Source organism: Cebus imitator, unplaced genomic scaffold (genome assembly GCF_001604975.1).
Source record: "Cebus imitator isolate Cc_AM_T3 unplaced genomic scaffold, Cebus_imitator-1.0 Scaffold179, whole genome shotgun sequence".
Taxonomy (NCBI): Eukaryota; Metazoa; Chordata; class Mammalia; order Primates; family Cebidae; genus Cebus; species Cebus imitator.
The window spans coordinates 203,057-308,206 of record NW_016107494.1 but is presented as its reverse complement, the minus strand read 5'-3'; the positions used below and the strand labels follow the sequence as shown (position 1 = coordinate 308,206).

The 105,150-nt window shown below is 41.7% G+C and overlaps 6 protein-coding genes and 1 pseudogene across 7 annotated transcripts; 5 read left to right on the top strand and 2 right to left on the bottom strand.

Moving 5' to 3' along the window:
* The first annotated feature begins 14,054 nt into the window (after window positions 1-14,054).
* On the top strand, window positions 14,055-15,536 carry LOC108315854 (olfactory receptor 2T7). Its single transcript, XM_017545429.2, is given in 2 exon segments — window positions 14,055-14,108; window positions 14,111-15,536. Coding segments are annotated over 2 exon segments (927 nt in total). The 3' UTR covers window positions 14,984-15,536.
* A 9,877-nt stretch (window positions 15,537-25,413) lies between these two features.
* On the top strand, window positions 25,414-27,386 carry LOC108315853 (olfactory receptor 2T2). Its single transcript, XM_017545428.2, has one exon. It carries the CDS (start codon window positions 25,428-25,430, stop codon window positions 26,400-26,402), a length of 975 nt encoding a protein of 324 aa, XP_017400917.1. The 5' UTR covers window positions 25,414-25,427; the 3' UTR covers window positions 26,403-27,386.
* Window positions 27,387-34,305: 6,919 nt separating this feature from the next.
* Window positions 34,306-35,945, top strand: LOC108315852 (olfactory receptor 2T11). The gene has a single exon (XM_017545427.2). The coding sequence runs from the start codon at window positions 34,446-34,448 to the stop codon at window positions 35,397-35,399; it is 954 nt and encodes a 317-aa protein (XP_017400916.1). The 5' UTR covers window positions 34,306-34,445; the 3' UTR covers window positions 35,400-35,945.
* A 7,647-nt stretch (window positions 35,946-43,592) lies between these two features.
* LOC108315785 (olfactory receptor 2T10) lies at window positions 43,593-45,388 on the top strand. The gene has a single exon (XM_017545332.2). The coding sequence runs from the start codon at window positions 43,619-43,621 to the stop codon at window positions 44,555-44,557; it is 939 nt and encodes a 312-aa protein (XP_017400821.1). The 5' UTR covers window positions 43,593-43,618; the 3' UTR covers window positions 44,558-45,388.
* A 1,553-nt stretch (window positions 45,389-46,941) lies between these two features.
* On the top strand, window positions 46,942-48,144 carry LOC108315770 (annotated as a pseudogene).
* A 21,840-nt stretch (window positions 48,145-69,984) lies between these two features.
* Window positions 69,985-74,595, bottom strand: LOC108315784 (protein RoBo-1-like). 2 transcript variants are annotated; one of them, XM_037744560.1, is made up of 6 exons: window positions 74,435-74,595; window positions 74,139-74,229; window positions 73,781-73,903; window positions 73,163-73,300; window positions 72,046-72,186; window positions 69,985-70,316 (listed from the first exon to the last, which is right to left on the bottom strand). In XM_037744560.1, exons 2-6 carry the CDS (start codon window positions 74,209-74,211, stop codon window positions 70,126-70,128), a joined length of 666 nt encoding a protein of 221 aa, XP_037600488.1. In that variant the 5' UTR covers window positions 74,212-74,229; window positions 74,435-74,595; the 3' UTR covers window positions 69,985-70,125. The 2 variants fall into 2 exon arrangements, with proteins under 2 accessions (XP_037600488.1, XP_037600489.1); XM_037744561.1 differs by having other exon boundaries at window positions 73,781-73,900.
* Window positions 74,596-92,334: 17,739 nt separating this feature from the next.
* Window positions 92,335-102,029, bottom strand: LYPD8 (LY6/PLAUR domain containing 8). Its single transcript, XM_017545325.2, has 5 exons — window positions 101,906-102,029; window positions 101,399-101,518; window positions 99,157-99,321; window positions 97,723-97,860; window positions 92,335-93,070 (listed from the first exon to the last, which is right to left on the bottom strand). The coding sequence occupies exons 1-5, from the start codon at window positions 101,958-101,960 to the stop codon at window positions 92,832-92,834; spliced, it is 717 nt and encodes a 238-aa protein (XP_017400814.1). The 5' UTR covers window positions 101,961-102,029; the 3' UTR covers window positions 92,335-92,831.
* Between the last annotated feature and the right edge of the window lie 3,121 nt (window positions 102,030-105,150).

Genomic DNA, 105,150 nt, shown 5'->3' with positions numbered 1-105,150 from the left:
TTTTTTCCTTCAGAGCTGCCCTGCCCAGCAATTAGGCAGCCTAGTCACTCTCTGCCTATAGAGGCTTTGCTGAGCTGCTGTGGGCTCCGCCCAGCTGCCGAGTGAACTTCCCTGCAGTCCTGTTTATATGGGTGTAGTTAGAGCTGCCTCCACAATGGTGGCCCGCCTCTGTTAAGGTGGAGTCTCTCTGTAGTGGCGGGTTGCCTTGGCAACGGCGGGCTGCCTCAGCAATGGCAGGTTGCCTTGGCAACGGTGGGCTGCCTCAGCATTGGCTGACTACCTCCTTAGTGGTGGGCTGCCTCGGTAATGGCGGACACCCTTCCCCCACAGAGCTGGACCATCCCGGGTTCAGCTGCGCTTGCTGTGAAACTCTCAATCCAGAGAGTTTCTGATTGTGGTTCTTTTGTGGGGGTGGGACCAGCCAAGCCTGATCGCCTAGCTCCCTGCCTCAGAGCCTTTTTTTCTTTTTTTAAGTTGGTGTTCTAGTCGCCTGTTGAAGAGGCACCAGGATCTGTGTGTTTTCCCATGCAGCAACTCACTGCGCTGGCTTAAACAGCGGCACTGAGATTTTTGGCGCTTTTTTTTGCCCTGGAATCTACTGTACTGGTTCCATGTTCATTCCCCTTTTTAAACAGGTGAATGGGCGACTTCCCATGGCTCCAATCACCAGCCAAAAGGGCACCCGGACCAGTGTATTTTGTACAGAGAACCACTGCGCCGGGGCACTGGCAAAGCAGCTGCGCGGGGCAAAGCAGCGGCACCAGCTGACACAGCCTTGCTGGCCGAAACAGCCATGCTGGCGACCTGTGGAGCTCCTCCGCCTGGGAATTTCCTATTCTGCGGGCAATAAAAATGCAGTGTCCACTCAACCTCTGCACTTTCACTGGGAGCTGCAATCCTGAGCTGTTCCTAAATGGCCATCTTGGATCCCTGATCAGTAGTACTTTTTCAATTTCCCTCTTTCTTAAATAACCAGTTGTTTTATTTTAGGACTAAATTTACTATACAAGACTCTTTCTCATACAATATTATTCTTTTTAAATAATTTTTTTAAATAAATACATCTTTGGATTTGAATAATAGCCTTTGAATTAGACAAAAATTATTTTCCTTTAAACAAGAACTATTTATATGTCTTTATTATAATTTTTTTTCAGAAAAAAGCTTACTTTGGCACTTTTATATACAGAATTATATATTAACTAGAATTTTTATTGAGTAACCTTACATTTTTGTGAAAACCTAGGAAGTAGTAAATCTCGAATTGTCTGTCATACGTCACTATTTTATAGATGAGAACCATTTTCTAAGAAATGTTTTTGTATTTTTTATTAGAAATAATCCAGGCACTTAATGAGTATTATTTAATTTAACTTTAAGGTTTTAAACTATATGACAATTTCATATATAAGCATTTATCCCATTAAAGTTATCTAATTTATTTTTTAAAATACTTTACCTAGAAAAACTGTCATACTAGACAAAGCTAGTCATCACTAAAGTTATTTTTCTGCTAACCATTCTTATAGGCTACGAATGTGTTTGCTTAAGTAAGAACCTAAAGGCTAATTACATGTTTATTTGTTGTTGTTGTTGTTGTTGTTGTTGTTTTGCCAACAACTAAGGTTTTACCTATTTTCAATAAATCAACAATATTAAATGTCTTACTTATAAAAAAAATTACACAAAGTTCACTAAGGGATGGGTTTTATAGTTTTGTAACATTCATGACAAAGTTTAATACCTTATAATATCTAACACAGATAAATATAAAACTATTTCACCAATAAATCCAGACAAAAATGTGTGCTGACAATTCTGAAGGCGTTTCAAATTTTATTTTTCTAATAATTATAAAGCCAGCTTACTTCTTGAAGATTTACTTGTCATGTGAACTTGTAGAGCATTTGGGCTTTATTGCTTAATTTATGAGTAATCCTTTATTTTTAATACCATTTGATACCTTGTTGTTACAACATACAATAAAATACATGTACATGTAACATAAACACAACTCAATATACATACACACAAAGATTGTACAGATTTTATTTCAGAACTGTAGTCACATGACAGCAATACAAATTCACCAGCTTGCAAAAGATGTTTTAATTTAAACAATGGGTTTTATCTCAATACCAATAGGAAAGCAACCATATATTTAAAACAGAAAAAGAAAATAGAGAAATTCAGAACTAAGGAGATGCTATATTTAATTCTATAGTTGCAAGTCAACCTTTGAGCTCCAAATTTCTCTTGTGGTAATTTGCCCATCAGTTTAAAAATGTGCCAGAACAGACCATAATATACAACCAGCCAGAGTACTAGAAAACCTAATATGCTCTCAAACCTTCACATTTACACAAACACTTGCAAGTATAGTGCCATAAAACCCTCAGGGGTGCCCCCAAAGGAGGTCAAATCCTTGTCTTTTTTCCTTAGAGGATTTGCTTCCCAGGTTTTTTTTCAATGGAGGAGCCAGACTGTAGTTTGGGTTTCAGTTCCATGGGGTTCGCAAGTTGTCTCTCCTTAATTTACACAAAAGTCAGTTAGGTTTTTCAAGAAAATGCACAGATGAACCAATTGAAATTAATTTTTGGAGAAAAAAGCAGTGGAAAAGAGTCTAGAATGAACTTGTGAATCCAAAATTAGAATCTCAAATAACAAATTCCCAGGAAAAGGGCCAATTCAGAATAAACTAAAGGACTATTAACAAAGTAAGGGATCTGGAGATTAAGAGGACTGACTTAACCAGTTCCACCTATGGAGAAGCTCAAAGTCAGGAGGCTTTTGATGAGCCTGCAGCAGGAGAATATGATCTGGAGACCTGGAGACAGGGAACTTAAGGACACTTTATGCTAACTTCGAAAAAAAGAAAACACTAAGGTCTGGGGGCATAACCTGGACAACTTGTAGTCAAGACCCTCCACTGGTAAGAAACCCATACTGGTACCTTACTTCCAAGTTCACATGACTCATTTTGGGGAGGAGAGTCCTTAGTCTTCTCTGAGGCCCTGAATTGGGCACCAAATAATATTGATGAAGAAAAGTGAAACTCTAAAATATTTAAAGAGGTTGAGAATATGTTCCCAAGGTGGTTGGGTTATAGCTTAGGTTGATACATTTTAGGGAGCCAAAAGTTATAGTTAAAGAGATAAATCAATACGTGAAGGGTATACATGGTTTCAGAAAGTTTAGACATCTTTAAGTCAAGGCTTATAGGTCAGAAATAGACTCAAACATTTTCTGATTGGCAGTTGGTTGAGTTAAGCTTTATCTAAATACTTAAAAGGTCAGGAGAAAGTAATGCTTGAGTTAAAATTATGCAGTTGTGGAAGCCAAGGTTTTTGCTATAGAAAGAAATGCTTTGAGTTAAGGGGAATTGTGGAAGCCAACATTCTTGTTATATAGATGAAGTTTCCATGTAGCTGACTTTAGAAAGAATAGTTGGTAAATGCCTCCTTTGCACCTTAAAATGTGTCAGACCCAATCTCTCCTAGATTTGGAAAGGGCCTAGCTGCATTAATAAAGTTCTCTACAGATGCAAAATTTCCCCCACAAATGATAGCTTTGCAGGGCCATTTCAAAATTTGTCAAATAAATATATTTTGGGGTAAAGTATTTTTATTTACTTCATGGTTTGCTATCTGTCACGTGATGCTATAAAAGAGTCAGGTTGAAATTTGGTATTTTATTGCCACAAAGAGTCTGTTTTGTCAGTTTTATGATTGCTGTTTTAATGTTAATGCTAGTCAGTCTTTTGAGTTCAATGGTAGTGCTGGAAAACTCAGGTGCTTAGTTTAACTCTTTCAACCAATTACCAGTCAAAAAACTTTTTAATCCACCTATGAAAGCTTCTAAGCAGTAGGCTTTAGAGAGAATAGATAGCATAAGGTGTCAGACTCATAAATATTTTCTGGGTTCTCATGCGATTTAGAAAGGGAAGGGGATTGTATGCAGAATGCAAATTTTCTCAGCAAGAAATCGTTTTGCAGGGCCATTGAAAAACATGCCAAAGCTTTTAAGTCATAAACTTTTTCTGGCTGAAACAATGTATATTTTACATTTATTGATTTATTACTTTGCCTGTAAGTTCTGTCTCCTTAAGTTTTAGGGAGACAGAAGTTACCTTGGGCACACTTTCTCAGGATCTTCTGAGGCTGTTCCCCAGGCCATCATCACTCATATTGGCTCAGAATAAACCTCTTTAAATATTTTATAGTGTTCAGCTTTTTCATCAGATCCAAACTTGGCATACTAAATAGTTTAAGCTGAAGAAAATTGAGAAAACTGAAGAGGTAGAAAGGTCACTTTCTGATCTTTTTCTGCCTTTTTCCCCTGAGAGCCGTCCACAAAAGAATTCTCAGACCTACCTCTTATGAAAGAAGGTAATAAACCCCTTATTCCAGAGGGGCTCTGACCTATACCCAGAGGGAAAAGATGTTACATGGAGAGGCCATTCAGAATCTGAACAAACCTTGCTAAGTCTTCCTCCCCAGTTTATTTCCATTATATCATATTTTTAAATAATCTAATCATAATTTTAAGGCTCTCATGCCTCATGAAACTTCTATTAAATAAATTTGCTATACTTTTATCTTGCTAATCTGTCTTTTTTTTTAGAAGTATATCAGTCATGAACCTTGTGATGGGCAAGAAAAAAAATCTTACCTTTCCCCTCCTATACCAGTAATTATCAACTTTGCAAAGTTTTGATCCTATCTATCATCTTATGGTGTGACCCGTCTCATTCACAGGAAAGTCACAACAAAGCTCATGTGGTCTGTGCAGTCCATTTAGAGGGGATTTTGCTTAAAGTTTCTATACTCCTAGATTCTCAGACTTAGCATCACTAGAGAGGGATATAATGGGTGTTTGAACTATATCAGTACACATAACCTACATCTGAGACACAGTAAGGACAGGGCTTGGCCCCCACCCCTACTATCACATTTTTCCCCATACCTACCAACTTCTACACTTTGCACCAACCACCACCTCCACTGGCACTATAATCATTGACATTGATAACTTGAAGAAACTAAGACAAGCAGCATTCCACCATGAATCTTATTCAAGGGAGTTAATCTTATCACTCACATGTGCATAAGACAAGAAGAATGACTGATCTTTACCACTTGCTTCATTGTAATACTAAAATCTCCACCCAGGGAAAGGCTTATCCACCATTTTTTGATAATGCAATGTATGTATTAACATGATTTCTCACTGCATATCCTGTGCTCCACTCCACATGTATAATAAGGCTCGAATACCTCATGATTATCCACATCACTCATCTTAAAACACAGAGAAGACCTAACCATGAGGAACCAGCCAGAGAACTGTCATTCCAGTGCTGTCTCCCTTGTGTTAGAGCATGAGTCCTTAATAAAGCCTTGTCTGGAAAACTTGCTTGGTCTCATGTCCATTTCTGTAGCATAGGAGCCCAAGAAACTGTGGTTAGTAACACTTCCACATTTCAGCCTGAATGAATCAGATACTATCTGTTTAGCTAATAGGTGACTGGTTTCCTTTATTATTTTCATAGTTTCACCTCTTATGTATTGATATGGTTTTGCTCTGTGTCCCCACCCAAATCTCATGTTAAATTGTAATTCCCAGTGTTCAGGGAGGTAGCTGCTAGAAGGTGATTGGATCATGGGGATGGATTTCCCCCTTGCTGTTCTCATGATACTGAGCGAGTTCTCATGAGATCTGGTTGCTCAAAAGTGTGAAGCACTTTCCCTTTCACTCTCTCTCTCTTGCTCAGCCATGTCACGATTCTGCCTGCTTCCTCTCCACCTTCCACCATGACTGTAAGTTTCCTGGTGCCTCCCAAGCCATGCTTTCTATATAGCCTAAGCAACTGTGAGTCAATTAAAACTCTTTTCTCCATAAATTACCCATCCCAGGTATGTCTTTATAGCAGTATGAGAATGGACTAATACAATATATATCTCTAAACAACATAGTTTACATTTGCCTAGTTTTGAACTTTAAAAATGAAGTAACTTCAAATACATTATTTTGACTCTTTTGCTAAATATAACTTTTGTGATATTCAGCTCATTATCATATATATATATTTGCTCATTTTCCTTAGCATGTGGAATGTCATTGAATGACTATTTTGTTTTAATTAATATATTTATTCTGTGGTTATTAGGTATCAATGTTATTTTTAGTTTATAGCTATTATGAATGCTTATGCTATTGACATTTATGTCCTTACACTTTCATATATAAATGCATAAAATATATAGTGCATATACCTATCAGGTAAAACTGATGGGTATATATTTTTCTGACTTATATTGAGGTCGAGTAACTTTTCTTTGATTTATTCCTATGCATCAATAAAAAATGAAAATAGCGCTCCAGTCTACTTACACTAAGTCCTTAATAGGACTTACATACAACATCCCAAAATCTCAGTGACTAACACAACAAATGTGTGTGTCTCAAAGATACCATTCAAAAGAATGTCAACATTATTTTTGAAATTCAAGAATTGAAATCATGAACTCAGACAACTGCAACGATGTTCATAGTTCCATTACTTACAATAACCAAAACGTTGTGTCCATCAATAGACAGACAAATAAGCAAAATGTAGTGTATACAAACAATCTGATACTATTCTGCCTTCAAAAGGAAAGAAATTCTGATATTTGCTGCAACATGGATGAACCTTGAAAATGTTATGCTAAGTGAAATAAGTATGAAGGCAAATATTGTATGATTCGACTCATATGAGGTACCTAGAATAGGAAATCCATAGACACAGAAAGTGGAATAGACATTACCAAAGACTAGGAAAAGGATAAATACAGAGTTAATGTTTAATGGGTACAGAGGTTTTGTTTGCAATGCGGAAAAAGTTCTGGAGATGGATGGTGGTGATGGCTGTGTCAACCCACAGGAAAAAACTGAGGCAAAATTAATATAAGTAGGGAGTTTATTTGGGCTGAGATTGAGAATTGCAATCTGAGAGACAGAACTTCAAGTATCCGTAAATAACTGTTCCAAAAGTTCTAATGGGATTTTTAATGAAAAAGAAGGGAAGTTCTAAAGCTGACATAAGCTACTGATCAGCTATACATTGTGATTTGTATCACAAATTTTAGGAGCACGGAGATAATAGGTGAAGGTCATATCGCACAACTTGTGGTAACATTTTAGGTAATTTATAAGCTAGTCTGGAAACTATAGGAGGAAAAAAGTAATAAAATACCTTTAAACAATCCCAGGCATGTGTGTGTTTGAGCAGGGCTGGGTAGGGAAGTTAATGCATTCTCATCCTCATGTCTTTCTGAGCCTAAAGAATTTTGCAAAGCTCACATTCTTCAGACTGCTCTGAATCATTTTTCTTTCTCTGTTTGATATATTTTCTAAGGTCAACTTTTTGGGAAGCTCAGGCTAAGGCAGGTCATATATGAAGGTAATTTAACAGTGGTTTTCTCAGATTGGACCTCAATCCTAAACAAAGTGGAAGACACAGAAAGAAAATTTTCTAAAGTACCAAAAATTTTAAAAATAAAAAATTTCAACCAACCATACTACAAAGACTGAATCATCTCTTTCTTCTTGCTATATAAAACGGTATTATCTTATAGAGAACAAACACAGAGCACATAGCCAGTTGTTGGAAAAAAAATGGTAAAACTGGTAGACCAAGGAGTTAAATGATAACAATATTTAAGTTGGTGTTTTTATGTACTTCTTTGTGGTATTTGTCAGCTTTTTAAGTGTGTAATTTGCTGGAATTTATTTTCTTACCTAAGAGAATATTTATTGTTATACCTGTGTAATCATGATTTGTAGTCTTTTTATTAAGGAAGACTCCCCAAATTGCATAAGCTTCAGTCTTAGAAAACCTGAGTTCCAACTCCCACTAATTTAAACAACATTCAGTTAAATATGAGTTACGTGATAAAGAGCCAAGATAATGCAGGGGTAGATTGCAGCACAGCAAGACTACAGGGCCTAAGACTTTTTTTCCCAGGAACAGAGTTTGGGCCCTTGTGAGAATATTGGAAGTAAGAAAAGTAGGTCTTACTATTTTTGAAGTAACACAAAGATCTGCTTCTCTTATTCCTCTTACTAATTTCAGTATATATTTCAAATTCTTTGCAATGCTGAAAGTGTTCTTATAATGTGTTACAAGTTACAAGAAAAGACAGGATGATTACATAGTAAGTTAATACTTGAGTGATGGGGTATAACCCAAAATGTAGTGTCTTTTGCAAGACAATACTTCCTTAGAAAGTTTGGAATTTTCTTTGCTATTTCAAGAGAGAAATGCCTAAAAATGGGAAACGTAGAAAAGGAGATAAACTTTTAAAACAATGTCATGAATGAAGTAAAAGAGAAAAAAGCAATTAATTTAATTTCAGTTGCAGCTGCCCAAAACCTGATTTATCTGGGTGTTTAATTATTTTAATTCTTGCGAATTGAGAGGTTACATTTTTCTTAATTAAGAAAAAAGCAAGGTGAAGGAGCTTGTCACATTTATATGAACTGTGTAATTGCATGCTAGGGACAAAGACCCCAGAGACATATTCTGATGTCAGTTTATCTTCTGAATGGGAGTACTAGCCATCACCATGATGCAAGCTCTCCTATTTAAGTCTCTTGATCTCTGTCTTTTTAGCAGCCTGCACAATGTAGCTGCTGTCAACTTGCATTATCGTTATTAGGCATTTACAGATTCAGGCTGATCTATTTCTAGATCTCCAAACTACTCACCTATCATTGTCTATTTTTAAAAGTTTCATATTAGTTAGGAACTGACCCATATCCTTATGCCAACAAGATGTAATTCCATGCCTGATCCACTGTACTTCTTATTCTTTAAATCCATAACCACTGCCTGCCTGCACCCTCTTCTCTTATCTGTTTGCTTCAGTTCAGAAAAAAGTTTATATAGAATGTAGAATACCTTCAGTTTAGAAGGTCTGATTTGTGCCTCTTAGTTTCCCATACTTAATAGATAAAAAGAAATGTGGAACAATTGCATTTACCACTTTTGTTCTGTAAGATTTTTCTCTAAATAGGTAATCATGTTTGGGGAAGATATTGTGTAAATTAAGTAACTTTGCAGTCTTTATGCTGATCAATCACAGGATGCTTTAAATAGATTCTGGATTTACTGGAAAGTTGGTTCAAGCCAGAGAAATATTAGAGAATGTTGAAGTTGATATGTCTCAGTGTTTAAGCTATCGATATTTGTGGATAGTGCTACTCATATACATTTTACATCTTTTGATCCCATTTCTTCCTTCAGTTGTTATGAAGGACTCAGTTATCTTTTGTGTACATCAGAATGTAGCAGATTACTCAGGAAAATTCTATACAGATTTGTGTCTGTGTAATTATTCCTATACAATAGTTTTTCACTATTGCAACAGTATATTCCCTTATACAATTTAAAAATATTTATAAAGAGAAGAGTTTATCTATTTTTTTGTAGTATTCCACCTTCTTAGATGCTTCATACATATCTCTAAAGATGGTTTAGTGAGGAAAATCCTCCATAGCCTGCTCCAAGAAACCATTTCACCATACTTTCTTATTTAATGCTTAGAAATTCCCAGAGGCTGACAGAACGGAATATGGGAGTGACTTGCCAGATATCTAGAAGCTTATCATTGATGAAGATAGAATATAAAACCAGCTCTTTGATTAAAAATCTTGTTTAATGTTTACAATACTACATAACAAATGCCAAAAATAAAGAAGTTTCAAGGGTAGGAAGAGACAGGGGAAGAACTCAGGTCAATTTCTCTTGAGACTGAGAAGGTGATTATTGATTATGCCCTTGGTCTGCTTCAAGACAATCCTTTTGCTTTAATCAAAACTTCTCTACCATTCTAAAGATTCCTCAAGTGATTTTACTTTAGAAAATGTCTTTTCTTCCACAATTAGAAGTGAGAATTCATGTGAAAATACTGCTGAGGAAGAAACATAATTTGATTACACAGAGAATTAAATGTCTTATACTCAGGGTCACCATTTAGCCCTGTTTTCTTAAGATATTCCTTTTTTATGCCTGTTGTCCTCATCTCCTGTCTAGCTTAGCCTTTAGCACTCTCAAACATTGTCTGAGTTAGATGGTCACCAAGAATTGTGCCAAATTTGATGCAGAGCAGAGTCTGACAGAAGAATGACAACATCAAAAACGAAAAAGTAGAAGAAAACTGGCTACCTGCTTTTGGATCTGCTATTTTTGAAGAGAAAAACATATGGACAGCCACGGGTGAGATTTCAAAAGTCGATTGTCACTGCTATTACAATTTTACTTAAGGCTAACCTAGCACTCACTTATTTTTAGTACCCATTTTTTACACTGGAATTTATACATGAAACATGGGTGAAAACTGATTTTACGCATGATAAAGGGTGTCTGCATCAACAAGAAGTGGTGGAACATCAGTGGGGTCATTCTGACTCATCATTCGTACTCAAACTCTTGCTTATTTGAAGAACTACAATTAGATAGAACTTACTGTCATGATCTTAAAGCACAAATTTATCATAGGCTTGGCCTTATAAAGAACCAATATTTGCCTAATTTTCAATGTCTAGACCAAAGATTTAAATGCATAATATTACACATTTTTAAAAATATAGTAACTTAATTAAAGTAAATTGTATATGAATCACATACCTGGATGAAAAATTATTTTTCAAAAATAAACTCAACATAGAGACAGATAAATTAAAACTTTTTGGCCTAAATATCAAATAAAGTTATAATTACAAGTAATTTTCGGGGCAAAATAGCTGCAATAAATAGTACATAAAAATATTAGTAAATATTAAATATTAAATATTTTAAAAATTAAATTAAAATGTCCTTATTCTATAGAAAGAAGACACTAATTTTGACAAATCCCCTATATAGAAAAAGGCAAAGGTCATGAAAAATCGAAATAAGTAACAGAAAGACAAAATTACACATAATAATATGTTCAATTTTCTTAGTAACCAAAGAAATCCGTATTAATGCAAGTTTAGCTACTAGTGCTGAGCCCTGGGGCAAGCATGGTGCTGCCCTACATGTGCTGCATTATTGTTAAGCATCTAATGGTTTGGCGATAGGCTTCTAAAGCAGAGTAAACCATTTCCCACGGACTATTCCAGAGAATTAACCTCAGAACAGTGTATAGTATGAGCAAACTTAGAAACAATGTGAATATAAACCAACTAAGTAAAGTGTGTGTCGCATCATTCAGTCATAGCAATATTCTGTATAAAGACCACGTGTGAAACGTGTTAAATATTATTAAGTATATATAAAATTGGAAGCATACTGAAGTTTGAAATTATGCATAGACATAAAAATAGTTATTACATGGGGGCATGGAGTAATCCACTTGATTCCTTTCTTTTTTCTTGTTTTCCAAGCATTCTTAAATGTTGCTATACTACTACGTAATTTTAAAAATATAGGCAATGAGTCAACACTGAGAGTGAGAGGAAGATGCTCTGGAAACCTGAGATGTTATGAAGCGACTCAGATCTCCCTTTGTGAAGAAAGCTGGGGAGAGTTCCAGGGTCTCCAGTAGCAAGTTTTAGGGCCAGGAAGATTCATGGTCAGGGTTTGGGACACAGATTCCCCGGTAAGGATATTTTTGGACCCATTTTTCCTCTTGGGCTTTAATATTCCAAGTAGCAGTCTCTGCAGTTGGCCTCCAGTAGCTAACCACCATTCTCTGAATTTAATGAGCACAGCCCTTCCAGGATCTTGTGCTTATTAAATTATTGACAAGCAGGGCTGGGCGAGCATTTACCTCTCTCCATCATGTGAATTGCTGCTAAATGTTTGCCTGTAGTTTCCCCAATGGTTTAACACAGTTAATTTCTTTAAAAAGACTAATAGAACAAGGATACATCTTAAAACAGCTGGTGCAAAGCTCTGGCATAAAGCTGGTAATATTTCAAGAATGAGAAAACTGAAAAATGCATAAGGGTATATTGTAGGTTTCACCAGTAAAAATTCGAGAATTTAATTTTCATAGTTTTTGATCCATCCATTATGGCATGGTTGTAGTGAAATGTACAGAGGGGCCCTGGTGTGAATTTCCTGTGTACCAGCCACTGGGCTGCAGATTTCATCGGGCTCATTGTTCTTTTCTCTCATACCAAATGAGGAGAAGTCAACACTGCAGAGGTCTTAAAACCATTCTGAAAGTGCCCCTGTGGTCATACACACTACACGCGTTCTTAATGTGCCTCAATTCTCAGCTCTTAGAGACACAGTTGATGTCCTACACATTCTTACAGGTCCTTTCAGAACCTCAAACTCTGGCTTACCCAGTGTGCCTCTCAGGAAATGTTTGTGGAATGAATGAATTGATGTCTATTTTATCCTATTGGAAAACAGCATAGAACAATTATAATACTGTCACTGGTTAAAAAGAACCAGGTTCCTCTGGGGAAATTTCTTTAAGTCGCATTTTTTTTTTACCTGTAGAACGGATAAAGCAGTGGTCTAATATTTTACAAAGTTTTTCAGAAATGTGAATTATATTTATGAACCAATAAACACTGTTATTAATATATTCTTACTACTACTTGCAGGTGAATGCATTTAAAAGTAAAGCCATTATTGTTTCTAATTGGTAGTACACCTAAATTTTTTTGCTCTGTCTAATTTGGAGTGTGTTTAATTTTGGAGGACTTGTTTGCAGGAAGATATATGGAACTGTTATATTCTAGAAAAGGGATAATTCTAGACCAGTGCTTTCTAATAGAAATCCTAGGGGAGCCACAGAGATAATTTTAAACTTTCTAGTAGCCACATTAAAAATGTAAAAAAATAATAGGTGAAACTAATTTTAATCTATATTATCCAAACATATATGAAATGCTATGGTTTTATCATATAATAAATATAAAAAGTTTTAAGGAGGTGTATTGTATATGTTTTTAATTTTTCTGAATTCTCAGTGTAATTTATACTGACAGCACATCTTAATTTGGAGCAGTCATGTCATGTTTCAGGGGACCCATAGCTTCATAAGACTCATGGCTACCATACTGGAGAGTGCAAATCTATATGACGCAGAGAGAAAACATCCAAATAACCCACACATGTTCCTAAATGTGGTAAAACATTGTTTAACTGACATGGACATATATGCATAGTGTAACTTCAAGTTTAAGAGAAAAATTCCTTTTTTGGGATACACTATCTCTAACATTTGAAATAGTTTATCTTTTCATTCTTTCTTAAAAAATTATGCTCCCATTTCACTTGTTAATTAGTTGTATATTTATAATTTCTGTTACAATAAGAAAAGCAAACACGACTTGACCCTGAATATTATTTCTGCCTAGATTTCTTTCTTCCTATGAATTCTTGAATTAGTTCTCAGAACTCAGAGCTCTTTTTATTCAACATAGGCTCATTATTTTCAAATACTCAACCCTAATACATATAAATTGAGCACTCAAATTTTACAGTGTACAAATGTGTCAAGAATGGTATAAATTAGGTCAAACCGATGCAGTTATTCTTCCATCAGCAAAATGTGTATGCTTGATTGGTGACTTTCAAACTGGATTCTAAGTATGAGAACTAGAGCCTAGTATAAAGAGAGCAGCACAGGATGGGGACAGGGCTCCTTTCCTCATGCACCACCCCATTCCTATTCAATCGAGCTGGTTCCATTCTTATCTGTCTTATGTGCATCCTCCTCAATGTAAGGTTGTACTTGAAAGAGAGATACGAATAAACGTTCATGAACAAAAAGACATAAAATTATTTCATCACGAACTCTAAGTTAACAAATAGTAGTCAGCAAGTCAAGAATATCCTTGAATGAACAATGATGATGTAATGAGTTGTAGTACAATCCTGCTCAGGCAGTTCTCTCAGGAAATTAAGTTGAGCTTCAAGAAATAAGATGGCTTTACCTTGGTTTGTTCATGGCTGCATCATAATGTTTTAGAAAAATCAGATACCTTTCCAACTTTATGTATCATATCTGTCTCTCTCTTTTGTGTGCCCTACAGAGCTATGGAGTGGGGCAATTATTCCAGGTATGGCGACTTTATCCTCTTGGGTTTGTTCAGCAACACCCATTTCCCCTGGCTTCTCTTTGCCCTCATTCTCCTGGTCTTTGTGACCTCCATAGCCAGCAACATGGTCATGATTGTTCTCATCCACATGGACTCCCGCCTCCACACCCCCATGTACTTCCTGCTCAGCCAGCTCTCCCTCATGGACATCCTGTACATTTCCACCATTGTGCCCAAAATGCTGGTTGACCAGGTGATGAGCCAGAGAGCCATTTCCTTTGCAGGATGCACTGCCCAACACTTCCTCTACCTGACCTTAGCAGGGGCTGAGTTCTTCCTCCTAGGATTCATGTCCTATGATCGCTACATAGCCATCTGCAACCCTCTGCGCTATCCCGTCCTCATGAGCCGCAAGATCTGCTGGCTGATTGTGGTGGCAGCCTGGCTGGGAGGGTCTATCGATGGCTTCTTGCTCACCCCAGTCACCATGCAGTTCCCCTTCTGTGCTTCTCGGGAAATCAACCATTTCTTCTGCGAGGTCCCTGCCCTTCTGAAGCTCTCCTGCATGGACACATCAGCCTACGAGACAGCCATGTATGTCTGCTGCATCATGATGCTCCTCATCCCTTTCTCTGTCTTCTCAGCCTCTTACACAAAAATTCTGATTACTGTTTATAGGATGAGTGAGGCAGAGGGGAGGCGAAAGGCTGTGGCCACCTGCTCCTCACACATGGTGGTTGTCAGCCTCTTCTATGGAGCTGCCATGTACACATATGTGCTGCCTCATTCTTACCACACCCCTGAGCAGGACAAAGCTGTATCTGCCTTCTACACTATCGTCACTCCAATGCTCAACCCACTCATTTACAGCTTCAGGAACAAGGATGTCACAGGTGTCCTACAGAAGGTTGTGGGCAGATGTGTGCCCTCAGGAAAGGTGACCACTTTCTAAAGAAATTGCATATGCTGCTAGAGGTTTGAAGTGAAAGATACAAGACTTTATCATTGCCTTTGAATTTAAACATTCTCTGTCTGGAAACAAGTCACCCCAGCAACTGTAGGGCATTTATGGGATTTGGAAAGCTGACAGATTTTGAAGATTTTATCATTCTTTGAAAGGTATGATGGTTCTGAACAACGGACAGTTTGGAATGGGATAGGAATAAAGTTGTGGGTTTAGTAGTCACCCATCAGCTTTTGACCAAGTGTGCATTCCACTAAAAATCATGGAGTAGTCTGTTTCTGGCTATGTTCAGTCATGACAGAAGACATGATCATCTTCAGCTACGTCCATGACTTCTGACTTTTCCCCTTTAGACACTCTGTCCATTGACTATTATAAATAATCAACTCATCAAATATCATTTCGATTGTATTTCAAATATAGTGGTCACCATCTTATCCTCACAGGCTATGTTCTAAGACTCCCTGTGGAAACCTGAAACCATAGTTTAGAACCTGATTGTTGTCAGTCACAACACATATTTGCTCATCTTCTACCATAAATATAAATGCCTTTTCCTTTTACCTAGGCACTTATCACACACCTTGGCTCTCAGTTTTGCAGTCTGAGGTGTGGCAGCAAAATTACCACAAATATTTTCTTCTCCTTCTGCACAATTTCAAAGACAGAAGATTCATTCTTACTGTAGATCTTAGCAACCTCAGCATATAACTTTTTTTCTTGCCAGAATCTTCAGTTAAGAACTTATTGGAATGTGCCTCTGATATGTTTGGCTGTGTCCACACCCACATATCATCTTGAATTGTAGCTCCCATAATCCCCATGTGCAGTGGGAGGGGCCTGGCAGGAGGTAATTGAATCATGGGGGTGCATTTTTCCATGCTGTTCTCATGATAGTGAATAAGTCTCGCGAGATCTGACGGTTTTACGAAGGGCAGTTCCCCTACACGTGCCTCTTTCCTCCCACCATGTAAGACGTGCCTTTGCTCCTCCTTTGTCCTCCACCATGGCTGTGAGGCCTCCCTAGCCATCTTGAACTGTGAACCCATTTAACCTCTTTTTCTTTATAAATTACCCAGTCTTGAGCATTTTATTATAGCAGTATGAAAATGGGCTAATACAGTCTCTGTTTTTCAGAGACAGGAGCAGAGGGCTAAAATCTTTAGAAATATAGATTGAACATTTAAAAATTTAATTTAGGTCTTATTAGAATAACTAGCAGGGTTTTACCAAATACAGATTCACCTTAAATGTCAAATGGCACTTTGGAATGGAGTAACAGAATGGGCAGACAGAATTATTTGAAATTAAACAAACACTGAGAATCTAAGCTCCAAACTGGAAATTACTCTCTTAGTTTGTAGCAACCATGTCTATACCTACTGATATAAAAGGATTACTTCTAGAAAAGAGTTAAAGGGCAGGAAGGAAGAGAAGAGAAAAAAGAAAAAGGTGAATAAGAAACATAAAAAGGAAGATTGAGACGCCACAAAATATCTATCTTATATAAATAATTTAGACTCTTTTCTATTCTTACAAGATAACTAAATTCAACATTAGACAAAATATTGTGACATATGAATTAGAAACTAATACCAATCAATACCTTGTTCACAGGTCTGTTGCTTTCCTCAGGAAAGTGGTTTATAATAACAATAGAAGCCCAACCTCATTGTTATAGCAGCACTTCTCAAATACTTTCATGACGTAGCTATCAAAGTAAATTATAGTTATACAGCGCATTAAGGAAAACTATGTGGCTGTTAACAGCAAAATCAACTCCCTTGTGGCTGTAGCCAAATCAGGCACTAAGAGACCAATCCAGGGTTGAAAGGATCAATATTGATTGTAACCCATTTATGGCTCTGTAGGAAGACACATCACTCTGGAGGGAAGAGTCTATTTAATCAATCCAATAGCTATTTAGGGAACTTTTTAATTTATGGATGACAAAATATTCTTTAGGAAGAATTAGTTATTGAATAACATTCTAAAGGCTGAAAAGGTGTAGGGTTTTCTGTCTGTCTGTTTATCTGTAACATAGAGGCATAAGGTATAAGATGTGTCTAATGAATTTGTGAAGACTAGAACTCATGTAAGTAATGTTCCCATTAACTGACTTAATGCATGAAAAGCACTCAAGGATGATTTGTTATTATCATTACTATGAATGATTATTATTACCAGAGTTGTTCTGCTTCCCAAACAAGACCACCTCCTTCTTTCTTTTCCCCATTAGAGAAATAAAATAAACGTGTTAGGAAGTTCAGTATTCCCAATGTTTAAATACCTTAATATACTCTTGTGAAAAATTTTTAGAAAATATACAACTTGTCTTGTCCTCTCACTTTTTTCTTCTTTCTTTTCTTCCCCACCCATTGCATCCTTTCCTTCATTCTTTTCTTCTTTTTTCTCTTCTGTTTCTCATGTCTCCTTTAGTCCTATTGAATTCAATATTCTTCTGTACTATGCATGAGACAAATAATTCTGAAAAACACGTAACCTCTGTAAGTGGCAAATACCACTTATGTGAAAATAGGAGAAGGTAGTAGAAAGTGGTAGAAGGAAAATAAAAATCATGGGAGCCAAACTTACTAAGCCAAAAGTAAAAGTCAAACTTGGGACCTCAGTCATGCAGAACTGCATTCCATATTGTTCCCAAACGGATAGCTACAAAGACAGGGGGTTACATACCTCCCCGTTGGCCCTCCCTCACATTTGCTCACAAGGAAATTCCTTGCAGCCCCAAAGATTTTTACCCTGAAACCATTCTGCTGAATGTCATGCTGACAATGTAAATTAACAGCTTATCTTCACAGGTACTGGAGAGACAGGCCTGGGAGTCATCCCTCCACTCACTGGAAACAAATGCATATTTGACTGCTTCCTCTACTTTGTTTACCTTATCTCACGTAAAAATCCAGATTCACAGGGCATGAGATGAATGCCCAGTTGACGGTTTCTCTACCCTCTCCTTTCTAAAGTGTGAATTCAGTGAGCTGAACGCTGATTAAAGCCTCAAAAGAAAGCTTACTCCATTTATCTACACTTCCCTTTTCTTCTTTCCTTCTCTCCTGCCCACTGTTTCCCTTTTAAATATTGAAGGCTCCCAACCCTCTCTAGAAATAGCACAAATCTCAGATCCTCCTTTGTTATCTGCAAATTTTTGGTGCCACAAAAAAAAAAAGGAGCACTCGAATATAAATTTCCTCAGCAAGGAAATTTACTTCTATAGGAGGGTGTGGCTCACAGATGGAACAATGGCGAGTGCACACCTGGACAAGGGCGGGAAGGGGTCCTTGTTCCTGAGGGAGGTCGTCCCTGCTGCTGTGTCCTTCCCCTCTGGGCTAGGGTTAGACCATACAGTCTAGTCTAATTCTGATTGGCTATTTTAAAGAGAGCAGAGGTGTGAGCCAGAGTGGTGGGGTGGATAGTTTGGCAGGAAGAATGGTCACAGGCAGGTCAGAGCAGGTACCCAGGGGTGACATAGGTCAAAGCAGGTGACAGGAGCAGGTGACCGGGATGAGTCAGGACAGAGCAGGGAACCAGGGAAACAGATGTGAACTACCGATGAGAACTGGTGGAAAAGGTGGTTTACTGAAACTACAAGGAAGTTAAACTTTAAAATGGAGGACCTACTGCCATACTGATTCTTTGAAGAGAAACTTGGAGTTCACCATGTCTGACACTCATTTTGTGTTCCTCTTTCCCAGGTGCATCCTCAACCTTGGCACAATAAACCTCACATGGATTGAGATTTGTCTCCAATGCTTTTTGGTTCACACTTTTAAATATAATTATAAATATTTTTCACCAAACAAAATAAGCCAATGACTTTTGAGAAAGAGGTTTTTTAGTTTGTCATAGCCTCTATTTCTAAAGAAATTCAAAATATAATTTTCAGTTTAGGGCGAGGCTGTCTCTTATCCCCAAATCACTTCTTTTAAAATTACTCTGGAGAGATGCCAAGATTTGATAAGACATTTTCATGATGAAATACAAAGAAACAATTCCAGCCTTTCACTTGGGAAAACAATTCGCCCTCTGGCAAGAAAGGATGAACTTCTTCTAATGTTCATGGTAAACCAAGTAAACTTGGATTAATTGCTAACCCAGGAATTCTTCCTGGGGGATGTGGAAATCTGTTATTAGTGAAAAGACTTCTTTTGACCTAGCCTCACCTTCATACACATGTATTTAAGAAATCTGACATTCCACTGTTGCATTAGAACGACTTGGACCCAGCTTCTCTAAGGTAGGATCTTAGATTTTCATGAAAAACAGATAGAACATTACCCAGATATTAGGATGTTTTCTTTAGGCATTACTCCATAACTATTAGAAGGCCACCGTACTGTGACCTTATCTGCTAATAACAGAGGCAGTGGTCTCTTCATGATTAAGAAGCATAAATACATATATTCACTCTTGGCAAGCAGATAGTTGGAAAAGGACATTAAGCATGAAACATGGGAAGCTGCGTGAAATCGGGTAATAGTCGAGAAGGGCATGAATAGTTTTACTGAAGGAAAATGGCACGTAAGAGCTGACAGTTGGAAGACTGTGCTCAGTATTCACAATGAGAAATCTTCAGACTTTAATTTGGTGGTGGCAAGGGTATATATTATTATTTGATAAGCATATATTGCCCTTTGAATATTTTTAGTTATTAAAATTTTAATTATTATAATTTAAAATAGTTACATTTTATGTTAAATAATAATTTAATTACTGTTACTTGCTGTCTTCACATGTATTTAGGTGTGGCTGAAGGCTCTCTGCACGCTTGGAGGAAAAAAGATGTTTTCTCTTTTATTTTATTCTAACCCCATTTCTCTTTTATTTACCCCATAAGGCATACACATGTGCCTTAAGATAAAAATCTTTAAAATAAATAGATAATATTTAAGAGGTCTCCTAGAAGCCATCTTAGCATGACACATAAAAGCCTATTGAGCTGAGTAACTGGAGCCGAGGGGGAGACGTGGACATGTTGGAAGCTTAGACCGTGGGGGCATCATAACGAGCATGTTGTGTTTAGGGCCACAGGTGTCTGCCCCTCACCTCACACTGCCCCACCCCACCTCATCCCACCTCACCTCACCCCACCCCACCCCACCCCACCTCACCCCACCCCACCTTGCCGCACCACGCCGCACCCCACCTTATCCCATGTTAGACTGGTCTCTCCCCAGCTTCCTTAACCCCAGGTGCCCTGCTAATTGCTGCTTTCCAGCCTTTTCTGACATGATTGACACTGTCTTTGATCATGTCCCCTCTCCTGAAGTCTCCAGTTTCAGAATCAGACCAATTTCCAGCTCCACTATCGCACTGTTTAACTGAAATGACTCCTGTCTTCTCTTGGTTCTTGCCATACACGAGTATTTTCGAAGCAGTTTTCTCTTAAGTTCTCTTCCAATGTTTTGTGCTTTAAGATCATTTCAGTTTCTAGCCATAGGGTGAACCCTCAGGGTAAAGATTTCTGACACAGTATTCCTCTCTTATTATAACGCTTTCATTCCACAGTTTTAGTTACCTGCAATCTGCCAGATTCCTGCTGTCTACCATGTGTTAAAAATAGCAAATGAAAAATCTCAGAAATAAACAACTCATAAATTTTACATTACATACCATTTTGAGCAGTGTGATGAAATCTTGTCCTGCAGAGGACGGGAATCATCCTTCTGTCCAGCTGATTCACGCTGTCTACACTACTGAGTCATTTAGCAGCAGTCTAGGTTATCAAATCAACTGTGGTGGATTCACAGTGCTTGTAATGAAGTCACTCTTTTCTTAATAATGCCCCCAACGACATGGAGCAGTGATGCTGGCCATTTAGGTATGCCTAAGAGAGGCTATAAATTGCTTACTCTGAGTAAACGGGTGAAAATTCTTGACGTAATAAGGAGAGAAAAAGGCTTATATGCTCAGTTTGCTAAGACCTATGGTAAGAAAAACTTTATCTTTGAAATCATGAAGAAAGAAACAAATTGTGCAAGCTTTGCAGTCACATCTCAAACTGCAAAGTTATAACCACAGTATATTGTTTTAAGTATTCGATTTTATTATTAGTTATTATTGTTAATCTCTTGCTGTGCCTAATTGATAAGTTAAACTTTATCACAGGTATCTAAGTATGGGATAAAATACGGTATATATAGGGCTCAGGACTGTCTGCAGTTTCAGACACCCACTGGGGGTCTTGGAAAGTGTCTCCCACAGGTAAGGGGGAACTGCATCCTTATCCACTACTCAGACTGATGCATAACATCTTCTGGTTTGCTCTGACCTGATGTATGTAAAACTCCTAAAGTACCTGGCACATGTAAAGCCCTACATGTTCTTTCTGGATTGGGGAATGCTACATCTATAGATGTAGCTGTTTCTCCTCCTACATCTCTTAGTGCCTTTAGCAACATTAGCTATCTTCTTTTTACAAACTTTAATCAAAGCAGAAATAGTCCAATATGCTATCCTTGGCCCCCTTTCTGTCATTCAGGAAAAAACAATCAATGACTCTTAGAGCTCTGTGGCAATTTTTATTAGTAATATGTTGGTGATATGCCAGTCTTTCACTGAAAGAACACTGAGGTCCGGAGAAGTACCTCCATGCCTGTCATCCCCAGAGCAATTTGACAGCTGAACAAAACACAGCTGCATTAGCTGTATGTTATTTCTGTGGCTAAACACCTTTCAAAAGTCCTCAACATAATTTTTCATTTTTAGAAACCCCCACTTTAGACTTCAAATGACCTGCTTTTATGAGGATTTTTAATATATGATACATTTATCAAACTTAACTATATACTCCTAAAGGAGATGGTCAGTTGCTGTTAATCTTTGCAGCTCACACGACAGCAGGTGCTGTGTCTTGAACACAGAATGTTTTACACTTGAGGCATTCTATCTCTAAGAACAGAATGGAAACCCTTCCCTTTAAAGGTTTATAGGTACATGGAGTCAAGTGGAGAAAATCAGTTCTGGTTAGCAGTTTTATTGTGGCAGAAAAGACACTGATAGTTACTTCTCATGGCTGTAGTCATGCTAAAGTCCTGGAACGGGGTGTCAGAATGAATCGCTCCAAGCTCTTCTCCCTGGTAGGGTATCATCTGACCTCTCTTGGAGCTCTCTTCATACAATTTTCAGTGAGAGTCACTGATTGTGTTTTGATTTCTACCCAGAACTACTCCAGGTCTGCTGTCCTGAAACACAGACACAAGCAAATCACAGCTTTGACCACCTGGCACCCTGCAGAGAGATTCTGCAACCAGAAGGTTTCCCTCTCCCTCTTCTCTCCGTGTGGCAGGCCGCAGGCAGAATAAATGCCTCTGCGAGCTCACTCATCCCTTACCCCATCAGCCCCAAGTGTGAAGGTAAAAGCCATGCAGCACTCCTGGGCACAGTGTCCTCCACCCCCTGGCTTCATCTTCCCACCCTCCCATTCCCACCAGATCATTCTGTGGCAACACTGGGTATGTTATAACTGGTCCTGGGGTCAGGAGCTTCTGGCTTATGTTCTAACCTGCACTGGGGGCAAAGCATTCCCTGCCTTGAACAGCAGAAAGGCCTGAAGCTTCAAATCATGCAAATAAATGTTTGCTCTTTCTCTTCCTCTTTCTTATTTTCTTTCTCTCTCTTCCCCTCCTTTCTTTCAAAAGCCTTTTTTGTTTTTGTTTGTTTGAAAAGACTAGTTGATGAGGGAAATAGAAAGAAACTAAAGGGTCTTGAACAGTGGAGAATGATGATAGCGGAGGAAAGGCTACCTGAGGGGGAGTGGAATCCAGCATCTTGTATATGTGAATAAGCCAAACCACACAGTGTGTTAAACAATAGTGTGAACCCTAATGTTAAAATTAGGTTCTGGGAACTGATGTAAACAGAAGTAACTGATCACATATTATTTTGTTCATAATGCAGATATTTTCACGGCCCACATGCAATGACCAATAAATATCCTATGGAACAGTATTAGTCATGCATTTGGACATGTGTTGCATTTGGTTCTAAATATTGGCTTCATTGAAATGAGTGAACTGCTCCTTTGTGTTAAGCAGTGTAGTGTTCTGCTCTTTAGCAAGGTCAGCTCCCTACACATATCCCCACACATTCACAGATGCACACCCCACACAAACACACACCATGCTCACACTCTCACATATGAACACACTCCACACACATGTACATACAACACACTCACAAGCAACCACTATCTAATTCTGTTTTTGTTTTTAACTCAGTCTTGGTTGTATAAAATTAAGGAAGGTAGCTAAAATCATATTTTTCTCCTGTTTCAGCTTTTTTACTTTCTTCTTCTAGGATCTATACTGACATAAGATCTAGGAGTTGGAAATGTCTTCATTCCTTCATCATAGACATTTGAGGCAATAGAGTGTTTTGCCCCCTCTTTGAAAACCTTGTGTGAAGTGCAGTCTGGTTATTTACATGGAACACAACGCTCTGGCTCATGTTGTGATTCAAAAGTAATTAGTTATTTTCTTAGGTCATTTTCATTTGTCTCATTCTTGCCTATTTCAGTTTTTCAAAGTGTATTTTTAAAAGGATGATTGTAAGCTAATTTAGCACTATAGTAATTAATATATAATATCTATAATGCATTTAAGGGAAATAATAGATGTTGGTCAAGGTAAACTTATTGTCTGCCAAATTAATATTTTTAATTTCCAGCGAGTTATTGCAAAAGTTGTTGTGCATTGAATTTTATATTTAAGTATTGTCTCTTGACCCATGATTCAAAGCTGTAGCTATCACAGGAAAATCTTTCACCTATCAGAGAAGGCAAAAGTAGCTGACTTTTATCAAGCTTATTGGGAGTTAATATTTGATGCTCATGGGTTGTTTTTTCTCCTTCTCAACCAAGGTATGATAAATTTAAGTTTCAGCACAGACCAACACAAAAATTGATTTTTATTTTCTCCCTTTAGGAGTTTACTCATCTTTTAGGCCTATTGCTCATATCCCCATCTTCTCCACCTTTGATGAGCACTAAGAAGGAACACTGTCTCTATTGTTCCTATTGTTTTTGCTTCAGCGTAAGGGGAGTTTATTCCTTCTTGACGCTTTGGAGACTGTAAATCTGACTAATCTGGAAACTAAAGATTCAGATGTGTTTGTAGTATTAGTGGCCAAAACATTTTACATAAATGGGTTTCTTCAGTAATCCTGTCACTATAATGGGAAGAAATACACCAAAATCCATAACAAAAAGGAACGATTCATCCCTCAGTATCCCTGAAAATATCAAGGGGACATGCATTCATGTTACTCAAGAATAAAAACATGAGAATTCATTCCATTTAGTTCAAAGAACGTTTGATACTGCTGTGTCTTCCTCCCTCTAAGTTCAGAAATGTCTTTACCATCTGTAGTTATTTTTACTTATAAACATGAAGGATCAGTAAAATGGAAGAGAAATAAATTTAAGGAGGAAAAAATCCAACTAGCAGTGGATTCCTAGGATAATGTAACATTAGGACAGGTATAGAATGCCACTCTTAAATTTATCATACCACTTTCACATTTTGGCTAAACAGTATTTTAAGAGAAGAATAGGTCATCATTGAATGACATGATGCAGTACCGAGTCATAAAATTTTAGCAGAATTCATTGTGTCAACCAGAAAAGCCACCATGATAACGAAACTAAAGCCTTGCTGTGAAGCAGAGTTTGTGGTGCTCCTCCTTCAAGATTTATGATCGCCAAATTATTCCATGAGAACAAATAGACACAAGTACTCAAAGCAACCCATGCCTAAAATATGAACTCCTTTTGCAGCACAAAAGTCTAACCACATGACACCGTGGCTCCTGACCCTCAAGTGAGGTCGTCTGTACTGCTTTGATGTTACAGACTTTCACAAAGCTGTTTAGTGACAACAAAAGCCAAAAACGTCAGTTATCTGATATTTTCTATCAATTTCTTAAGTCATAATTGTATTATCTTAATATGATCATCTTAATGGAGATGCAGAGAGCAATTTAAATTCAATTAAAGCATGTATTGCCAGGCAAAAATGGGAAATAAAGGACAGTAACCACCCTCAGGAAACTTTCAATCTAAAGTGGTAAGATTATAAAATGTATTCAGAAAATAGTTCAGAATAAAAATAAAGCAGATTCTAAAAGAGGAACTGCATGAATTATTTCATTTACATCTCACATCCAGCCTGTATAGACCTATGATGACCTTTCACAGATGATGAAATTGAGTTAGTTGAGAGATTAATTTTCTGTCCAATGTCATACAGATCACTGATACTGAAACTGGGGTTTCAAATGATCCTGAAGTAGACGTTCTTTTCTTTATCTCATGGTGCTTCTAACGTACTATTCCTGGTGGGCTCTTTCTAAATATCAGGTCATTAAATAAGCTACCAGATTTCTGCCTTTACAGGCCAAGGAACTGTCATGGAACATGGGCATGGAAGCTCTTCTCCAGAACCACACTAACTTCGTCCTCATAGGCCTCATCACCCACCCTGCCTTCCCGGGGCTTGTCTTTGCAATAGTCTTCTCCATCTTTGTGGTGGCTATAACAGCCAATGTGGTCATGATTCTGCTCATCCATGTGGACTCTCGCCTCCACACGCCCATGTACTTCTTGCTCAGCCAGCTGTCCATCATGGATACCATCTACGTCTGTGTTACCATCCCCAAGATGCTCCAGGACCTCCTGTCCAAGGACAAGACCATTTCCTTCCTGGGCTGTGCATTCCAGATCTTCCTCTACCTGACTCTGATGGGAGGGGAGTTCTTCCTGCTGGGTCTCATGGCCTATGACCGGTACGTGGCTGTGTGCAACCCCTTACGGTACCCTCTCCTCATGAACCGCAGGATTTGCTTGTTCATGGTAGTCGGCTCCTGGGTGGGTGGTTCCTTGGATGGGTTCTTGCTGACTCCTGTCACTATGAATTTCCCCTACTGTGGATCCCGAGAGATCAATCACTTTTTCTGTGAGATTCCAGCTGTGCTGAAGCTGTCCTGCATAGACACGTCGCTCTATGAGACCCTGATGTACGCCTGCTGCGTGCTGATGCTGCTCATCCCTCTGTCCATCATCTCTGTCTCCTACACCCACATCCTCCTCACTGTCCACCGCATGAGCTCTGCTGAGGGCCGGCGCAAAGGCTTTGCTACGTGTTCCTCTCACATGATGGTGGTGAGCATCTTCTACGGGGCAGCCTTCTACACCAACGTGCTGCCCCACTCCTACCACACTCCAGCGACGGACAAAGTTGTGTCCGCCTTCTACACCGTCCTCACCCCCATGCTCAACCCACTCATCTACAGCTTGAGGAATAAAGATGTGGCCGCCGCGCTGAAGAGAGTACTAGGGAGATGGGGCCCCTCCCAGAGAATCCAAGTGGCGAGTACGATCAGGAAGAACTAGTGGGGGGCTGAGTACAAGCATGTGGCCACACACAGCTATTCCAGAAAATATGGTATTGGTTCTGAAGACTTTTCAGTGTCATTTTTAGCAATTCAAATATATAAACAGGCAATATCCTTGTGCAAGGATTATCTAGGAACAATAGCAAGGTTGGCGAGAATCTCTGCATTAGCCAATTTGTTCTACTGGATTCACCAAGAAACATTTTCAGAGGGCATTCTCAGTCAAGTAGCCCTATAAACTGTTCATGGCAAGCCAAGCAGCCCTTTGAAGTGCCCTGAACTTCAAAGTGTTATGTGTTACATGTGGTCATCCATCCTTCGTGTCTGTATTGCTGGCCAACTTTTGGGTGGAAATTGCAAGGAGCATTTGCCACCTCCTTGATGATTTAATTTAAAACATTCAATATGAGTAAAATATTTTCCAGTGCTAATTTTATTTAGAAAACTTTTATGAAGGTGATACTATCGTATTTTTGGTTCTGTATTCTTAATTACATTTTATCAATGTTTTTATTTTATCTCTTACCTCTGAAATTATATTAAATACTTGCCATGCCTTTATTCACATGGAGTCCAATATATTCCTGGAAATTAATAAATATTGATTGATTGATTGATTGAAAATTGACTATGCCATTAAGATTATTACATGGCCTTACCCACAAAACTGCCATTTACACTTGAATAAAGTAGTAATAAACATAGAATGAATAAACCAAGACGTGTCTTTAGCTAACTTAGTTCCCTTGGAATAAGTTGATCAGTTTTCTTATTCTCGACACCTCCACTGATATGCTAAAGAAAAGTATTTCTTTTGTAATTAGTTGGAGTTAAGTGTGGTGCTTTGATAGATGTGCAACTTTGGTGGAATTCTAACTAAGCAAAGGCAACACTGACTTTTCCACCATCCGTTTATTTAACTTTAGCTTCTCTTGTGTGTAAGGTCCTGATATATGAGAAATAAAAAATAAATATTGATGGACCTGGTGTTTATTTTCTTTATTGATACAAGGTTAAAAAGTATCGGACAAAGTTTTGAGTGGTTACAAGTAAATACTAAGAAAAGGTAATTCAGCCTTATGTTATTCTAGTGTCAACACAGAGATAGAAGGAAAAATGTTCCTCCATTGTTGCTGATGAAGATAAAGAATATTCCCTTCGATATACGAATCCCTCGGTTGTTTTTGATTCAGAAGTTTCCTAATAATTTGAACTTTATCCTGAAATCAAACAAACAAACACATAGAAAAGAGATGGAAGAATGTCCTGGAGGGATTAATTCCTTTAAGTGCAAAAACAGACCAGGATTCATTTTTGAAATATCCTCAAAGTTATTTCAATTCAGCTCCATTCACTTTTAATTCCTGTGTATCTCTGCACTGATGCCTTCCCCCTTCTCCATTCTCCTGCCGTAGTGAGCACCTGTCCTGATCTTTCTTCCCTCTACAAATCTCCTTCAATTCATGTTGCATTTTTGCTCTATCCTGGGACATTGGTGTTTTCTTTCCCGTTTCCTCAGTTGCTATATATTAAAATATAATAGGACTTTTGTTCTCATATTTCCAAGATTAATTCTTTGCACATTTAACAAGGATCTTTAACACTAACATTGACAGATATTTCAGCAGTGTACCTGAAAAGCAGTAAGTAAATGAAGTGCATTTTGACAAGTTTCCAGGGATGTCATGGACATTAGTGATCGGGGCATTGAAGGAGGTGACTTATTCAATGTTAAGAGTCTGTTCAACAAAGTCAGCAGTGGTTCCTTGAATATGTTTTTTTCATGGTGGTTTATCATTCTTTCCACTATTGATGTGTGCACTTTTCTGTTGTAGGCTCTACTTTAATACAATTTTTAAACATTTTTAAACCTCATTTTACATGTGGCAGGTGCCCCTCCCTTCACACATAAAATTAGTTCCACCGTGAAAGGGAGTGACCAGGGATTTCCCCAGTCATCTGACCAAATTCTTGTATAAGGTAATTTGTGGTCATCAGATTTGCTTCTTTATTAAAACAATATATTAATTTAGTAATAAAATATATATTATTTAATAACTTAAAAGTTAATTTTAATATTATCTGTTGTATACCTGAAACAATGCACTAATCCAGGTAATGAGGAACAAATAAAGAGAAGACTGTCCCTAATTTTGAGGACATATTTAACTACATTATCTAATTTTGATTCTGATCTTCACAAAATCTCATAAAGTATTTAGAGAAAGAATTCACCCCATAGGATATAAACAAGCTGATGTTCACAGCAAAGTTTTGCCCCATTCAAGCAAGAGGCAGATGGGGCTTCAGAACCATATCTTCTAACCTCTGGGCTGGTGTTTTGTGCTAAGCCATGATATTAACTGATAAACAATTTACAAAGGAGAGAGGCAGCTGGGCACAGTGACTCATGCCTGTAATCCCAGCACTTTGGGAGACCAAGACATGTGGATCACCAGCAGTTCCAGACCAGCCCAGCCAACATGGTGAAATCCTATCTCTACTACAAATACAAGAAATTAACTGGGCATAGTGGTGCACGCCTATAATCCCAGCTACTTGGTAGGCTGGGGCAGGTGAATTGTTTGAACCCAGAGTGGAGGTTGCAGTGAACCACCATTACCCTACTGCACTCCAGCCTTGGCAACAGGGCAAGACTGTCTCAAAACAAAATGGGGCACAATGGGCACCTGCCAGCTTGTTAACCCTAATAATGACCTGGGGACAAGGTCCCTCTTCAGAGCAATGTGCTGATAAAACCCACGTTCATTTGCTGTTGGATGCCAGTTAGGCTGGTCTAGCAGGGACCGGATGACCAAAGCTGAGGGGGAATCAGATTCCCTGTGGGGTCTGTCTTCAGGTGAGGAATATGGATATAAAATATACTGAACCCTTGCTTCTACATATTTGTTTTATTTACACAATAAATAAGCATTTATATTTATGCAATATAAAATTGTAATAGAAGAAAGCATAAAGTCTAGCAAGGACCCTAAATACGTATTTGTCTTTTCTTTATGCAAGAAACGTTGAAATTATTCTTAAGTGAAGTCCGCCACTCCCTCCTTATGTACATGACAGTGATCTTAAATCTCAAATCCTCTGAAGGGAGTAGTGCATACAGTGCTCCCTGTTAACAGTGGTGATGCTGGGCAGGGCTGGGAACATGCCTATTAAATGGGCATGATAATGTCTGCTGGGAGGTAAGTCATGCCCTCAGCAATCTCACAACAGTGAGTTTTGTGAGTATGGCATTTGCAAGAACTTTCTCGGGGTACATTTGGTGGGCGTTTTTTCATGGACCTCATTATAAATCCAGACACCTGCAGGCAGGCGTATAATGACTGAGAATTGCCCAGGAGTTAGGGAGATTTTTTAGTTTCTGGAAAATTGTTAACTTCATTTTGTCACTTTATTACTTTGTTGACAACTTTTGATCAGAAATTCAAATTTGTCTTGAGCATGTTTATGGCCTTTTACCCTGTATTCATTTAACTTCTCTTTGGCTGCGTGTAAACCTAAGCGATGCTCAAAACGATATTGTGTCCTTGGGGAGCAGTTGAGACTAGTGGCAGAGAGCAGGAAAAACAAAAGTTGAGTCCTTGAGCCTGGATCCAGCTCTCCCACTGGACTTCTCTGAGCCTCAGACTTGCCAGCTGTGAGATGGTGATAATTACAGTGGTCGGCCCCATGGAGCGCTGTGAAGGGCAAGTCAAAACACTGGCACATGTGCCATGATGCCTGGGACCCAGTAAGCACCACGCAAGTGCTGGCCAATTTATCATTGCAACATGTCTCAATTTAGTTTAAAAACTAAGAAAGTTATTTATTGGCATAGAAGTTCCCTATGGCTGTGGTACCAAATTACCACAAAGTTGATAATATCACAGTCTGGAGATCGGAAGTTGAAAATGGTTCTCACTGGGTTGAACTCATGATGTTGGGGAGGCTGCCTTCTTTTCTAGAGGCTTTAGGAGAGAATCCATTTCTTAGCCCTCTCCAGTTTCTAGAGGACACCTACATTCCTTGGCTTGGGGTCTCCTCTATTGTCAAACCCAGAGACTGACTGAATTCCTCCGACCTGTTTCCAAGTCACGTCTCTGACTCTCCTGCCTCCTCTTTCCTTTGTAAGACCGTGGCATTTACGGTGAGTCCAGCAGCATAACTCAGAACAATCACTTCATCTCAGAATTCTTAATCATAACTGCAAAGTCTTTTTTGCCATGTAACAGAGCATATTCACCGGTTCCAGAGACATCAGACAAGGACCTTTGCTGGAGGTGGAAGATTACTCTGCCCACACTTGGTTTCATTTAACACTAAACTAAGTCTATTACACTGTCATTCAATTTAACAAAGTAGCAAGTTAATAACAAGCCCTATGGCATTATTTAAGACAATTTTTCTGATAATAGAAGGCAGATGGAAATCTGCAACTGCAACAAATCATAGACAATAATTTTCTGTCTTTTTATCTGTTTAACATAAAGTGAATTCAAACTCTCTTATGAACATCTACAATACAATACAATCTCTGGATATATAATAACATTTGAATCTAAAGTTATCTTTAACCTATTAATTGGTACCTACTTGCATGAAGAGCTGTCATAGCAAGGACAGAATCAGAGGGCAGAGGAAGTGGCGAGTCACTCCTCTTTTTGTGAATTATGCTGACATCTTAGTTACTCTATAACTAGGTGTATTTATTTTAAACCACAGAGAGTAATTGTCTCAAATTTGTACTATATATAAACCTGAATGATTTAGAAGTATAAGTTATATTGCTGTTTGATCTTAAAAACTTGTGATTTATTTGTTTCCTAGAATTAAATTTCTTTTTATAAAATGTGGATGGATCCCATTTTATGTTCATTTTATTTTGCAGTGAAGATTATCATAAGTACCTGGCATTAAAATATTATTTCTCTTTAACACATTTTATAAAATCAGGAGATGTTTTGAAGGAATTTTACTAGAGGCTTATCATATTAAAAAAAAACATAGAAGTAATGTGCATTTCTTGCTGGTTGAATGTGTTTAAAAATGATTTATTTAACAAAGATTTACAACATCCCAGTCATTTCTTTAGATGGTGAGAGTACACAGTTAACGAAATAGGCAAAAATCCTTATTTCCATGAAGCTTACTTTCTAGTGTGAAGAGGTAAACACAAAGTATAGTGTGTCAGATGGTGTTAAGAAAAGGCAAGCCATAGGTGCAGAATAGACCCCTCTGAGAAGGTGGCTTTTGAGCAACGCCCTGTAGGACAGGAGGGGATGACCTTGCGCAGAGGTCCGGAGGAGCCCCAGGCCAGGGGAGCAGCAGAGCCAAAGGCCTGGGCTCAGGGATCTTGCCAAGTGGGGACAGAGGACCAGCGAGGAAGCCACGGTAGCTGGATCACAGGCACAAACAGACTGGAGTAAGCAGGAGATCACTTGAGAGGACAAAATGCTCAGAACGCAATGGGCCTTAAAGTGTGATCGAAAGCACAACTGTAGGGTTTGAGCGGAAGTGACCTGGTGTGATGCAGGGTCCCAGCGTGACTGCAGTGGCTGTGCTGAGACTAGACTGGGGGATTCACGGGAGAGAGCAGGGAGAGTGTGGGAAAGTTTGTGGAACAAGCCAGGTGAATGTGTAACGATGGATTAAGCCAGGCGACTACTGGCATGGACATGATGAGAAATACTACACGTTTAATTGCTAGTTTGTTAATAAATAAATGTTTTATTTACTCATTTTATTTTATGAGTCAGGGTCTTGCTCTGTCACCCAGGCTGGAGTGCAGTAGCACAATCATTGCTCACTGTAACCTCAGACTCCAGGCGCAAGTGACAGACATGCACCACCACACCTGGCTAATTTATTTATATTTTTATAAAGACGCGTTCTGCTACGTCGCCCAGGCTCACTTCAAACTCCTGGCTTCAAGTGATCCTTCCACCTCGGCCTCCCTAAGTGCTGGGATTATAGGCATGAACGACCACACCTGGCCTGCTTTTACTGTTTTACACTTTTTGGATAAAAATGTTTGAATTTGTTTAAATGACAAAGAGATGTACTCTATTCTTAGTGTGGGTTAACTTTATTAGGAAGTTTTGGGAGTCTCAAATACAGTGTTTCCTTTATGTTTTTGAACTTTAGCAGAACATATTTTTAGACAGTATTTGTGTTCCGTTATCCTTGAGAAATGGAATAGAATTTAAAGGATCAGGAGTGGATCAGGAGGCTGAGACTCACTGACATAGAGTTCTGACCACAGAGTATTTCTGGGAGGCCTGACAAAGGAGGCCACAGCCTTGAGCTACTTTCACAGTAATCTGAACATATCAATCAGAGGGAAATTGGGAGTCAGCCAATTTAGTTTTGATGTTAATATATAACATATTTGTATTAGACTCTATTAATTAGTTTGTACTGATTCTATTGGTCACATTTTAATGTCATTACAATTCTGATACCTTTGGGAAACCAGGTATGACTTCAGCATGGTAAAGGATAACCAGCTAAGTTTGAATTTCAGATAAACAATGAACCCTTTTTTTTGGTATAAGTATATTACAAACTTATACTAAAACATATTTTTTGACTATCTGAAAGTCAAATATAGCTGAGGATCCTATATTTTTATTTGCTAAATCTGGCAACACTGGATAGTGGGGCCAAGGTGTCTAGCAACATGTGAGTGAGGGAAAACAAATTAGTTTTTTAAAACCCTGCAGCATGTATCTGGGCTTGACTGGGCTTTCATTTTTACAGACACAAATGTTTGAGACTCAAGCCACTGAGGCCTGCCATTCGGGGGACGGGGGTGGCAGGAAGAGGGTGCTACTTTACTACATGTATGGTTCTTTTCCTTTTTGTTTTTTAACATTTAAATCTTTCTGCCACCTGATATAAGTTAAAGAAAAGATCCCTTCTTAAACTGTGGCCCGTTGCCATCACATTCTTATATATCTGGTCCGTAGCTTTCTACACCTGAGTTGAGCACTGGTCTCAGTTCAGGTAAACGTTGGCAGATAGGTAGCTTGGCTAACCTTGCTCCCATATGTCTCCTGCTGACATAGCTTTAACCTGCCAACATTCTACTTTTAACTTCCCTGCCTGTCTCCCAAATGTACAGCAGCAATGGGGAGCCATGCAGGGAATCAGTTTAGTGTCATCAACTGCTTTTTAAAAATTTAATTCTGGAAGCTATTTGCAAATGACTTAGAAGGTTAAAAACTACCTGAAGAAAGATCTACAAAAAGGTTTGCAAAACAGTGCAAGGAACAGTGAGGAGGCCCAACTTTAGACATAAGCAGTGGAATAATAGGCATGGAAGACTTGGAAGAGCGGGGGGCTGAAAGGGGGCTGAGGGGTGAGAAATCAGTATGTGCACAGTCTACACTATTTGAATTACGGTTACAGTAAAAGTCAGGACTCCACTGCCGTGCAACACATCCAGGTAATGACACTGCACACGTAGTCCTTAAACTTATGTGGTTAATTTTTAAAATAAAGAAAAAGAAATAATAGAATAACAGAGACATAGGGAACATTTTACTCATGAAGCTGCAAAAGTTATCCTAACCCTTCATTTCCTCAGTTATTTGCTTCACTTGCCTTTATCCATTTAGTCAATCAATGAATCCATCATCCCTTCTTTTCCAACTAGTATTTACTTTACCCTACTATGGGTTAGATAACTTTCTGGATACAAGAAAAGCAGCATGGACAGAACATACATGGTTAAAACCCCATTCTTGGTTATAGCATACAGCAATTTTATCATGCAGTTACCATAACCTACAACAGCATGAACACAGACACAATAAAGAGCTGTTCTCTGACAAAGAGAAATACAGCCGCAGTGTCTGCTTTGTGGTGTGCATGTCAGTCTACTTGTTCTTCCCCAGCCTCTACTCTGGAAAACTTCCTCCTGACCAACACCCTCCAAAGGGCCATCTCCACTGCAGACTCTCCCCATCTTGAATGTGTTCTCCTGCTTCCCGCCTGGTGCTGTGTCTCCCTCTCCCCGGAACTGTCACAGGCAATATCAATGCAGAACACCACGTCATCCTCTGACTTCATCCTCCTGGGGCTTCTGGTAAACAGTGAGGCTGTGGGGGTTGTGTTCACAGTGATCTTGGCTGTTTTTGTAGTGGCTGTCACTGCAAATTTGGTCATGACATTCTTGATCCAGGTGGACTCTCGCCTCCACACCCCCATGTACTTTCTGCTCAGTCAGCTGTCCATCATGGACACCCTTTTCATCTGTACCACTGTCCCGAAGCTCCTGGCAGACATGGCTTCTAAAGAGAAAACCATTTCCTTTGTGGCCTGTGGCATCCAGATCTTCCTCTACTTGACCATGATTGGTTCTGAGTTCTTCCTACTGGGCCTCATGGCTTATGACCGCTACGTGGCTGTCTGCAACCCTTTGAGATACCCAGTCCTGATGGACCGCAAGATGTGTGTGTTGCTGGCTGCTGGCGCCTGGTTTGGCGGCTCCCTGGATGGCTTTCTGCTCACTCCCATCACCATGAATGTCCCTTACTGTGGCTCCCGTAGCATCAACCACTTCTTCTGTGAGATCCCCGCAGTTCTCAAACTGGCCTGTGCTGACACGTTGTTGTATGAGACTCTGATGTACACCTGCTGTGTCCTCATGCTGCTCATCCCCATCTCTATCATCTCCACCTCCTACTCCCTCATCTTGTTCACCGTCCACCGCATGCGCTCAGCTGAAGGTCGCAGAAAGGCCTTCGCCACTTGTTCCTCGCACTTGACTGTGGTGAGCATTTTCTACGGAGCTGCCTTCTACACATACGTGCTGCCGCAGTCGTTCCACACCCCTGAGCAGGACAAAGTGGTGTCAGCCTTCTACACCATTGTCACACCTGTGCTCAATCCCCTCATCTACAGCCTCAGAAACAAGGATGTCATAGGGGCATTCAAAAAGGTATTTGCATGTTGCTCATCAGCTCAGAAAGTAGCAACAGGTGATGCTTAGAGATTCATTGCCAAGAGGATAGGGCTTCCTAAGAACTGCCTCCATTTGCCCTGTTTCACTAGAGATTATTTGGTCAGCTCTCAACGTATACTTACTATTGGCAATTAAGATGATTCACCCTATCTGGATTCTTGCTCCTAAGGGGAGCAAAGGAAAGACATTTTACTGTTATGTAGAGACCTTTCAGTGAAGTATAAACTCATTTATTATTAAGTTTAATTTATCTGTGCTTGTTTATTTTCTCTAGGGAAGAAAAACTCCAAATTTAGAGTTCACAGCAACCTTTCACTCTGAACTAGACCTCCTTCATATTTGTTCATGTTTAAACAATACAAAATGAGAAAAAAAATCTACAAAAGCTATCAAATATTTAGTCAAAAATTCTGTGATTAGTTTTGTAGGAATAGAGTAAAAGAATGCCAATGCACAAGTGGCAAAGAAGATAAAGCACACACTTTAGTCATGTTTTTTATTATAGTATTAACCCCATGTAACTGTAAGATTGTTGGGAGAAGCAGTAAAGGAGAAAGGACCTACACAGTGCCTACATAAATTGGTTGTGAGTAACATACAAACTGGGAACAACAAACCGCAGCAAACTGCAGCAGGCCTCTGGGGAGGTAAACTTCCCCATGCCTGATGTTCTGGTGCAGGGTGACCTCAGCTCTGTCACCATAAACATTGTGCTCAAGGACATAAAACCCCTTCATACCACTATGATGTGGCCAGGCTTGCAGACTCCTTGTAAGGCCTGCATTCCATCAGTAGTGCATAGATAATAAGCTAAAGATAAACACATGTTCTTGTTTTGTGAAACTCCCAAACTGCCACTGTTATCAATCTTTAGAATGACTCACCAGTTCCAGCTCACTGATTCAGTTCTGGCTCAGTGATTCGCCCCACCATCACATCACCCTCTCCCCACCATTACTCCACCCCTACCCTGTAGATCAAAGTGATTGTAACCAATAAATACAGTGGGAGATCAGTGCTCGGGGCCTTCACTGCCTCCAGTAAAAACTGATGGTCACATGGTCCCTTTCACTCTTAATCTGTCTTTTTCTCATTCCTTTGTCACCACCAAACTCAGGGTACCCACGGGTGGGATGTGGGGCTGGTTCCCTACAGAGCTAATATTATCTTTGAATCTCTTACACTCTTGAGTACAGTTGTCAAATACTAGACCATAATAAATGGTGAGTGAATTGAACAGAACTGAGTATAAATGGGTGGAGTTTCAAGCATTACAAAACTACTCACAGGGAATACATTCTAAATACTTAGCATCAAAGAACATTCCTGTGCCACTCTCAGGACACTAAGTTTGTAAATGGGACACTAGATTCATTAACATCTATGGCCAGAAACTTCTATTTTCCAAGTTCTGTGAGATTCAACAACAACACTTAAGGCACTTTGAATTTGGTTGAGTGGGGTGGGAAGTCCTTGAAGAGTTTTCCTTGTGGGTGTTACATGATAACATGCATTCCTATACACCAATAACAAGCATTCCTATACACCAATAAGAGACAGAGAGCCAAATCATATGTGAACTCCCAATCACAATTGCCACAAAGAGAATAAAATACTTGAGTATAACTAACAGAGGATGTAAAGGACCTCTTCAAGGAGAACTATGAACCACTGCTAAAGGAAATGAGAGAGAACACAAACAGATGGAAAAACATTCCATGCTCATGGTTAGGAAGAATCAATATCATGAAAATGGACATACTGCCTAAAGTAATTTATAGAGTCAATGCTATCCCCATCAAGCTACCATTGACCTTCACAGACCTGGAAAAAAACCACCTTAAACTTCATATGGAACCAAAAAAGAGCCCGCATAGCCAAGACAATCCTAAGCAAAAAGAACAAAGCTGGAAGTATCACACTATATGACTTCAAACTAAACTACAAGGACACAGTAATCAAAACTGCATGGTACTGGTACCAAAAGAGAGATATCAACCAATGGAACAGAACAGAGCCCTCGGAGGCAATGCCACACATCTACAACCACGTGATGTTTGAAAACCTTACAAAAACAAGCAATGGGGAAAGGATTTGCTGTTTAATAAATGGTTGGGAAAACTGGCTAGCCATGTACAGAAAGCTGAAACTGGACCCCTTCCTTACACCTTATACAAAAATTAATTCCAGATGGATTAAAGATTTAAATATGAGGCCTAACACCATAAAAAACTCTAGAAGAAAGCCTAGGCAATACCATTCAGGACATAGGCATAGGTGAGGACTTCATAACTAAAATACCAAAAGCAATGGTAACAAAAACCAAAATAGACAATGGGGATGTAATTAAACTCCAGAGTTTCTGCACAGCAAAAGAAACAATTATTAGGGTGAACTGGCAACCAACAGAATGGGAAAAAATTTTTTCAAGCTACCCATCTGACAAAGGACTAATATCCAGAATCTACAGAGAACTAAAACAAATTTACAAGAATAAAACAAACCCATTCAAAAGTGGCCGAAGGATGTGAACAAACACTTTTCAAAAGAAGACATTCATGTGGCCAAGAAACATACGAAAACATGCTCATCAGTGGTTATTAGAGAAATGCAAATTAAAACCACATTGAGATACCATCTTACACCAGTTAGAAAGGTGATCATTAAAAAATCTGGAAACAACAAATGCTGGAGAAGATGTGGAGAAATAGGAACACTTTTACACTGTTGGTGGGAGTGTAAATTAGTTCAAGCATTGTGGAAGACAGTGTGGTGATTCCTCAAGGATCTAGGAATAGAAATACCATTTGACCCAGCAATTCCATTGCTGGGTATATACCCAAAGGATTATAAATCATTCTATTATAAAGATACATGTACACGTATGCTCATGTGGCACTGTTTACAATAGCAAAGACTTGGAACCACCCCAAATGCCCATCAGTGATAGACTGGACAAAGAAAACGTGGCACATATACACCATGGAATACATGCATCTATTAAAAAAAGGATGAGTTCATGTCCTTTGCAGGGACATGGGTGAATCTGGAAACCATCCTTTTCAGCAAACTGACACAAGAACAGAAAACCAGACGCTGCATGTTCTCACTCATAGGCGGGTGTTGAACAATGAGAACGCATGGACACAGGGAGGGGAACATCACACACTGGTGTCTGTTGGGAGTAGGAAGCTAGGGGAGGGGTAGCTGGCAGGGGGAGATTGGGGAGGGATAACATTGGGAGAAATGCCTAATGTAGGTGAAACTAAAAAATATAGTTTTTTATATTTTTATATAGAAACTAAACATAGAAACTATATTTTATATAGTTTCTATATTTTATGCCAAACATAGTTGTGCATAAGAAACTACATAATAGTTTCTTATGCACAACTATGTTTGGCATAAATAAGAACAATTAGAAATAATACAAATATCTAGTTGTTTTACATTTATGTATACTCAAGTACAAACATACTTTTGTTTAAGATGTGGTCATAATATTTTCAAAGACAAATGAAATGGATATGAAATTGTATGAAGAAAATCATATTAATTATATTAACTATATGAAAATGGCTAAAAAAAAGGAAAATCCAAACTGTTTATTTAGTTATCTTTGGCATTCTGGAGTATGTATTGTTACTTCTCCTTTTTATAATAATATTTAGTTTTTAAACTTTCTACAGTGATCAGTCATTACTAAGAAAACCAGTAATCATATATAGAAGAATATACTCTATTAAATGTGTTATCAATGGTCTAATTTGGGTTTGTTTCACTCTTTTCCCTCATGGCAGGATGATGCAATGATTTGACCGGTGAGAGAAGTGGTCTTCAAGGAAACATTCTGGTGAAGTCTGTATGCTATTAGTAGATACTTATTGTCCTTTGGAGGGTTATAGGAGTTAGGCAGTTAAAAAAGTCTACAGAATCAGGTCCTATAATTCAACAAAGGCTAAAGAGAGACTCCTCCAACACTGCTCTCAGGGAGGCCACCACAGCCCTGAGAGGGGTCCCTGTGGAGAGCATCATTCTTCAAGTTTGTGGTCACAAGACCACAAGTTAGACTCAGTAGCATCAGCTGCTCTTCAGGGAGAGCCCTCAAGTTCATATCAACTTCATCAGTGCTGCATCATCTGCAATTCTTTCGCAGAAAAGCAGGCTGGTGTTTCACTGATCGTAGAGCAGATTGATCGAAATAAAAATGACAAGGCTTTCGTTCATCGAAACAGCTATACTGGAAGCATCTTATTGGAAATAAAATTCCTCAGGGTATGATATTTCTTCCTTTGGTTCACTAAGAAAGAAATATTTATCAAACATTAAATTAAAAATTTATTATTGATATTTAATAATTAATAATCCATAAATATATGCATTATAGAATTTATCAATTGATATAATTAATTACCAATATAACATAGTTAATACATAATATTTAATACAGCAAATATAACATTAATTAGTAAAATATACTAATATATAATTATGTATTATATATTAATCATTATAGATCACATAAAATAACTAGCATTTATTATAAACGTATTTAACCTAATATTACACACAAATCTATAATTTAGAAAGTACTTGCTATGCATATTATCATATCTGAACCTCTTGGCAATCCTATTAATTAGACTGTAGAAATAAATAGTATATATCCCTACAGGTATATACGGAAAAAAAAAACTCAAAAATTTTAGGTGACTTGCAACATTCCTCAGAAAATAAGAGAGCTAAATCCAAAAATAATTGATTTCAGATCTTGAGGCTTTTCTTCCTGGTGGTATTTTTTCCAGGCAAATCTGACGTAACTTTTTTCTCTAAAAATCGAAGCAATGTTGAATATTACAGTTTTCTTTACCTCTCTTCCTTCTAACCTCCTTTCCTTCTTCCTTTTTTCCCTTTGTTTTTAAAAACTGATCTCCCAGATCATAAATGAGGAACATGTGGATGAGTGAGAGATGGTTGATAGAGGTTTAAGCCTCATGGTGAGCAACATAATTCTACTTCCTTGGTGAAGCATGGCACATCACTTTGGAGTATCAATGCCCACTCAAGAAGGAGAAGGAGGGGTCCTCTCCTTCCTATAGTGCAGATGTTACTACTCTGAAGCCTGTGACAACTAGTTTGCTTGCTTCATCATGAAGCTTTAGTTTTAGAAATAGCAATTCAGCTTGAAAATATTGTATTACTTTTGAATGAACCTAATTGCTGTTCTTCTGTCTTACATGGCCGTCTGTGCTTGTGTCACTGGTTTCCTAGAAGTATACAAATTAACTGATTTGGTTAAGGAGATTTATTGTTCTGCAGCTTTATAAACTGGGTCTCCTTGTTTCAGTGTCTATGGAAGAACAGTAAATTGAACTACATGGCCAAGAAATGCTATATCCACTCTCACTTTTGTTCTCCTGGATAAACCCGAGATATGCTCACCCTGACTAGCTGATGTCCATCTCACTACTGATATGCATAATTGTACTCATTGTAAACCACCTGTTCAATTTGGAACAGGGCCTTCTTACCCAGAGTTAATCAGCTCTAACAGGCACTAGTCTTATCCTGGACACTGTCCCTAAATGGACTCCATTTTGGGGAGTTGACATTAAATATACTTTACTTATTTCACTGGGAAGCCAGGCAATAAGTGAAAATGCTTATCTCCTATAAACTGTGGAAATTCCATTGAGTCTACTTTTCCTTACCCCTTTTATGTCTATTTCTTGATTTTTCTTTGAGACATTATGTGATACAGATGGATGATTACCATTCGATTTGGCACGTGTGTTTTATTTGTCTCAGGTTTTTACTTCAGCCCACGTATACCATGACTCTCACATTTTGCACTTGTTTCGTCTTATTTTATGGGATAGACCTTGACTGACATTGGCTGGAAATGGGCTGATACTGAATTTCCAAAATGGTTTAACTGGATTCTCCACTTTCTAAGTTCTTGGATATCTGAGAGGAAGGGCCTCTATCCTGCTTTACTTTACTGGATATGTATATGCTTCATTCTTGGACGATAATTTTTTTTTCAAATCTTTATAAATAATCTTGCTTCGTTGTCTTTTACAATCTACTGAATGATTTTACCAATTTTTTGAAGTTTATTGGGAATTTTTTATTTTGCCTTTATACTTAGAAAATTACTTTTTGCTCTGGGAAAAAATAGTTTCTTAATTAATTAGTCTAGTAATTAATTTATTAATTACAATTGACTTAAACAATCTACCATTTGTTATGGCCAATGATATGATGTTTATTTACTGAAAATACCTTCAGTCCCCTTTGGTTTTAAACCTTTTAACATAATAAAACAATTTGTTAAAAACTGACATTACTTTATTCTTATGCTTTCTGTGTCCCCTTGTGTTAAGTAGCTCTAAAACAAAAGAAAAAGAATCCAAGGAGATTAGTCTTGACCAGGGAAAAATGCTTGAAATAAAAAAGAAAATAATAATGACCAATTACAATAATTCTTATTTACAAATTTTAAGTTAATGATAACAAAGAATAATACAAAGTGTAAGTTGTAATGTAAAAAAGGATACATAAGAGAAATTGCAATATAAAAAGGATGAATATAATGTGTTTTATTTAAACATTTGACAACTGTTATTAAGATACTGAACGTTAATGATACCTAAAACTTTATTTTATAAAGAATAGATATGCATTTTCCTTATCTAAGAAGAAAATAATAATAATGGGGATCCATATGTAAATCATAGAATTCTGAACAAGGGAGAGAAAATGCTATGAACAGGAAAGTGCTGACCAGCACCACTGATCTCCAAAAATAACCAGCTAGAAGAAGAATTCCACAGTCTATTACAAAGTGATTAATTGACTAGATGCTCTGAGAAGAAATTGGAACTTGGATGATCTGAAGATAATGAGTTATCTTAACTGACTGTTCACAGAATTCTTTGTTCTACTTTTTCCTCCCCTCTCACTAGTGCACTTGAGTGGTCTTAAAAAGGGGGGTGGAGGGGGAGGGGGAGGGGAAGGGGGAGGGGGAGGGGAAGGGGGAGGGGGAGGAGGAAAGAAAAGAAAATTCCAATGTCAGAGACCCCATGCTTTAACCATTAGGAAAAGAAACCATAGGATGACTAACCCACATATAATAAATATGTTGGATGTCACAATAAGAAAAGTATAAATTGAGGCAAACTTCCTTTCACCAAGATTTTATGGGCAAAATGGAGAGGTTGTAAGAAAACATGTGAGCTTGTGAAATCGAATTACATTTTACTTTCACTTTATAAAGACAGTTCAGACCAAGAAATTCTAAGTGAGGTTCAGCCCAATCACCTCAGAATAAACTACTGATTGGATGATAATGCTGATTCCTGAAGCATCATTGATCTGAGATAGCCATAATTTTTTTGATATCTTGAAAGATTGGCAGAACCCCAACAAATTAAAGCATCATTATGGAAATCATGAAAATATGAATAAATAACTCACAAAATTAATACCTTTGTAATAGGTTAAGTGTAAGTATAAAAATATATTTTAAAATCACATGTAGGTAAAAGCATTTAAATCATTTTAGAAAAAATTAACAAATTGTACTAGTGTCTTTACTAATACATCTAAAGATATTTCACTAAATTGGTAACTGTTGTATAAAGGTTTTGAGATTTTATGTTTAAAATGTGTACAATTGCTGGTTGCTTAAGATATTACTTTTAAATATTAAAATATTGTATGTGCACAGATTTGTAACAAGATATTTAATATTAAAAAACACAAGTATTACTAATCCTTTTTTGCAGAAATGACTCTTAAAGGTCAAATATGTAGAAATACTTATAATATTCATTATTAGCTCTTTAAAATCCCATGGGAATGGGATTTGAGCAATATAGGTACATGCAACTATAAGATACTAACACTCGAAAATATAACAAATGTAAACATATACAAGTAAAAATAACAAAAAATATTAGTGACTATATAATCTCCTGTAAGAAATATTTTACTTTCAGTTGTACAGTCATCTTGAGAATATAAATATTATCATTCTAGATGGTGAATCAGATTCACAATCTAATGTGCTATCTCTTTTTAGTGCAAATTCAGAATTGATGTTAGAAATAAACTAATTGTTTCACTGATTTTTAAAAATTAAATTAAAGCAAACATACTTATGTGTGGTGCAACATGATTATAAATAACATAAAATTTACTTTTGTCCTCCAGGTAAAGCCACCTCAACCCATCATTCCAACATGTGGCTGGCCAACCGGACCCTAGGTGATGACTTTTTCCTGTTGGGAATCTTTAGCCAGATCTCACACCCTGGCCTCCTCTGCTTGCTTATCTTCAGTATATTTTTGATGGCGGTGTCTTGGAATATCATATTGGTACTTCTGATCCACATTGACTCCTCTTTGCATACTCCCATGTACTTCTTTATAAACCAGCTCTCACTCATAGACTTGACATATATTTCTGTCACTGTCCCCAAAATGCTGGTGAACCAGCTGGCCAAAGAGAAGACCATCTCAGTCCTTGGGTGTGCGACCCAGATGTACTTCTACCTGCAGCTGGGAGGAGCAGAGTACTGCCTTCTAGCCGCCATGGCCTATGACCGCTATGTGGCTATCTGCCAACCTCTCCGTTACTCTGTGCTCATGAACCATAGGATATGTCTCTTCCTGGCCTCAGGTTGCTGGGTCGTGGGCTCAGTGGATGGCTTCATGCTCACTCCCATCACCATGACCTTCCCCTTCTGCAGATCCCATGAGATTCAGCACTACTTCTGTGAGGTCCCTGCTGTTTTGAAGCTCTCTTGCTCAGACACCTCACTTTATAAGATTTTCATGTACTTGTGCTGTGTCATCATGCTCCTGATCCCTGTGACAGTCATTTCAGTGTCTTACTACTTTATCATCCTCACCATCCATAAGATGAACTCAGCTGAGGGTAGGAAAAAGGCCTTCACCACCTGCTCCTCCCACATTACAGTGGTCACCCTCTTCTATGGAGCTGCTATTTACAGCTACATGCTCCCCAGCTCCTACCACACCCCTGAGAAAGATATGATGGTGTCCTTTTTCTACACTATCCTTACACCTGTCTTGAATCCTATCATTTACAGTTTCAGGAATAAGGATGTCACAGGGGCTTTCAAAAGAGTGCTGAGATTGCAGAAAGCTTCATATTAAAGTGTGACAGAACTTAAGTTGGTCCTCTCTTCCTTAGTGTCTCTCTCCTCATGTTAGGCGTTCTTCTAACAAACAATCGGCATACTATGGTGATGTCTGACTCCCTTAGTTGCTATTCAGTGGGTTTCAGCCCAATGTTCTTCTCTCCTATTGAGATGATGTTCCCTCATAGCATTGATCTCTAGTCCAGTACCTTGGGCCAAAAGTCCTAAAAAAGGATTACAGTTGAGAACTCTGAAAATAAATCTGTGTTTATGATGCTTGAGCACCTTAGACCACATAGAAAATTTGTTTTGATATCAGCATGGGCTCAGTGATGAGTATGAAATAACAACATATTCAGATTGTTCCTCAGCATCCACTCTGTTCTAAACAGTTTTCATTCACCACTTCATCCTACCCTCACCCTCTGTGGGTGAAGTTAAAATCATCCACATTTCACAGGTGACAAAACAGCTTTTAAGGCTTTCCCTGACCTTCCCCAAGCAGGGAATCCTCAGGGGCAGGTGGTTCATTTCTCCATAGGCATTTGGGGCTAAACACTTTCAAAACCTCAGAGATTCTAAATGTACAGTTGAGATTTTTCTTTCAACAGAATTTCTAGAATATGTTCTCAATCAAGTTCTTATTTTCTGCGATCATATAAGTCAAACCTCCCAAAATTAGATCAGAGACATGGGTTATCCGGAACGTTTGTCTGGAGTAGAATTGGTTTATTCATAGTCTTTCTTAACCAGAGAAGTACGGAAGTTTCTCACACTTCTCCCTGTTCAAGCCAATGGTGACACATGCTACGAATACAATTTCAAATAACAGTTTAATGTACACGCATGGTTGTATTTTATTAATTTATTTAACAAATAATGTAATAATTATAACAACTTGTGTGATTATTATGATTTGGCACCATTTTTAGTGTGTTACATGTGTGGAATACTTCTATTCTCACAGCCTATTATTAGCCTTACTCTACAGTTGATGTAACTGAGATTCCATGGGTAAGCTGATGTAACTTGACCAAGGGTATGCAGCTTATAAAATGCTCAACAGGGATTTAAGCCCAGGCAGGCAGGTTACTGTCCCCGCCCCTGACTACTACATGTGCTACCTCTTGTGGAGTCTGTGGCCTTTTCTACATGGTATTGCCTCTCCATCTGGGAGGGCCATACTCCAACCCTGGAAACACTATAGCTCTTTCCATACCCAAGGTTTCACAGGGCTTTCCCCTCTTCAGAATGCTCTTTTTCACCTCTAAGTATGAGGATGCAAAGATAACTTTCCATGACTATATTATCTTCCTTTAGGCCTCAATTCATCCATTCATTCAACAGACGACTACTGAGCATCTATAATGTGCCTGGCCCTGTTCTACAAACTGAGGATGCATCAATGAGCAAAACAAATAAAAATCTTCATCTTTTTAGCACTTAAAGGGTGTAAACAGAAAATAAATTTGGTAATTGAGAAGAAGACATGCAGTATATCAGAAGAAAAGTGTTGGAAAATCTTGAGCTGAATAGGTCACATTTTATATAGGGAGTTAAGCTAATCTTCACTCTGGTTATAGTTGAACAAAGATATGGAGGACACAAGTTAATGAGCCACATTAATATTGGGAGAAATGCTTTCAAGGCTGAGGATAGAGATATCTACCTGCTTCTCAATGAAGAGCCCAGTAGGACCGTGTCTCAGTAATAGGGGTGAACTAGATGTAGATTGAGTGTAACAAAAATTATAAAAAATGATAGTAAAATAATTTTTCCAACAAACAAAAGTGGACGAAATTCTTCAGCCATAGATAAATTATCTCAAAAGGAAACACAGAAATATAAGCAAGAATGATAAACATTAACCCCAAAGGGTAATATGCAAATGAGTCATAATCAATATTGACTGAGCAATAATTTTAATGTAATATACAGTTTAAATTTATCCAAAACGTAAATGTATAAAAATCATGTTGAAGATAAAGTTATATCAATATTGATGAAGTAGAGAAGTAATTTGTGTTAAACTTTAGTATAGCAAGAGTACATACTGTAATGTTTAAACACCAAAACAAGTTTATAAAATGAAAAAATAAAGATTTGATATTTCTAAAAGACGCAATGGAAGAATAAATATGACACATGAAACTTAAGATCCAAAAAGAATATGGTTAGAAGTTATAGCTAACATATAACCCCAATTATATCAGTCATTATTACACATTGCATGCATGTGTCAAAATATCACATGTGCCCCATAAATATATACAAATATTATCTATCAATAAAATATGTAATTGAACTAAGTGCTCCTAGTAAAATAATTGAGATGATCTGATTATACCTTATTATGATTGCAGATACCTTTAAGCATAAGGATGCAGAGAGACTGAGGCTATGAAAGAATGGAAGACATGGCCCCTTCCGCCAATCGCAGCTCCTGGGACCAGGGTCCAGTCTGTCCTCCGCCTCACCTTGACTTCCTACGGCTGTCGCCAGTTGTCCAGCACATTGTCCTTCGGGAGCCTGGGCGGCGGCTCCCCGCGTTTTGGGGTGGAGGGCGCCTTTAGCACACCCAGCATGCGCTTGGGCTCCAGCAGCCGCGGCGTGTCCTCGTCCTCCGCCTGGGCAGACGGCGGCGTCCTGGCCGGTCCGACGGGCTGCCGGCGGGCAACGAGAAGCTTCCCACGCAGAACCTCAACCACCACCTGGCCTCCTACCTGGACGAGGTGCGCGCCCTGGAGGAAGCCGACGGCGAGCTGCAGGTGAAAATCCGCGACTGCCGCTACTACAAGGCCATGAGGGCCTGCGGGACAAGCTTCTTGGGGCCACTACTGAAGATCCAGGACCGTCCTGCAGACCCACAGCGCCCGTCTGGCTGCAGAGCGTTCCGGACCAAGGCTGCGACACAGCGGCTCTGCGCATGCGCCTCGGCAGCCATCAACGTGCTCCGCTGCTGGGCGAGCTGACCCAGGCAGGACCGCCTGCAGATGCAGATCCAAGGCCTGAAGGAAGAGCTAGCCAGACTGAAGAAGAACCACGAGGAGGAAGTCAGTGCCTGCGGGCCAAGCGGGAGGCCAGCTCTGTGTGGAGATGGATGCGGCTCCTGGAACCGATTTCTCGCCAAGATCCTCAGTGACGTGCGAAGCCAACGTGAGGTCATGGCGGCCGGAACCGGAAGGACGGAACCGGAAGAACGCGACGTCTAGTTTACCAGCAGGACTGAGGAGCTGAACCGAGAACGTGCTCGCCACACGGAGCCCCTTCAGATAAGCAGGTCCAATGTCACTGACCTGCGGGCACCCTCCAGGGTCTTGAGAGTGAGCCGCAGTCGCAGCTGAGCATGAAAGCTGCCTTGGAAGGCACACTGGCGGAAACCGTGGCGCGCTTTGGGGCCCCGCTGGCGCAGATCCAGGCGCTGGTCGGCGGTATTGAAGCCCAGCTGGGTGATGTGCGAGCTGACAGTGAGCGGCAGAATCAGAGTACCAGTGGCTCATGGTCATCAAGTCGCGGCTGGAGCAGGAGGTCGCCGCCTACCGCAGCCTGCTCAATAGCCAGGAGGATCACTACAACAACCTGTCCACCTCTAAGGCCCTCTGAGGCCTGGCTCCGGGATTTCTGCTCTCCTTCAGAGGGCATCTCCTGGGTAGGGGGACGAGAAGGTAGGGTTCTTCCCCTGACCTGCCAATACGATTTTATGGCCCAAGGAGAAAAAGAAAAAGAATGAAAGATGTACCAGGCAATAACTAACCAAAGAATAAAAAAAGTTTTAAAAAGCCAGCATAATTAATGTGAAATAATGCAGCGTTTGAGACAATAAGCACTAGTAGAGATAAATAATGATTACTGGAATCAACACACCAGGAAAATATTGCAAGTCTAACCTCACATACAGCTAGTATCAAATCTTCAGCATACATAAAAAATGAAAAAATGGAAATAGACCGATCCAGAATCACAATGGCAGATTTTTTTCTATGTGTTTCATCTGGCTTTCTTTAAACCTGATTGAAGCACAATTGACAAATAGAAATTGTGTATATGAAAGGTGTACACATTGATGATTTTATATATGTATGTGTTATGAAATCATGACCACCATCAAGCTAGTTAACATTTCCATCACCTCACATACTTTTTTTTTGGTTTTGGTGTGGTCAGAACACTTTAAAGATTCATCCTTCTAACAAATGTCAAGTATACAAGACAGTATTGCTCACTATAGTCACCGTGCTGTACATTAGCCCTCTAGAACTTACTCACTTTTGCATGACCAAACTTTGTACCCTTTGACCAAGTTCTCATTTGCCCAAATTCAATCCCTGGGCACCACCATGCTACTTTCTGTGAGCTAGTCTACTATTTTAGATAAGAGAGAATACATATTTGTCTTTTTCACTTAGCATAATATCCTTCAGGTTCATTCATGTTGTTCCAAATGACAGGATTTCTTTTGTTTGAGGCTCAAAAATAAAGAATATTTCATTGTGCATGTATGTGTATATATATGTATATTTTCATTATTTATTAGCATTATTTTTCTATTTTGCCTATTGTGAATAATGCTACAAAAAACACTTGTAGACGTAGCTGTATATACCTGTAATTATATCCTGTATACTGTAGTAGATGTAGTAAAACTGTATATGCCTGTAAATATGTCCTGTATACTATAGTATATCCATTAATCTAGGATTTCACAGTATAGGGCTTGTGAAGGAGGCTTCTGGGAGGCAGAATGCTTCCATTTATGTGATGAATGTGGGTTGAATGGCATGCATACAGAAAGAGAAAAAGGTTTGGGGCAAATTTGTAGCCAGACTATAACAGGTGTTTGGGCCGAAGCAGTGCCCATGTGGCTGGAATGAAAAGTAGATGTTGGACCAGGCGCAGTAGCTCACACCCGTAATCCCAGCACTTTGGGAGGCCAAGGTGGGCAAATCACTTGAGGTCAGCAGTTCGAGACCAGCCTGGCCAACATGATGAAACCCTGTCTCTACTAAAAATACAAAAATTAGCCGGGCATGGTGGCGCGTGCCTGTAACCTCAGCTACTCAGGAGGCTAAGGCAGAGAATTGCTTGAACCCGGGAGGTGAAGGTTGTAGTGAGTCGAGATCGTACCAGGTGAAGGTTATAGTGAGTCGAGATTGTGCCACTGCACTGAAGCCTGGGCAACAGAGCACATAAATGCTATCCTTTGCTACCAGGCAAGTGTGAAATGTTGTTATTATTTATAAGACAGGTAGAATCTATGTTTTATAACATTTTAAATATAATGTGAAATATTGTTTTCTTAATAGGACAGGTATGTTTTATGGCAAATTTTGAAGATAGTCTTTTGTCCAAATGCTATGAATAATATAGTCACTTTGAAATATTTCATTGTATCATTAAAACAAGTAATTGAAAAGAATTGCACTCTCGGCTGGGCACAGTGGCTCACAACTGTAATCCTAGCAATTTTGGAGGTCGAGGTAGGCAGAGCACCTAAGTTTAGGAGTTTGAGACCAGCCTGAACAACATGACTAAAAGCTCATCTATACCAAAAATACAAAATTAGCCGAGCATGGTGGTGCATATCTGTAATTCCAGCTACTCAGGAGGTACACCACACACACACACACACACACACACACACACACACACCCATGGCATACAGCTCAGTCTTAAAAAAATAGGTAAATTTTGCAACAACATAAATGAACATTTATACAACATAAATGAACTTGTTGGACATTAAACTAAGTGAAATAAACCAGACACAGAAAAATAAATACTGCATGGTCTCACCTTTTTTATTTTATTTTATTTATTTATTTTTTTTGAGATGGAGTTTCGCTCGTTACCCAGGCTGGAGTACAATGGCACGATCTTGGCTCACCGCAACCTCCGCCTCCTGGATTCAAGCAATTCTCCTGCCTCAGCCTCCCAAGTAGCTGGGACCACAGGCGCACACCACCATGCCCAGCTAATTTTTGTATTTTTAGTAGAGACAGGGTTTCACCATGTTGACCAGGATGGTCTCGATCTCTTGACCTCATGATCCACCTGCCTCGGCCTCCCAAAGTGCTGGGATTATAGGCGCGATCCACTGTGTCCGGCCTGGTCTCACTTTTACGTGGAATCTTAGAATAAAGAAATCAAACTCATAGAAACAGAGAGTAGAAGGGTAGTTGCCAGGGGCTTTGAAAAGGGCAAAATATGGGAGATGTTGATCAATGAGTATACAGTTTCAGTTACATAAGATGAATAATATAAGTTCTAAATGACTGCTTTACAGTGTTGTAACCTATAGTTAACAACACTGTATTGTATATATTAAAAGAGTGGCAAGTGATGTTATGATTTATGAATACAATAGTGAATAAATAGATTTAGATAATTAACATAGCTATGACTTCAAATATTTATTTTGAGCTGAGAACATTTGATATTTACTTTATTAGCAATTTTGAAATGTACAATACACTATTATTAACTTCTTTGCCACACTATGCAATAGATCTAAAAAAAAAAAAAAAAACTTAAAACTTTTGTATAATTGAAGCTTTGCACCTTTTGACTATCATCTTCCTATCCCCCTTACACCCTACCCTCTGTAACCACCATTCTACTCTTTGCTTCTAGGAGTCCAATTGTTTTACATTTTGCTTTACTTATATTAAATAAGTGAAAACATGCAGTGTTTATCTTTCTCTGCTTGGCTTATTTCACTTGGCATAATGTTCTCCAAATCCTCTATGTTGTCACAAATGACAGAAATTCCTTCATTTTAAGGCTGAATGGTGCTATATTGTGTATATATAACATTTTCTTTATCCCTTCATCTCTTGGTAGACAGGATTGTTGCAGTAGAAGGGGCAGGAGACACATTCTCAATTTATTTTGCAGATAGAGTGGAAAGACTCTGTTCACATATTTGAGGTGGGATATGAGAGACAGAAACCAGGGATAACAAAGCACCTGAGTTGACACTGATGAATGAAGAAGCTCATAGGTGGGGAAAGACTGGGACCTCACTTTTGTTCGTGCTATCTTTTACATGGCATTAATTAATTAGACATTTAAGTGGAGATGTTGAGTAGCCTATGGAATACACCAGTTTAGAAACAACTACTCTTTACAGATATGTGAGTCATTCTTGCAATACCCTTTTGTTTAATGCCTACATGTCATTCATCATCAAGCCTAGTTGATTTACGTGGCCTTTGGTATAAAATCTTACTCTTCCATATTGTTTTGTTTTGTCCGATCATATAACAAGTATATTAATATACTCAGTCAAGGAGGAAAACTTTTCCTCTACCTACCCTCTTAGGTTTTGTGAATCAAACTTTTAAAAAGCAGATTAACAAGAGGAAAAAAAGGTTTATTCATAGGCATGTGAAAGCTAACAAAAGAACTACCTAGCTTGTTAAATGGTTAAATTTAGAAGCTTATATTCCAGCTTAGTAGAGGAAAGGAAGTGGGGAGAAAAGGTTTCTAAAGGAAGAACAAACAGGTTTCTTGAGGAAAGACAAATGTAGTACTTAGGAGAACCAACAGGAGATAAGAAAGTTTGTGATAATGTTTGTTTATGAAGGTGGGAACAGTGTTTCTCTCTTCTCCATGGCCATGAAACTCCCCAGAGAGGGAACTTATTGTAGGATTAGTCTTGATCTTCTTCCCAGTAGTAGACTTGCCCTGAAGAGGGAGTGTATAGCAGCCTCATTTCCCAGCAGTAGCTTACTTTAGTCTGATCAGGGAAGTCCTGAAAAAGCTTCCTTCTGCATCTGTTGACTCTCAAATGTCTACAACTTAAAATAATCTCCACACCAACCCTGGGGTTCCAGCAGGGTCCCCACACCTCACTGCAAAGTGTTCTGGTGTAAATAAAGATTCCCGAGCTCCTCTACGCTGATGTTTTCTCACCCTTAATTCTCAATGTGAAGATCGCACCCTCAGCAGCTGCTCTCCCTGCTTCCCCTCCCTAGGAGCATCAGCCTTGAGGTCTGAGCTGCAAGTTTATGCCTCTCCATGAGAGCACTGGAGCGTTTCCTATAAGAACTCTCTTCTACCCTTCTTCTTGCCTTCTTTAGTGAGACCTCATCCATCTTCATACCTAGATAAGTTTGGGGGACTGAACCCAAGAAGCAGGTGGGGTAGGCTTTATACACTTTTGGATACTGCACTCCAGTCTACCCAGTGTCAGGGACATCACCCAAGCCTCTGGATTCAAATAAAATGACTGAGACAAGTCTCAATCAATTTAGAGCTTTATTTTGCCAAGGTTGAAAAGAAAGAGACATAGGTTACAGTAGGTTCTGTGGTCTCTGCTTTTTCCAAAGAGGGTTTTGAGAACTTCAAGATTTAAAGGGGCAAGAGTGGCAGAATGGTTAGGAGAAAAGAAAAAAATGGGAAGGTAAGGGTGAGATAAGTGATCACATTCTTGTAAGGCTCCCCTACAAGATCAGTGCTCCCTGTATCCACAAGACGTGAAAGAAGAAGGTAGAGAAACAGTCAATTATGCATTTGTCTTGCACTCCATAAATCTGCATAGGATAAAGTAAACATAGAATAGGAAGAAGTCAAAAATGCATTTGTCTGGGGTGGATGACGGGATGATTTCTTTCCTTTGTTCAGTATCTGTGGAAATAAGCTATTGATTTACATTGTCAGGATGAGATTCAACAGAATTCTGTTTTAGGGTAAAGATTTAGGGACCCATAAGGAATTTCCTTGTAAGCAATTGTGAGGGAGGCCACCTGAGAGGATAACGGGCCTTCTGCTGTTGTAGCTATCTGTTTAGGAACAAAGAGAAAGGCACCTTCTGAGGTGACTCAGTTCCCAAGTTTAATGGTTCCTCCCTGCACACGTCATTGGCTTTCCTTCCTCTCAGTTCCTTGCCACCTCCTTATTGAGGCTTCCCTGACTCCACACTTGGGGGAGCAGCCTTCTCTCAGCCTGGCAACCTAAACCCTTTGTCCTGCTTTCTTTCTTTTTTTCCCTAGCACAAATCATCTCTGTGAACAACACATATTTCCTTGGTCTTTTGTTAACCGCCTCCCATTCCCACCAGAATATAAGCTAAGCTTCATGATGGAAACAGTTTCCTTCACTGTTGCATCCACAATGCCTAGGGGAATGGCTTAGAGTAAGCACTCCAAAAATATTTTTGCTTAAAACTGTAACTATACATACACACACACACACACACACACACACACACACACACACACACGTATATACATATACATACTCCATACACATTGTAAATAAATATAGTATTGTAACTACATATTCATTGTAAATAAATATATACATGAAATGAAAGGAGAAAGAAAAGGGAGAAAAAGGAAGAAAAAAAATAGAGACAGCAGAAAGGAGAAGGGTTGACCTTCCAGGGATGGGTGGGAGTTGGGTTGCTCAGGATACAGAGGACGCACAAAGGCCTGTGCCAGGACAAACTCCATGAAAAGACAGGAGCTAGAGGTGGGGCGCCCCTGGGTGCACAGGTGCTAGCCTCTCCCACAGGCAGCGCTGGCCATTGCCCACAGCCACCTCCCGCAGCTGCGCCAGGCTTCTGCCCCAGGAGCCTGAAGAGCCACCAGGCCACCGCCCTGCGTGGTGAGAGGCCAGCCTCTCCTGCACATTTGTCTGTTCAAGCAGGGCTGCGGTGTCCTTAAAACTGGGGTGCAGAGCCCTTGGACCCCACTGGGGATCCTCAGCTGGAACTGCAAGTCCTCGAGAATCATTCAGTAACTGTCTTTTGGGGGCTGGCTTATTTCACTTAGCATAATGTGCTCAAGGTGCCTTTATGTTGTAGCATGTGACAATATTTCCTTTTTAATGGCTGAGTAATATTTCATGGTATGTAGATACCACATTTTCTTTATCCATTCATCCATTGATGGACATTTGGGTGGCTTCCAAATGGATTTAGACCTTTTGCAGCTGCCGGAAAAGCAAGCCATCCAAATAGCAGTGGGGTAACAGGAAGAATTCTAATACTCTTGCATTCATAGGTAGAAGGGATCTTTCATTCATTCAACATACACTAACGATGCATTTATGTCCAAGGTAAAGTGCTAAGGACTATAAGTATGTGGATCACGCATATATACAAAGTCCCTGTCCTTTCAAAGTGTTTAGTCTCAAGGAGGTGTGGGTGTGTTAAAAAATATTCTGCAGTCCTAGAATTGCACTAGATACATTGGCCACTTGGAGGGTATTGGTAGGTTAGGATGTTCCTGGTCAGAGAATTCAGTATATAGTTACCCTTTCCTCAAAAATGCTTAGACTAGGTAGGGAAGAGGGTCAGCCACAATACCATGTCTCTGATTGGGTAGGATGAGAACCAGAGAACCGAAAAACAGGCATTCCAGATTCTCCAAATTCTCCCAATGGAAATGACCCACCAGGCTTTCTCCAGTCACGTGATCCGGGAGCCACTGGGATCTAATTGGCCAAGGCTCCCGGAGGGCGGGGAGAGCAGGAAGTGAGAACCAATGGGGCCGGCGAAAGGGACTGCAGAGGATGACGCATGCGCAGTGCCCTCCGGCCTAGCCCCAGAGCCGGCCAGGTCCCGGACGCCCTGGTGTGAGGTACGGGCCGCCCCGCCCACCTCGGACGCACACGCCTGTCCAGCTGCTGCCGCGGGCCACGGCGCCCTGTGGAAAGGGGTGGACAGGCCGGAGGCTCCCTGGGGCCTGCGAGTGTAAGCTCAGCAATGTTTCCGAGGCCCAGGTGCCTCAGGAGGCCGAGTTCACATAGCGGCCGCCCAGCCTCGGGGGCGCCGTGAGGGCCACGCGCAGGCAGCGGCGGAAAGGCAGTTCCCCGGCGTGGGGCGGCCGGGCGGTCTGGGCGTGTCCCCTCACAGAGCTGAGCGCGCTGCCTCCTCTCTTCCAGAGAGAGTGACGGCGCCGCCGCGGCTCAGCTATGCGTCCCTCGGCTCCGGGCGGCCTCCTCCTGGCCTGCAGCCTTGCTTTCATGCCCTTCCTCACAGGTGAGCGGCTGGCGTGGGGTCCCCCGCGTTCCTGCGGCATCCCTCTCTGCATTCCTGATTCCTCAGTTCCTTCCCGCACCCCTGCATCTCTCCTTTTCCACCCCCCCTTCATTTCCGCCTGCCTTCACATTCCCACATCCCTGCTCAAATTTCCACCTGCATTTCTGAATCCCCACCTGCTTCTCTACCCCAGTCCAGCCTTTATTCCACATTTCTGCCTTCATCCTGGCATTCCCAGCCTCATTCCCCTTTGCATTCTGCAGACCTCCAGTCACCTTGTGTTGGGCAGTGTACCCAGCATGGCATCACGAAGGAGCAGACATGGTTCCTGCCCTCATAATGCTTACAGTCTACAGACAGTGCTAGGGACAGAGTCCTGAATGTCGCGTCCTGATCAGCCACTTACTGACTGCCTGGCCTCAGGAAAACAGCTGAGCTTATCTGTTCCTATGTATCCTTATTAAAGAACTAGGAATATTGGTTCCTGCCTATTGGAGTTGTAAGGAATATGTGAGTGAGCTAGTAAAGGGGTGACACAACGCCTGGCATTTAATAAGCTCTCACTAAAGGGTAGCTTCGTTTGTCTGTTTTTCTCCAAAGGCCACTTTGGAGAAGTGTGGGAGAATGGAGGGGGAGAAAATGTTTTCATGTTGGGAGAATGGAGGGGGAGAAAATGTTCACCAGTGAAACGTGCATCATGAGCCCTCGTCCAAATAGTTCTACTTTCCTGATTTCCCTGAAGGTTATGGGGTACTGTGTGAACAGCCTCTAACTATCCTTGGTTGTTCACCAGAAGTAGGATGTTCTGCTTCTGCTTACGGGGAGGAGTCATTCAGTTAGTGCCACATAATCATTTTAACATTTCTTGCATTGTTGCCAGGGCATCCTGCATCACCTCCCAAGCCAACCTGGGAGGTGTACTAATTCATGGTCACCTCCTTGCACCTTTCCTGTTTCCCTCAGCCTCTTTAAGTTCTTACGTTTCCTTTTGATAAGAAAGAGAAGGGCAGACTGAAAATAGACTCACCACCCCCCTGTCCTTTCCCCCTACCCCATACTGGTGGACCAGCATCACAGTAAAGATAGTTACCACTTAGCAAGAATTCATTATGAGCTGACTTAGGATTTCTGATAAGATAAAAGGTCAGCATAATTTTACATAAAATTACAGTTTTTTCTTGATATATTTTCTTCACTTACACTTTCCACATCTCATAAAAGATTACAGAAAGTCCTGTTTTGTTTATTTTGAGGACAGGCCTTAGGTAAAATATGGAAGTGTATATTGGAGCTTCCAATCTTCAAGTTCTCTTCTCCTCTCCCTATCCTCTGTCTTCCCCACTCTATGCTATCTTACTTCTTCTAGAGCTCAAAGCCAACCCCACTGATTTTTATCTCATTTTCAAAAAAGGATCGGAAAATCATTGTTTCTCTCACTATGAATAACTAAGAACTTGCTGGAATGCTCTGCATTTTAACAGAAATCAAAGTCCAAAAGTTTTTTTAAAAAGTGATTTACTTGGATATTGGGCTTAAGAGTGTTTGTACATTTGGTTGAGAGCAGGGAGACCTACCAGTCTGCATATGGCACACGCTCTAAGAATTTTCTTCAAGTTCACATGTCATTGCTCTGGGAAATCAGGACCCCAACCGGGCACTGGAGGGGGCAGAGGGAGGCATGAGGGCAACTTTGAGGGTAGTGGGAGAAAGTGATACTTAATCTCATACTTAACCAGGTGTCATACTTAACCAGGTGACCACTTGCTTCCTCAAAAATGCCCTTCTTTGCTGTGCTGATCAGAGATTGCTTAGTGGTTGTGATTTGTAGTGAAGTTTGTTTGAATATAATATTTTCTGTAACAAGCCATTTTTTTCAGGAGCAAAAACAAACTTTAAAACTTTTTTTCATATATTGTCCCATTTTTTCAATTTATTTATATTTGTATTTAATTGCATAACTTTAAAAATAAATAATAATATGCCTATGGTCTATGGCGTATATTATCCTATCCTCTTCACACCACAACACAACTCCTGTGAAGTAACCAGTTACTCCTTTCTTGTTTACTTTTCCAGAAATGGTCTGTTATTTACAAACATATCCAAATGCATCCTTTCTTTCTGTTAGCAACATTTCATACCCAATGCTCTACATCTTGGTTTTTTTCCCCCTTAAAAGTACATCTTTAAGAGCTTTTTATTTCATCAGAATATGACCATATTCTTTATATGGCTGTATTCATTTGTGTTTCATAGATGTGGCAGAATCCATCTAAACATGAGAATTTCAGTCATTTCTGATCACTTCTTATCGCAGAGAGTGCTGCAATGAATGACCTTGTACAAATGCATGCAGGAAAAATCCCTAGGAATTGCTGGATAAAAGAGTTGGTGCAAACTGTGCACAAAAAGAACTATGACTCATTTACCCACCAGTAATAGATGACAATACCTGTTGCCCCACATTGCACTTTTAATTTACATTCATCATTACCTTCTGCAATGATCAAAACATCTATATTTGTGATATCCAGTACAGTAGCCATTAGCCATGTGCTGCTATCTAGCATTTAAAACGAGGCTGATATGACAAACTGAATTTTTAATTATATTTTATTTTAATTAATTTTAGATAGACATATTGGACAGAGTAGCTTCAGAGCAGAGTAAGGTATGAAAGAATTTGGAAAGAGACAAAGGGGGATATGAGACATATTGCTGAGACATTATGAATTGGAAGGTCTCTTTAATGTTAACGATTCAAATTTTTGTTATTTTGTTTTTTAATTTTTAAAATTACTTTTTAAAGTAATAAGCTTTTAAGAATTACTTTTGAATCTATGCTTTTTTAAAATCACTTTTGGATTGTGCTTCCTCAAACAAGACTCTCCAGGGAAAGCAAGCCTAGTTATCCCTGGATCTCCAATGGTTGTAGTGAGTGGAGAGGCATCTGGGCATCTCTGGTCTTTGCTTCTCCTTCTCTTCCTGGAAGCGCCTAGCTCCCAGGCCTCAGCACTGCCCTTCTAACCCGTTCTCCTGCCCAGGGTGGAGGGCCAGCTGCCCTCACATTTGCAGGGCCAATTAAGCTAAAAAATAAGATAAAATGTTTTCCATCCTTTTACTTGCACAAATATGTCTTCAGAATGATCTGAAAGACTTGGAATTTATGTAAAAGTTTCCTGCCAGAGAATTGTGGCACTGAGAGATCTGGATCCTGGTCTCCAGCCCATCTCTTTTCCCCGCTGCACATTCCTCTTCACTATGAAGGGAATCATGACCATGTGTGTGGACACACCAGTGCTGAAGTTTAAACTCCCCTTTCCCGCCACCTCTGAGAACTGCTTGGTTAGACCTCAGTCTATTTAAGCAAGAAATTCCAGGATTATTGTAGCCAGGCAAGGTGGGAAAGGGCATGCAGGATCCAGGTGGGCACGTCACTTGCTGTCACATGCTACTCATCTCATAGGGGTTAACAGAGACAGAGGAGGCTCTGGTTTGGGGAAGGTAAACAAACCAAAGCTACCCTTTGATAGCCTGATTCTTCAGGTAAATACTATGGCTTTTACTCCTTTTTGCCCCTTGCTCTTAATTTTCCACAGATTTCGACCTGTTTATTCATAGTTCCCTCCATTCTCCGCTCTGTGCCAGGACATCTTTCACTGGAACAGCCAAACCCAGTCTTTGCCCATGACAGCAGGTGGCAGCAAGAACACTTGAATGGAAGCGGGAAGTCAGTAGATTTCTGTTCACTAAGACATTATTATGGAGCCCCAGAGGCAGATAGTGCAGGAGAAGCTAAGGCTCTTTACAGTCAGTTAGGGCCCCTTCTTTGAGTATCCTGTGCATGCTGCCACCTGTGACCTTTACTTCTAAGACCACATTATCCTGTGTAAGTGTTTGGAAGTAGACCTTTTTCAGGCCTGTACTCAAAAACCGTCCCTTTTTCTGTGAGACCTTTCCTGATCACCCTGTGAATCACATCCCTACCCTGCACATCCTATCCTCTTTTGTCTCTCTCTGTAGTATTTATCATCATCTGACATACCATATTTTTTTTCTTCTTTGTTTTTTTCCTGCTTCCTCCATCTGAAAAATGAGCTCCATAATGGCAGGGATTTTTATAGTAACTCTAGTGTTGTTGTATGAGTTTGAAAGTGTCACATGAGGAATGCAGGGGTGATGATTAGAGGAGGGCAAATGGGGTGGGTGGATCTAGTTCTATGGGGCTGTTCTATGAGAATGGGTAAATTTGCTTGTCAATGGCAAATAACTAGTCGGTTTTCTATCTTTTTTTTTTTTTTACAGTCTCCTGGGAGATTAAAATGAGTGACCTAGAGGAGAAAGATGTTGATGAATTCAGCTCCAGTGGTTTTAAGTGCCCAACATGCTTTGCAGTGCAGGGAAGAAAATGCAATTCAGAACTCAAATGGTGTGCAACAGATAAAATAAAATGTATTGAATTCTCTGGCATCATAAACACAGGTACTTATCTAGGATGCACTGGTATTCTCTCACAAGCTTATGGGGTATGTGTTTCAAGAGTAGGGTTGAGGAAAAATCAGCTTTTGTCCAAATCTCTTAGAAATGAGGACACAGCAATGGTCTGACTCTGTAAATACGTCCAACTGACTTTCTTACATTCATCCATTTGCTTATTTTTGAATTGATACATGGTGTTTATTAACAGGCTGTCTGCTAGCTTTGAGGAAATTGATTTAGCATATTGGAGGAATTTTTATCCTCTGCAAATTTTGGTTAGGTTTTTTTTTAAAAAAACACACAGGGGCCATGCGTGCTCTTTTCCTCTCTGTTGTTGTTGTTGCTGTTTAAATTTTCAAAATAAAAGCTTTAGAGAGAGGCAGTGACCAAGCTTAAACTTTCTTCAAAAAGATTGTAAATTATACTTTACTCTGCTTGCTTTAAGAAAATTCAATACAAAATTCTAAATTAATTGAAGACATTTAAATGAGAAATGAACTAGGAGTGATAGTATGGAGTAGCATGAAATGCAGTGGGCTAAGTTCCATGAGGGTTGGGTTGTTTCCATCATTCTTCTTTACCTGCTCACTTCATCCTGCTCCCTCTGGGGAGCTCCACCTTCCTGAACTTCATCTAAGTGTGGTAATTATGTAGGCTAGCCATGCTGGTTGGTCTCTTGGATTCTTTTTTTTTCTACTTTCTGTAATTTGCATAACAAAAGAGTGTTTCACTTTATAATAGAAATCACTTGATAGCTATTGACACCCCGGAAGAGGTAAGATGAAATCATCAAAAGCCATGTGAAAAAATGTGTCTGAAGGTACTTTGAAAGGCAGGGAACACAATCATCATAGTAGCTTTTTTATGGCTGTTGCTAGTTCGCAGACCAAGAATAAGAGATTAGATTTATGTTCCTAAATTTACAAAGAGTCTACATAACTGAAACACGGACATACCAGCTCCCTGAGTATCACTGGCATACAGGATACTGCTAGCAAAGTCATTAGGACTTCTTATTCTGTGTAAGTGTGTAGACTCTTCATTGGCATTGAAGTGTCTATAAAAGTGTATGCCATCCCAAGTGGTAATATAAGTTGGAAAAAAGTTCATATAATGTTTAGAAAATATGCCAATGGGCGATTGACGTAGATTTTGAGAAGATTTATGAATTTGGAAGTCCTGTGTTTGGAGGACACATTTCCAGCTCATTGCCTCTACTACAGAGAGCCTTGTCAGATGGATCACACTGGAGTGTGACTTGACTTATATCCTACTCCAGCCCAGTCTGTATAGGTCAAGTGGGGAGTATGAGGAAGGAGGAGGATAGTGGAAGTCTCACTTATGGTTTCTTGCAGGTATTCGTGACATAGCTGTTGAAATGAAGAGATGCATACAATCAGACCTATGCAAAGAGATGATAACTTCTTATATGGGTTTTCCAATTACTAACAAGAGTAGAAATTGCAAATCAGCCATCAGAAATGGGGCCAGAATCAGACCCCCGTCTCCCATCTTCTTTGTTCTCTTCTTGAGGAAACTACTTCATTGAGCTCTGGCAAGAGCTTAGCCACTTCCATTTATAAATTAAACCTGCATTTTTTATTTATGTATTCTTTCATGAGTATTAATTTATTCATAGTTATATTCAGTTGTCCATTTATTTACTCATTCAGCGAGTTTACTTATTGTGTATCCAGCCTTGCATAAAGTGGGTTAGGGTCAAAGTGAATCGGCTTTGGCTCCCTGCCTTTAAGGTCCCAAAGCATTTAGAGAATGGGGACATGTGCAGTTGTAAATGCTTAGAAAGCAATATAAGAAGCACACAAAAGAGCAGAAATGTTCTGCTTAAGTAGCCTGAGGGATTGGTTTGGACACAGGGCAAAAGTAGAAGACTGATTTGATTAAGGAAAGATTAGGATTTTAGATGGACTTTGAGGAAACCTTTAGTATGTGGCAGCAGAAATTATATGCATTGAGATATGGACATGGCGAGATGGGCAGAGACTAAGATGCAGTAGCTGCAATTAATGGTAGGAGGAGTGGGGAGAGGAAAATGTCAGCAAACATATGGGCCTGGCTGGAAGCATCTTTCTGTGAGGGATGGAAAGTGCTGCCCTGGGTGAACACAGTGGGCTTACTGAGCTACGTACAGGCCTGCTCTGTGACTGAAAACAGTTCCCTTTAATCCACTATAGAGATTATCAAAAGCCAAGGTCCCTGGTTCTCACTGCTGACTACTTATTATAGAATCACCCAGGAGATTTAAATTAGAATGCTCATCTCCAGGCCCACTGCCAGAAATTCAGATTAAGCTGATCTGGGGTGAGCCTGGCCTTGCTTCCACATTTTTGCCCTTTGTGTTGTTTTAAATGCCCACCAACCAGAGTGATTTTAATTTTCAGCTACTAGTTAAAAAATAATAACTGAAGTATGAGTAAAAGGCCATAATTTGTCCTCCAATTAAAACAAACCAACTATAGCAGGTAAAACAGCTTTTAGGTGATATCAAATGTCAATTGATATAAAGTCCGAAAAATTGCAAGTACTGTTCTTTAGCTTTGGATTAGTTGTGCAATACAAGAACACTAATCAAATTAATGTTTTTTTTTTTCTCAAAGGACTTCCTAATTTATGAAATGTCAATTCATGACTCCAAAAATCAAACCCAGGGCATAAATACATTTTAATCTTTTATATCTCTCAAAGAAAAATTTCAACTAAATGTGATTAAATTTGTTTCTCTCATGGCAGTGTGTACTCCAGATATATTAAGTCAGAATCAGGATTTATTGGAATTTTAAAACGAGACAAATGTTTTTATTTATAGCTTTGCTCTCCTGAAAATTTGTATTCTCAGTTTTTTCAAAGAGGCTCAATGAAAAGTGTCATGGATAGAGTTTTTTTAAAATCATTGAGTTTATATGATCTTGTGTTCTTTGCCAATACTCACTGGGTGAATTATGGAAAACTTTTACAAAGATTTACTGTACTATTTACTCCAGTTCACAATTTTCTTCAGACAGAGTAATACTTGCCAAGCATTTAATAAGCAAAGACCAAAATGAGCAATGTAATTTATGTTTTCTCATTAATGTTACATTTCACACACATGAGCTAAAATTGAACCTCTAATCAAATGAAAAGTTTGTTTGTAAACTTGGTAAACCGATATGAGAATTATATTGAAATGGAAACTTTTTACAAGACAAACAATAATGATTATACACACTTTTAACTTTTTTTTTTTTTTTTTTTTTTCTGAGACAGAGTCTCACTCTGTCACCCAAGCTGGAATGCAGTGGCACCATCTCAGCTCACTGCAACCTCTGCCTCCTGGGTTCAAGTGATTCTCCTGCCTCAGCCTCCCAAGTAGCTGGGATTACAGATGCCTGCCACCATGTCAGGCTAATTTTTGTATTTTTTTTAGCAGAGACAGGGTTTCACCATGTTGGCCATGCTGGCCTCGAACTCCTGACCTCAAGTGATCCACGTGCCTCAGCCTCCCAAAGGGCTGGGATTATAGGCATGAGCCACCACATACACTTTTAACTTTTTAACATTCTAATAATCAGAAGATTTTTATTGTCATCAACAGTGTTATGTAAAGTAGCTGCAAAAACTATAAAAACATTAAAACCCTTTGTTGGTATTGGTAAATTTAGAGTTGATTTTCAATTTTTGTTATAAGTTTTATGATGATGTTCATAATACTGAGTAGACACAGAGTTAGTGAAATTACTTAATTTGCATGAATTTAGTTTTGGAATTGATGTGCTTTCACCTCAAATGAAATCAAGAGAGTGATATCACCAAGATGACAGAGTAGGACATACCAGCCTTCATTCCCTTTGCTCCCCTGGACCCCCCAAAAAAATATCCACAGATCAAATTGGCACTGACAGGTCTCAAAGACCTTGTGTTAGTCTGTTCTTGCACTGCTATGAAGAACTACCTGAGACTGAGTAATTTATAAAGAGAAGAAGTTTAATCGGCTCATAGTTCTGCAGGCTGTACAGGAAGCATGGCTAGGGGGAGCCTCAGGAAACTTTGAATCATGGTGGAATGGGAAGGGGAAGCAGGCATGCCTTACACGGCTGGAGCAAGAGGAGGACAGCAAACAGGAAGGTGCTATACACTTTTAAACAGCCAGATCTCAAGAGAACTCACGCGCTATCATGACAACAGCAAGGGAGAAATCCACCCCCATGATCCAATCACCTCCCACCAGGCCCCTCCTCCAACACTGGGGATTACAAGTCAACATGAGATTTGGATGGGGACACCAATCCAAACTGTATCACTCCACCCCTTGCCCCTCCCAAATATCATGTCCTTCTCACATTGAAAAATTCAATCATCCTTTCTTAACAGTCCCCCAGGTCTTAACTCATTTCAGGATTAACTCAAAAAGTCCACAATCCAAAGTCTCATCTGAGACAAGAAAGTTCCTTCCACCTATGAGCTTGTAATACCAAAAAGCAATGAGTTACCTCCAGGATACAATGGGGGCACAGGCATTAGCTAAATACTCCTGTTCCAAAAGGGAGAAATTGGCCAAAACCAAGGGGCTGCAGCCTACACAGGAGCTCCCTCACTGGGAATTAAGAAGAAACTCTATCTTTGTTTATTGTCCCTTTTTTCTCACATTTTACATCAAGACCATTTTAAAAATCCTGTTGTATATTCTAAATATCTCTAGAATGCTCCTTTTTTTCTTTTACCTTTGCCACTGCCACCACTTCGATCCAAGCTTCATCTCTCACCTGTAGTATTGTCATAGCCCTTTTGTTCTCCCAGCTTCCAGCCTTAGTCCCCTAGGGCCTACTGTCAGCTCAGCAACAAGAATCATGTCATAGGGTGTCCTGCCTCTGCTCAAAATCCTCCAGTGTCACCCACCTCACTCAGAGCAAACGCCAAAGCCTGTATGATGCGGCCCTGCTGTTCGTCTGCTAGTGCTCTGCTGCTTGCTCACCTTCTTGCTTATGCTCCTACTCATCTTGTTCTTCTTGCTCACCTCGTTGCTTATCTCCTTGCTCACCTCTTGCTCACTCTCATTGCTTATCTACTTGTTCTCCTTGTTCACCTTCTTGCTGTTCTGCATGCTTGCTGTCCTTCTCACTCTCCTTCCCCAGCTCCTTATTCTCCTCCTTGCTCACCTCCCTGCTAACTCTCCTTGCTCATGTCTTTGCTTGTTCTCCTGGATCACCTCCTTGCTCAACTCACTGTTCTTTTCCTTGCTCACCCTCCATCTTCACCTCCTTACTCACCTCCTTGCTGTCTCCTTACTCCTTTGCTCACTCTTCTTGCTATCCTCCTTGCTCTCTGCCTTGCTCACCTTCTTCACTTCTTCTTGCTGTCCTCCATGCTCTCCTCCTTGCTTACTCTCTTTGCTCTTTTCCTTTCTCACCTCCCAGCTCTCCTTGCTTCCTACACTCCAGCCCCAGTTGGTCTTGTCATTCCTTGAGCAGTAACGCTCCCACTTAAAGCCTTTGCACTGTCTTTTTCCTCTTCCTGAATTGCTCTTCCCCCACATATCATGAGGTTTCTTCCTTTTCTCTCTCCTACGCTTTCTTCAGGCATTCACTAAAAAGTCGCCCTTTCAGTGAGGCCTTTTGTGATCACTCTAAATTCCATCTCCCAACAGGCTTTCACATTTCCTTCCCTACTTTATGTTTTCTTGTCAGCATTATACAACGCGACATTATAGTTGTCTAATTTACTATACTTTATACTTATCTAATTTACCACCCATCTGCCCAACCAGAATGAAAGCTGTACAAAGACAGGGATATTTGTCTGCTTTGTTCACTACGCTATACCCAGCACTAGAATAGTACCTGCCATATAGCATGAACTCAGAAATATTGGTTGCATTGATAGACAAATGCATGCAAAGGTGGATGGATGAATAAACAATGGAAACAAAAACTTGACTCAATTAGTAGCTACACCATGAATGACAAGATGAAGACATTCATTAATAAAATGGTATCCCTATGCTTTCCTTTTGTTTGTCTGCCTCTTCCCCCTCTATATGTCTCATTTACCTCAGTTTCCCTCTGTCCATATCTGTATGTGTGCCTGTGTGTGTCTTTTCTTCCCTTTTTATTTTGTGTCATTTCTTGTAGACTTCGTTATATCTTTCTTCCTCTGTCCATGTAGTCTCCATTTAGTAGTACAAAATAAAAGTTAGAACTGAAATTTATTTTACTATTAAGGATGCATCCAGGAGACAGGTCTAAACTTATCTTTAAAGATGACTGTAAGGGCTTCAGTATTTAAAGGGGAAAGGACAGATATTGGGGAAAGAGGAAGTAATTTTTAAAAGGTGTGGAAAAATAGGCAAGCAGTGGCATTCTTTTGAGTCTTTGATAAGCCCTTCACCTGTGAGAGGTAGGTAGAGAAGTAGTCACTTATGCATTCATCTGGTTCAATTAATCTACATTTTTATATAATATAAACATAAGGCAGAGGAAGAAATTCGATATGTATTTGTCTCAGGTGAGCAGAGGGATGACTGAATTCTTCCTTTTGTCCCATACCTGTAAAGATATGCTATCAATTTACATGATCAGGATAAAGATCGTGGTGATGTACTGTGAAGACGGAGGAGAGAGTTACAAGCCAAGCAGTACAGGTGGCATGTCTAGGTTAAGATAGGAGTTGTGGCAACCAAGATTCTCATTATATGCGTAAAGCCTCAAAGGTGGCTGCCCTTAGAGACAAGAGATGGCAAATGTTTCTTTTTCAGACCATTAAAACCTGCTGGGCTCTTAGCCAGTCTCTTCAGGACCAGCAAAGGACCTGGAAAGGGAAAAGGGTTCTCTACAGAATACAAATTTGCCCCACAAGAGACAGCTTCTCAGGGCCTTTTCAGACCACATCAAAGAAATTTATACTGGGGCAAAATTCTTCAATTTCCTTTAGGACCTGCTATCTGTTTTGTAATGCTTTCCTTGAGACAGGTGGAAATTTGGTATCTTATCACTACAACGAGTCTGTTCTGTAAGTATTAAGATCTCTGTTTTAATGTTAATGCTGCTTGGTTGGGCCTGAATTCCAAACACAGGAGAGTATCACACTTCCTTCTCATCCTGGCCTGAGTTAGTTTTTCAGGTTTCTTTGGAATCCCCTTGGCCATGATGAGGGATCTATTTAGTTAGTTGGCTGAGAACCTTAAATTTTATTTTTGGTTTACACTTTCGTTACAAGAATTGTTAAATAATAATAATAATAAAATAAACATTTGTTTGCAAACAGATGGGTTACGTGGTAGCCTAATTATTGCCCTCCAAATAAGTGCATATCCTCAGAACCTTTGAATGTCATTGTTTTATTTTTGTTTTTATTTTTTAATTTTTCTATTTACTTATTTATTTTTGAGGCAGTGTCTCCCTGTTACCCTGGCTGCAGTGCAAGGCTGCAGTCTCAGCTCACTGCAACCTCTGCCTCCTGCTCAAGTGATTTTCCCACGTCAGCCTCCCGGGTCGCTGGGACAACAGGTGCATGCTACCACACTTGGCTAGTTTTTATGGGGTTTTTTGTTTTGTTATTTGGAAAGATGAAGTTTCGCCATGTTGTCCAGGCTGGTCTCAAACTCCTGGGCTAAAGCCATCTGCCCAACTTGACCTCCCAAAGTTCTGAGATGACAAGGGTGAGCTACTGCACCTGGTCATTTTATGTGGTGAAAGAGACTTTGCAGATGTGATTAAGACGTTGTGATGGTAACATTATCCCAGATTACATGGGTGGGCCTAGTGTAACTACGAGAGTTCTCATAAGAGCGAGGAAGGAGGAGTTAGGGTCCTGTGATCATGGAAGCAGAGAGTGGAGTGATGTACTTTGGAGATGGAGGAGGGGGTTACAAGCCAAGCACTAGAAACCACTACAGGCTAAAAAAGACAAGGAAATGGATTTTCCCTTCAGAGGCTCCAGAGAAACCAGCCCTGTTCACTTCAGTTCAGTGCAATTCTTTTCAAATTCTAGCCTCCAGAACAATAAAGGAATGAAGTTGTTTTCTAAGTCACTACTTTTGTGGTAATTTTTATGGCAGCAGTTGAAATCTGATACAGGCTATGAAAAAAATGAACAAAGAATTATGTTACCAATGTCTAAATTCCTACAAGTAATAAACTGGGCAGCTTGATTATTTCACCTCCAGGTAGATTGATTCAAATCCCAACTCCACTCTTTACTAGTTAAACAAGTTAGTAACCGCTTTGTGCCTCAGTTTCCTCATCTATAAAATGGGAATAAAATAGCTCAATACTTATGTGTTGGGACTTTTGTGAGGATCAATTGAGTTAATACATGTAAAGCACTGAGAACTGTGGCAGGTATGTAGTAATCCCTCCACAAATGTTGGGAAATGTTTGTCATTGAAAGTCAACTTTCTTCTTGTGAGAGAGAGAAGAAATTAATTCTTACTCACTGATAATCAGAGTACTGCAAAGACCCATATATCACCTCCCAGATCAACTCTGGACATGCAACAGCTGAAAACAATATGCAAATACCTGAAAGCTCCATGTCTAACATGCAGGTTGCTTTCTAATATTTCCATTAAAGAAGAGTAGCCTCACTCCCCCAAATGAGGTAAGAGGGTTGGGATTTAGATATCACCATGAATCTGCAGTTTCTGTTCTGGAAAAATCGGCAAAAGGAGTCAAAACACTTCCCAGCAGGGGTGGTCATGCAGCCTTGATGATAGAAGCTGGCTAAACTAAGGGTCCCCCTTTTATCTGGCTCAGAGCCCAAGTGAACTGGGTTGTTCTAAACTCCCTGACCAATTCAAGCACGCAGAAATCTTCCCTTTCAGGCAAACGACAGGAATAACTCACGAGTTTCAGGGTGTTTCTTGAGACTGTGCTTCTTAGATGGCAACTGGCAAGAAAACCCTTTTGGCTGGTCTCTGCCTTTTAGCCTCCACTCCTCTCGTTGCAGTTAAGATAGATTAGTGAGGACAGGCTAACAGGTGTGCCCTAACCCTTCGTATTTCAGAGAGTTAACATGTAGGCATTTATTTATTGCCCACATAAGGGTCCACTGGGCGTTCACAGTTGGGACACTACTTAGGTGGATCTCCTCCAAGTAGCAACTTAAGGACCAGTCTTCTCTATACTGAGTCTTAGCCCTCCTCAGAAAGTCCATCCCATGCAATCAACAGATGCAGAAAGAGCATAAAGGGCCGTGTCTGAAAGGGTTCCATGGGTCTGGGTACTGGAGAAGGGTGCTCACTTTGGCCCACATATAGCTCAAAAATTGCTGAGAGATGTGGTCTGGTGGTGTCCCAGAAATTTGGAGAATCAGGGGTCCATCTGAGCCTCCCACAGGGTTACTTAGGTGTGAGATCAGCACCATAAGAACATCATGCAAGTTTGAATCCTGTAAAAGCTTTTCCTCGCCTGGACCCCCACCTTGTCACAGACACTTATGAAATGTTGCTGTGGCTGCCATGGTTCCAAACTCTGCCTTGTGAGGACACAGCCCTCTTGGCTCTCAGTGTATGCACCTTCATCTTTTAAACTTGGCATTTAAAACAACCTTCACAGACAACCTCTGCCTGCATCCTTTATCCTGATACCTACCCATCCATCTTTGAAAGCAGAGGTATCCAGAGTATATGGCAAGGATTTCACACACAGGATTCTGAGGTTGGGGAGAGTTCATTATACCTGCGATTTTGCAGTCTGTGGGAAAGGACCCTCCTGGGACCTGAATGGTTCATTCAAAATAATTTTCCCTAGCAATGCACAGCTAAGGATCAAGAGTGGGAATTGAGAATATCAGGAAACAGGTGCATCCCAGGATGTGTGGCTGAGGTTACAGTGCAATTCATACAAGATGGCAGCACAGGGAGTCGTATAGCTGCCATTTAGACTTCCCCCGAAATGTACTTGGGTTGAAGAAGGAAGCCACTAGAAGAGTGAATGGGGTCTTTTTTAACCTAAAATACAACCAAGTAATTACACACACACTTCTGGACATATCGGCTTTTTAATTCTCTGATGCTGTGGGTAGGCAGTGTTGGGGAGGAAGACATTCAAGGTATCCAACTTTTAAAGGTTTATAGAAGTATTTGGAAATGTTTGTAGATGGGTTTGGAAGTGCCTAAGAGATCAAAGCAAGACTTTCAGCAGAAAGAGAGCAGTCAGAATTGATGAGATGATGGATGTCAGCTGGGGGCTTCCACTACTGAGGTTCGTACAGAAGGTACGGATTTTTACATTATTTATCACTTCCACATCCTTCAAGTTGCAGGCAGTTTCAGTTGCACAACCCATGCCAAATACTGATACTTGACTGTTATCTGCAAAGAGAAAGATCCAGGTTTAGACTTGTCTCTCATCGTGTCTCCCCTCCTCATCCACATCCTCAGGTCAACCTACCTGCTTCGCTTGTGGAAGAAAAGGGTGTGCAGAGTGCCCCAGAATTCCTGACTTCTGCCTTCTGTATGAGAGGCATCAACAGTTGCACCAGCTCCATCCAGGGACAAAGCCTTATTTCCCTATGGTTCATAGGGAAATATCTCTCCAGTTTAGGAGAGACCCCTCAGGGACCTTGCTATCTCAGATGGACGACTGAGACTGTGGCCTTTGGGTCCTGACTAAGGGAGGGATTGTTGACATAGGGAAAAACACTAGCAAGAAGTCAGACCTCATGCATTTGGCTAAAATATTTCTGTGCAACTTGTCCTCCTCCTTCCCTTTGCTTTCTTTGGAAAACTCAAAGTGAAATAGCACATTCCTCTCAAGATTATATCTCTTCTCCCCAGGGCTCTAAGTTTCTTGGGAGATTAGCACTGTGTAATCTCATTGTATGCCTGTGCTACCCCCATGATACAATGGAGTAGAGAGACTGCCTCACTTTCAACAGCTCCAACCCTCCTCTATATCCTACATGACACCACATTTTTCTCAGTCACCTAAACACATCTAGACAAAGGGCCCTTCACCTGCTAGTACTAGACCCTCCTTTGAGATCTTCCTCTCTTCCTCTCCAAAGAAAGCACAACACATCTCTTTTCCCACTAAATTATCTCTCCCATCATTTAATAGCTCCTAAAGCACCACTAATTCCAGGAAACCTCTTACAAATTGATCAGAGGAGAACTGACAGTACCCCATCCAACTGTACAGACTAGAAAGAAAAGTATTATGACTGAATGGAACATGTGCCCTTCACCACAGATATACTTTTTCCCTACTGAGGAAAATTACAAATCATTCCACAGATTTCAGAATGACACCTTGCAAAAATTAAACGCTTTATCATGGGGTTTGGTAATGGTAATAATGGTAGTGATAATAGCCAGAACTGAGGTGCCGTCACCCCCTTCATTGCCAATGAGCCAAGAGTTGATTTCAGGACATCATAGTGATAATGTCCTCCTCAAGCCTAAGTCCTAGCTATGGGAAGCAATTGTGTTTTCTGTTCTCCTCTCTTCCCTTTTCCTTTTTTCTCCTTCCAGACGTCTCCTTCCAAACTTTAGCAGGATAACCAAGCACCTGACCCTGTAGTGCACCTGGTATATGTGCTCATCAGCCTCTAAGATAATCCCCAGCGGTTCCCATCCCCTGGCATTTGTGCACTTGCATAGACCTCTCCCATGTTGTGTCCGACTTGTGACGAAGAGTGCAAGTGGAAGTGGTAATGTGTCACTTCTGAGATTAGATTATTAAAAGCTATAGTTCCACCCTCTCTCCTGTTATCACTTATTCTGGGAGAAGCCAGCTGATAGGTCATGATCAAACTCAGGCACCCATGAGGCTCAGAGGAGAACAAAGGCCTGCCAACAACCATGTGAACCAGCTTGAAAGCAGACCCTTCATCTAAATGACCATAGCCCTATGACACCTTAACTTCCACCTCATGGGAGACCCTGAGCCAGAACCACCCAACTACGCCACATCCAGATTCCTGACACGCAAAAACTGTAAAATAATAACCCTTTGTTGTTTTCAGCTCTAAATTTTGGGGTAACTAGTTATCCAGCAATAAGTGGGTAATATACTACAGGAAAATGAACACCAGGATGCTATGGATACCTGAGCCTGTAAACACAACACAGCTTTTCTCTTCCCCTTGACAGGCGAGGGAAGTCTGTTTACAGGTAGAATCACTTTCACCGTAGCAGGTAGGACAGACAACGCCATTGGGATCTGAGGACTTCCGAGCCACTGAATGAAGAGAGAAAAATTTCATCTTAAGGAATAGGCAGACAAAAGAAAAAAGATCATGGTTATTCTAGGATTTCTACACACACACACATACACACAGACACACAATTACAACGAGGATGCCATGGGAGGAGGGAGGAGGATTGTAGGTATTAGATGTTTCCATGTAAAGTAATAAAAAAACATTTTATAGGAACTGAGTGTTATTTTCCCTTTCCATGAATCACCCCCTGTCTGCCCTAGCTGGAGAAAAACATTTGAAGAATGGTAGAGAAGATTTAATCTGTAGTCTAAGAAGATACTATTGATGGAGTGAGGAATTAAAGAGATGAGGAGGCCAGGTGCGGTGGCTCACGCCTGTAATCCCAGCACTTTGGGAGGCTGAGGCAGGCGAATCACAAGGTCAAGAGATCGAGACCATCCTGAGCAACATGGTGAAACCCTGTCTCTACTAAAAAAAAAAAATACAAAAATTAGCTGGTCATTGTGGCACGCGCCTGTAGTCCCAGCTACTCGGGAGGCTGAGGCAGGAGAATTGCTTGAACCAGGAGGCGGAGGTTGCAGTGAGCTGAGATCATGCCACTGCATGCCAGCCTGGCGCCTGGTGACAAAGCAAGACTCAGTGTCAAAAAAAAAAAAAAAAAAAAAAAAAAAGATGAGAAAGGGCAAATCTTTCAGCTGGAATAGGAGAGAAAATTATTTAAGTCTACAGACTCACATTTAGGGAAAATCCCCAGAACCAATCACTGTCACCCACCATCACTTGGTCTCCCCTGCAGGAGAGGGACTTCTATCTATGATGCCCCACAAGGAGAGCTGCACGAAGAAGGACAGGCAGTTGGCAGGTGATAGCAGTGGGTGTCTCGGAAGCAGAGAGATGGGCTGTGGACGGGTTCTTAGAAGGGAGAGGCTGAGACCAGTGGATTGGGAGCAGGAGCAGGAAGGGAGGAGAGCACAGAGCTGGGCTGGGCCTCACCTTGGAGGTCCGCTTGGTTACAGTTGTCAGTGTCACAGCACTGATGGCTATACCCAAATGTGATCTTGTCCCCCAGTGTTGCCGAGAAGGCCAGTTGTTGACACGAGCTTAAACAGCCTTTCTGCAGGATGGTCTGCCCTGCACAGAACCAAACACCAAGAAATTTCTCTCTCAGGCACAGAGGCAGTGATGCCCAATGGGCAGCCAGTCCCCACTCCATTGTCTTTAGTCTTTCCACGTCTCCAAAAGGCTGCTCTGGCATTGGCCCATTTCACAGAATAAACCAATGGAGGGACAATAGGTTAGAATTTGCTAAAAAGGGAGTGTCATTCCTCAATGGTCCCCAACAGATTGATGTATGGGCCCGGAACACCCAGACCTTTCCCTGGACACTCTGTGTTTGGCACAGCACCCCCTCCCTGCCACCTCCTGCCACCCCACTCTCCCAGCCCCATACTGGCAAGACATTATTTTAGGAAGAAAGGATGAACTAGACAATACATGAAGGAATGAGGAGATACATCAAGTCTCTGAACACACTAACCCTCTCACACTAAGTACCCCCTTTGTCTGCCCTGAGTGTCCAGCAGCTTGGGCAGGGTGGCTGGTGGGGCCTACCTGGTGTTGTACTATTAAATTGTTTCTTGATGCTGAAACAGCTTACATCGTTCATACAAGTGCTTGAGGTAGAGGTACACTCACCAGCACCAGGACCACACTTTACACATGTGATACTCTCTACTGAAAGGAGATAAATATTGTTGAAAAAATAATTCAAGAATGAAAGCTGTCAAGTCATAGTTGATGTTTCCCATAGCCAGAGATCCCTGGGAATCAAAGTGCCATGACGCCTGCTCTTTGTGGGGCTGGATGGGTCTGGGGAGGCCCACATGGTCCACAGTTGCCCCCTAAGGGACTTTATTGCCATCCTCACCCTTCAGGTCTTTGGGAGAAAGGGGCAATTGCTCATTCTTACCCACAGTACTGAAAACAAAAGTGGCGAAGGCACAGACGATGAGGAGACCCTTTAAGCTGGAGGACAGGGACATGGTGGCTCCTTTGATATGCTGCAGAAGTGAGAATGGAGGAGAAAGGGATACAGTCAGGCCCAGGCTCCTACTATCACATGTGCTAGAAAGGTCTGGGCTGTTGCACTTCAAGGAAAGCACCCCCTTAGCTGAGGACACAAATCTCCCAGTTTTGAAGTCACCGTCCCACAAACAGCCAGCCATCCTGACACAGGTATTACCAACCCACCTTGCAAATGCTCACCTTCAAGTATTTTGGATCTTCTTGTGGAGGGACTGCCTCTGAGATGGAGAAGAAGGCTACTGTTCTCTGTTCTCGCCTAGAGAGGGAAGACTTAGAGAATGAGCAGAATCCTGAAGATGGACTCTGGCTACCCCTTCCTTTCACTTACTTTTATGGGACTGTATTTCCGGTGGCCTAATAATTAACCACTGCAGACCAATATCATCTTGACACAAGCACAAGTCAGTAGATTGCACTGGGCTAGGAAGGTTCTGCAAGAACACCTGTTCCTGACCCTCTGATCCCCTAGTAGAAAACTCTAGGGAAAAAGACTGTTGTGAGCTTAGCAAATAAGTCTGAAAAAAAAAAAAAGCGTTAAGAACAGCTTGTAATTCATAACTGCCTAGTCATATGTTCTTCAGCAACAATTTTTTTAACATTTATTTTTTTTATTGCATTTTAGGTTTTGGGGTACATGTGAAGAACATGCAAGATTGTTGCATAGGTACACACATGGCAGTGTGATTTCTTCAGCAACAATTTTAATGCTGGGTCTCGCATAGGTATTTATCAAGCACCAGCTACAAAAATGGACACACAAAATGCAACTGCTGTTGTAGCAGAGATGTTGACGGAACTAGAGATTGCTGTGGAAGACTCCAAACAATAAATCTCTTCTAGAATTAAGTGTCAGGGGGTGGGGGAACTGCCTCTCTTTCAAAGAAACAGCATGCTTCCTTTTTTGAATAATATGAGCTATGAACTCTTAGATAAAAGAGTTTTGGCCACCAGAAAGCTCAGAGTTGTATTTTATACATTATTTCTCTGATTGCCTCCTCCTGTCCTTGTATGTTGGTATGTTCATCTTTTTGAAGACTACTTGTCACCATTCAAAGGCCAGTCGAGATATTAGCAGTAAGCCCACTTGTGAAAGAACATGACTAGGAGAAAGTGGTCATCATGGTAGGGGGTGGAGGGAGTGGTTCGCAGCACCTTTGGGCCTCTTTTGTGAGCTGTAAAGAAGAGTCCAAAGTCTCAGTCCCTGGGTTCTGCGGGGATTAAAGAGACGGAATGTCTCTGGCCCACAGCCACTATCATTTTCCACCAGTTTCTCAGGGGTAATTCTCAGATCTCCTTCTCATGAGATCCATCCCTTCCGTTCTCCTCCCAGAATCAACTCTTATGACCTGCTTATATTTCTCTAGACAAGGAACTGGGAATCTCCCTCTGCCCCATTTTCCTTCTCCCTCTGTCTTTGTTTTCTTGCTAGTCTGTTGTTAGGGCATAAGCTCTATCCCAGGCTACTTGTTTGAAATGGGAGACAAGGGAGTTAAGATAAACACCTTTATAAGCAAACATTGAGAATTTATTACAACCTATGTCATTCTTCATTGGTATCTATGGACAAGTTAACATTTCTAGCCATAAAAGGCAATAAACCCTCCTGCCAGGCGCTAAAATGCTGATTGCACAGTCTGACAGTTCAGGATATTGTGGTTATTCTCTACAGTGCGCAGGGAGGAGCCTCCTGGTGTCTCCTTCAGCTGAGTGTTGAAGAAGAAGGTGTCAGTCCTGCAGGAGAGAAGCAACAGGGCTGTCCAGGTGCCTCTGAGGCCAAGGCATGGAGGAGCAGGAGAGGGACAGGACCTGGACAGAGGTGGAGGTCTGCAGGGTCTCACTGGAATCCCTGCTGAGGCACAGCATGGTACCAAGAAGTGACGCAGCAAACTTAGCAGGTTCTTGTTTATTGAACAATGTCGACTAAGAATTTCAGAGGAGACAGAAACAGAAGCTCAGAGAAGGCCACTGGACTCAGCAATCCCTCAGACACCATTAGGGTAGAAGAGGCCCTTCAAAAGTGTCAGGAAATGTCAGCTTCCATTCCAGACAGAACTCCGCTCAGGCCCCAGAAAATGACAGAGCCAGGGCTTGCTAGACACATTCCAGCATTCATTCTAAACATTCTGTTACCAACTCTCCTTTCAAAGAAGACGTATGGACTTCCCCAACCTAGGAAGGAATCCCAGACTCCCTGCCTTGTGGAACTTCATGAGCCATCTCCTCTACCACCAGCCTGTCCCACCCCACCTGCCTGAAAATTCATCATGCCAGGGGTTGGAGGAAAAGCCTGCAAAAATCCTGCAAAGTCATGGCGTGAGAACTCAGGAGAGGTCAGGGCTCTGCTGCTTTTCCTTCTTGAAGGCAAGTTTTCAGGAAATGGCAAAGATGTATTTCACATTCTGAAATTCAGGTTTCATTTTCTATAACCTTAAGCCAACCCAAGCAGAGACAAATACATGTGATGCCCAACCAAGGACAACATGCAGCCCAACTTTCTCCTGTTCAACCGCCATCAAAACCTGAAGATAACAGAGAAAACCCTTGTCTCTTGCTCTCTTTAAAAAGAGGGAAAAGATCACTTTGCCTGGAGAGGGGCTGGTTGTGTGCAGTGGGAAGAGGCTTTGGAGTGAGGCCTGTCTCTAGCTCTGCCACAGAGCACTGTGTGAACCTGGACACGCTGTCCCACTAGTCTGAGCCTCGGTTTCAGGAGAGTGCAGGGAAGATGGCAGTGCCTAATTCTCAGGGTGGGAGTGGAGACCTTGCACGCCTGTCGCAGTGCAGGCACGTAGCAGTGGACTTCCCTTGTCCATGTTAGCAACATGTGAGCAAAAATCAGCCACAGTTTGTGGTTGGTGTAGCAAGGTCAGTGGGGCCAGTCAACCTGTTGGAATGCTCTGCAGATGCCAACATGGACGTGAAATGGGAGCAAAAATATAAAACGAGTGCACATCTTGTGTTTTTCTTCCACCACCTCAACTAAGGAGACATCTCACAAGGTGACCAGATGCCCAGAAGCCGCCAGAGGCTTGGATCCCCAGATTGGAGACTCCCCACAGAGCCCTGTGTGTGCTTGTGTAGAAAGAAAGATAGCATCTTCATTTTTACTAACTTCTATCTGAAATGTAGCCTTTCCTTCCATAAAAATGGAGCCCACAAACCATAGCAAAGCCACCCACCAGTAGTCACCATTGAGGTTTTCTTATGACGTGGCCTCCTTAGATAACTGAAAGTATCCTTGGCCTTCATCAGCTGCTCTGCATTATCTCCTTATCAGTCCCACTGATAGGTCTTGGTATCTAGTACTATTCCACATGCTGAGAAGGGGTTCATAGGGTCCACAGCCTGCCGCAGCCCCATGCCACAGACATGGTTTCTACTGAAAATAGCAAAATCAGCATCTCCCTCCCAAAACAGTGCTCTGCCCCCATGCCCATGCAAGAAGCATGGTCCAAGGTGATACATTTTACGGTTCTTTCTTTCCTTGGCCAGTTAAACTTCCCTTTTTTCTAGTATCACTTACCTTTGAATTCTGACCAGCTGAGGTGGCTAGAAATAAGGATAGTTTCTGGCAGACAAATGTCAGGCCAGGAGGCCGGACTTACAGTGTAGTCTTGGTTAAACATTTACTAGTTAAATCCACCAACCTGCTGCAATGCCGTGATGCTGGATGCCTACCTGGGCTGGCTGTCAGTGTGGCCTGGAGTGTAGGGAACCAGTCCCCACACCCCACCAGTGGGTACCCCGAGTTCTGTGGCGACAAAAATGAGAAAAAGATTAAGAATCAAAGTGGGATCAGGGGACCATCACTTATACTGGAGGAGTGAAGGCCCCGAGCTTAGGTTCCCACAGTATTTGTTGGTTACAATGACTCTGAGCAGTCAGCAGATGGTGGGGTGAAGCTGAGGTGATGGTGGGGAGGGGGTGGTGTGACGGTGGAGCATTCGTCAGTGAACAGGAACTGGCACGTCATTCTAAAGACTGCTGGCAGTGGCGGCTTTGTGGGAAACTTTGAAAAGCAGAAGCACATGGTTATTATCTATAGATTGCATTCTAGGCGCAGCTGGAGGGAGTGAGTCTCACAAGGAGCCTACAAGTCTGGTTACTTTGTGATGCTACAAAAGGGGTGCTAAGTCCCTGAGCATGTGACGCACCGTGGCAGAGTCAAGGCCACTCTGCACCGGGAACATGAGGCTTAGGGCAGTCTGCCTCCCCACGGCCTGCACAGTTTGCCGCTGTTCCCAGCACTTGTAACCATTTTTTGTGGGCACTCTGTAAGCCCTTCCTCCATTGCCATTTCCCCCAACACTGGAGCCCGAAGTGCAGGCCCGGGTCAGAGTGGAGGGACAGTCAGGCAGAATGAACAATTTTGCAGATGCTGGTCGAAAGCCAGGGTCTCCATCACTCACATCACATGGAGAACAGAATGTCACAGATATTAAATTTGGGACAGTCCAACTCCGTGCCAACTTCCTACTTCCCCAAACAGACCCTGAGCAAATTCTCTGTGGCCCAGTGAGCACAGGCCTGGGCTTACCTGTTGTTACTGTGGTGAAGCTGCCAGCAGCCCACCCGGGGACGCCACTCCGGGAGAAAAGCAGAGTCCAAGACACTTATGGGGAACGCGGGTACGCACCGTCTGTGAATTATCGCCTCCCACGCCTTCTGGCTTCAGAGCCATCCCACAGATCTCCCTGTGGGTGTCCCGCTCTCTCCGGGCAGCTGAGATCATTCTTGGAAGCAGAAGCGACATTCTTCTCCATGTTCCAGATGAAAGCCCTCCCTGCGGGCGCTGCGGCCTCCCTCCCGTCAACCCAGCTCCTGGGTTTGGTTCTGAGAGTGGCACCCTCCCTGTTCTCCCAGTGACTCACAAAGATTTTCTGCTTGACCAAATTCTACTTTAGGTTCTCTCTGAGCTCTCTGCTCAACTAGGCCCTGACTTTTGGGCTTCCGTATTTGGTTCTGCCTTGTCCAGTTTCAGCAAGAATCCCACAAAGTCCATTTAACCACCTTCAATATCTGATCACACTTGATATCTGATCAGATCCCTCATTCTCTGTCACCCCCAAGGTGATGTCTATCTTCAGCAAGAATCTTGTTTGCCTCTGCCAGAATCCCCTTTACACAATGTTTCTTCTTAGCAATTTTCCAGCCACTGACTCCCAGCCTTCTCTTTGGCTATTAACACCCATTTTCCGATGTTGAATTTGGAGTTGAGCCCTGCGCCCCTTCCCCGCTGCAGGAGCCTGTTGTGGTGGTCCCTACACCTGCTGCCATGGCCTCCCTTGAATAAAGTCTTTCTTACCATCTTCAATAACGCTGAATACTTTTTTTCTCTAACACCATTCCTCTATTTCTCTGCCCCTGTTTCCTCCTACATAAAGTTGGAATACAACCCATTCCACTTCTTAGCTCTGTGTGAGGATTGCCTGAGTCCACCTGCTCACTGAGAACAGCTCCCAGCTCTAGCACAGACCATCTCCACGTTCATTATCTTTATCCTCACAGATCAGGCAGCATTTCCCTTAGAGCGTTTGCCTCCTGACTAGGTCCCCGGACTGTTCCATAGGTTGGGTGAAGACGCCAGGATAGACCAGCTGGACACCAGGCTACAGGGCAGCCACTGAGGTACAGTCAATAAGAGAAGGTGGCAGCCCGTTTCCCCAGACACACCATGGTCTTGTCCTGTGACTGGGGGGAGCCTCAGGCTGGAAGGGAGCCTCTGACCCTTGGGAACCCCAAGAAGTTCCTTCCTGGAATGAAGTCCTTCTCCTCTTGAGAGACTCCCTCTGGTCAGAGAAACCAGTGCCTGAACCATGAGGCCTAAGTGGCCTGAGTAAGAGGAAGGAAACACTTTGCTCCATTATAGGAGATGCCTGACCTGATTAGCCAGGTTGCCGGGGCTGGGCCTCTGAGGGCTGGATGGCGATGTGGTGATGCTCATGCCACGTTTGCAGTAGGACGTGGCTTCCCTGCAAAGCTGAACATCCAGGCAGGGGAACCAGCCCGGTGACTGTGCCCCATTCCTAATGGACAGTGGGTTCTGAGGAAGGGCTGGGGGAAAGGCAGAGGAAGGAGCAGAGTGATGGGGACCCAAACCAGTCAGAGCTACGAACAAAGACAGGAGGGCTTTCTAGGGTTCAGTGGGAAATCAGCACCAAGCCCCTGGCCGGGGCTTTGAGATTCAGGCTGGGAATACACAGGGCAGATGGGGACAGAAGCAGCAGAAGAGTGAGGCTACAGACAGCAGAAGTCGGGTGAGGTCAGTGGGCAGTGTCAGGGCAGGAAACAGGTTCAGGAGGGAGCAAGTATCCTGTGTGCCCCTGGCTGTCAGAGGTCATGCTACAGGACATGGGTGTGATCCATAAGCTCAGGTCACCATGTGACTCCTAGCCTTCCTTTCTTTTTATTTTATTTCTTCCTTTCCCCATTGAGTTTGGGTATCTGCTGTCTCAGAAAGGCATCTGTACAGAAGTGACTCTGGGTCCAGCCCTAAGCCCCTCGATGCCTCGCTATGCTGGGTCAGGCAGCATAGGGGGTGAGGAAGTGTGAGCACAGGAAATGGCAAAGATTTATTTCACACTTGGAAATTCAGCTTTCATTTTTTATAACCTTAAACCAACCCAGGCAGAGACAAATATATATGATACCCAACCAAGAACAAGCTGCAACCTCATTCCAACTTTCTCCTGTTCGGCAGGGGACCTTGCTACACTGGGTCAGGCAGCGTGGGGGTGAGAAGGTGTGAGCACAGGGTTGGCAAGCAAATGGGCACTGCCCTTGGGAGCTTCTCCTCCCAGGCCCCGTGTGAGCCGCTGAGCACAGGGCTCCAAGCCTGACGGGAGGCCACTGGCTGAGCACAGGGCTCCAGGCGTGGTGGGAGGCCGTGGTCCCCATCATGCTCCAGCAAGATGTCAGCACAGGCTCAGGCTCGGGAACGCCTCCTTGCTGCCTGCTTCTCCTCTCTGTTGCCACCCTAACTGCTGTTCTTTCTCTCCAGCTTCTCCTCCTTCTCTAAGGTACCATCTGCTCCTCTGATGAGGAAAATACCAAAGCAGAAACATTAATGGCAGCAGAGAGGAGGTCAGCAGCGTGGAGCAGCGGGTGCCCACCCAGCGTCAGGAGCAAGGCGCCCTGGTGAGGAGCAGGGGAAGGGCGCAGGCTGCGAGTGCCTCCTCGGGTTAGAGCAAAGAACACCTGGATCACAGAAGCTCTCAACGAGTGTTGGCTACCATTATCATTTATTAAGCACCTACTGTGTACCAGCAATTTTAAGCAACAGTCAACGGGCATAGATTTTATTTCAAAGAAACTGGGTGAGAGAGGAGACAGACAGGAAAGCAGGCAAAGAGGTCCCCGTGTGACAAGGGACATGAGAAGCCATAAAAAGGGCCCTCACCCACTCTGGGCACAGGAGGGTTTGCAGGACGAGGGCACAGGGGTCCTGGCCATGTGCCTACAGCCAGCTAAGCTGAGTATGTTTGTGAAGAGAGAGAGGTAAGGACCCAGCTGGAGCAGCTAGATATATGCTCTCAGGGGCCAGGTTGAGAGCCTGGCCACGTTCCAGGGGCAGGACTGATGCCAGCTACGTGTGTAGCTCTGAGACACAGGAGCCTCAGTCAAACCCTCCCCAGTGGGAGAAGCAGGTGGGAGAAGAGGCTCAGCAAGGCCCCTCCAGAGACGAGAGGCAAGACAGCACCCAGGGAGGGTCACTTTCCATGAGTCAGAGATGTCCAGGGCCCGGCTAAGTCAAGGGCAGCGCCGGGCACGGACGGCTCCTCTGAGAGGCCAGAGGTTTCTCATCTCAGCAAGGAGGTTAGACTGGAGACCCTTGTGGGTGAAGGGCACTGAGAGCAGGATGCAGGAGTTGGGAGTGTGGAGAGAGAGGAGCCAGGCCCACGTGGAGGGCCCTGGGGACCTGCAGAATGCCTGGCCCTGCCTCCAGTGTCCTCACCGACTTGCCATCCTAGCCCTTATTATTTTACAACCCCTGGTATAGCATAGGAGGCTTCATCTGAAGGTCTGAACAACTGCCAATTATCCTCAGAAACCGAAAGCCGAGTGTCAGGAGGCCACAGGCAGGTCAAGGCAGGGAGCAGTTTCACTCTGGAGAGGTTTCACTTTTACTTACCAACAACAAGTCTTCTGTAAGGACTATTTGTCTTGCCCTGACCATTCATGTATTAACATCTTAACGTCTTTTCTTAGCATTTTATGACAGTCATACATGTATATGAACTTATATATGTATATAAAACATGTATGTAAACATATACTATAACTTCTATATAAAGATATCAATTTTATCATATTTACTGTTATTTGGTTCAAGGTCTATCATTTAACATTCCATTTGGGAGACTTTTTGTTCTAATTAAAATGCCATTAGTTTTGATATAAGCAAATCTTGTAGCTTTTCCTAGCTGTGAGCTCCATGGGATAAGATTTCCATCTGCTGAGTTCACTCTTGCATCTTTAGCACATGTGATGCTGATACCTAGTTAGTGCTTGGTAATTTTTGTTAGTGAATGATTATTATTCTTGATCCAAGAATGGCAATTTTCTATTGTTTGAGGCTTTCTATTTAACTCTTAAAACATGGAAAACAACATGGAGTACTATGTGATGATAGATTTCAATTTTAGGGCCCACATTTCTTGATCACACACTTTTAATAGAAATTAGCTGTCAAAAAACTAGCCATGCATGGTGGTGGACACCTGTAATCCCAGCTACTCAGGCTGAGAATCGCTTGAACCCAGAAGGCGGAGGTTGCAGCCAGCCAAGATAGCATCGCTGCACTCCAGCCTAGACAGCAAGAGTAAAACTCCATCTCAAATAAAAGAAATAAAGAAATCAGTTGTCAAACCCCAAAGACTAATGAAGCAATGTGCCATAGTCAACATAAAGCTTTTATTTCAGCTAAAGCCACTGAGAAGATGAACAGGTCATGTAGAACCAGCCACAAATCCTCTGTCTCTAGAAATATGTGCAGGTAAGTGTTTACAGGCTTGTTTTTATTCATAATCAACCCCCCAATGTAAAGCAAGAGGCAACCATTCTGCAACTTCTCAGTCACTGGTTCCCAACTCAGCACAAAAAAGCACTTTCAAAATTGCATTTTCTGACCTAAAATTTCACCAATTGGGTGTCCCCAGTCTTCGAATTTTCACCTCTTCTAACATTTCTGATTGTGGTGTAGAAATAGAACAAATTTGGCCGTTCATGTACCCAACTTTTACACATTGGAGAGACTAGTAGAAGCATGTAAACTAAGCATTATTGGTGGTTATGACTCAATGTTGCCCCTAAAAATTTATATATTGAAGACCTAACCCCCAGTACCTCAGAATATGACTCTATTTGTGTTACTGGAAGAATGCTCTTGAGTGAGTTGTCCAGGTCCTTGGCATTTTGAACAAAGAATTGGACAAAATGCACAAAGTAACGAAGGAATGAAACACAGGAATGCAGTATCGAAAGCAGGGATTTATTAAAGCGAGAAAGCACACCACAGTGTGGGCGTGGCCCGAGCGAGCGACTCAAGGACCCATTTACAAAGTTTTCTAGGTTTTAAGTACTTCTTTTGAGGTTCCTTATCTGGATGAAGGATTTGCTCTGTGGCTAAAGGCTGAGGTGAACTGGTGCCATGTGCAGATGAAGGGATGGTCCCTGCTTGGCCCGCAGCCAGTCCAAGGCACTCTCCCTTTCCGTGTGAGCCTTAGTGGAAGCGGGAGGGTTGCAGGGAGAGCAGCCTTTGATTCTTTGTTATTGGTGTGAGAAGATGGAGATTTTCCTTTTGGCTTAGTTGTAAGAAGTTTGAGTTAATTGGCCTTAGGGTCCCCGCTCCCAGACTCAGGTGCTTTCCTTTTGATCCAGCTTTGGGAAATTATTACGAATTGGCCTCAGGTTTTCTGCCCCCAGACCCTGGTGTTTTCTCTTTTAGGTAATTAGCACAAATTGGCCTCAGATTCCTGCCCCAAGACCTTGGAGTTTCTCACTGATTTGGCATGAACTGGCCTTCAGTTCGCTGCCTCCAGACACTACTCTCCTGCCTCTTTTGGAGATAGGGTCTTTACAGGGTAAATGAGTTACAGTGAGGTTATTGGTGTGGGCCCCAACTCACTATGTCAATAAAAAGATTATGAATGTTGTTATGTTGTGTTGTTATGCTATTATAAACATTTGTATATAACTTTTTGTGTTTACACGTTTTGAAATCTCTTGGGTAGATACCTAGAAGTGGAACTTCTGAGTAAGAGGGGAACTCTATTTAACTTTTTGTAAAATTGCCAGTGTTTTACGAAGTGGCTGCACTATTTTATATTTCCATTAGTGTGCAGGGGTTTTTGCATTTCTCCACATCCTCACCAGCATCTGTTATTGTCTTTTTCATTATAGCCATCCTCGTATGGGACCCAAGACAAGATGTAGTCTGGTGGTGGCTCCATTCACTAACACGCCATGCTGCAGCAGCCTGGGTCCTGGGACAGTAGGGGAACCCTGCATACACTCTTTCTCTGGATTAGTAAAGTCATATGGACTCTAGGCAGTGCCCTGTACTGGACTTAGGTATGGCAAGCAACCTTGAGCTGTGAGGTACGAAGTATCATCTCATTGCGGGATTTTTTTTTTTTTTTTTTTTTTTTTTTTTTTCATGTTTTTTTTTTTTTTTTTTTTTTTTGAGACAGGATCTTGCTCTGTCACCCAGGCTGGATGGCTATGGTGCAATCATAGCTCACTGTAACCTCGATCTCTTGGGTTCAAGCAGTCCTCCTGCCTCAGCCTCCTAAATAGCTAGTACTACAGGCACATGCCACCACTCCTGGCTAACCTCATTGTGGTTTCAATTTGCATTTCCCTGGTGGCTAATGATGTTGAGCATGTTTTCATGGGCTTATTGGCCATTTGTATATTTTCTTTGAAAACATAACAGTCTTTTGTTAACTTTACTTGTAATGGCTAAACACAATCCTTTCCCTTTTTAAGATACTTAAGAAAAGCAATACCTTAAAATAATATATCAGCTCATGCCTGTATTCCCAGCACTTTAAAAGCAATACCTTAAAATAATACATCAGCTCACACCTGTATTCCCAGTACTTTGGGAGGGCAAGGCGGGTGGATCACAAGGTCAAGAGATCGAGACCAACTTGGCCAACATGGTGAAACCCCGTCTCTACTAAAAATACAAAAATTAGCTGGGTGTGGTGCTGGGTGCCTGTAGTCCCAGCTACTCAGGAGGCTGAGGCAGGAGAATCATTTAAACCCATGAGGCAGAGGTTGCAGTGAGCCAAGATCATGCCACTGCACTCTAGCCTGGAGACAGAGCAAGACTGTCTCAACAACAAAAAAAAATCAATAATTAGATGAAACCATTGTCTAGATAACTCTCCTTTGCTGATTCTGTTCTTGGCACTCAGAAATGCCAGCAATCCATGAAGACCTGCAGTCCCCATACAAAGAGAGGCACAAAACATAAGAATTATTAGTTTAAGTCACATTGTACACTGAATTTGGTGGTGGGTGGTTTTTATCTTCTTTAGGGAAGCTTAAAACAATACATATTTCATCCTACTAAGAGAGTTAAGCTTGCTTCATCTGCTTAGTGTCCTGAAGAAATTTCACAAGAGATTATGAGAAAATGTAGTTTCAACACCAGCAATGGCAGCAATATCCACAACCTGTTGTGGAGATTTTATAAGCTTTTCTGTTTGAAAATCAGTTTCTAAAAATGAATTGGTTGCAATAAGGGAATGATAATTCTACTTATATAGGGCAGTAGAGGAAAAGCTGGAAAAAGAGCACAAGCAAACTTGAATGCTGATGCAGTTTTATTCATTCAGCAATTTATATAAAGACATAAATAGGGAGAGCCCATTTATAGGCCTGCCACCACCACCACCTGCACCCATGCCACCCTTGGGATGAAGACTGACAGCAAAGGGATGCCAAATAATATTCCATGCAACTGGAAATCAAAAGCATACAAAAATGACTATACTTATGTCAGACAAAATAGACTTTAAGTCAAAAATACATGAAAATAGACAAAGAAAATCATTAAATGATGAAGAAATAAATTTAGCAAGAAAGTATGACAATTATAAATATATACACACCCAACACTGGAACACCAATGTAAAGCAAATACAATTAGAGCTTTATTATTTATTTACAATGTAAAATAAATACAATTAAAGGGAGAGATAGACCCTCAATGTAATGACAATTATATACATACCCAACACTGGAGCACCAGTGTAAAGCAAATACAATTAGAGCTTTATTATTTATTTATAATGTAAAATAAATACAATTAAAGAGAGAAATAGACCCTCAATGTAATAATACAGCTAGTGCTCGACTTACGACCACGATTGGTACCGACAGACCGGTCGTAACACGATTTGGTCGTAAGTTGAGTAGGCTATATGCACGCGGAGATGGTAGTGCTGCCGGAAGCTGGTCCACACTGTCGTACGCCCAGCTGGGCAACGTTTGCGCTGCCAGACGCAGAGCAGTCGTGGCTAGCGATTGTGGTCGTAAAGTCGAATGGTCCTAAGTTGCATAGGTCGTAAGTCAATCAATACTTGTAGCTGGAGACTTTGTGAAAGAAAAATAATCTTGGGGCCCCAAAATCACTAAGCTAAAGGGAAAAGTCACACTGGGAATTGCTTAGGACAAACCTGCCTCCCATTCTATTCAGTCACACCTCTGCTCACTGAGATAAATGCATATCTGATTGCATTTAGCCTTTGGAGGGGCTAATCAGAAACTCAAAAGAATGCAAACATTTGTCGGTTACCTACCTATGACCTGGAGCTCCCTCCCTCCTTCAAGTTGTCCCGCATTTGCTTCGCGTCATCCTGCCTTTCCAGACTGAACCAATGCTCAGCTTACCTATGTTAATTGATGTCTCTTGTCTCCCTAAAATGTATAAAGCCAAACTGTGCTCTGAGCACCTTGGGTGCATGTCATAAGGACCTCCTGAGGATATGTCATGGGTATGCATCCTCAACCTTGACAAACAAACTTTTTAAATTAACGGAGACCTGTCTCAGATATTCAGGGTTCACATTTTGTTAACCATGGAGGGATTCTGAATGGAGATGCCCCTTAAACTTTGACAACTCCTGACATTGCTTGGTACCAGCATGAGCTAACTTTATGGCTCAAGCCAATAGGACAATTTGCTGAGGTCTGGGAGCACCCCCTCTAGATGATACAAGAGCTAGAAAAAAAATATTTAGGCAGTTAGTGAGGGTAAGAGAGTCCTCAGCAAGGTTTGCCTTTTAATAAAAAGCAGCCCCAAATCATTTCTCTTCTAACAAAGAGCAGCCTGAAAAATCAAACTGCAGACAGAAAAGCAAGCTAGAAGCTTGCATGGGTGAATGCTGGCAGCTGTGCCAATGCGAAAAGGCTACCTGAGGGCCAGGCATGTTCAACATGAAGGCTCCGTCTTCCCTTTTCTTTGTCTACCACACGTACAGAAAGGAACAGATAACATGGGGCTGGCCAGGCTAGAAATACTACTGATTTTTGTATGTTAACTGTGTATCCTGCTACTTTACTGAGTTCATTTAGCAATTCTAACAGTTTTTGGTGTAATCGTAAGGTTTCTCTAAATATAAGATCATGTCATCTGCAAACAAGGACAATTTGACTTTTTTTTTTTTTTTTCATTTGGATGTCCCTTATTTCCTTCTCTTGTCTAATTGCTTGGGCTAGAACTTCCATCACTGCAATGAATAAAAGTGATGACAGTGAAAATCCTGTCTAATACCAGATCTTAGAGGAAAGGCTGGATGTTAACTGTAGAGTTGTCATATATGACCTTTATTGTTTTGAGGTGTGTTCCTTCTATACCCCATTTGTTAAGAGTTTATCATGAAAAGATAATGAAAGTATGTTAACTGAAATAAGCCAGGTACAAAAAGATAAATATTGCATGTTTTCACTCATATGGGAACTAACTAAGTTTATCTCATGGGTATAAAGAGTAGAATGGTGGTTAGCAGAGATTAGTAAAGGTAGGGGGGAGGTTGGGGAATAAAGAGAGGTTGGTTAATGGAGAACAAAACTACATTTCAATAGAAGGACTAAGTTCTTGTGTTCAATGGCACAGTAGGCTATAATTTTTGTACCTCAAAATAGCTAAAAAAAAAAAAAATTTTGTGATGTTCCCAATACAAAAAAAAAACTGATAAAATTCTGAAGTGATGAATATCCCGATACCTGGATTTGATTATTATGTATTATATGCATGTGTCAAAATATCACATGTACCCCATAAAATATCATATGTACAATTATTATGTATACATTAAAAATGTACATTGAAGAGACATAGTGATAAGTGGTTTTTACTTCAGTCCAATTTATATTTCAGATTAAAGGTTATTTGGAGAGTAGTTCAGAATGTAGTTCAAGAAACTTTTAGCTCAGACCTGCTAAAAACCCAGTCGTGAGCACAAAGAAAGGAACTCCACGCCCTCCTTTTGTCCTCCTGGCTGGGGCAGTGAGGAAGGGTCAAAAGGGCTTGGGGTCTGATGGATACAGTGCCCAGATGGATAGAGTACCCTGATGGATACCCTAACCCCTTCCATGAGGCAGAGTTGTTGCTGGGAAAGGTTGAGCCCTAGGGACTGTTCTGCCTGTCGTCTTGAGTCCAGGTGCTGCGGAGGGAATGCTCAACTCAATGGATTGTGAGCAGGGTGTTGCTGGTCACTTCCAGGAGGGGAGAGTGGAGATGCCTGGGCTAGAGTAGAGTGAGCTGTGTAGAGGCCTAGGGGAACTACTGGAGAGGCTTTCATATCTTCACTGGGGTGGGGGGTAGTTACATGGGCAAGTTTGCTGATACTCATCAGTCTGCACACATACATTTTATTGGATGTATATCCTGCATAATATATAATTTTGTGTACAATTTGATTCTAAATAAAACAAACATGGTCAAAAGAGCTTTACAAATTAGAAAGTATTGTGGAAAGACAAGGGCCTTATTTGTCATTAGTCCAACCATACGGTGTGAGTGTAGAATTCTGCGGAGTTTCGTAGATATGGGAGCTTATCCTAGAGCCCAGGCTGGGCCTAAGGAAGAATTGTCGGTAAGGGGCTTTAGCTTCGGGGCAAAGTATGAGACCTGGCTCAGGCACCAGAGGACAGGAGTCTAGAGTTAAGCATGAACAACCACGAGAAATAAAAGGGTTAGTGGCACTTTGCTCAATTCCCGGCTCTGGATAACGAAGTGGGAGCCAGTAATGCATGGACGTACATCCGTAGGGCACTAGTTTATCCTCCATTAATAGGATGAAAAACATCTACCCCTGGGCAGGTACCCACGATTTCTGTTTCAGCTTCTTGCTGCCCTTTCTGCTGTCTTTCCACCTTCATCCTGCAGTCCAGGCAAGCTTCCCAGAATGGAAACCTAATCCCACTCTCTCTCACTTACTATACACTGACTCCCCATGGCCCTCAGTCTGAAGCCAGAGTCATCTACGGTGTTGTGGAGACCTCTGGGATCGGATCCTGCTTGCCCTTCAGGCAGCCTCCCATGTGACCCTTTGCTGTTACCCAAATATGGCACTGCTTCCTCACATCAGCCTTGAGCACTGGGGCTTCCAGAACAGGTCAGCTGCTAGTGCAGACCATGTAGATAAGAGGCAGAGAAGCCCCCACTGCAGTCTGTGAGGCCATGGTGTCAGCAGCCACGGAGGGCCTAGGAAGGGTGAGTGAAGTGGATAGGAGATTCTGAGACTGAAACAGAAGCAGCTATAACCTTAGTGAGGTTGGCACAGTCCGAGGGAGCTGAGCTGGGACAATTCCTTCTACATCAGCATTTCTTGTGGCCTCTACTCTTCCTAGTGTGCTTAGAGAGCACCTTCCAGACTACAGTCTTCTGCTGTTAACATTTACTCCTTGCCAAGCTCTGTGCTAAGCTTCACAGGGAGATCTATGTTTACAGATCTCACAACCCCATGTAGCAGACCTTAGCACTATCCCCATTACACAGGTGGGGACACGAAGGCCCAGAGAGGAAAAGTCTCTTGCTCAGGGTTCCAGGGCCGGAATTATGAGCGTAAGTGATGGATGCCACTGCCAGCTCTGGCCCCTAGGCCATTCTGCACAGCTCTCTGGGCCCTCTCTCTCTCTCTCTCTTTTTAATTGTCAGCCAGCTGCAGACAGAGCACTTAACTGAGAGTCCACTAAGTCATGGGGGATGGTGGAACCATGGGATAAAAGCAGCGTGACACCTGGTGGGGCGCGGTGGCTCACACCTGTAATCCCAGCACTTTGGGAGGCCAAGACAGGTGGATCACTTGAGGTCAGGAGTTCAAGACCAGCCTGGCCAATATGGTGAAACCCCATCTCTACTAAAAATAAAAAATTAGCCATGCATGGTGGCATGCACCTGTAATCCCAGCTACTTGGAAGGCTAAGGCAGGAGAATCACTTGAACTCAGGAGGCAGAGGTTGCAGTGAGTTGAGACCGTGCCACTGCACTACAGCCTGGGTGACAGAGAGAGACTCTGTCTCAAAAAAAAAAAAAAAAAAGGAAGCATGAGAAGCATGATACCTTCCTTAGACTTGGAGAACAGCTGTCCCAGACAGATGCCCAACCAGGAGCATCTATATGGAGTTTAAGTTGCTGAGAAATAAAGTCACATTGTGTGATTTGTTTTTTTTTTAACTAAGGTATGGTATGTTTGTTATAGCAGCATAACCTAGACTATCATATTAAGAAGTATGGCCAGGCACGGTGGCTCATGCCTATAATCCCAGCACTTTGTGAGGCAGGCGGATCCCTGGGTCAGGAGTTTGAGACCAGCCTGGCCAACATGTTGAAACCCTATCTCTACTTAAAAAAAAAATACAAAAATTAATTAGCTGGGCATGGTGGTGTGTGCCTCTAATCCCAACTACTCAGGAGGCTGAGGCAGGAGAATTGCTTGAACCCAGGAGACAGAGGTAGCAGTGAGCCAAGATCACACCACTGCACTCCAGCCTGGGCAACAGAGCAAACTCCAGCTCAAAAAAAAAAAGTAATAGCAACTTTACAACGGAGAAACCTGAAAGACTAACCCTAACCTTAACAACACCTATAATATGACACACTGACATCATGCATCTCCTGATAAAATGCACTGAGGCAGGCACATCATTGCTGTAGTTTTCTTGCCACAAATGCATAACCTCAATCTGATCACAAGAAAACTTCAGACGAGTTCAGATTGGGAAACATTCTACAAAATGATTGGACAATACTCTTAATTATCGAGGTCTTGGTAGATTCCAGAACTGTTACTGTTTGAAGGAGACTGAGGGGACATAACAATTAAATGCAAAGAATTGGATTCTGGACCAGGGAAAAAAAGGACATTCATAAAAATTGGTGAAATGCAAATGAGCTCTGTTCCTTAACAATATTGTTTCAATGTACATTTCCTGCTTTCAGTAACTGTATTGTGATTCTCTAAAATGTGAACGTGAGGAGAAGCTGCCTGAAGGAGATAGTGGAACTCTCTGTACCAATTTTTGCAACTTTTCAGTAAGTCTAAAATTACAGTTCAAAATAACAAGCTGAAATAAGTAAGAGTGCATGTGCTGATGGGTTGCCATCACATGACCTTTAGGTGGCTTTGTCCTTGACGCACTGTCAGCAATCCGGACTAATGTTGACCTACATCAGTTTACAAAAGGAAATTTATTATAGCAAACCCCATGTTTCCAAGTTCAGCTCAAAAGGCCCACCTTAATTACTAGACCTGGACCTCTGGGTATATTCGATTGAATGGTTTTCTTGCTCCCTTGGTCTTTGATATGGAGTTAGTTACTCTGTGCTTGATTATAAGCTCTCTGAGGGCTGGACCGGGGCTCTGTAGCCACATTCCATTCTGCACAAGACTGATAAAACTTCCTCAGCTGGGAATGCAGCCCAGCATTGCCAGCTGCCCGGTGAAGCCTAGACAGGAGGCGTACGCTGGTCTTCAGCAGCCCCTCCAAACCCTCTTTGGGCCCCATTGTGATGGGACGCTGAGGTGACATTGCTGTTTTCTTCACGCGCTGTGGACTTCTGACCGCAATCAGGACAACTGTTGAAAAGCCATATTTGGCCAATACTGAAGGAGTTTCTGTGTTGGTACTGGGCCAACACAAGGCCTTATAGGGTAGGCTGGGGACTCCTTGTGTGTGAGAGTGGGGATGGTGGCATGTCGGTCCCCAGGGTACGGGGCTACAAGGTCAAAGGGTTGGCTTCTCAGAAGCAAGATGAGCAGGGAGCAGGGATATCATCGGATCCCAGAAACAAACGTGCACAGGTTTCAAAGGCAAGGACTCCACCTCTAGCCCAGAAGTGGGCGGTGACGCTAGAGGGCAGCTCAAATGAAGCCCAGCCCAGAATGCATAAGGACAGACTTGGGCAGTGACAGGACCAGTGCTTTAATAATGGGGTAACAAGGCAGCTGTCAGCATTACCTGGAGATGTGTGACTCCCACTTACTGGGCAGTTAAACAGGACGGGTGGGGAAAGAGGGTAGCAGCACCCCAGGGATGCTGCTTGAAGGTCAGCCCCAGGACCTCAGAGCAGCAGTCCCAGCAGAAGGAGACTGGCAAGCACCAGGAAGTTGAAGGAAGCTTTGAAGCCCATGTTATGGGAAGCAGCCGGTGTAGACATGGGCGTTAAGCTGTTTGCATCTGTACACTCGAACTTTTGAAAGATGACTCCTCCAACTGCCTTATTTTCACCAGACAGGAACTGACAGGTGGAGTTACTGACACTGGAACAGCTTTTCAGCACAAGATGCTTAGACTCAGTTTCTGTGAATGCAAAGGAGACAGTAGGGACCCCACTCAGTCCTCTGTCCTTCCACCCACGCCCGTTCTTCGTTCGTCACCTGCAGCGTGGTAGCCCAGTGACCGGCAAAAGCTAGTCTGCTCCTGAAACCCACATAGGAAGAAGGAGCCTGCGCATCCAGAGTCAAGGTCACGATGAGGCCAGAGGCCTAGACTCCCACCTACACCTAACCCTGGAGGAAGCAGACTCCTGGAGGTGAGGGGCAAGCCCAGGCTAAAAGATGAGGGTCAGCACTGGACCTGAGACTCACACCTGTGTCCCTGTGTAGCTGGCAGGTAGAGAAGCCAGGAACAGGCTCAAAAGGCAGTTCTCTGTCCTCAGTTCAGGACTTCCCTCTCCCCTTCTAGGGTTTGCTTTCAGTCCTCGCTCCTCTCTGGACCTGAGTTCTCCCTGCCTGAGTCTTCCCTGAGAAGAAGGAAAGGCCACTGAAGGGAAGTAGGAGACCAGGGCATATCTCTGCCATAAATTGGAGTTCTGCTATGTTTAATCATGTTTTGATGTTCAGGTACTAGGAAAAGGCCAAGGGCATTTGCAAAGATGTAATAATGATAGCAGCTACCATCTACTGAGCACTCACTGTGTGCCCCACCTGCTCTGTCAGCTGCAATTCGAACAGCCCTGGAAGCTGGGCCCTCAGAGGAAAGGGACTCAAGGAGGTGAAGTGACTCCACCTGCCACTTGTCAGGGGCAGAGCTGCAATTTGAGTTCAAGGCTGGCTCTGGGACCAGGGAGGGTGGCTTGTGCCTGTAATCTTAGCACTTTGGGAGGCTGAGGTGAGAGGACTGCTTGCAGCCAGGAGTTTGAAACCACTGGGTAACATAGTGACAACCTGTTTCTATAGAAAATTACAAAGTTATGCAGGGCTGGTGGCACACGCCTGTAGTCCCAGTACTTGGGAGGCTGAGGTGGGAGACTGGCTTGAGCCAGGAGTTTGGGGCAGCTGTGAGCCAGCAATCACACCACTGCATTCCAGCCTAGGTGACAGAGTGAGATCCTGTCTCAAGCAACAACAAACGCTGACTCTAAACTTGCTTGGAAAAGGAGTGAGAAACCTCCAAATGCTGTTTTATAGCAAGCATCAGTGCTGAAGTTTTTGTTTTGTTTTGAGATGGAGTCTTGCTCTGTAGCCCAGGCTGGAGTGCAGTGGAGTGATCTTGGCTCACTGAAGCCTCTGTCTCTCAGGTTCAAGCAATTCTCCTGCCTCAGCCTCCCCAGTAGCTGGGACTACAGGCACACACCACCATGCCTGGCTAGTTTTTGTATTTTTAGTAGAGATGGGCTTTCACCATGTTGGCCAGGCTGGTCTTGAATCCCTGACCTCAAGTGATCAGGCTGCCTCAGCCTTTCAAAGAGCTGGGATTACAGGCATGAGCCCCCACACCTGGCCAGTGCTGAAGATTGATTTAGAGTGAGGTAGGAAGGTGTGTTTCATGGAACATTTGTACTGTACTAAAAGAATGATCTTGGACAAAAACAAACAAAACTACCCCTATATTTATGATAGCTTTAGTTTGTCTGGCTTTCAGCTTAAGCCGAATCCTATGAGAAAAAAGAAAATCTATCCCTTTTATCAGACCTGGAAACCAGATAAGCAGAGAGAAAATCCTTCTGATGTCATGTTGCCCTAGACACAGCTTTAGAATTAAAAATCATAGCAGTTTAGACATCCCAGATATTTTAAAAGTGAAAGAGCTTTAAATGCATTTTACTAAGGGAAAGAAGGCATTTTGAAAATGCTACATAATGTATGATTTCAACTCTAGTATAGTGTGGAAAAGGCAAAACTGTGGAGGCAGTAAAAATATCAGTGGTTGGCCAGGGGCAGTAGTTCATGCCTGTAATCCCAACACTTTGGGAGGCTGAGGTGGGCAAATCACGAGGTCAAGAGATTGGGACTATCCTGGCCAACATGATGAAACCCCGTCTCTACTAAAAATACAAAAATTAGCTGCGCGTGGTGGCGTGCACCTGTAGTCCCAGCTACTCAGGAGGTTGAGGCAGAAGAATTGCTTGAACCCAGGAGATGGAGGTTGCAGTGAGCCGAGATCGCACCACCGCACTCCAGCCTGGCGATGGAGCAAGACTCCATCTCAACAACAACAACAACAAGACCAGTGGTCGTCAGAGCTTAGAAGGGAGGGAGGGATGAGTAGGTAGAGCACAGAGGAGTTTTCAGGCAGTGGAAATACTCTGTATGGCACTACTACAATGGTGGCTATGTATCATTGTACATTTGTCCAAACGCAAGGAATATATACACCAAGAGGAAACCCTAATGTAAGCCACCAACTTTGGGAGATAATGATGTATCAATGTAGCCTCAATGATTATAACAAATGTCCCCCTCTGGGGGGGATGTTGACAATGGAGAAGTTTGCATGTTGGGAGCATGGGTACATGGGAAATTTCTATAACTTCTGCCCAGTTTTTCTGTGAATCTAAAACTACTCTGAAAAATAAAGTGCACTTAAAAAAATAATAAAGGGGTTCAGGGCTGGGCACTGTGGCTCACACCTATAATCCCAGCACTTTGGGAGGCTGAGGCTGGTGGATCACCTGAGATTAGGAGTTTGGGACCAGCCTGGCCAACATGGGGAAACCCCGTCTCTACTAAAAATACAAAAAGCAGCCAGGGGTGGTGGCTTATGTTTGTAATCCCAGCTACTCAGGAAGCTGAGGCAGGAGAATCGCTTGAACCCAGGAGACAGAGGTTTCAGTGAACTGAGATCGCACCACTGCACTCCAGCCTGGGTGACAGAGTGAGACCGTATCTCAAAAAACAAAAAAAAGAGGTTCAGAATAAGCATGGCCCTTGATGCTACTGAAAAATAAATGATTACAGGTAAACACTGATTCTGATGCTATAATTGACACTTCACAAATATTAAAATCAAACTGTACCTGGATATTAGTGCTCTTAAACTCTTACTACTTTGGCAGAGACTGGCTTGTTGTTCATTTTAGCTTCATGCCTCTTTCCTTCCTTCTGGGTCATACTACTCTACGTTCTCAGCCTGGCTATCTTACTGGGTCCTAGTCAATGGAATGTGGAAGGGAGTGATGCATTCACGTCCAGGCCTAATCCATAAAATCCCTCCTGCCTTCCTCTACCACCTCTCTTTTCTACTGCTGGCAAGACGCAGAGGACACAGTACAGAGCTGCCAAGGCTTGGTGGGTGGGGGCCAGAGCTACAAGACAGAAGGAACCCATGCCTCAGACTCTGCAATGAACTGCTCCAGCAAGAAATAAATATCTATTGTATTGAACATAGGCTTTGGAGGTTGTTCTTTAACTCTTTAACTAGTTAAGGTTTCTAAATTTTCTCAGCTTTAATTTCTAAGACCGCATATACTGATAGATGGAGTCCACATAAACAAAAGTTATTTGGGGTCCTCAATAATTTTTAAGACACAGAGTCATAACAGAGGGCCTGAGATCACACAATTTGAGAATGACTGATGGGCACTAATGCCCTCTCACACCACCTGAAGCACTTGTACTGTCTGTCCTCACTAAGAAAGAGGGGAAGCTTGGCAGAAGTGCTGGTTTGCCCCATCTGTTTCCTACATAATCGCTGTAAGTCAGATGTTAATGCCATCTGGATATGCCCTCAAGTGCCTGCACTTGCAATGTCCCCCTGAGGGAAAGGAGAACAGGTGAAAAAGGAAGAGCCAGGGCTGGGAGGACACAGGAGGCTGCCCGCAAGGCCAGCACCCACCCAGGGCATCGCCGATGTTGTTAACAGCAATTAACTAACCTTAAAAAATTCATTACTCTGTAACTATTTGGGCAAATGTTAGAAATGTGTATTTTACAATGGTTAGTATCAAATTCCTTTTGTAGAAAAGGACAATTGGTTGGACTTTAAAACCCAATTTGACTCTTTCTGCCAGGTGATCCAAGCTACCAAAAGCCAACACCTCTTAGTGACAAGTAAAGAGGAAAAGTGTAGATATAAAAGGAAATAAAAGTTGCACCCACCCTCACCTATGCAGTGATGCAACCTAGTAAAGATGTAAATGGGCCCACGCCTGTAATCCCAGCACTTTGGGAGGCCGAGGAGGGTGGATCACGAGGTCAGGAGATCAAGACCATCCTGGCCAACATGGTAAAACCCTGTCTCTACCAAAAATGCAAAAATTAGCTGGGTGTGGTAGCAGATGCCAGTAATCCCAGATTCTTGGGAGGCTGAGGCAGAAGAATCGCTTGAATCGGGAGGTGGAGGTTGCAGTGAGCTGAGATTGTGTCACTGCACTCCAGCCTGGGTGACAAAGTAAGACTCCATCTCAAAAAAAAAAAAAAAAAAAAAAAAAATAAGAAGCAAATGTCAGGAGTGGTGTGATGCATGTAGACAGACATGACTTGATTATAAGCCACAGGAGACTAGAGTTTGAGAGAAGCGCAGCCCGGGAGAAACAGCTCTAGTGAAAGAAGGTGAAAACAGCAACTAGCTCAAGGCCCCATTAACAGCCTCTTGATTTCAAAGACATTATGACCCTGCCGCCTCGTCCCACGACTCCGCTGGTCCTTCTGTGTTAACTCAGAATTTATGAACCAAGACTCGACATGTTTCCAACTCAAGTCCCACATGGGAATTAGAACTCCAAGACTTAACAGTCTTCCAGTCTGCAACTAGAAAGATGCACTGTTCGTTTTCATAACATTTCCAGGGTTTCCCACTGCAGGAAGTTCCATTAGATTCAAAACAAGCAGGGCACTCTGTGCTGCTGGACACATTCTTCAGTGGAGAGTCTGGTAGAGTAAGAGTCATGACTCAGGACAGTGTTTTCAGACAGAACGTGGGGGGAAGGGGATAGCCAAGCGAATAAACCACCAAAGAGATCCGAGAACGGAGGAATCGCATCCTTGGGAATCTCAGATGTAGCCTGGAAAACACCATGTCCCCTCAAAATATTTACTACACACTCCATAGATCTGACCTCACAGACTATCTCATCTTCACGAACTATGGTTCATCGATGTGTTGGCATATAGACTGAGAAAGGTAAGATTTTGAGCTAAAACCAAACTATAGTCAACGTCAGCATTAGCTAGCCATTCTGAACATGAGACGGCAAGTGTGTAACTGTTACTAACCTTGTTCTGAACAAATGAACACAGGCCATTATTTAACATTATGACTAGAAGAAAAAAATGTACAATGAAACCAGTTCTGCTGTTCCTTAACTGTGCTTTATGACCATGGCCAATAAATTTTGCCTTTTCAGCCATATTTTCTGTTCTTCAGAAAGAGAGCTGTGGTCTAGATCAGCAGATCTCAAATTAAACCCCTGAGTCCCTGAGACCCTTGCAGGGAGTACTGCAATGTTCTGACAATATTCATGATAATACTAAGATATTATTCACTTATTTTACTCTCTTTCCCTTGTGAATGTAAAGTGGAGCTTTCCAGAGGCTACATGATGTGTGAGACTGTAACAGACTAAATGCACAAGTTAATATGAGAATCCAGCTGTCTTCTATTAAGACAGAAACTAAACACTTTGCAAAAGGTACAATAGCAATGCCACCCATCCCATTAAATATCTTTCTTTTGGAAAATATAGTTATTTCTATGTAAAAACATTATTAATGTTGATGTGTAATGGGTTTTGGTTATTCTGGAGAACTAGTTACAATTTCTAAATTGTCTTGGTTTTAATTTCTAAGACAGTATGTATTGGTAGATGGAGTCCACATAAATGAAAGTTCTTTGGGGTCCTCAATAAATTTTAAGACACAGAGTGGTAACAGAGGGCCTGCGATCACACAATTTGAGAACAACTGATGGGCACTGATAAAGCCCCTCACACAACCTGAGTGCTCGTACTGTTCGTCTTCACTAAGAAAGAGGGGAGGCGTGGCAGAAGTGCTGCTTTGCCCGGTCTGTTTCCTACATCATTGCTGTAAGTCAGATGTTAATGCCATCCGGATATGCACTCAAGTGTCTAGACTTGCGACATCCACCCGAGGGAAAGGAAAACAGGTGAAAAAGGGAGATCCAGGGCTGGGAGAACACAGGAGGCTGCTCGCAAGGCCAGCACCCACCCAGGGCATCGCTGGTGCTGTTACACTCCTTTCCTTGGCAGCACTGGCTCACAAAATGAAAGTGTTCTTCAGCACACACGTGGACAGCGAGGGCTGTAACATGTGTCTCCTCACTGCAGTTCTCCGCGGAGCAGGACGTATTCTGGTATGATCCGGTTGCTCTCTCTACACAAAGACAAACACAGACTGTCAGCCCCCGTAAGGAGCAGGTGTGGGGAAGGTAGGGACCGTGAATTGCAAGTGCTTCAGGCAAAGGCAGAAAATGCAACCACAGTTCAGTGCAGCTTTAAAGACACTGGAGAGGGTTTTCCGGAATAGCAATGATAATCATAATAATTCTTCCCCATCAGGTAGTTCCTTCTTTCAGTAGGAGACTATCAGAGGTGTAGGTTAAACTCCAGGCAAAAGGCTGATGGGGAGCCTGAAAATGGGTGGTCCAGGCGGGCAGCCCCTGAAGCCACTAGACAGTCCTAAGATCTGTGGAAATGATCAAGCAGACGTGACGAGCCTCATGTGCAATATGACATCCACAGTTCCTGCCTAAAAATTGAACCTGAATCCAGTCAAGCTTCTAGCCAGAGCTACCTGAGAGCCATGAGCTATTTGTACCGATTTAAATTTAAACTTTATTAATTAAAATCTAATCAAATTTAAAATTAAGTTCCTCGGTCATAGTAGCCGTATTTCAAGTGCTCAGTAGCCATATGTGACTACAGTATGGGACAGTATTACTGTAGATAATTCCATCATTGAAGAAAGTGCTACTAGATAGCACTGCTTCCCTATACAAGAAATACTGAGAACAGGAGAACAAGTTAAATGATATCCTAGGAAGCAATCAACCACAACTAGAAAAAGGGACAGCTACAGGGCAAATGACCCACTTCTCCAACAAATCAATAGAATTGAACAAAAAATGATGGAAGCTGTTATAAAACAAATTAGGCTTAACAGACCTAACAGCAAAATGCAATGTGGGGATTTTGCTTGGATCCTAATTCCACACATAGACCATGTCATGACATGTTTGAAACAACTGAGAAATGTTTAATATGGCCTGGGTATTAGAAGAAATTAAAGAATTACAGCTAACTTTCTTAGACATGATAACAGTATGTGTCTTAGTTCATTTTGTGTTACTATAACAGAATGCCATAGATTGAGTAATTTATAAAGAAAAGAAATTTATTTTTTATGATTCTAGAGTCTGGGAAGTACAATATCAAGTTCCAGCCTCTGGTGAGGACTTTCTTCTGCATCATCCCATGGCAGAAGGGCAAGAGATAGTGACAGCAAGTGAGGGAAAGAGAGGGCCAGACCCCCTTTTATCAGGAACCCACCTCCACATTAATGATGTTTATCCATTCACAAGGGTGGAGTCCTCATGGCCTAATCACCTCTTAATAAAATCACAATGGCAATTAAGTTTCAACATTAATTTTGGAGGGAATATCCAACCATAGCAGGATGATAGTTATGTAAAAAAAAAAAAGTATTATCAGAGATACATAGTGAAGTATTTATGGAGAAAATGACAAATGGCACGTACATACACACACATTATATAAATATAAATATGTATATGTATATTTATATAATGTTTACTTTAAAATACCATAACCAAAAATATTATATTAAAAAAAAACTATAGCCAAAAAATAGCAAAATGTTAATAACTGCTGACATAGGGTAGTTGTTACCTGGCAATTCGTTACACTCTTCTTCCTACTTTAAACATACATAAAGTATGTTTGAATGTGTGTATTATAAAAAAGTAAAGAGCCCTAAGTGCTCTGAGAAAGAGGTTACAGTAAGGGTTATACTCAACACACCCTGTGGGGAAGTCCTGAATGCGGAAAGAATGTTTGATCTAGAAGAGGAGGAACCACAAGGAAGAGAAAAGGAAGAATGAAAGCATCCTGAGCAGATCTGCCTGTTAATTTAACTAAGAGCTGCCCTTGCTTCTCACATCCACTTATATGTGTCTAGAATGAAGCTTTGTGATCAAGGGCAGCCATTTCCAAAACACGTCAGGGTTTCTTGTCTGCACCATCCCTGTGTTCTTGTCTGGCTCTGGGTCGTCTCAGCCACACGTTGTTCCTCCTGGGAATCGCCTTTGTAAGTTCCCCTGCCCTTGCACGGCATGTCCCCATCTCTGCCTTTCCTCCTCCCTGGTCATCCTCTCTAGCTCCTGCCCACTGCCAATCCCAGAGGCAGAAAGGACACACACACCCAGACTCACCTAAAGAAGAGTTGGCTGAGGAACTGATGCAGCTGGTGTTGGCATGTGAGGGACATTCAGTGGCAGCGCTGCTGACACAGGACTTTTCCCATGACTTACACTGCACACAGCTCAGGGATTCTGAGGAGATAAGATACCCAACGTCTGTCAGCTTCAGTAGACATTTATAGAGCATACTCTATGCTAGGAAAGGCACTGCTCCCACCTTGCAGTGAAAGACACAGATGGGGTGGCATCGCTGCCCTCTGGGGATCCCGAAATTGATGCTATGAGATGCAGCCACCCTAATTAGTTTCTCCCGCTGCTCACTATTCCCCAGTGGAAAGATCCAACCTTGAACAACAGTACAGAGTGGCCCCATTGAAAGCAGGCTGCACAGATAGGTCCCCTGGTCCTCTCTGTCCACAATGTAACACGTGAGGCCCTCAGGGCTTTGAGAGCCAGAAGACACTGGTGAGGTGGAAAAGGGGGTCTCCATTTTAAAGAGGGGCCTGTGGCTTCTCTTACCTACAGCGGAAACCAGAAGCACTGCCATGAGACCAGCAATGAGGATGCCTTTCATGGTGCTGGAGCTGACTTCTCCCAAGGACGGGGCCGTGGAGCCTCAAGCCTAAAGAGACACAAAGAAGGCAGTCCTAGGGCCTTGGAGGGCTGCCTGTCATCACCTGGGGGTTTTAATCACACTGTAACAAGCCCAGTACTCAGTCCATCCTTGTGGCAGAAAGAATCAAAGTCCTGAGCTGGGAGCGAAAAGCTGTGACACAGATTTCAGGCTGCCCCACACAGAAGTCCAAGTTTTCTTAATCTCAGCCTGCAGAAGCAGCTACACATGGATTTGAAACACAGCCAGGGGGCGTTTTCCCTGGAGCCAATTCAGTTGCAAAAATGTGCAGGCAGATTAATTTTTAGTTTCACTGGGGATGGGGTTCAAGAGGAAAGAGCTGGCTGGGGTCTGTGCCCCTCCCTCCCCCAGAGCACAAAGGCCCTCCTCCAGCCAGCTGTTCCCGCATTCACATTTTACACTTAGAGTTCTGTTGTTGCTGCCACCACCACCACAATAGGCAGACACCTATTGAGCACTTACTCTGTTCCAAGCACTTTATAGGTATTAATTCATGTAATTCATCTACTGTAGCAGCAGGTACTATAATTAGCATCCCAAGAAAAACGAAGCCTTTGAAGGGTTGGGTAATGCACTCAAAGTCGAGGTCTTACTTCTGGGAGGTATCAGAACTGGAGTTTCACGTCTGTCCCTAACCACCAGCGCACAGGGCCCTCCACTACTCCCAGGGTCCTCGGCCTGGACATGCTCAACCTGCAGCACTAAATCAGAGTCCCCCATGCACTTCCGAGTCCTGCGTCACCAAGCTCTCAGCACCCTGCGTTCCCTGCCTGCAGATTGTCTGAGTTATAGACCTTTGAGGATTGCTAAGGTTTGGTTGTATTCGTGAGAATTCTGAATTAGAACTCCCAGAATTTCAACTTGCTTGTGCGTCAAAGCAGCACAGAGGGCAGGTGTCTGGCTCTGCCCTGAGCGCTTCTTAATCATTATCTCATCTACCCTATAAACAGTTGCCATGAGCCACACATGGCTATTTATGACTCTTCCAGGTTAGATAAAGTGAAGCGTTCTGTTTCTCAGTAGCACTGGCCACATTCCAAATGCTAAGAGGCCACACGTGGCTGGTGGCTGCTATATTGGCCACTGCAGGCACAGGACATTTCCATCATTGCGGAGAGGCGCATTGGACAGTACTGTGTGACAGAGGCTATCACCCCACTCCACAGGTGCGAAAACTGCAGCGTGGAGGGATAACAAAGTGACCCAACTCGCTCAGCTTACAAGGGCCTAAGTCAGCGCTCTATTCTAGGGCCTCCCAGCTCCAAAGGCTAGCTGCACCACAAGAGCTGCTACTGACTGAGACAGAATAGCCTTCATCAGGAAGCCCCTACTCCCACCTCAACACACACGCATATCACACCACACACACACACACACCACACCCCATACATCACACACACCACACACATCACACACAGACCACATCACGCACCCCACACACACCACTCACACACACCACACACATCACACACACACACCACACACATCACACACACACATCACGTACCACACAAACCACACACACACCACACATACACTACATCACACACCACACATATGCCACATATATCATACACACACCCCACACCCCACACATATACCACATACACAAATACCACATCACACGCCACACCACACACACCACACACCCCACATATCACACACACACTGCACATACACCACATCACACACCACACACATGCCACACACCACACATCACACACACACCACACATACACCACATCACACACACACACCCCACACCCCACACATACACCACATACACAAATACCATATCACACACCACACCACACACACCACACACCCCACATATCGCACACACTGCACATACACCACATCACACACCACATATATGCCACACACCACACATCACACACACACCACACATACACCACATCACATACCACACACACATCACATGTCATACACACCACACACACAACACACACAACATACATCACATGACACACATCACATATCACGTCACAAACACCACACACACAGCACACCACACACCACACACATACACCACATACACAAGCACTACACTACACACCACACATACACCATACCACACACACAGCACACACAGCACACATCACATGTCACACATATTACATACATGCTGAACACACACAACACACATTATGTGTCACATACAACACACACATCACACGCCACATACACAAGCTTCACACTACACACCACACACACACCACACACATCACATGTCACACACATCATCTCAATCACATCGGGGTCACCACCTGCGATGTTGGTCATCACCTACCGAGGTCTGTCCTGCAGACTGTGACTCAACAACGGATGAATAAATGCACTCTCACACCTGGTTCGGTGATTCACATGGGCTAGGGATGGTCATCAGCTGCTTTCAGAGGGCGAAATGCAGCCAATCAACCAAGACCACCCTGCTCCATCCTCACATTTATTCAGTAAAGATTTCATAACAGAAGTTCTAAGTTAACATGCTTGTGGATAGTTAACATGGTTAAAAGAGTGGTTTTATGAATGATAAAAGCTTTAAGTTCAGAGGCCCAGAGTAAACACGGTTAATGGGTGATTCCCCTTTGACCTCCCCCTGAGAGGGACATCCAGCACAAAGTTTACATGAGTAAACAGAGTAGAGACAAAGGGATGAGGGGTAAATAGACTGAACCGGAGGCCTTTTATCATCCCTATCTTTTCCTAACGTAACAGACTGGCTGTCTTCAGCCTGTCCCAATAAAACTTTTTGGCCTTCCAAAAGGTTTGAGACCATAACCTATAACTTTCTGTAATATTTCCCTAATATTTTGCCAGCCACTCCAAGTGAATTCCAACAATTAGGCACAACTAATCAGCATTAACAGTAAAATCAAGATAATAAGAATGACAAAACAGACTCTGTAATAGTAAAATGCCTAGTTATAAACAGGACCTAAAAACATGTTAGGCAAGGGTTAAGTCACATACTCCTACACTTAAAGAGTAAACTATGCTAGGCCGGGCGCGGTGGCTCAAGCCTGTAATCCCAGCACTTTGGGAGGCCGAGGCGGGTGGATCACAAGGTCAAGAGATCGAGACCATCCTGGTCAACATGGTGAAACCC

Coding starts and splice junctions, on each gene's coding strand:
- LOC108315853 (XM_017545428.2), top strand. CDS start 25,428: ATGGGCATGGAAGCTCTTCTCCAGAACCACACTAACTTCGTCCTCATA.
- LOC108315852 (XM_017545427.2), top strand. CDS start 34,446: ATGCAGAACACCACGTCATCCTCTGACTTCATCCTCCTGGGGCTTCTG.
- LOC108315785 (XM_017545332.2), top strand. CDS start 43,619: ATGTGGCTGGCCAACCGGACCCTAGGTGATGACTTTTTCCTGTTGGGA.
- LOC108315784 (XM_037744560.1), bottom strand. CDS start 74,211: ATGTCCCTGTCCTCCAGCTTAAAGGGTCTCCTCATCGTCTGTGCCTTC. Junction 73,904..74,138: donor TTTTGTTTTCAGTACTGTGG/GTAAGAATGAGC, acceptor ATCTCCTTTCAG/TAGAGAGTATCACATGTGTA. Junction 72,187..73,162: donor TAACCAAGCGGACCTCCAAG/GTGAGGCCCAGC, acceptor CTCTTCATTCAG/TGGCTCGGAAGTCCTCAGAT.
- LYPD8 (XM_017545325.2), bottom strand. CDS start 101,960: ATGAAAGGCATCCTCATTGCTGGTCTCATGGCAGTGCTTCTGGTTTCC. Junction 101,519..101,905: donor GCTTCTGGTTTCCGCTGTAG/GTAAGAGAAGCC, acceptor TTATCTCCTCAG/AATCCCTGAGCTGTGTGCAG. Junction 97,861..99,156: donor CAGCACCAGCGATGCCCTGG/GTGGGTGCTGGC, acceptor TTACTCTACCAG/ACTCTCCACTGAAGAATGTG.